The following is a 122,455-nucleotide window of genomic DNA, read 5'->3' as shown; positions in this document are numbered from 1 at the left end:
GTATTGTATTGAAGTACTTCACCAATCGAATTCCTTAAATTTATGCAACAAGCTCTCTGATTGGCAGAGCCAAGTCTAGATCGATTGTGGGTGGAGCCAGGTGAAAAAATACTGTGCAGACATCGGCATTTTACAAACACTCGACTGTCGCGAGAGGTTAATTGGAAGAGTCCAAGTCACAGGTGGCTTCAGATCAGACCTAATTGGGTTGTCCCATTTGTTTCGTTCTACACCCAATGATACTTTGCTTTTCCATCGATGGTACAACGAGAAAACGAAAGTTACTCAGTACTAAACTAATTTACGTACAAAATATATATCAACAGGTTAGATCACTGGGACCGGAGAATTCATAACATCTTAACAGTGAATGTAGTCACATAGTCATTCTGTACTAGTTTTATTTATTTATTTATTTTTTTGAAGGGGGGGGGGAGGGTTGGCTCAAAATATTTCGGTTTAAGCCCAAGCTCTATTATATGTAACAAAGAATTACGAATTACCTGGGACCTCCTGATATATGCCGATAATTCATACTGCATTAAAAAATAAAGGAATTCTGTGGTCCCATATATTTTTTATTTTATTTTTTATCTTTCCATCGAAAATTATACATATCCGCAACATGTGAAAAAACTTTGAAGTTGGTTGGGCGGAATATCTAGAGCATTTACTACTGCAAGTTCCAGAAATTCTGACACAAGTCGGGTATATTTGCCCGAAGCCTCTGTCTCATGACATTGAATACATATTCAGTTACGTTGTATTCCGGGGAATAAGGCGGCTGAAAAACCAGGGACACGCCATATTCTTTCAGCATATTTCTTAAAATGCGCTCTCCCTGTCTATGGTGATGGAATCCACAATTATCCATCACAACCACATCGCCTTGTACAAAAAACAGGATTCCCCATATCGTTCGTATCGGACATAATTTCGTCGAAGAAAATTTTGCGTACTGTTGCCGTCGTCGGACATTTTTCCAGCGATTACTTAGTACTTGTTATGTAACTGATAGTGTACATTAACTCCGCCTACCGGAACAAATTGGGTGTCAGATCAACTATTCAGGTTGTCTAAACTCCGCCCCCGACCAATCACAGAGGTCGTTGTATACTTGACTCGATTATTTGAATACTTCAATACAATAGTATCAATACTTTGTTCAATACTATAGTAAGTGTGTCGTTCACACCTTCCCTTCATCGGTAGTAAATACAAATATCTCCTGACCAGAACAAATAATCTTGTTAGCACTGGTATCAACAGATTTATAACCACACCTATATGGAGAAATACTTTTAATTAATTTATGACATTTGAAAGCATCATGAAAGACAAATGTTCTTCCTGGTTGTTTGTAATGTTTGTAAAATGTCACTTATACTTTCAAAATTAAACAGCCTTTTAACAACACTGCTGTTGTGGATAGTAACATACAAATTTTGCCATCAAAAGACTAAAAATACTATGAATGAAGTGATTTGGTACCTGGTAACTACATACTACTATTTACTGTAAGTCACATGTAGTGATCCAAATGATTGTTTATTATACAATGTTATAGTAACTGCTTACCTTTAAGAAGATAATAATAATTGTAACCAGGATAAATGAAATAATAACAATGGATAAAGTCTAAATTACAAAAATCTTCTTCATACATTCTTTAGTAATGGATCGAACACTAGTTCTGTTGGCATGTCTGGCAGCTGATGAAAGAAGACATTCTTTATAATATATATTACTTACGGATCAAACACCAGACGTGTTATATATTCCTTTGGCATCCGTGGCAGTTGGTGAGAAAAGACATTCTGTAGCCCAATGAGCCAGATAAGTGTCTGTTTAGAAGGTTTGTTGCTGAGACTATTCGCAACTACATGAAACTCGATAACACCCTTAATCTCCTCCCGTCGCGCTGATTCGTCACGGGCAGAGTGTGCAGGGAACAATGAAGTCTGTACAGAGAAATTTAATCTGAGATTATACCATTATAAGACACAACAAACATTTCAGACAACAAAAATTGAAATTTTAGTGTTAACAGATTTACATTTTTCTAACCTAACATTACAATATATTAATTACAACACAAGCACCAGGTGAGGGGTATAGCTGTGACTCATTAAAAGAGATAGTTCACATAATTCAGGAAATGTTACAATTATCAGTACAAGTGAAAAGGGACATATTCAAATTTTAGAGTAGTTATAAATCTTACAATAATTTCTGCATAATTAACCATTTTGAATTATGTCTGCAATGTTTCAATCTCCTTTAGAAAGAAGTGTTTGTTTATCACAAAACTGTTGTGCACCACTTTGACACTATACTGAGAAATGCTTACATCTGGTCCTACCATCTTCTCTGGCTCTGTAATGGTGGCCACTACCTCTGCGAGGTATTCAGCACTGATATCTCCCTCAATCCTCTTCCTTTTTACCTCCTCAGGACTGAAGGAATCCTCTAACTTCCTTTTGAGCTCACTACCAGAACCTTATAAATATACCAAACCATTTGTCATTTCCAATAATGATATCTCCTACCTAGTGTTTTGACTTAATTCACATAATGAGGCTGACCTTATTGATGAAATCAATAATATATGGATCAAGCTGATCACATTTATCTCTAACAGACCATTAAAGTGCTTTTCTAGTGTTAGCAGATAAGTGATTTCTTCTTCAAATCTGGTTATTTCATTATTTCTACTGCTCTTAACTTAAGTAATACAGCTGTCCATGGTTGTTTAAAGGCTGGTTGCAAGTAAGAATCAAACAAAATAGGGAGAATTATTTATCACAGCTATAGGTTTGTTGTGACATGTCAGATTTATATGTTTTGAGAGTTAATTTTGCTTTTAACTCCCTTATTTCTTCAGTGGTAACAATCTGAATTTTCCACTAACCACTGATTAATTCTCAAAAACCTTTGTGCAACTGGGGCCTGTTGGATTACACTTTTCCACTGCTAAATTTACAGATAGAATTTGTCACATACCTGCTTCGGCCTTAGAGTTGCGTCTCGTGGAGGGTATAAGGCCAGGACTCACATTGATGGAAGTGTAGGTTTCGCCACTGGCTACAGGAACTGCTCCCGATGTCGTGAAACGATTCAGACCACTTACTCCTGTGGCTGTGGGTGGAGTAGGTGCTGTAGAAGGAAAATTTATTTTCATGTTGGAAACCTGGGAAGCATTCTCACAATTTTTTTCTACAAAAATCATTCTATTCTATATCAATAGATAACTCAACACACTTTCATATATAGTTATTTCAATCTCAACATTCAGCATGCAGTGCAATGATCTACCATATATATTGTTTAAGCTTTGTTTTGCACTACATCTGATATTTAATGATTTCTTGATATGATTTCTTTTTTTTTAGATGTAAATAAAACAATGCTATAAAATTATCTAAACACAAGTATTTTTCATGGACTTTAATTTGATTTTGAATTCCTTTTAAAAGAACAAAGAAACATAATAAGATACTTAAATCTACATAAGTTACAGATTGTCATATGAATAAAACCACCTGCAGTGATTGTACAGAACAAAACACAAATGTGTATTCTTGCTGAATCCAGGTGTAATACTGTAATAATTATATCCACGGAAAATAAACCACTCCACAGTACAATACTATACACGGTAATGATGCATGCCAATACTGACAACAGCATAACTTGGATGATTCTTACTGTGATTTATCGCATCATCAAAATCTAAACAGACGGATGCCATACGATTGCTGGGTGATGATCCTGTCATATTTGCTGCATTCTGGGAAAATTCGGGATCCCATATTGGTGAATTTGTACCATACACCTCTTCTTCCAACATTGATAAAAATCTGGAACAGTGATATACATACATACTTTTTATATTATTTTGTAGATTCAAAATGACTGGTTAAGTGACCCTTTGAGCTTTAAACAAGACCAACAACAACCAGAATATAATCAGATTTTGAATTTAATGTTAAATTCTATGGTGTATTCATCCCAAATCTTGTGTAAAAAATTTTTTCTATGACCACAAGATTACTCTGACAACATGATTATTGCGTTCTCTAAATCAAATGTAAGTTATACAGATGGATGGAATTTAGGGGAAAAGTGAAAGAAGTTGATGTGACGAAACACTTTCATACAATACCTTGGAAAATGTGTAAGCACAAGAGTTCTTTTTTCAGGGGGCATTTTCTCTTTCTCAGCTCGAAATTTGTCAAGAAGTTGTCTGCGCATTGTTTGGAAGACAGAACGGAGGAGAGTGCGGCCAAAGATGAGCGTTGTTTCATATCTAGTGAGGCTATCACAGAAGGCAGGCACATGGCAATAACACAACCACCTGCAATAGTGATAAAAGGATGGTCATAAAACATAACCCTGATGTATACCCATAGTATTTACTAAAGAGTGGACATAACTTTTCCTTGCAGAGTTTGTTTGAATGTTAACTTAACACCCACAATAAACAGCAATCAATTACCCAGGTCTGTAAGGATATCATCATTATATGCATTGAATAGACAATGATCTTTTTAATAATCAAACTTCATTCATGTTACTGAAAAAAGTAAAAATATTTCTCAATAGTTGCCTCAAGTTATCACAACTTGTCAATGTTGAAATTTTATAGCACCTAATCTAATTTTTTTAAACAAAATTTCTCTATATTCTACACTGTTGTTGACTTCCTAGGTCACTAAGATTTTAGGAGATTCCTCTAATTTGTCCAATGTGTAATACACAACTTAGATTTGCTTTATATAAATCTTTTATATTTTCCATACCCTACCAACCTATTAGTACACTTTTTTCATGGCAAGAGTTTTATCTATCTCCACATCTTTCCTTGTGTAGTTAACATCCTGCCTAGTAAAGTTAATTTTGCACACACCCTACCTAATGATATTAACTTTTTACATCCTATCTAGAGTAGTCATCTTTGTACACACTCTACATAGTGTAGTTAACATCCTACCTTGTGTAGTTATCTTTGTACACACTCTAAATATTGTAGTTAACACCCTATCTAGTGTAATTAACTTTGTACACACTCTACCTAATGTAGTTAACATCCTACCTTGTGTAGTTATCTGTGTACAAACTCTACATAGTGTAGTTAACACCCTATTTAGTGTAATTAACTTTGAACACACCCTACCTAGTGTAGTTAACACCCTACCTTGTGTAGTTATCTTTGTACACATTCTACCTAGTGTAGTTAACACCATACCTTGTGTAGTTATCTCTGTACACACCCTACCTAGTGTAGTTAACACCCTACCTTGTGTAGTTATCTTTGTATACACCCTACCTAGTGTAGTTAACACCCTACCTTGTGTAGTTATCTTTGTACACACACTACCTAGTGTAGTTAACACCCTACCTTGTGTAGTTATCTTTGTACACACACTACCTAGTGTAGTTAACACCATACATTGTGTAGTTATCTTTGTTTACATTCTACATATCGTAGTTAACACCCTATCTGGTGTAATTAACTTTGTCCACACCCTACATAGTGTAGTTAACACCCTATCTGGTGTAATTAACTTTGTACACACCCTACATAGTGTAGTTAACACCCTATCTGGTGTAATAAACTTTGTACACACCCTACATAGTGAAGTTAACACCCTATCTGGTGTAATTAACTTTGTACACACCCTACATAGTGTAGTTAACACCCTGTCTGGTGTAATTAACTTTGTACACACCCTACTTAGTGTAGTTAACAATAACTTTGTACACACCCTACATAGTGTAGTTAACACCCTATCTAGTGTAACTAACTTTGTACACATTCTACCTAATGTAGTTAACACCATACCTTGTGTAGTTAACTTTATACACAGCCATGTCCTCTGTACCAGCATGCTGTGTCCTGCTAGTTGGTGTCTCTAACTTCCAGTGATTAAGGCAGTGTAAAAACATCTTGGCTAAGTCGTACATTGTCTGCCATTCACGCTGGGCTAGGTGTCCAAACTTGTACACCACAAAGTTTGTTACCCCCTGTAACAGAAACAATAATAAATTATTACATTGAATAGGGGAATTTATCATTTATGGATAAAAAGTTCAAGAAATATAACAGTGTATAGTAATTAGAATTTTAAAATCTATGTGGCTAGCTAAAATAAAATTTGTCTTCTCACCTTTGCTATACTGGGTTTTTCAAATGGAGGACTCCCAAGGGGTCCTTCTATGGTGGGTTGGCTCATGTTAAGAATGCATTTCCGAAGCAGCTGAAATCAGAGATATTTCCATCAGATTTTTATTTTCCAAATTCATTTACTGGATACTCACTTTCTACAGCCTTTACTTAAATGAAAACAAATAATACCTTCCAGGAGATTTAAGCCTTTACATTAAAAGAAAAGAAATCCCATCCAACAGATTACATACATTATTAAATGGTCCTTTCTAATCATGTTTCGTAAATCCAAGATCATTTTGTAAAATCTATTTCATTGGCTTAATTTTTGCCTGCAAAAATGAAAATTTCAGTTTCCCAACTAAAATTGAGGACTACATACTTCATTAGAAGTCTTAATTACTGATCATTTGCAATTTTTTTTCATGGCAACATGTCTTTAAGTAAGAAAAAAAATGTAGAAAACAAAGAAATTGTAATGGTGGGGCAGGTGATCTTGTGCCTTTTCACGTGTGATTGGGTAATCAAGCCCTGGTCATTTTGGTTTAAGTGTACTATTACAGATTGCCATTGTCCTTCACACACCAGGTAATATATATCTAAATACAGGTACCTTGAACAGGTAGAAATACACTTGTTTTGTTTCTGCATCCTCTTCTTTGTGTACACACATAAACAGGTTTTCAACATCAACAACAATTCTCAGCAATCTGTTAAGTTCTGATTCCTCAGTGTTTTCGAGGTGAGAAACATGTGCACCTACAAAAAACCACTCTGATATTTAGTTTTCAACACACAATTAAGTAAATTGGATAAAAAAAGGGGAATGTGTTTGACTCATCAGTGCAGAAAAATACCATACTGGACCACTAGGGTTTTGGGTTGACAACAATTCAATTGAGTAAGATAGGAGAGTACCCTTCCAGATACAGTACAAAAACAATGCCCATGTCCACATATTATTTTGGATCTCCTGTTACCAGTAGAAAACCATTAACAGTAGAAAGCCTTTTGTACATGACTTAGAAGAAAATACTCTCTAAATTGAAAGCAAGATTGAGCAAATATCTAGCTTTCAATTATCTTCCTTAATTTGGACATACTGCAGTGAAGTCAAACACAAATGACTGCTGGTGATGTAGGATCTAGAGTCATTTTGAAGGTTTCAACAACATAAGTTTAATCCCCTGGTCTAGTATATTGTGACTCTTACTCTCAAGGTGAATTTCCACTAGTAAGACACTGAAGATGACCACAACCTAGGTTCTTAAGCTCTGAGGAAGCATCTCATTTTCTTACAGCTACTACCCTTTCAGTGGTCAACAGCATCAAATATGTAATAGAAAGAAGACCTAAGTAATGACAAGCATGTTCTGTCTCTGCTGGGGCTGACGTTAGTAAGGCAACCTGTTCGAATTCTTTCCTCTTTAGTTTAAACACTAAACCAACATAGTTTTGAGAATAAGTCTGAATTATACATTTTATAGTCTGATATGGTTTGTCAAATATTATAACAACATCTTTGATTCTGTTGAAAATAAAACAAGGTATTATTGAAAATTGAATGCTGATTTTCTGAAGATACCACATGACTTTTTAACTGTAAGAACATCCCTTACCAAGTGTGTGTGAACAGCTGCGACAGGGATCAGTCAGGTTAGCGAGGGGTTGTGATACGTCCATCCTCGGGGGAGTGGGTGGAGGATTAGGATTCTTCCATCCATTGCATTTACAGGAATCTGACTGCTAAAAAAAAACATTCTTCAAGTTACCATAAGTTTTTATTTACAATTAACGGTATTCCATCAAATCTAAGAAATATAATTGGGCATGTTGGCATCAGAGCATATCACATGTATGTAATATATGTTTCACAGTTTATGACCAGCATTGCCAGTAAGTGAACCACATGACAGATCTATGTAACTAAGTCTTAGTCACTATCTAGAAGGTACTTACTCTTCACTCACTATTCAGCTGATTTATTTGATGGCAATATGGTCAATTTATAGAAATATATGCTTAAAAATTAAATAAATAATCATTTTTACATGTGCACTTTGAAAAATATTGAAATTCAAAGTGAAATGACATGAATGCACATTTCAAAATAAACGTGTTGAAATACGTATTTTGAAAATTCTCTTCGAAAGTGCATATGATATTCATTCAGCGAACTTTTAACAAATCAAAATGGACATCTACTAAAGCAATTATTGATATACATAAAATGGGTATAACTAAAAATTATAAAATATCACAATGATATCAGTATTTTTTCTTCTGTATTTTTTTCTTAATTTGTAACTTGAAATGTTTTACTTTTCTCGTGTAACAATGTCAATCATGGCATTGTTTACGTTTCTGCTGTGTATTGACAGTTGCCAAATGTATGTCAGTGGGTTATTTCCCGTTAAAAATAACCCAATTCAGCTTTCATTAAATTACATTAGTTAATTAATTTCAATCAAGCACAATACAAACTTTAATTTCATAAAGCTGTAGTCTATGATAAAAGAAACATGTACATGACCAACATTAAACAACAGAAACGGAAAACTGTGAAACCTTGCAAGACGAATACACTGCTAGTTTCTCAAGCTTCTTTGTCTTTGGATAGTTCAAAACGATAGCTTTCTTCTGTGCTATTCGTTGCAGATGATTAGGCCTTGACATTTCTCCTGTTGTGCCTTGGGTCAGAGTCTGTTTTAATTGTGCACTGGTTCCATTCTGGAGGGGTTTATCCGAAGCGTCAGACATTTTCCAGTCCGCCGCTTCTACTCGTTTCGGAACTCCGTAAATCCGAAGAGTTCCACAAAGTAATACTAAATGCAACACACACCAAGTAGCGAATACAGATCAGGTGTTGTACAGAGGCGCGCAATTAGTACTTTACGATACAAATCTATAAATAAAGAAAGTATTGTAGAGAAAAAGACTTTCAAAAACCCAACTCAAACGACATCTGCCGATTTACCCAATACTACCCGATGCAAAAGTCGATTTACCCAACACGGAGACATATATAACACCAGGTCCCTGATAACACATTATGTTATATATGTCTCTGCCCAACACAACCCAATATAAAGTTAGATTTCCCAAAACAACTAACGATGATGTTTTTTCTTGTTTTAAGTGTTTTCAATGGTTGTAGTTTCAGGAATGCATGGCTCACGCGATAATCACCATTGTCACTGATTTAAACAACAAAAAAAAAACATATATACAGTATCATGGATCCCACTTAGGAAATATTTCACAGTCTAGCCTCGGTCCCGATCTATGTATGGAGTTTATTTTGCAAGTTCATCCGGTCCACGCATTTTCTGACAAAGAAAAGTGTCTGGACATAAAACAGTACTATGTATACAACAATGCACCTGATCCGTCATACTGAAATATTCCATCTTTTATGAAACAACCTGACATTTGGTTAGGCCTAAATTGTCATTTTCCCATCATTATACAATAAATGAATGATCAAAAAGTTATATATGTATTACAATATGTTTTATGATTGATTAAGTATTACAGCCAAGCATAAATATCCTATAAGATAAAAATCGTACTGTTGAATATTCCATTCGCACGTACATCGATATCAATCTGCTCTTGTCGTTTGTTATTGGTGAAGTGGGGCTTTTAGTACATCGTCACTTCGTCGATTAAAAAAACTATTTCCGGTATACAACACGTGTTGTTTGTGAAATGACAGGTTGTGCTTTAAGTTAGAAATGGGGATCGAAACGCAACAAACGCACAGACCGGGACAGTGGAAACAACAAAATAAATCTCATAAACATGGAAAACATAGGAGTAAAGGTCAATTAGAAAGACAATCGCAAGGTATGTTGATCCACATTTAACTGTAAACCGCTGTGTGCATTTGTATATCATCCACTGTGTAATGAATATTGTCAAGATCAGGCTGTTATAACGTCATTTACAATATCGTATATTTTTTGTCAATACAATTATCATTTGTCGTAATTAGAACAGTCTTGATCTACTTTCAGCTGCCTTTTTTATTTACGAAGCTGATCACAATGTAAAATTTGGGAACTGCGTGTATTAATCTGATATTACCTTTACCAGCTCTTGCAATCTTTCGTGAAAAGAGAATGAAGTTTGAAAACAAAACAAAACTTATTGAACCTTAATTTAAAGCCTTTTTACTCGTTCTCCAAGTAAGACGGAGCTTATAGTTATACTACTGTTTGATTTTCAAGTAAACTCTACATGTTGGTAACTTTTTGAAGACATCATCAATAACATTTTCTTTACAGGTAGAGTTAATGTAAAGACATTATCAAAAAGACATAAACAACAAGCAAGGAAAAATGACAGGAGACATCAGGTGATTATCTGTCTAATGATTGAAGTCTTCTAACACCTGTCCAAAGACAAAAGACAGCAATACTGTGGTGTCTGTCATCTATTGGAAGGGCATTTTTTATGAGTTAATTACCGAGTGAATATGGTTGGGTAGTCAGAATATATATAAATGTATTCTGGCACGTAAGTCATAGAAAATCATCTCCAGAAGCATGTGGTTTATCTGATACAGTCACTAGTCCATCGTATATATAAATGGACTCAATTTCTTCTTAATCAATACCAAAATCATGGCCAAGGATCCTGCTATTTGATATGTGGCATGCCCTTGTTAAGAACTTTCAACTAGTTCAAATGAATGACTTTGACCTACTGCCAAGGTCACAGGGGTCAATTTTTTTTCAAAATCTTCACTCAAATGTTCTGTCCTACCTGGAATGTTTCATTGGGTAAGAGTGTAAGGAGTGACTCTACTTTCAAGTTTAAGAGCTCATCAAACAAGTTATATTCCAAGCAATCAACTTATGCAAAAATGATAATAATGAACATATCATGATTCATAAAAGGGAAATCAGAAAAAAACAAAACAAAAATGATAATAATGAACATATCATGATTCATAAAAGGGAAATCAGAAAAAAACGAAAGACAGAAATGTAATGGTCATTATTCTTAGGTAAGGCATTCATGACAATATTGCATTAGACCTAGCAAGCCAACATACATGGACATATTCAACCAGTATTTTACAAGTTATCTTAGAGTGCATTATTATATTGAACAATTTTCATCTCTCATCTTAGGCCCAACAAGTAAGAAAGCAAAAGAGAGATGAGGTATTGGAGAAGAAAAGGAACAGAGGAAGTCAAGGTTCACCTCCACATTTTGTGGTAAGGAATTTGTCCTGTTTCAGCAGTATGTGAAGTGTAGAATATATTTGCTTTCATTCTTAAATATCTTGAATAAGGTAGAGAAATTCTTCTCCTGTGCAAATTCTAAAGAGTCAAAAGAGGAGGCGATGGGATATCCCGTTCTGGCATTCTGCATCTCCTAAGTTCTGTTTAACATTTGTTTACTAAGTTAAGTGATCTTGTTACACGAGACTACGGAAATGTTTATATTTTAATTATTGTAGGTGATATTGCCACTCCACAAAGACATTGACTGTGATGCTGTTCTCCAATTGTTAAAAAATTGTGATGAAACAGCAGTGGTTTCTCAAAATGAACAAGGCATCTGTCATATCAGGTAAAGTAAGGACATTGTTGCAGGAGAAATCGTTAAAGTTATCTTCTTGTAAAGAAGCATTTCACAAATTAGCAGTAAACCTTAATTATGAGGAGCCTTTGTATATGATTGTCATGTTGCTATATCATTCACTGGCAAGGAATTTTCCTAACATAATACCTATCTAAATAAGTTATTTATTCACTATATATATATATTCACTATGTATAGCTCTTTAGAATGGATACACTCTATCACTACCATTGAACATTGACCATTGCTAGAATAAAATTGCTTGAAGTAAAACTGTTCAAAGTATATATAGTAGTTGTGATTTGTACATGTACTGTGTATATTTTATAACTTTGACAACACAATATACTGTCTCCATGGAAATGTGCATTGCCATGGAAAAGTTATAGACAGCCTTCTTTAGATATTATAGTTACTGCATTTATACTTCAGTGTACCAAGATTTAAACAACGATTGTCATTCTTCATACCGGAGTATGGTAATCTACATGCCATCCTTGATGCAGCCAAAGTTGCAGACTCTTTGTTGTGTCTTCTGTCACCAGAGGGAGCTGTAGACAGTGTCGGAGAATATTGTATCTCATGTCTTTACGCTCAGGGACTTCCTGCTGTAACATTTGGTGTTCAAGTGTGTATTAGTTTTTAGTTCTATCAAAATTATATTAAGAGCCTTGTTATTCATCTTAAATGTTTATTAGGATTTACAATAATAAACAGGGTAAAAACTAGTGTCACTTGATAAAACCACATTTTTTAAATTTCCATTATCTGAACCAAAGTGTGCTGTGAAACTCAACACAGGAAAAGATATTGACCAATCACCAGTAAAGATAATTGTGGATGTTAATTTCAGGGTCTGAAGACTTTGAATATCAAAAAGCAAAATGAAGCAAAGAAAAGGATACAAAGACACATCGACAAAAGGTATTGAACTTCAGATACCTTGATAAAGAGATTACTGATAATGTTTATTGAATGTTAGTTAGATACTAACATTGTTTGAATGATGCAGAAGATCATTTGATCTTGACACCAAAACTTAATTTAATTACTTAATTTTCAAATCACATCACAAAAGAGGATTCAATTAATTTTGTCTTTGATTGGGGTCATAACTGTGACATGAAATATTGAATAATGATTGAATAACTCTTTTATGCCACCTGGTTTTGGTCTTCATGTAGCCCTTTTGTTGGTATAATGTACCAATAATAAAATAACTGCTTTGAAGACATGAAAAATCCAAACCAACTAATCTGAAAAAATTATATCTTATATGAGAAATTCATTACCATATCAGTTGTCTCCTTTTATCATGTAGTGTATTTGAATACTTTGTATTGATAGTTAAAATGTTTCCCTGCTTTGTCAGGTTTCCTACCGAGAAGTTTCATGCTATAGACTCAACACAGGATGCTTTACTTGTGCTGCGGAGAATCACTAACCACAAGCTGCCCACAGTCTTCTTCAGGGATAATAGGCCACATCTCTTAGCTGAAAATATTGAGTTTGAAATTGAGGGCGAAGAGGTAGTTAATTTATCAAATAAGAACAGTGTGTATTTAAATTTTGAATAATAACATTGACTCCAACAGGTTAGATGTACTTATAGTCCTTATTAAAGGTAAAACATCTTATGAAATAAATATGAGAAATTTAATTATGTGAATGGTCAATTATCATGTTTGATGAAAATCTCCATGATTCTTGTTGTTATTACGTAAAATGTTATAGCAAAGGTCTATGTAAATGATTTCTACTCCATTTCTACCCCAAGACTCCATAAGGGAGTCCATTGATTCATTGTTTGATTCCTGGAATTTTACTTCTAACAATATTATTCATTTAGTTATCTGGATGGTATTCCATAAAGTTGTAAGTCCAGGTGTGAAATAGATATATTACTGGGATAGCCTTCAAGTGTATGGTTTGTTGTCATGATGTAGATGCTCTGTTTGAAGTATAATTAAGCAAATAACTTTATAACCATTATGTCTACTTATAGTGCTTTCTTCTTTAGAGTGAGGTCGGGACATTAAAGATGTCAGGATATTTGAGAGGGCGGTCACTGTCTGCTAACGCTCTTGTACACTTGCCAGGATGGGGTGACTTTCAGATGTTACAGATAGATGCACCTAATGACCCTCACTCCTTCAATCAGAAATTGGTCAAAGATTCACAGAAACAAAGTCTGGTAAGTCTCGTATACGTAAGAATTTATATTATAATTATGGGAGAACTCATGTGTTCATAGAGGTAAAGAAAAGCGTGAATCCTTGATTAACATAGATTAGAAAAATGAAACTCCACTTATCTTACTGTTAAATTTCTTTCATTGTTATTAGAATGTGTCTATATTCACTTTTTTTCTGTGAAATCTGATTAGAATAGTTATATTTATGTCCAGACTTGTGCATTTAAGATGCTTCCTTTGGTTTTTATTACCAGGATATAGAAATGGAGGGAGAAAAGGAGGAAGTTAGGACTCTGGAGAAGGCTGATCCTCGACGCCAGGAGTCTCTACAGAGTGAGGTAATCCCAGACCCAATGGAAGGTGAACAGACATGGCCCACAGATGCAGAGCTGGAAGAAGGTAAAGTAATTAAAATCTTGTCAAATCCAATTTCTGGCATGTTCATGCTATGTTTACTTTTAAAATGTTTACCTATTCAGAATTTATATAACAAAACATTCAATGCTACTTTTGACTGAATTAAAGTGTCTAAATTACTAGTTGATCTGAACACCATACAATGATTCCAAAGGAGACTGGATAATCTACTACTAAGTTCTGGAGTATAACTTATTTCGGGATCAATTGATAAACAAAATATTTACTGTTACTTAGGTAGTTATTCTAAAGCTATTGTACTTTCATTATTCCTAATTAAGTTATTATTTTTGCATTTCAGCTGAAAAACAATCTAAAAAGAAGATTATGAAGAAAGTTCCAAAAGGCACATCAGAATATCAGTCTGCCTGGATAGTAGACGACGATGAAGATCATAAGGTCAGTCAGTATATGTACTAAGTATTTTGAAGAAAAGTTAGTCCTATATTTTTTAACTGTGTATATTTGTATGTTAGGTCTGTTATATTATTTGCTCCTGTTGTGGTACAAAATTGTCCAAATATTCATGATACCAACCAGCGTAAATGCTGCAGGCAGCACAGAATTTTTCCATAAAAAGTGAACTCACCTGTGCCAGATGTGTAAAGCTCAAAGTGCACAGTCTCAGGAATTCATGTCCAACCAAAAACAATATGGCAGTGATTAGATACCTTCAATTTTATTCTGTATATGATTTCATAACATTTTCTGAAATATGTACCTGCACCAACCTTGTTTAATGTAAAAATCTGAAAACAAATCACCAGGTATCAGTCTGTTAGTTTCAGACTGATACAAATGTCTGTGTCTGGTGTTTGATTTGCAGGTTTAGCTGTTCCAACCATTCAAACCGCTTAAGCGAAAGCACCCTTAGAAAGAATTTTTGATAATTTAGGTAAAGTTCCCATAGAGTAAGTTAGATATCAGGAAAGTGAAATGGTATATCTTTGTTGATAAGGGATGTAATGTGTCTTTATTTGAAAAGGGAGCATCAAAGGAAAATCTTGATGAAAGTGATGATGAAGATGAAGATGAGGATGAAGATGACATAGATATGGAGGCAGAGGAGGAAGAAGACTCTGATAACGATGAAAAGTCTGGTGATGAAGAGTTTGAAACTGTAAGTTCTGACGGGAAAATATATATCTTTAAATTTCTGTCAGCATTCATACTATACAACCTACTGTGATGATATTTGTCAGTCCATGTTATACCACAATTTTTTCACTATCAAAGAAATTGTCGAGAAAGATCCTATCTGCTTATGTCACAACTGTACTAATGTGGTTAGCAGCACTTGTTTGGTGGGCCTAACAAAAGTTATTTGTTTTATATGCAGTTAACTATGACTGAAAATAATGATGCTGAGAGATATGATGAAAACATGGACATGGATGAAGAGAGAGCAATGTAAGTAGCATTTGTGATATACTATTTCACCACTAATTGTTGTCTGTTGTATGAAATATGCACACACACACACACACGCACACTCATACGCACGCACGCACACACGCACGCATGCGCACACACACACGCACACCAACACCACCACTCACACTTACACACACTTACACAAACAATAATATTTTAGAATTCTGCTATTCTAGACTTAGTAGAAATCATTTCTTTGGGATGATGATGAGAACATATACTTAAGAAAGGGCTCCACTTTCAGGGGAGTTTATTTTTCTTAATTCTTTGGATACTGTTAGTACTCAAATTGCTATGTTGAGAAACTAATGTTAATAATAAGTAATAATAATAAGTAAATAATGGATGCAGGCAAAACAAATGCCTCTATATCCATATCTAAAGTTATATGGAAAATAGGGTAACTCACAGGGGACTGAGATGAAGTCATAACGGGTCACTGAGTGAAATACAAGCTTTTGTTTCCATGACTCAGACATTGTCGATCAGATTATTATCTTATATGATAGTAATCATCAATGGATCGTGAAGGGGTAAGATTCAGGTTGAACTAAGTGACAGGTTTAACCTTTATCTCTCACCAGACACGACCAAGTTTAATTTTCATGAATCTTAAAATTGATTGAAAATTGCACATGTAAGTTACTTTACGTTAGTAATTTATACAAGTTTCTTACTGCAACATGAATGATTCCTCTGAAAATCTTCATTAAAAAAGATGTCCTGATTTCACCACCTGCCATTGCCTGTCATTCATTTATTTGTTTTATTTAATTGCCTTTTTCATGACAACCCAGGTTTGAGAAGATGAAAGAGGAGAAACTACATGTGATGTTCCCTGATGAGGTTGACACACCATTGGAAAAGGTGGCAAGACAAAGGTTTGCAAGGTAAAAAGACACCAAACCATGATCAATCATTGTGAATTATTGTTATTCAATCTAAATTATGCTGGTTTCAGCTGTGAGAAGGGGACATTAAGGAAACACTTAATTATCTTAATTTCATTGTAATTCATGTAATTAGTAAGTTGATTTATTAAGTTTATAATCAAAATGGAGAGTATAGGCAAATCAACACTTAAAATGACAGAGCATGCTTCATGTCTGCACCTCATTCTTTTCTATAGATGATAGTACAGGGGCTAGTGTCTTGTATGCCATTTTTGACATTAAAGTTGTATTACTTTAAAAAAATGTTTTAACAATGTTCTCCAATTAAATGTTTGAACAAAAGGGATTTTATTGCTCACTATTGATACTACATCTAAAACAGATCTTTTCTTTTCTCTCTTTCTTTGTTCTGATCATATACAGGGAGAACAAGGTGTAAAGTTTGAGAAAGCTTGCATTATTTCTTCAATTTGCGACATATAGAGATAGCATGTCAAAATCCAAGACTAATGCTAGTAAGCCGTCCCCCTCCTAATCAGTCTAAAATGTGACCAGACATGGCACAATATTTAAGAAATCACCAGTAAGCAATTTCCAAGAAACAGCATTTAGCAATAACAAACTTGAATCAACAAAATCCCAAATAGTCGCCTGTTAGCCTCTATGATCAGTCTCAAAATTTAATTAATACTGAGAGAAATCCATGGAATAATGACAAAGTAATATGAAAAAAATTGTTGAAGAGCGAATTGATGGACAACTGTTTAATGATGAGGAAGGATTTGAACAGCCCATCACCTGATTGTGGGCTAGAAAGCAATATTTTGGAATGTGTTATAAAGATGTTATCAATTCTTCTCAATCCAGGTACCGTGGCTTAAAGAGCTTTAGGACTACCTTATGGGATCCTAAAGAGAACCTGCCTTTGGATTATGCGAGGATATTTCAGTTTGGAAATTTCAAGAAGACGAAGAAGAGGGTCTTAATGGATGACAGTGATGGTGGGGCATTGGTAAGCATTTTCAATACGTTGCAGGATTGACTACAACACTTGTACAAATAATTTGTACCCAAACACAAATAATGAAAACAGTGAAATTAACAGTTGATTTAATGTATTTTTCAGACTGGTTGGTATATCACAGTGCATATAGCAAATGTTCCTAGGGAATATATGGGTAAGTAAACCTTTCTTTCAATCACTGATTTTTGCAGGTATTGCCATATTGCCTGGAATTATCATCTGTATCATTGTGTAGAAATAATATACAAGTAATTCAATATTTTTCAAATTTTCAGATATTAAAAATTAATTGATTATAAAATGTTATGTAAATTTTGTAGAGTAGTATGATTGAATGTTTATACAGTCTTGTCTGTAATTTAATTGAAAAAAAAAATTAGTTTGTATTCAAAATCATTTACTTACAGTGTTTATATTTCCTTAAAAGGCTTTTTCATTCAAAATATTTGTCCTTAAGCATCTATGTGGTAATCTTTCCCTTCTTTAGTGAAAATGTTGTGTACATTATGATAGACATTTCCTGGCATACATTGCAATATTTATATAGTAATAAGGCATTGCCTAGTCATATATATGTACAAACCAATGCTGTTTCCAAGTCCTGTAATAAGTATTTTTTGTAATACTGCATTTCAGAATCCTATAAACCAGGAACTCCATTGGTGGTGTTTGGACTGTTACAACACGAACAGAAAATGTCCGTCTGCAACTTTGTAATCAAGCGTTGTGGAGAAACACAATTTCCCATCAAGTCCAAAGAGAGGCTCATATTTCATGCAGGTTTTCGCAGGTTCTCCGCATGTCCGATATTTTCACAGCATACAAATGGAAATAAACACAAGGTAGATAAGTCTGTTATCACTGTTTTGTACTTCATGAAATGTAAACAGCAAAGTGACTATAAGCTCATTGCCTCTTAAACCCCAATGACCACTTTTTTAAGTCACTATCCTATGTGGTAAATTTTAAAATATGAACAAAATCTGTTTTGAGGCTGAAGATATGACATATGACTTGGGTAACACAATACAACCCCCTCCCCCATAAAAAGGGTGGAGGTATAACATCTTTTCCCCATTTTTGTTTCTCAATTATCTGTCAAGAGTCAAACTTTTTTTTTCTTAAAGGTAAGTTTTACAATGGCTTGCTGTAATTTAGTAAGCCATAGTAAAACTTGTGCATACATGTGAGTGATCTGTTCAGGTTCACTGTCTGCCCAATACAACTGCTGAAAAATAAACCTATATACTATAACTATGCTCGTAAGCCTCCTCTGATTTTACTTGCATGTTTCCCATTTCCTGGACATGAAACTACCTTAAGAATTTATTAAAATTAGCTTCACTATTCAATATTACACCTTTGCCTTCCAGTTTGAAAGATTTCTGAACCAAGATGTAGCTACCATGGCGACAATCTATGGCCCAATTGTGTTCCCTCCTTCTCCGGTACTGGTATTTAAAGAGATGGGAACAGGTAAGACTTGTTATTTTGTGTGTCTCTGTAACATGGTTGATGTATGCACCTGTCACCAATGCAACCAGAGATAAGTTGTCCAGTTGGATATATAAAGTTACCTGCTGGACAAGGTGAATTTTCCATGGTTTTCTCCCTTATTGAGATTGCTATTCATGTCCGTCAAGGTTGTCAAGAGGGCTTGTAGATATTTAAAGTTAATGTAACTTATTTCATGACTGTGATATAATAGGTTGTTTGTAGTTATATCCATGTAATGTCCATTAGACTTTTTAAGTGATGTCTATTTAAAGGAGCACACTGAACAAATGAAAAAATTTTCACACATCATCTGTATACCAATCTCACTGTAAAACTTCATTTTTGTGAGCTATAGAGATATAAATTGTAGACAACCAACAAACACTGTCATTGATTTTAACATTTTAGGAACACATGAGTTGGTAGCTACAGGTTCCTTGTCGTCAGTGAACCCTGACCGTGTGGTAGTGAAGCGTGTCGTACTCAGTGGATACCCATTCAAGATCAACAAACGGTCAGCTGTCATCAGATACATGTTCTTCAACACAGGTTAGTGGCAGCACAGCCTCATGTGAGACTTGTTTAATTGCCTAAAAAATCTTCAGCTCACCAACCTAAAGGGCAAGTGAGCTTATGCAGCATCTGCTGTCAGTACGCCTTCTTTTCAACTAGTACTTATAATTACAACTATTTATAGGTCTTAGGTTACCAAGGTTATTTTCAGCATAATCTGACAATGTCTCAATTTTGACCAACCAGAAGCATCCATTATGTAGCCATAGTAACAGTTCAGGAAACACCTGGCCTAAGTTGTTCAAAGGCAGGATCGAGATAATCAGTGATTAGTAAACATTTCACTGCTGAAGATTTGTCTGAACAGATCTGATTGTTTTGTTTTTAATTTTAATACCCATGTATTTTCAGTGGCAAAAATCGGAATTTTTCACTAATCACTGATAAACTCACCTTTGAACATATGGGGTCAGATGTGTCAAACTATAGGCTTTGATAAGTTATTCTATTTGATCAAGAAATTCTTTTAGTTTTGATAGCAAAAGGGCCCAACATGGAGATATTTTTCTAGAATCATGCTGGAATTAAGGGCTATCAAATTTATACAAATGAATAACCTGAACCAACTTTGCAGGGCACAGGAGTGGAGTTGTCCTGAATAACAAAAACATAAAGGGGCATGATTCATATTTTCAATTGCATGCTGGGATAAAGGGATATACATTTTTAGAAATGAATGTCATTGACTTACTTTCACAATGGTCAAATGTATAACCAAGGAACTAAAATTATATTTCAACTACATCATACTTGAAAATAGGAATAGAAAATTTGTGATAAATAAGATGTTGCCAGATTAAACTCTTTTTCTTATTTAGACCTATGGACCTCTCCCTGGAAATAGCTTTGAGTATTGTGAAAAGAATTTCAAAGTATGAAGTCTGGAAATTCCAATCAAATGTGAAAATGGTTGTTTTTACTTAATTTGGTCACTAATATGTGAATATGCAGAGGATAAATTTCTACCATGTTCTTTTTCTAGTAGACATCGATAAATTTTCTGAAGCAATTCACAAATTTTATTCTTAATTCTGTTTCAGAGGACATAATGTGGTTTAAACCAGTGGAACTGCGGACAAAGTGGGGAAGAAGAGGAAATATCCGTGATAGCCTTGGTATGTGTCCATCACTGAAACTGAAATAATTTCCTTGTGAGCAGGTGCTTCACTAAACCTGTGATTTTTGATAATTCTTTTTTTTTTTTTGCTATTTTCCAGGCGCGAACTAAATCATGAAAAAAAAGAAACAATGAAAACAAAATTAAAAAAGAAATCTTGCCTGGTTAATGACTTTCATGACAAAGATATTCTGTTGGTTGAAAAGCTTTTTGGTTAAACCATGATAATTGTAACTAATGTAAATCACTAGCTTTTGCTGTAGTGGTAAATATCATGTCCATGATAATAGTATTTAAATTATCTAGGTATATGTAATATCAAAATTGATTTGTCGTAAAGTTGAACCTCATTTTACCCAGCCAATTTGGAAATAATATCAAAGTTTAATTTCATATACAGGTTTTCTCCATATTTAATTCTGATTATGTACTTAATTCTACTCTTTAGGAACCCACGGCCACATGAAGTGCGTGTTCGATGGTCAGCTCAAGTCACAGGATACAGTACTGATGAACTTATACAAACGTGTGTTCCCAAAATGGACATATAATCCATACATTCGCAATCCCCCTGCAATCTGTGATACTGGTGATGATGATGAGGAGGAGGATGGAGAAGACATGCAAGCTTACCAGATGTTTGAATGAGAGACATGCTGTGAAACACAATAACATTTCGTGTTAATGAGACAGGCAGATCTCATTCAGAAAAAATTAATTTTACATTCTTTTGAGGCTTTATAAAATTCTTTTCTTTGAACTTGATACCCAATTGTAGAGTTTTTTTTCCAAGTGGATTTATTAAAGAAATTTCAAAATATTGTCCATCACAACAATATCAAAATTTACCATTATGTAGACTTTAAAATATTGGCATTAGAACAGAAGATAGCTATTGATTAACTGCTGTATGAAACCTGTTGCGTATACTGCCACAAAATGAAATGTGAATGTTATACACCGTGGTACTATAAATACAATTTTAACCGATTCTTAATGTATTGTTTTTAATTTTTATATTTATTGATATATCATTACAATATGGGTGGACAATTGAGTCTTGTGACTTTGATCACCTTTGCTGGTGTCAGGTGTTAAAAACACATTGAATCAAGTTAAACGTTGTGGTCTACAGTAATATTAGATCTATTCCAGAATTTCCTGTATGTAATGAGTATAGTTGGTTTTCACTTATATATACTTACAAGCTAAGAGTTATTCCAAAATTATCTATGTGGGATTAGTGGGAGACACTTTATCGAAAATTGATGTGTGTTAGGTGTAAGCACTATTTTTCTAGCATTCCTTACTCTAAATGTGTTTGATATTTGATTAATGGTTTGGTCTCTGAAAAAATGTCTCCTGCATAGTCTTAACCAAAGTTAGCATGTATGTATTGGATAAACCCTATACAAGAATGAATACATGACACAGATTAAATGATGAGGCTAAATCTTTATTTTTAGTACAAATTAAAATCCATAGTGCCTTTCACACTATGTATTTAGAATGATTGATATTTACAAAATATGATTTCATAATAATATAATTAATGTTTGACCACAAAAGGACTCCAATATTTTTTACAGACCATTTGTCAATATATCTGAATTGATCTCAAAATGATGTTTATTCTCTGATGTAAAGATAATCAATCACACACCTGATGTACCCTATATATGTTACAGAAAGGTACCTGAAACTATTCACTGAATATTGGGGAGAAAACTTGTCTTAACAAAAATGTTTTTCATTAAACATTTTACTGATCCTGAATTGCTGTCTTACAGGAATCAATACCAAAACATATCCTCTTACATAGAATCTTATGTTCAGTTCATTACAGAGAATTAAGATTGTCTGTTGATGTCAGGGAGATTCTTTCATCTGTTGATCAAACATCTCGCCTAAAACATTCATACTGTCAGAGAATCTCAGCTCGTTCATGAATCCAGCATCACGCCATCTGGAATACAGCAGAAAATTTCTTCATTATCAACATTCAGATTTCATGTCAATTAATAATTCTAATATATACAATATTTTAAGATCTTGTCTGCAGTTATGTAAATTGAAAAGATTAAGGTCAGGATAAATTCCTAATGACACCAGAGACAATAAACAAGTAGTTAAAAACATTTTTACTCAGTTCGTCTTTCCATTATAAGTAGCAGACACCTGATATTCCAAACTGAAGAAGAGATGGATATTTCATTTCAAAGAAGGATCACAAACATGCATAATTATGATGTCATTAACCTGGGAAATCCAAGCTAATGTTTGATAGAGGTGTAGTGACCTGACATTGTACTTACGACTGTCGCACCATTTTCCATCGCTCCATGTGGCCAAGTAACAAGTGTTCAGGGGGTGGGGCCGTATCTTGGTCCTGTCAAGTCAAACATATCATTTTAGACGAATGTTCCCACAGTTTGTACTGAAGATAAAGGCAACATTATAGACCATATATTAATCAAATTATGAGTTGTTCAGACACTAAGTGCTTTTAGTCTGCTACAAAGAGTTGGAGTGAATATACAAATATATCATGCAGATCTGCAATGTATTTATTTCATCACAATTTGCTGAGATAGTGTGGATTTAATACATATCATGATCCATTTTTTTCATAGGTCACAACACCTGAGGCAAATATATGAAAATATCTGTCCCTAACAACAACAGGTATTTTGTTAAACAATCTCACAGCATTGATGTCCAGTTCCTCTTCAGGCTGGGTTACTGGCATTGGAATACGATAATCCTGCTGGATGTCAGGATCCGCTTTGATAGGGTCTGGTAGTTTGAACACATCAGGGAATATATCCTCCTTTAAAAATAATGTATATAAATAAAGCCGCTTGTAAGAAATTGAGGCTGTGAGAAAATAAGATATTACTACCTAAACTCCGCCTTTTATTTTTTAAAAATAACCAACTGTTAAATCAAGCAGTCATTTTCATATTTTTGAGTTTGAAAATACACCAATTACCACTTTGAACATGCTATGCAGAATTTGAGTATAAATAACTTCTAGGAAGTAAGGCTGTCAGGAAAAAGGATAATTATCATAAAATTATGTTTACCTCCTCCTCACTGTTTGTGGGTGGTTCTGGCTCAGGTGTTGGTGTTCTTTCCCTTGTACCGAGAGATCTGTTGTGGGGCTGGTTTTTCAGCCAGGCCCTACATACAGGATAAAGTGCAGCTTCCTCATCAAACTGAGCCAGATCTACACTGCGATCAAACAGCTTCATCACATAGGTATCTGCGGTGAACATAAATCAAAGCAGATATCATTTTCAGATTTGCTTAAAGTGAAAAAAAAACTTTTAACATAAAGAAAATAGTTTCCATTTGTTACACACAATTTTTTCTTTGACATGTAACAAATCTGATTTGAATGATAGGTTTGATCAGATTCAGATTTATATACCAATATTATGAAAACTCTAGATAGTAACAGAGAAATACAGAATATGTAAGCAGAGAGCACTCCATCATATTACTTTGTTCTCCTGGATATTTAGAAAATTATATGACGAGATAAATGTGTCAATAATAATTTTTTGGCCTGTATATCAATAAAAAAGGAATATTCATAATGAAATACATAACATTCTTTCACAACAACCAAATATATTTTCTGTCTTGTTCCTACATACGATGATATTGGCTTCCATCCATTGAATCATCATCTTTTCTTTTCCTTTTTCGGCTGATTTTGGCTGTACTGCGCTTAGTAGGTGACAGAATGATGGCAGGTTCACTGTAGTAAAAATAAATGGATAAATATTGAATAGGGCAAAAGTTTTCATCACAAGTAGTTGGCTTTTCCTGTTTGTTGTAGACAGAAGCTTCTTTTGAACCATGACAAGATATTTCTTACAAAATCAAATAATTTATAATTGTTTGTAGTAAACAAAAGTTGTAGTTAAGTTGCAAAAGATTAAAACCCTATCAATTATACAAATGAAACAGGAAATGTTGATCAACATCATTCAGATGATGGTTACTTTCATTATTTATTTCATGACTTAAAGCATATACCTCTGCAGCATTTCTGCTTGAGTACTTCCATCATCTTCATCACTTGATATATTTCTGAAAACATTTATAACACAATAAATAATGTCACTAATGAAATCCGTGGACTTATACATCTTATTTGATTTGATCCATGTATATCCTAATAATGTTGTTTTGCTACATCTTACATCATTTTTTCTACATAAAACTTTTGATTATCTCTCTTTACAACATAATTTGTGATTTCCATGGTGATACATGTATAATGCATGTATAGAACACTAAATTATAGAGAGCATAACTTACCCATCACCTTTTTTGTCAACTAAACTTTGTAGGGTAACACCAAACCGGATCCTGGCAGATGTGACTTCGGCTTGAAATAACAGAAATATACTCATGCATTGTAAATTATTTTATTTTAAATCCGAGAATGAATGTGCACATGTAATGGAGTTATGTGCTGTCCAGTTTATTTGATAAAGCTTTATTAAACTCCAACAACATTACAATTTTATCATTTTACATTGGGACAAAGGTAGGATAAAGCAAGGTATTAATATCATTAATAAATATAATTAACCATTTACAGCTCTTCAATGGTCAAACGGTAGAATCATACATGTGAGCGAGTCTATTTTCAGAATTGTCTCAACTCTTTATGACAAATTGATTATGCTTTAATTAATAATATGTGTAACAAGAGTAATGATTTATTAAGCTGTGTAAACATCAAGCAAGTTCAACAGGTTGGGCACAACTCCGCAAGTTAGTAATAGTCCTGTATTTGAGGGATATTTACTGCTTTGAGTACTCAATCTGTTACTCAAAAGTCAGAGCCTTTGAAATGGAAACATATGAAAGCTGTTTGAAACATTTGCAACAAAAAGTGCATGAATATTACCCCAACTGACTTAAACACAACGTGTATCTAATTTCGTGATTACGCGTATGAAGGGCTGTGCTCAATCTTGTTAAAACAATATACTTCCAAACGTCCAAGTTCATACAGTTTATCAAATTTGTTTCGGTCTTATTTGCACACAAATGGGTGGAGATAATTTTATTATATGAGAGCAAAGGATGTGTTGGAGCACAAGTGTATATGATCACAAATGAGAGAACCTCCTAAATCCGAACCTATTCATAGATCTACAAATGTTTTTTCTTGTTTTCCTCTCTCTACGTCTGGAGCAACTGGACATGCAGTGATCTGTGTTTGAGATTAAGTTCAAAACATGGAGTACCCTTAGCATGCTGATCATTACCAACTTTAGACTTTCCCGACATGCTGTATGCAGTACGTGTTTGGAAAGGCCTATGCAATACCCAAACCGTGCGCTTGTCCACGGGTCCCAGTTTACTTCAGATTTTCCGCCATTGTTGGTTTGTTCCAAAGACTCTTGTTATGTGGAATGTGATTCGCTGTTGACCGACTGCTATTTTGTTACATATAATTTGATTGGACTATGCATTACACAGGAAATGGAATTATGCGGAGGTAAACATTGATCGACGAAGATGAACATTGCGAAAAAACGACCATGAATGAAGATACAAATGAGGGAAAGTATGTGGAAATCTGGATATATGTTAGCAATTTAACTTTTTATACGTCTTTGGTGAAATGTACCATACAACCATTTCGCACGATATTTTGTAAATATTTTTTTTTATTTCGACACCTCGACCACAAGTGTCAGTGATCTATAGACGTGTAATTATTCTATTTATTGTTTTAGTTTGATGTTGGTTGAACATTGAATTATTGAAGAATTTTGAAGGAATATCGGAACTGTAATCATCATTAACATCATCATCATAACATCATCATCATCATGATCATCATCATAATCATCATCATTATAATCATTTTTTTTTTATTGAAAATGATGTAATATTCAAATCATTAGTGAAAATCAATTTTACTTAAAATCAGTTATGTTATCAATATTTGAAAATTGAAATTAATCATAGAGACAAGTTTTTACTGTCTGCATATATGTTCATGATATATTAGATGTACTTCAATAATAATTATCTTCACAAGATCTAATGCTGATCAATTTATTATTTTTCATGTTTACTGATCAGTTAAGTAGGTGGTCCGTGTGGTGTTGTTTGTAGTGTGAAATATTGACAGGGTCTTGTCTGCCAACGATGTGCCCTCTTCATGCTGTTGTTAGATATCTAATCTTATCTGCCCTATTCATAGTTTGTGTTGATTTAGCACTGACTGGCCTGACCAGAGCAAATTTGTTAGCCAGTGAGAGATGAGTCTCGTATTCATAACAAAAATGATACTAATAAATTAAAGTGACGTATCAAAAACCTTACATGAGTCAATCAGAAAATTTCTCAGATTTTCCATGTGTATAAAGATTATCATGTTTTTATTATGCAGTAAAAGAGGTACACAATGTACAATTTCAGCTGTAGATAGCATAAATGTGAAAATTGTTTTGTAAATGTTCTATTTTTGTTTTTTGTTTTTTTAACAGGAAAATAGAAAATTGTGCATTATATGTAGATGTGAAACCTTCTCAATGGCCTATTATCTACTCACCTGAATATAACATTGGATTCTTGGGCCTGGAAAAGCTTCATCCATTTGATGCTGGAAAATGGGGAAAAGTATACCAATTTTTAAAAGGTATATAATGCTACAATATAATTATTTAAATTTGATACAATCATTCGTTGTTGATGGACTATAAAAAATTATAGGTATAAAAGCAAATGGAAAAAAAAAAACAAACAAAACATAATAATTTTTTGTCATTTTTAGCTCGAGACAAAAAGACGAAAATGGCTTGCTAGAGGCTCACCACTTCTGTTTTTCTTCACCTTAACCAAAATACAGCTTATGTTTTAAGACACCAACCATGTATTCTCTATTTATGGTAATTTGTAAGATTGTACAATGTTAACTATGATTGAAATAATTCTTTGCAGGTTAATGAATTTGCTGACATAAACATGCTAAAAGACACATGTATGTTTATATGGAAAATTTTAGGAATAAACTTATATCTTGGATATATTTCTACAATGTATTAGAATCTCTCTAAACAGATTTCTGAAATTTCTTGATTTTATGGTGTTGCTACTTACATTTGTATTTTTCGACTACAGACCATGGAATGATCAGAGATGACACAACAGTTAGGCCACGAGAGGCTTCTGAAGAAGACTTATTGGTCGTTCACACCAAACAGTACATCAACGATCTCAAAGTAAGACATCTGCCATATTGTAAATGAACTCAGAGTGATCAAAGAGGGTCTTGTTTCATTATCATTGTTATCACAGTGATCTTGTCATGTCTTGCTTCATCTCAAATTTATGTACAGTATTTTCTTTGTAGGTTAACAGTCAGGTCGTGATCACTGTATTAATTATTTTCATACAGCATTATTAACATTCATTTGCCAATGCAAGCTTCTGCCACAATGGTACTCGCCTTAACAATGTTAATTCATGATAACTCTGATTTGTCCTGAATACTAAAATTTCAGTATTGAGCATCATTGGGTCAAGGGAAGTATTGGTGTTTTATAAATGATATGGAGAATATGTAATATGGCTATATACAGACTATCTACATCTACTTTGAAGGTGTGTGGGTGGTGAAACTAGCAGATATAGAGGATATAATTATATTGGTAACAGGACCAAGTCTTACCTCTTTCATCACAAGGAAAATCCCTAAGTTGTAACAATAGAATCAGTGTTTTGTAAATAGAGGATATATATGGTGATCCACTGGAAATTTGATGCGTTATTTGAAATGATGCTTGAGCTTAGTTTCTTATCTGTTGAAGTTTCGTTTAGGGGGTTCAAGGGAAATTGTTGGGGACAAAGGGTTGGAGTTTTTTCAGTGACTAATACATCAATTTCAGTGGATTAAAAAGTCATCATTACTAAAATCCTTACGGTGTTTTGTGCATTCTTTCCATCCACAGCTCACTAACATTGTGGAAGGGATAGAGGAGGTACTATTTATCACTCATTCAATCTTACATTCCATGGGCTTCCCTCACACTATTGTGGGAGAGGACCTTGATTCCTTGCTTCACTTTATCTCCCTACTGCCTTCACTCTGCTTGTTTTGTACTATTTGACATGCAGTATATATTAAACTTTGTTGTAGGTGTTATGAAATACAGGGACCAGGCTTGAGAAAACATATCTATAACTATGATAGATTTGATTTTGATTGGATGCTTTCATATTACAATCTTACAAAACTGTTAATCGTTAAAGCAACTTGTCCAAATTTGAAAGTGCTAAGAACAATGGAAAATTTGCAACCTAAATTGAGAAAATTAACATAAATTAACATAAACAGTGATTTAGTCACTATATAACATTATTGATACTATGTATCTAATGTTAGTATTGTTTTGGTAATGAATAGCTGGTGCTTAGTCCCTGTGAATCGAAGAAATAGTACATATACAGTATGGTTTCTGTAGACAGTTTCAAAAGAATATTTTTTACTGCCTGTGGTTAGCACCTGGTAGAAAATAGCACTTTTGAAATTTTTGTTTGGTGTATGTTGTCGTGCTTTATTGGTAGATTAAAATTTTTGCAATTTTACACATATAGATGTACCAGCACTATGTGTTACATGTACCAAATCTACAATACTTTAGAGCACATAGCAGCGTTAAGGTTACCATGTCACAGAAACTTTGAAAAAAATCTGTGTTGTTTACCCATTGGCTGTTAATGCTCCTGGAGCAAGTACGTTCTCTTTGAAAAGCTAGGAAACATTCACTACATTATTTTTGTACTAAGAGTGACCAAGCTACATCTAAAAAGATCATATTATTGAAAATTAGGTTGTTCATGTTCTAAAGTCCAGGAAAATATACTTTCACTTGTGTAACATCAGATAGATATTCTTGAAGACTGTGGATTTTGTTGATGTGACATACTGTGTGATAGTACCATAACTTCATAAACATAGTGTGGGTGACAGGACCATTAGATAAATTAAATTCATCGCACAGTAAACCTATAATAAGCTGAAGTCAATCCATATATTTGTTGTACAGTAGAAATTAAAATTGATATATTGGAAAAAGTCGATGAATAGTGTAAATGTTGTCGTTATCATGCCTTATATGTTTATTGTAGACATCACTGCAGTTTTCCCCATTCTAATACTGCCCTAAGCCTCTAAGCATGTAACTATTGACTTATTGGTATATGTGTATTGTACAATAGTTTAGTAATCTTTTACAGTTGTCTCCCTTTTATGTTAGCTGACCCAAAAGTAATACACATCTGTAACATATGTGACCAGATAATGAGATTACACTCGGATACTGTTATTGAGAAACAGAAATATCTATCATCTTTTCTGTATTGTAAAGGGATTTCAGTAGGTACTTATGCTTATATTGTATGCACAGAATTAATGATTTTGGTAAGTTATTGTTATTTTGGGGCCTTTTTTGTTTTCCTTTGAATCAATCCTGAAAACCATTGAACTTTGTTTTTTGAGATGTAGTTAAATACAATAAAATATAGAGAGAAAAAACCTAGAACACAACTAAGTGAATAAAATATCAGATTCTTATTCTGGATCTCGATTAGAATTATAGATTTTAGTAGGGTATTATATTGATTGTTGTATGCTTGCCCTGCTTGTATGTCCAGTCAGAGTCAGTTCGTCATCAGTCAGTCCTTAGCATGTCATTTTGTGATTGTTATAACAATAATATATAATGGGTACCATTTAATACTAATTCAAAAATGAGTTGAGATGGGGACAATAAATGCACACAATACTCTGTTGTATTGTTGTAACATATCCTCTGAGTTTGTAATTACTGAGTGCAGGTGTAGCATGTTGTCCTGTCTTAAGATTTCTTAATTATTATGCATTCAGTTGGATATTGCATAATGTTAGTTAAGTTTGAAACTGAGATATTCTTCTTTGATGATAATAACTCCAAATGTAGATCTTTATTACTTGTGTTAATTTTAGAAAAATGACTGAAAATAGCCCACTTACCAAATTTCACTTGTCCAACCTAAAATCTGGATACAGGTGAGAGATTGATCTTGTCATTCATTACATAGAAATCATGACAGGCTGGAATAGCAACAATATTTGAAATAATCATTCTATGTTACCACTAACAGTAAGTGTTATGGTGAATGCTTCTTGAATTTAATGTGTTGATAACAATGATCATTAGGTATATACACAGCTCTTTATACCATTCCCCATGAAAATTTCTGATGCCAGATTTTAAAAACTCTGATGTCCCTTTCATCTTAACACAAACAGAATGTGTACTCAACAGTTCCATACTAACATATTAATGTCATTACAATCATGTTATTTTTCAGTACTAAGATTTTTACTTCTTTTCAGTATGTCAAGTCTATACCAAACCCCATGTGCAGTTGAACCCTTGTGTGATGTTATCTCTGTCTAATACATATTCTTGTCTACTACATTTGTACCATTGTACATGTACCAGTATTTTCTCTTGGCTGATCCAGATCCTACCTTCTCTGAAAATCATCATTGTTTTCATTTTATTTATCTATGAGTTTATTTGTTTACTTACTCTGTACATTGTGTTGACTACGACATTTGCATTTTATAATCCATATAGAATTCTGTTTCATCATAATAGCAGGATTTGTCACCTTTCATTGTTAATTATTCATTTATCTTATCTTTTACATCCATATTGAATTTAAACAGTTTATTTATTTATTTATTCATGAAATACATATTCAGACAGGTGTCCAAATGAGGCTGACATTTGGCAGAGTTTACTATTTAATATCCAGCAGTAGATCATTTCTATAAAATACGTGGAGATTTTTATTTCTCTTTATGTTAATCTAGTATCTGTACTTTTTAAACATTTAACTGTTTATGTACACTGTCTATGTAGTTATTGTGACTGTTAAAAGTAATACTTACTTGTGGCATGAGACTAATAAAATGCATTGCACCATACAAACATATATATACTGTAATAGATCCCTATTTGATATGTACAGATCATTACCTAGTACTGAAAATATCATTTCTTATTTATCCTACAATTTGCTGCTTAATATTTTGCACAAACATTTATCACGTATTTGAGTAATAGTCATTTTGAATACTAGCGCTTTAATCAACGGTGATAACTTGTAAAATGATTAGACTTTTTTTTATATATTATATATCATATAGGTGTATCATAAATTAGAAAGTACACATTCATATTCAGACATTAAATTCTGAAAGAAAAATACCTGGTAACTTTTTCCTTTTGATTTCGTCTCTCTTTCATCCCTAACTTGTATGTAAAGATTGAATGAGTGATAGTATTACACCTACAAACTGTTTTAAGTATGTAGAGATATATAATTTACTAGGTTATCTTTTCATTGGTAGTACCCTTCATTTTTAATGTCATAACTCCAAGATACTCGTCTTTTGTGTATGTTTAATGTCTAACCAGGAAAAAATGCAATCATTCTGTAGAAGATCTGTGATGTTCAACTGGCATCTTTTAAATTGTGAGATAAAGTTTATTTGTGTTTGTGAATTTACGAATCAAAATGCCGCAAAGTTATGAGATATGCAGTATAGATCTATCAACTGTGGATTATTGATTTTCTACCTTTATATTTGTATTCACTCTCATACAATGTACATTTCATGTGCACCTTGTATTTGTTTCAAATTGACAATGCATGAGATATTTCAATTTGTGATATCATACTCTTGATTTCCTGTGAAAATGTCATTTATTTTGTGCCTTACTATTGAAAGCCTGATATTCTGAAATTATTTCTGATGCACATGTAAAATACTGTATATATTTCATTTTCTAAACAGGTATATAATGAACTTTGACGTCAAGCTCATTACTTTCAATTCTCATATGGTTGTGTTTGTAGTGGAGTGTCAATGTGGCCAGTATCACAGAGGTGCCTCCTGTTGCCCTCATCCCAAACTTTATTGTCCAGCGGAAGGTTTTACGGCCATTCCGGTACCAAACTGGAGGTACAATATTGGTAAGCACTGAGAAAAAAACAAAGGAAAGAAATATCTTGCCTCAAATCAAAGCATATCTTGCATTAAATAACATGCATTCTCTTGGTCTTTGGGCTTGGCCAGTAGAGTGGAGCTAAGGTTTATGGTTCAATGCTCCCAGTCCTCAGTGCTTTGTGTTCTTCTGGAAGCTGAGAAACAGAATGACCTGTGCTGACATGTCTGTGTCCTTAGGCAAGAAACTTAGCCATGTTGATAGCATGAGACTGGTCTCCTGTATGTTGTTCAGTGAGGTAGCCACCCGCTTACCCCACCTCAAAATGACTCTGGCCGTTCTCTGGCGATAAACCCTGCCAAAATATGTTGATAATTAAGAAAAAAAAACACCTTCTCTGGGGATTTCAGATTTTACCACAGCCTTTGGAAATCAGTGTTGATGATTGGGATCTCCAAGCTTCAAGGGAGTTGTACGGCCTAAAGGTTTTATTGATTTACATAGTTTTAAGTGAATCATCCCAAGAGAAGTTATGGCCTGTCCTTTCTGGGTACTTACTGAAGGGGTCAATGGAAAGATTGGAAGTCCTTAGAACTTCTGTCTGATGAACAGATTGACTTAAAGAAAGGCAATTAATTTTAACCTATTGTCAGAGCCTCTGGAATTTGGTGTTATCTACCAATCCTAGATTTCTGATCGTCAAAAAATCCCAATGAGTTTATCATGCTATCTGGTACCAGGTCTATGCTGTAAATGATGCTACCATTTTTCATGGGGATAGAGTTTTTTTTTATGCTCCCATAAAATATTTTGTTGTTTTTATGCTCCCAAAAAAAGTTTTGTGTGGAGCATATAGTCGCCACCTTGTCTGTCCATCCATTCTTTCATGTCTGAAGCATAACTTCATCTGCAATTAAACTAACATAATGAAACTGAGCATAAACATTGATTATACTAAGGGTATGTGCAGTGTATCAAATTCAGGGACCTTGTTACCTCAGTTACAGTCATTGCTCATTCTACAAAATGTATTGTCCAGAGCATAATTTTGCTTGCATTTATGGTAAGATAATGAAACTTGGTGTATGCATTAACCATACAAAGACAATGTGTAGTTTACAAATGTTAGGTCTCTCAACCCCTTAATTACAGTTATTAACTTTTGGTAAAATTTTGTGTCTGGAGACTTACTTTTTCTACATTTAAACCAGGATATTGAAACATGAAGTAGACATCAGTCATACAAAAGCAAGCTGCAGTGGAGCAAAGTCTGGGCCCATGACCCTGTTGTACAGAGTTATTGCCTTGTGTTAAAATTTGTATCATGAAACTTGGTGTATACATTGGTCACATCAAAAGAATGTGCAATATACCAAATTCAGGGCCTGCAACCCCTTAATTACAGAATTATGGCCCTTTGTTAAAATTTTGTGTCAAATAAATTCGTTTTCGGGGAGCATTCATTTCACTGATACTGTTTAAGACAGAAACATTGTTCATATAATTCATCCTGAGTGTAAATATGACTTATAAGTTAGTTGTCTGTTTGCGTTTCAGGCAGGAAAGCTTGCCATGGACCGTGGATGGTCAGTCAACATTGGTGGTGGATTTCATCACTGTAGCTCAACCCGAGGGGGAGGCTTCTGTGCCTACGCTGACCTGACACTCTCCATCAAATTCTTATTTGATAAGGTTGAGAATGTCTCCAAGGTCATGATTGTTGACCTTGATGCACATCAGGTAAATTATGCAGATACATTGTTTTCTGTTTTGTAAGGTAAACATTTTTGTTAGTATTGTAAATATTCTAATAAAATTGGCTAACATTATGACTAATTTTTAGTGATCAATAGCACCTGAAAATTTTTGTATCAATGAATAACGTGGATAGTTTGTAAACATGACATAATAAAGAAAACTTAATAGCTACAAATTTCTCTTAAAACACTCATTAAATTATATTTTGTATAATTGTTTACTGATATCATAGGTTGGTTTCAGAATTTAATTCCGTTAATTAATAATGATAATCAGAATAAACCTGTTAATAGAAGCACAGAGAGAGGATGAATTTCCACAAGTTAATGAGTTAATGTGTATGTATTAAGGGTAATGGACATGAGAGGGATTTCATGACAGATGACAGAGTCTATATCATGGATGTATACAACAGAGGGATCTATCCACATGATGGATATGCAAAACGTAAGTTTAGCATCTTATCAGGATTTCATATAAATTGAATAAATTGAAAACCCTTTGATTTCTTATGGTTTTTATAAATAGGTTTTTCAGGTAAATTAGGATGAAATCAGGACAAAAAAAAAAACATTTCCTCTGCTGTATTTTTTCTGTTTGTTTGGTTGGGCTTCTTTTGTGTCTAATGATTTCTTTTATCAGTTATGCATTATGCATTCAGAAATTTAAAAAAAACCCATTAATTTGTCTAAATGAATGGACAGTATTTTGTATACAATGTTTACAAAGTTCAGTGTCACCATAGGGTCAAAGGTGAAGTCATATTGTTGTCTAACTATTTATATTAGTGTACTCATGTGAGGACAACATTAGTTTTAAAATGGTGTTAGAAAGAGTAACTTCAGTTTTTCACACTTGATGTTATAGTAATGAAGTGTATTTTATTATTAATACTTGATATTGATGTCATAGGTGCAATCAAAAGAAAAGTTGAACTGCAACATTTTACAGAAGATGTTACATATCTTGGTCTGGTAGATAGGTAGGTATACCTGTTCTGATACAAAAGGAGGTCAATTGAATTACTGATATGTTGATTATAATACAGCTTGAATGGATATGTGAAAATATACCTGTAATTAACCATGAAACAAAAGATATGTAAATGTCAAGGGACTGATATACATCGAAAAAACCAAAAAACTTAAAAAATATTTCAAAATAATTTTGTAATTTTTTTACTATGGTAACATATTAATAATAACGAAACCTTTGAGAGAAGTGTGAGTGAAGTGAGTGAGTGAGATCATTGATTTTGATGTTTTTCAGATAATTGTACCTTTCTTGTTATTTTACTGCAGAATGTCGTGGTATATATGTTTATGTCTACGTTTTATTTTGGTCTGTTACAGAAACATGGACCAGGCTCTAAATGAATTTACACCTGACATCATAGTGTATAATGCAGGGACAGATATCTTGGAGGGGGACCCCCTTGGGAACCTGTCAGTCACTCCAGAGGTACATATGTAGCTACAATCCTTTTCTATAGCTACACCATAATATTTATCAAGACAAAAACATCAATATTGTTTCACTGTTGACCTGATTTGGTTTCATACACATCAGTTTATGCATTGACAATCTACAGACTAGGCTGCAATCCTTAATGTTACTCAGTGATTATCTGTTTGTGAGTTTTTAATAGTTGCTAGTCAAGAAAAATGTTTTATAATGTAAAACTTATCTTATATGAGACATACCAATATGACCTTTCTCATCAATTATCAGATCTGTGCTTGTCAATAATTCTTGGGTGTTCTCAATTTTATTTGTATTTTATGTGACAATTACACTATCCATTTATGATGGCTTATGAGCAAATTGGGCCAGATCTAATCTTAACAGTTTGTGTTAGTTTGATTTTTTAATTACAAAGCCTGTGTATTTTGTACTGATTTCGACATAGATCATAGTCACTCGATGTAGATTGAATGACATGTCTTGGCCTTGTTTTGTTTGGTCAGGGAATCGTGGAGCGAGACCAGATTGTATTTACAAAGGCACATTCCCGGGGGATTCCCATCATGATGGTTACCAGTGGGGGCTATCAGAAAACAACAGCACGAATCATTGCCAACTCAATCATCAATCTGAGACAGAAAAATCTTATTGGTTGCGATGCTGCTGAACAAGAGCCTGTTCCTAGAACAGGTATCCTTCAAAAACTCAAAAAATAGCTTCTGTTTCATTTCTTCATTTTCTTGATGTTTTTTGTTTTTTTTGGGAGGGAAATGTTCTAACGTATGTGAATTCCTTTCAGATGTTCTTTGTCTGCACCAATTTTGAATTAATCATTTGAGATTATGATGTGTTTTTATTTATTTTGTCTTTCAATTTTTAGCGCACCTGGGCGTTTGGGCTGTGCCAGGTGGGCTTATGTTTTCATCCAACATAGGTCTGTCCTTCTTATGTTTGTGTAGTGACTACTTTTGTATTTAAACAACTTCTTCTCAATAACCCAGAGTCCAAGAGTCATGAAATTTGGATGATAGGTTACTTAGATGAAAGTCAAAGAAGTTAAAACCTATTAACAACTTCTTTTGTTGAAACAGAAGCCCAAGAATCTTGATATTTAGCAGGACAGATCCTTAAATAAACCCCATTCTAGACCCATGTTCAAGGTCACATTGATCACCTGATCCATTGATTAACCAAAAGACCTAGAGTTCTAATGTTTTCATAATAGGTTCCAAGAATGAACTCAAATAATTGTTGTGTAAAGAAATTATCTTTTTCCGTAGTCAAGGTCACATGGGCTTAATTGTGAAAACTTTTTAACTACCTCTCAATAACAAAAGGCCTGGTATCATATTTGTCTGGGATGAATGAAGTTGACCTAGAGTTGCGAAAACAAGGGACAAATTTGTTGAAAACTTTCAACCAGCTTCTTTTAATTCAACAAACAGCCTAGGATCATAATATTGACCTGTAAAGCTCTTTGGGTGATGTTTATCAAAAGAAATTATGTCGATATAAATTCTAGGTCAAAGGGCTCAGAGTTTGAAACATTCAAACAACTTATTCTCACTAGCCAAAAGATTTAGGTCCAAGATATCTTATAATTTGGGTCATGGGACGAATGTCTATGTTTTGAAATGATGATGTATAAGTGTAAAGCATTGAATATCAGGTGAGCAATGCAGGACAATTTTGCCTTTTGTTCAGAGACAATATTTTAGAATTACGATTCAATTGTGAAGGTTTTTTCAGTATAAACTAATTAAGGAACCAGTTCAGGACCAAAATCCTTAAAAAAATCAGCTTACAAGAATAAGGTATTTCTGAGACCCGCCTATCCTTTCTTTGTACAATACTTGCTTATATAAATGTATAAGGGAAGTTTAGCAATGATTTTGAGAAAAAAAATTTTTAAGGTATCATGATTTCTAATGATAATAAGAAAATTTTAATAGCATATTTATATTCCTGTTGTAAACTGTATTTAAATATAAATTGTTATACTCTATGTTCTCTCTTTTAAAGTGCTATATATTTTCATTTCCAATCCAGCAATCTTGTGATATTATTCATTTCTCAATGTTGTCAATGAATATATTTGCAGTATTGTGTTTGAATAAAATGTATTTATTGATATTTTCTTATTTAGTTCTTTTATTCATTCTTTGATTTGCTTCGTTCAGTCATTAATGTATTAAGTTTGACCTCTCCTGACCTTTCCTTTTTATTGCTTCCTAGGTTTATTATGCAGCAGACCAGCAAAACAAAGACATATCAAAGTTCATTTGTTGTTACATCATAAAAGTGATCCTGGGTATCTGACTGAAACAATGTTTTTTTTTTCTTCAAATATCTTTATTTGTGATCTGTAACATCATATATTACAATTCTTTACATCATAAATGATGATTGTACACTTATTTAATTCATAATTGGTGATAGTACACTTTATGTCTTAAATGATGGTTGTACAATTATTTACATCGTAATGGGTGAGAGTACTCTTCTTTATGTCTTAGAGGATGGTAGTTCAATTATTTACATTATAATGGGTGATAGTACACTAATTCATATCTTAAAAGGATGGTAGTAGACTAATTAACATCATTTAGGATGATAGTGAACTTCTTTACATCCATCTTAAAGGTCAATAGTACACTTATTTACATCATTAAGAGTGAAAGTACACTTCTTGACATCATAAAAGATGATGGTACACTTATCTACATCATAATGGATGACAGTTGCTTATTTATATTATAAAGATGATGGGACACTTGTTTCCATCATTAACAGTGAAAGTACACTTCTTGACATCATAAAGGATGACATTTGCTTTTTCATATCATGAAGATGATGGTACTCTTCTTAAAGAGTGAAAGCACACTTTGCATCATGAAGAATGACGCAGCACACTTATCTACATCAAAGGATAACAAAAGAACAATTATTAGAATAAGTAGCAGTCAGAGATATTTGAGTTCATTGAACCTGTCTCTTCTCGTGACATGCATGAAGCTGTGTCTTTCTTTACTATTATATATATTTTCATGTATTCACCTTATTTTGGATTTTTGGTGGGGTTTTTTTCTACATTGTCTTGTTACAGTGCTTTGAAGCTTATTGTAGTCATTTTGTGGCAGTTTAAAAACAAAACAAAAATAAAAAGACTAGATCCAGGTAGGTGCCTACTTATAGTATCTATATTTTTGTAACTCTTCTGTGTTTGATTTCAAACGAATTACTGGAGGAAGGATGCATGTCAACATAAAACATAGCAACAACAGTTTATTTATGCTGTTTATCAGATAATTTGATTACTTTCCTCTAATGTTTGGAAATAGGTATTTTACGGGTAATTATCTTAATAATTTTTTCTTTAAAAATTGAGATCAATCATTTATAAAGGGGATCTTTTTTGTTGGATTTGGTATCATATGTTTTACCTAGATTATATATATAAGAAATTTCTGAAAATATTATAAAAGTTCAGTCATTAGGGGGTATATGTCAAGGATATGTATTTAGTTCACTGTATTTCACAATTGATACCACAGTTACTTTGCATACAGCTTGTGGTCAAATGTGACAACTGTATTCAGGATTCAAAAGTTTCTGGCATAATTCAGAAATTTTTCCTTGAAGAATTTTCATACTTAATGGATCATATTGTTATTTCTGATGCCGTATTAAGATATTTGAAGGTCATTGAATAAAGTCAATATCAAAATCATACAGAGTTAATGCCATGGACAGCTTCTGAATTTAAGTTCACACCAATATCACATGAAATTTCATCGTCATTTTTATTTTGTTCTAATTACTTTTGTAATCAATATTTCTTATTCAAACTGATCGTAATTCATTCAATGAGAAATTTGTCAGATTTTGAGTTCAGATATGTGGTGTTAGCTAGAGTACAGAATGCAGTAATCACTGGAATGTTCTGATATTAATATGCTGGATGTTTCAGAAATTCGTTCAAGCCTTCCTAGGAGCCAGAGTGAAGGGTTTTTGGCCCGTTTTAAACGAACATGCTTATCAACATCAACATCTACAACGACCCAAGATTTGACCAAGTTGGATACAAGTCCAGATGTTCATATAGATGGAATGGGTTCAATCAAGGATCTGGGGTATATTTGACCCTAGGCACTTTGTGATTGACCCCCATGTGATCATATAGGATTAAAACTGACCTTGGATATGCCAAGGAGAAATTTAATCCATCATTTTGTGACCGTCTAGGATTAAAATTGGCCTCAGATCAGCCTAGAGGAAATTTCATCCTTCTGTGACAGTCTAGAATTAAAATTGGCCTCAGGTCAGCCTAGGAGAAATTGATCCTCCTGTGACTGTTTAGGATTATAATTGTCCCTAGGTCCACCTTGATCCTCCTGTGTCAGTTTAGGATCAAAATTGTCTCTGGGGCAGCCTGTGAAATTTCTTTCTCATGTGACAATCTAGAATTAAAATTGACCTTAGGTCAGTCTTGGGGAAATTTAATCCTCCTGTGACAGTCTAGGATTAAAATTGACCTTAGGTCAGACTAGGAGAAATTTTATCCTCCTGTAACTGTCTAGGATTAAAATTGACCTTAGGTCAGACTAGGAGAAATGTTATCCTCCTGTGACTGTCTAGGATTAAAATTGTGCCAAGGGGAGATTTGATCCTTCTATGATAATCTAAAATTGAAATTGACCTTAGGACAACCCAGGAAAGATTTAACCAAGGGCCCATGGGTCAGTCTCATATTCAAATTAGTACAAGGTGTATTCAATTCCAGGTCAATAAAAAGTAAATTTTAATGTTAAACCAGTTTAGGGTTGACCCGAGTAGTATCAAGGATACCTTTGATCCTAGGATGGTTACGGGACATTGAAATGTCCAATACACAGTTAGTTAGTGTACCTACATAAAATCAGAGCATTGACAACCCTTGATAATCAATACTTGTAGGTGAGCTGAGGGCATATCCCCAGAATAATCCTGAAACTCCAGGTCTTCTTTGCTTTAATTATCAATAATAACTACCTGTAATAATCTATAATGTTTACAGATATACATTTATATTTTTCTTCCATATGAGGATAATTAGCCATTAGGTTGCCTCTATCAAATTTTGATATATAATTCACAAATCTGCTTGGTGAGATCCTATCAGAATATTTGACTAGGTATTTTTTAGTAGAACAATCTAATACTAATCCTTCAAAAGGTTATCAAAACAAATACCAAAAAAAATCAAAATAATGAATTTTCCCTTGTATTACATGATAAATAAGTTTTTAGTAAAATTGATGTGAATGAATGATACATGTACTGGTATGTTTATATAATCTTGCTTGAGATATGCCTATTATATAGAAAAAGGTCACAAAAATACAAAGCATTCCATATCCTATATGTTGTATATCTTTTCATATGTTTATTTTTGTTTGTTGAATACTAGGCTAAGAGTATATTCTACCTAAATGTAATGTGCAATACAGAAGAGTTCCACACTAAGAAAGATAATATTGATATTGTAAAAAGAACACCAAAGGTAATTAATTCTAGCATTGATATTTTGATGGAAAAAAATAAAGAATAAATTAAAAATAATGCTATTGATAATTGGTTTTTGAATTTTAAAACATCCAGCTTACAAAATGTACTTTGTTTATGAAGAAAGATAAGTAGATCATGTAAAAGTCTGATGCTCTGATAAGTTGATGTATCTTTTTTATATATATATTGTTACTGATGTACCGTTCGTAAACTCATATTTTACTTCACTTATGCTGTTGTTTTACCATACGTACATGTAAATTCAATTTGGACTATTTTCATTTAAATTTTCTCTCAGTAGAACAAATATTTTGATAGGAAATACAGTGATGTTTCTTTTTTTGCACAAGTTGTTAATTGTCTCAGATTCTTTTATCAAATAATTTTTCATTTACTAGCAGCAATGTTGGAAGTATATCCCGATGAAATTTTGGTTGGACAGGCATATATATAACCTGTTCATTTTAATATCCAGTCATACACATTGGAATAAAACACAGACATTTTTTTTAAGACCTATCTGATCTTATCACTAGAATATATTTCAACAACTTAACCATGTAAGAATGGAGAAAGAGTATCACGTCTGTATCTCACGGCATGTGGTAACTAATTGTTGGACCTCCCTTGCAGGTCTTTAGTGGTTTTTTTGGTAACCCTTATTGAGGGGACAACCTAAGAATAGAGTCAGCTATGTTCAACTTCATAAATGTAGATGGCAACTTAAGTGAAACTGAAATTAGGGATCTCATCCATTTCTTCTACTAAAGAGGCATTGAAGAGACCAAATAGGCCTGCGGCTTCTATTGCAACATTTGGGATCTTGTTTATTTACTTCTTTTCTGTGCTTTATCTTCTGCTCTTAGTGGCCATCGTGATATTCGTCTGATATGACCCTGGGTTTATATTGCAAGAACGTTAAACTCTGGAAAACAAATTTTGATAACATGCGATATTCAAAATATGATTAAAGGTTTAGTTAAGTTTATTGTTTCTTTACGTCCTTTTAACAGTCATGTTTTATTCAAGGATGTACCTTAAATGTGCATGTATGTGAACAAGTTTGGGTGGAGTTCCCGGCGAAAAAAAAAACAACCTGGAGCCAGTACCTGGCGACAGATCCACTTATTTCTTTAACCCGCAACCCAGAGGTGGAGGGCTAGTGATGAAGACGCCTTAACCACTCGGCCCTCCGAAAAAGTTTTTACGCTATTGTCGCTATATCATTGGACTGTTTTGAAGATATTTTTGAATGACTGTATTAAGAGGCTTTCAAAGTATCACAGCACTTAAGTATTGTCACAATATCATCCGTCACTTGTCACAACAATATCGCTCTATAACGACATGTTTATACAAAAATGTGTACTAGCATTTGGTTCTATAAAGAAAATGTCCCAGTATCATTTCACTCTATTAAGGTATTTATTCTTTTTAGATGTTGTCATATTACTGCTGGGCATCAAACTGATATTTGCTATCTGGTAATCGCTTATTTCACAGAATTGCCATGAGAAGTTTCATTCCTCTTTTTAGGTCATCTGACCCAAAGGGTCAAGATGACCTATAGCCATTGTGCTTCGTCCGTCGTCGTCCACCGTGCGCCGTCCGTAAACTTTTCATTCAAACAACTTCTTCTCAAATACTAGAAGGTCTAGGGGGCTAATATTTGGCACAGAGGATACTGGCATGGAGCTCTACCAAGTTTGTTCAAATGAATGACCTTGACCCACTTTAAAGGTCACAGGGGTCAAATATGTTAAAATCTTTAAACAACTTCTTCTCATTAACCAAAAGGCTCAGAGTATAGATATTGGGCCTGTGACATGCTGGGATGAAGTGCTACTAAGTTTGTTCAAGTGAATGACCTTGACCCACGTTCAAGGTCACAGGGGCCAAATATGTTAAAATCTTTAAATGACTTCTCCTCAATAACCAAAAGGCTCAGATTGCTGATATTGTGCCTGTGGCATGCTGGGATGAAGGGCTATCAAGTTTGTTCAAATGAATGACCTTGAACAACTTTCAAGGTCACAGGGGTCAAATATGTTAAAATCTTTAAATAACTTCTTCTCAAATACTAGAAGGCCTAGGGGGCTAATACTTGGCCCATAGCATGCTGGCATGGAGCCCTACAAAGTTTGTTCAAATGAATGACCTTGGCCCACTTTCAAGGTCACAGGGGTCAAATATGTTAAAACATACATACGACTTCTTCTCAACAAGCAAAAGTCCATGAGTGCTGATATTGGGCCTGTAAGATGCTTGGAGGAGAGGCTACCAAGTTTGTTCAAATGAATGACCTCAACCCACTTTCTAGGTTTGGCTTGCTTTTTGTCAGATGACCGTTAAGGCCCATGGACCTCTTGTTGTATTACTTTCATGGTAATTTAGGAATACTGAACACTTACCAAGACAGAATTTTTAAATGCTTCTTTGTTCATTAAACCTGAGTATTAACCAAAACTTCAGATAATGATTAACAATAAAAATCTAATCTATATATGACATCGAGTCCTGTGAGCATGCAAAACTTTTTGTGCCATAATGATCAGTGTGTACTCTAAGACTTTTAATGATTTAATTCATATCTGAAGGCATTGTATGGATTTAACAAATAAAGTTGTATTTTGAGAATTTTGCAATAAAAGTGTTATTTGTATTTGTTTGATCTCACTTAAGTCCACGACTGTATCTTTTACTCTTCAAAAATCGTAATCATTTTTTTTAACAATAACGGTCTTTTCCTTCTCTGTCAAACAAACTTGTTTTTTAAGTCTTGGAATCATGATTTTGCTTTGCTTTAGTTACATGTATACTAGTACAAGTATAAGCTAGGAGATTGCATTTCTCGTGCATTTATTGTGTTCTTTTGTACTGCTCTGAATATCATTAAAATAAAAAAAAAAAAAAATCAAAGTATATCAAAATCTGCAAAACTTTGAAGAAGTCCTGCAATTTGATATGATATCAATATTTTACCCGGAAAGAGTTTTTGTAGAACTATAAGCTGTTTCCATCTGACAATTGGGACTAATTGTAGTGAACAGTGGCCATGTCACAGTTGGTGCATTATTTGCCGTTTTGCATACCACAGAATAATTTTCAAATACATACCAGACAAGGGAAAAAAAGGAAAGTTTGTAGCACTTCAGGAATATTCTCTCCATTTCAAATTTCATTATAAATTGAATATTTATGCATTTGCCAATAACGTATTAAAAGGCCCACGCATTCAATTGCTTTTTGAAATTTAGTAGCTTTTGCATGTAAAATGGTATATTTAATCTAAAAGTGAGCTGATTTTCAGCGAAAGTAGCAAAATGAAACAAAAATCACCAGAAAAAAAATCATTTTTATTCCTGGCAAGTAAAAAAGTAGTCATTACACCAATAAATAGCATTGATCCTATATATACAAAAGAGTTTACTGCTGTTTTAAATGCAAAAGAACATATTTCACCTAAACATGTCGGATTCCTGTGGTAACATGAAGTTTAGGAAATCTGATGTGAAGAATTATCTATTATTTAACAGAAAAGACACAAATACCACTTTCTTTCTCCTCTTTTAATGTTGCTGAGATCTTCCATCAATAATGAAACCAGTACTGAAGTAGAACATATCACTTCAAGTGTCTTTTGAGACACAGAATGCACAAATCATGAGACATTCTGATAGGGAAAGACAACTCCTTCAAAGTCCAACTTGCTCCCCCCTCCCCCCACCCCCCACCAAAATTTTAGCAAAAATCAATTTCAGATTTTCACTGCAACAACATAAAATAGTACATATCAGTGATGAACAATAACAGAATTGATTTATTAAAACATTTTTTTCATTTGAAAATAAAATTCTACCTTGGCAAATTAATTTGTGATCAATCAGTATTTAACTTTTCACACAAGGAAATATTTATTTCTTAGAAACATCTGGAGGAAAAATATGCTTACCAGAAGGGTATATGGTTACAATTCACAATCAGGCATAACCAGTATTTAGCAAAGTTAATGCAACACAAAGGATTAAACTCGGAACACTTGTATGGCACTTCATAACATATATTTTGTGGGTGTAGGGAGGGAGGAGGGAAAGATCTCTGATAATTGTATAAATCCAAAGCCAAATGATGATGTTTTTACTGGTTCTAGAATAATGAATATGAACATGTTAATATTTAAATATCCAAATTCCCATAATTTACACACACTGAAAGTACAACTTATTCTCATGAAGCCTCATACAAACTATTCCTGTCAGAGTATGAAAATAACTCCAATATGTTACTTGGCATGATTTTTGTGTAAAAATCTTTTTGAAAATGAAAAACACATCATACTTACCATGTAATTACATATATATGATTAAAATCACCACTATAGGGGATGATGATTAATGTTTGACATACTGGTTATGCTAGATCAGGAATCGTAACCACAGCATTGGTCCAATCTTTTAACTGCATTGTTCACACAACATATTTCTATTGATATTGTTTTTCATATTAACAACGGTTTAAAATTACATGAAATTTAATACAAACAATATAATGATCACCACACATACAGTGCACTATATACAATTCTTATGTATAAATGGGGAAAAAAACATTTTCAATCAGTTCTAAGGAAGGGCTTCAAAATATGGCATAAAGTTTATCCCAAGCTCTCCAAAAAACTTTTTAGTGAAAATGATTCTTTGTAAATCTACACAACATCAAATTGCAGTACAGATAATGTTTCTGAGAAAAAACATGACCTGTTACCAAGTACAACAATAACTGTCTGAACAGGATAACTCTGATATTTCATTCTAGCGAGTTATCAAACAATTTTTATGCTACAAACATATTTCTGATTTCCTCCAAAGCTAGATCAAATTGTTGGGTTTACCACCCCATAAACAGTCAGGGCCATTTTCAGGAGATTTCTTCTTGTAGAAGCTGCATGGTTGCTACCTCACTGAACAACATATGGAAGAACCATTACATTCTATCCAGATCAATTAGGAGAAGTTGTCTTGCCAAAGAACACAACAATGACAGCACAGCCCAGTCTGTTTCTCAGCTTGCTAAGGAGCAAAGCACCACAGGGAGCATAGAACCACACACCTCAGATCTTCACCCAAGGTTACGAAGGCCTAACCTCTCACAAAACTGAGCTAACGCAGTCACCTTATCACCCAAGGTTACGCAGGCCTAAGCTCTCACAAAACTGAGCTAACACAGCCCCCTTATCACCCAAGGTTACGCAGGCCTAAACTCTCACAAAACTGAGCTAACACAGCCCCCTTATCACCCAAGGTTATGCAGGCCTAAGCTCTCACAAAACTGAGCTAACACAGCCCCCTTATCAAACTGGAAAATATACAGAAATAAGTGATTATTCCATAAACAAAGTAGGTAACACATACAATGTTATGCAAGAATGCATTGTTTCTAACTTTCTTTGTCAAATGACAACAACTAAAAATAAAGAGTCTATCAGATAGATGCAGTGTGATGTTTCCAGTTTGTTTTTAAATACAAATTTTTCGAAGTGCCAATAAAATTCCTGAGTTATCGCTGTTCTAGTATTCTTTATAATGGATGTACAATACAGATACGAAATGAATAGACTGCCTTACATGTTACTTCATAATATATACATATGATACTGATAACAAGTCATATGTAAATTGATGCTTAATGCAATGTATTTCGGTTTTAGAGATTAACAAAGACAAACATCCATATGAAAACTTTACAAAATATTTTTCAAGTTATTCCGATCTGACAAATTAGTTAAATTTTCAAAGAAGGAGTAAAAACAAATTTTACCAATATTTTTTTGCAATTGCTTGTTATTGATGACATGTTTAGAGGAAATGATGTGGGTTTTAACCCAGTCTTGATGTGTTTTTGTCTAATGTCATATATATTGAAATAAATGATTCTCAATCCAAGTGTTGATGGTTGTCTGAAATTGTAATGAAATCGGGAAATGATGAAATATGACAAGGAATATACACATTTTATGCTGATGATCGTAAAAACATCAATTTGTCATCTTGCAGTTATGAACAAAAAGAATGAATGTTTAACTTCATAAGTTATGTGAACATATTTAACATCAATGATGCAGTTAATGTGTCAAATTTCATTAAAATTTTATCCCTTGATTTTGAGACACACTAATGGAAAAAGAAAAACTTTAATGTTATTTCAAGCGACAATATTAACAGCAAATGTTGAATTCATCCAACTACTATATTGCTCTGCTAGTAAAACAAACCATAAATTTAACAACAATATATTATAACATCCATCTAAATTTACAAAAAGAAATTAGAAGGGTTGAGTTGGAAAGCTTGACAGAACACAGTGCATGCAAAGTAAGATCCAATATCTAAAGTCGATCATTGACACATAAAGCAAAAGTTGTACAGCAGTGATCAAGAAAACAATCATAGATGAAATTAAACATCGAAGTTAAAAATTCCTTCTTCATGATGCCTAAAAAAGATATGGTATTTCCCATCCCCACCCGTCCTACCAAATGGAGGCCCCAATGCCAGCATGATTGATGATTTAAGTCTTTGTACTGATCATATTCACATCCCATGGTGTAGCACTGTGGTGTTTCTATGGCAATTATAACATCACTCTCCTTTTGTTTCTCCTTCATCTGGTTCCACTGCTTCTACGTCATCGTCATCCTCATCTTCTCCTAGCACCTCAACGTCATCATCGTCTGTACAAACATCGAGAAGGAACAATTTCACATGAATTCTAAATTTTTTTAGTTGAAAAGATTTTCATGGAGCATCGTTTCAATCCCTGTTAAACCCACATGTACCAGATAATCCTGATACCATGTTAAACCCACATATACCAGATAATCCTGATACCATGATAAACCCACATATACCAGATAATCCTGATACCATGTTAAACCCACATATACCAGATAATCCTGATACCATGTTAAACCCACATATACCAAATGTTCCTGATACCATGTTAAACCCATATATACCAGAAAATCCTGATACAATGTTAAACCCACATATACCAGATAATCCTGATACCATGTCAAACCCACATATACCAGATAATCCTGATACCATGATAAACCCACATATACCATTATACCAGATAATTCTGATGCCATGTTAAACCCACATATACCAGATAATCCTGATACCATGTTAAACCCACATATACCAGATAATCCTGATACCATGTTAAACCCACATATACCAGATAATCCTGATACCATGTTAAACCCACATATACCAGATAATCCTGATACAATGTTAAACCCACATATACCAGATAATCCTGATACCATGATAAACCCACATATACCAGATAATCCTGATACCATGTTAAACCCACATATACCACATAATCCTGATACCATGATAAACCCACATATACCATTATACCAGATAATTCTGATACCATGTTAAACCCACATATACCAGATAATCCTGATACCATGATAAACCCACATATACCAGATAATCCTGATACCATGATAAACCCACATATACCATTATACCAGATAATTCTGATACCATGTTAAACCCACATATACCAGATAATCCTGATACCATGTTAAACCCACATATACCAGATAATCCTGATACCATGTTAAACCCACATATACCAGATAATCCTGATACCATGATAAACCCACATATACCAGATAATCCTGATACCATGTTAAACCCACATATACCAGATAATCCTGATACCATGTTAAACCCACATATACCAGATAATCCTGATACCATGTTAAACCCACATATACCAGATAATCCTGATACCATGTTAAACCCACATATACCAGATAATCCTGATACCATGTTAAACCCACATATACCAGATAATCCTGATACCATGATAAACCCACATATACCATTATACCAGATAATTCTGATACCATGTTAAACCCACATATACCAGATAATCCTGATACCATGTTAAACCCACATATACCAGATAATCCTGATACCATGATAAACCCACATATACCAGATAATCCTGATACCATGTTAAACCCACATATACCAGATAATCCTGATACCATGTTAAACCCACATATACCAGATAATCCTGATACCATGTTAAACCCACATATACCAGATAATCCTGATACCATGTTAAACCCACATATACCAGATAATCCTGATACCATGATAAACCCACATATACCAGATAATCCTGATACCATGATAAACCCACATATACCAGAAAATCCTGATACCATGTTAAACCCACATATACCAGATAATCCTGATACCATGTTAAACCCACATATACCAGATAATCCTGATACCATGTTAAACCCACATATACCAAATGTTCCTGATACCATGTTAAACCCACATATACCAGATAATCCTGATACCATGTTAAACCCACATATACCAAATGTTCCTGATACCATGTTAAACCCACATATACCAGATAATCCTGATACCATGTTAAACCCACATATACCAGATAATCCTGATACCATGTTAAACCCACATATACCAGATAATCCTGATACCATGTCAAACCCACATATACCAGATAATCCTGATACCATGTTAAACCCACATATACCAGATAATCCTGATACCATGTTAAACCCACATATACCAAGTGTTCCTGATACTATGTTAAAAGAGAAGATATGATCTGATAAAAAAACGAGAGATAATGGGAAAAAATTTCCAAATGGAGAAGCGTATATTTATGCATGTTTTGCACAAACTGTTTTACAGATAGGTAAGAGCAAGCTTACACACTTTTTACATATTTCTAGCACTATGCTTTTAAGACAGCCAAAAACCTGCAGATGAAACTAACAGTTGTTGTCCAAACTCTACAAGATTCTTCTTATGTATTGTTACTAACATTTCAGGTATGGTGTACACTAATATTTCCACATACAAAAGTTACAAAGCACATACCATCATCATCTTCCACAGAATCTATCGTTTCGCCTAAGCCATTTGTTTCATCTAATTCATCTTCATCATCATCATCAATCTGGTAAACTTCTTCATCTGTACAAGCATAAAAATTATTGTACTCTCATCAAAACACATAAATACCAACAAGGCAATACAGTCATAATTCAACTCAAATCCATAAAACTAGGGCAAAATATCAACAAAAAAAAACATCTACATGGAGACTCCTGAAAAAGTACAAGGAGAATAAGACCAGGTGTTCTGGTAGAGTAAGCACCTTCTGCTCCATCGACAACACTCACAATGCTAACCTTCGTCAATCCAAGTAATGTCACATTCTCAAATGAGAACCAAGTATACAACAACGGAACCAACAGGCAAACTAACAAGCATCAAACACATCCAGTTTCATATCACACACAGAAATAGAATATTTCTCAATGAGATCACTATGGCAACCATAAAACTTTCCCATAATTTTCACCAACCTGCATCTTTTGAATCATTGCGTTACAAGTTTGTGTTAGTCAGTTGACGACTTCTTGCATGAAAATTGTGAGGAAGGGAACAAGCCCTTGGATATTGAATCAACTGAGACATGTCAAAGTAAAACTGGAAATGAAATAGTGTAGGACTTAAATATATTTCAAATAGATAAAATGATAAGTTTGTTCCTGGTGTCTTCAAAAACTTGACTAGAGGGTTTTTTGGTGCAAGTTTATTTTTGTTTATTTGGGTATGTGAAGTGACATTTGAGTATGTAAGGTGACATATGGGTATGTAAGGTGACATATGGGTATTTGAGGTGACATATGAGTATGTGAGGTGACATTTGGGTATGTGAGGTGACATTTGAGTATGTGAGGTGACATATGGGTATGTAAGGTGACATATGGGTATTTGAAGTGACATTTGGGTATGTGAAGTGACATTTGGGTATGTGAGGTGGCATTTGAGTATGTGAGGTGACATCTGGGTATGTAAGGTGACATTTGGGTATGTGAAGTGACATTTGAGTATGTGAGGTGACATCTGGGTATGTGGTGACATCTGGGTATGTGAGGTGACATCTGGGTATGTGAGGTGACATTTGGGTATGTGAGGTGGCATTCGAGTATGTGAGGTGACATCTGAGTATGTGGTGACATCTGGGTATGTGAGGTGACATTTGGGTATGTGAGTTGACATCTGGGTATGTGAAGTGACATTTGGGTATGTAAGGTGACATTTGGGTATGTGAGGTGACATTTGGGTATGTGAAGTGACATTTGAGTATGTGAGGTGACATCTGGGTATGTGGTGACATCTGGGTATGTGAGGTGAGTGCATGTGCAGTAGAGTGTGTGTTTTATCTAGAAGCCTTGTATATAGATATACAATACATGTAAATGTGGACCTCACAACTTTTCTCCTTTCTAATGATAGTATACTTACCATCATCTAAGTCATCATCATCTTCATCATCATCCCCCAATACAACCACAGAATCCTCGTTTTCATCATCATGATCACTGTAAATTACCAATCAAGAAATAATTCTTTATATCAACAATCCTTAATTCTGGTAATAAGCAACAGAAACCTACAAAACTATCTCTGTTTATGAGATTATTTATCAAGTTGTAATACAAAACGAAAAGCCGATAAACATATCTCTATTTACAAAGATATATTTATCAACAGAGTCAATGCAATGTGATCTTTAAATCTCCTACATTTTCCACGTGGGAAGAGGAGACATTCATCAGGTTTATATGTGTGAAGTAGTTTCTGCAGGATAAAGGTTGATACAGCTCTCTTAAAGTTAATGAATTACATGAGCAAGATATTTATGGAAAAATGTCTCGCCATCCCTTCTCTAAAAGAACTGAATTCCAGTAAAAACTGATCAAATCAGAATTAAAGGTATAAGATGTCAAAAATGATTGGGTCTTTTGTTTTCTCAAAATCCACCAAAATTTCAGGAATTCATCCAAACATTGAGAAATATTTATTCAAATTTCTATATTTCAGTCTTGATTTGAGATTTAAGACCTATTCAAATACATAAACCAAACTCTGTTTCTGTAGTAGTTGTCTTATCGAAGTAACTGATTTGACTGCAAATTTTTATGTTGCGGATAGAAACAGAAAAGTAAAATTCCCATCTCCCTCCTTTCTCCTTAGTAATGGTGAAGCAAAAAGAAGACGAGAAACTCTGATAAACATACTTCCTAGCAAAATATTCTATCATCATAACATGATACTGCTTGGAATTCTGCCTTGCAATGTAATGACACTGTCATAAATATTCTTTGTAACCAATCATTACTACTCTCTCTCTCTCTTATGTATTTTGTAAATTTTTTCATTTCCAAAATTTTGAGGAGATGTAGGGATTCTGAAAATCTTAATGTGTTTACTTAGGAAAAACATTAGCTCAGATCTCGATCATTGAGCACTAAAAATCAGTGTGATTTTATGTTGTACTGTGAATATCATTTTTTTCTATATTAAAAACAAGTAATTCACAGTCAAAGATGCATATTGGTATATATTTAAATGATACGAATGTATTTCAATGCAATCCTTTATGAAATTACTTACCCTACTCCATTCTCCCCAACTTCAATGTCTGGTGCTAGGTAGTACTGCAGAGGGTTTGGCCACATATCATCCTTTATAACCTACAAACAAAAGTTTGCTATAAATCACAAGGATTAATGATCATTTCTATTATTTACTATAAACAGAATCTTTTCGTTTCCAACTTAACTGTTCATTCTAACATTTCCAAAATGAAAGGAGAACAGAAAAAAAAAACCAAACCACTATATAGTTCTTTAAATGTATATGCATATCAAGAACATTTCAGTGTCACTTTTCTACATGGACAAACCTAATAAATATATGTGTGGTTTTATGGACTAGGAAGACTTTAAAAAACTGCCAAAATTCTGAGAAGACAAGCTAACACTAAAGTAACATCATAACTATATGTTTACTGCAGACCAGTTAGATTAACATGAGCATTGAAAAAAAAAACTTTTGTCCAACAGATTGAGTTTATCTATGCACACCCCGCAGTACATTAACTTAGACCACCAACCTCTGCAATGTCATCTGCTGATGGGTCAGCGTTATCCTGGAACCAGTGGAAAAATGTTCGTGAGAAGCCATGTCTCCGTTTCCTGTTGGGCATCTGTGCCTGTGCACGCTTTGTCAGGTCCATGTTGTCTTTCCATTCTACTTTGGTTGACTTTGATGCTGGGTCACCTATAGAGTATACACAGATGGTTTCAGATAACATCATTTAACATCTACACTGGCTAGTGGTATTTATATCAGTACTTACATCAATTTCCCATTAATAAACCTCTTCTAAACTTTGGAAATATTATCAAATTTCTGCTAGCTGTGTTTTCAGCTTTACCATTTTTCTTGAATGTATTTCTTTAAAGGCCAAATTTCAAAAATGTTCTCTTTAAATTCCTACACAGCTGTAAAGAATTTCTTTAAATAATTAGATTATTCCCTGATTAATAATATAAGTCAAAATAAACAGAAAATCGCGTGAAAGACTGGGGTAGCAAATAGAACTCTGATACCATACCTGATGTTGCTAGATGAAATTCTTTGGACAGATTACTGTTGTTGAAATAAGGATTGGTGGAAAATGTGAAATTTATCCTGTACCCTGATTTGATATCTTCAAATTCTTCAACTTCAACCTATAAAAGAAAACAACATTTTTTGGATGTTAAAAACTTCATGACACTGTTTGAATTTCCCTTAAAATGACAATTTCTTCTGTATACAATGTATATAATATTTCTTATCACCACAACCTCTCGTTTAAAAAATGCAAGTAATAAATATTAAAGTAATCAAATTCATAGAGATTCTACAACCATGGACCGATTCATTTTTATATCAAAATACATTTTTTGTGTACAATAGATAAAGTAAAAGCAGACAGCATTTTTGTAATGTATCCACTTCAATTTTCAAATTTAGACATTACCAGATGCTAGAAGCCATAAGCTCAATGTTGTCAATATTAATTTGGCATTACTTTAAATAATATTTCATTAACCAATAAAGATCTTTGCTCAGAAATCTATGTCTTGCTTGCAATAATAGATATAAAATTGGACTGCTTACAAATGCTCCTAGCATAGTGGCTAGGTAATCATATTTTTGTCTATCCAATGTTGTCTTTGGCAGTTGGCAACATAAAAGATAATTTGTGATGGCAATGTATTAGGAATGTCATGGAAACACATGATTTATTAATATATACAACAGTGGTATTTTTTTATCCATTCATTTTGTATAGCCATGTTTTGTAATATTTGAGTTCTGTTGACACTAAAGCAGCATCTCTGAATTTACTATTGGTAATTTGTTTGTATCAAACCAGGAATGAACCATCCAAGGGAAGTAACTCAAACAGTACAAAGTAGCAGATGATACAATCAGTTTTCTCTTTGTTAACTGTTTTTTGCCCACAGCTGAACTTTTTTTTACCAAAATGATATACATGTCACCAGATTTATAAATGTTGTTTCCATCATACTTTGGCTTTGGGTTTCTTAGTAAATGACAGAGGAATTGACCCATGACTGTCAAGAATTACTTATAGAACTTACCATGTTGAGGTAATGTAAGCACTCTTCCTCTTCCTCATCAAGGATGGCAGAAATCTGTGGATGGTTGACAAACTGTGACATGAGTTAAGGATATTTGGATAAAACGAGATCCAAAGAGGGAACTGGTCACCACCTTGATCTTTGTAAGTTCTATGTGACTTTGATTATCTAGCTTATTCCCTGCACCTTTTATAAGACCAGTGTTCAGACAATCATCAATCTCAAGGAAAGGTCAGTGAACATCAGAATAATTTGGACTATTAAAACTTATGCATACTTGCTCTACCTGTCTATTGTTTACATTTAATTGCTAATTCTGTAAACATCAGTTTTCTCTTTCTTGTGTGCGAGTGTTTGGACAATAAGAAAAACTCACTGAAATTATATCAACAAACCTTGAAGTATGTGACAATGTTAAGTGGCAACCCATATAGTTGTATGACAATCCCGGTTCATAGGTATAAATAGATCCAAGTCCATAGATAAACTTACCATTAATAATTTTTTTCAAAAATAAAAAATACATGTTAATATCCATACATGTATTATATGATATGACATACGACTTCTAATATTACAATTAAATGAAAAATACAAGAACAGTAGAAAAAAATTTCAATGGTGTGCTACCTAATTTATATCTTGATTATCTCCCCTCCCTAGATCAGAATCAGTTTCTTCATCTTAAGTTCGGATATGATACAAATGAAAACGCTGCGCTGTTTTTAATATTATTATTATAACAGTCATACGTCCGTTTTCACTGGTAAATTCAAGAAAGAAATTTCACGAGAGACAGAAATCGAATGTCAACTTTCCTTTAGAAGGCCATTTTTCTTTTCGGCCAAAATGACACCAAGAATCTTGTAAATTACAGTCAAAATCGACACAAAGGATACTGCAGTAACCCAGAAGTTTGGAATCTTCTTGATGAGTTCATTTCGTTGATCGAAATGAGGTTTCCTTAATTTGTTGTACTTTTGTTCAACTTTCAATATTTCCTCACTTGCTTTCTCATTCAGAATGTCAATATCGTTCTGACAAGCGTCTATATCTTCCAAAGCCTTTTGTGTATCTGCATCAAAATCCTGACTCTGATCACCTTCTGATACCTCAATTGGTCCGTCTACTTTCTGCATCTTTGTCGGGGGTCCCGTGTCTGTCGACATATTTTGCACTTCTCCTGAGCCTTCTGTTAGTTTGTGGACTTGCCTTTCTTCTCTTTTGAAAAGTTGATAAATTTGCGCGAATACGCACGCTCCTTGCTGTTCTACCGACGGTCAAAGAAAGATTAACGTTCATTGGCTACTAAAAATAAAACTTTGCGATTTTGTTCATTTTGCGCCAATGAAATGGGCTGTAACGAAATTCTTCCGGCATGGTGTACAAATATCCGGGCACTTGTCAATATTAAAATGGCGGAGGAAGAAACGACAGATTCACGAATTAATGAAAACAACGACAATATCTTTGAGATCTTGCAGAAACAAACTTCTATGCGTATGACATTGGACGCATTTGATGACCAACTTAGTGAAAATGGCAATGACATATTGTTTAATTTAAAACGGGATCAAAAAGGTTACAGGAATCTGCCGGGGTTGCAAATTACACATGCTGCACATGTTGCGAAGGAAGATAAAAATAAACAATCTGACTCTCCAGTGGCATCTTCACCCTCAGATTCAAAACGCTTGAAAATAGCGACCATTCCAACAACACATATTCCGGATCCGTGTGTCAGTCCCGATACTGGGAAAAGAAGGCGAATTCAGCATGATTATCGTAGACTGTCAAATTCTGGATATTTAGATGATTATGTTGGTAGTGAAAGACGTTTTTCATCAACAAGTGATTCATCAGAAATAAGTGGTTCGCCATCACCCCCAAAGCAAAAACCATTGCAGAAACCATCAAATGGAATGAATGGAACGACGAAAGGTATTTCTTGATCAAAGCTGCTGTTGTCAATATGTTGTCAGTGTATTTGCTACTGTACACATGTTTACATGCTGTCATGCACGTAGCCACATCATGTCTTGTTAAAGATAAAAAAAAAATCAATGGTCATTGGCATCAAGACTAGCATACTGTAATAAAACTTTCATGTGTTAAAAATATAATAAAACATTAAATAAAATGTACCAAGTATTTACTTTAAACAAAATAATTTGTAAAGGTTTGGGAGCAACACATCTCGAATTTAAACAACACAAGCAAAAATTCAGTCCACTTTGCATCATGCAAGAAGGTAGGAAACTTGTCCATTGTAGATCCTCAGAACATAGTAACTCCTCAAAAAATTGCAAAAAATTATATTTTTAATAGTTGCACCATTTAAAAGTGAAATTTACAGCTGAAACATGTGACTAACCTTTAAATAACATTACGAACGAATGTCACATCAAGTTTCGCCATGAAATGTCATTGTATCTTCGCTTGAGTTTCGCAAGCAGTCAATCCATCCCTGTAAGATGAAAGCATGTCATTCAGATTAAATATAGACCACTCAAGAAGAACTTCCAAGTCAGCGAATTGTTTAGATCTTTGAAAATCTATATTTAGAAATTATGCTCTTCTGTCTTATATAGCGTTGAACAGGCAAGTTTCCTACCTTTTGTATGTTGCTATTTTTGGACCCAATTTTTGCTGGTGTTGTTTATGTTCCAGATACAGGTGCCTGTGGGAACACCCTCAGGAAATTGAAGTGGAAAATTGACTTCTCAATTTTTAAGACTTCTAAAGTTAATCATCAAAGTTTTATCAATATTCACATCTCATTTGGTTTTATCTTTTTAAAACTTTTTTTTGTGGTTTCAAACATCATAAAAACTGATTAAAGCCAATAAATACTTAAAACCTTCTAAAACAGAAAACTACAGTACAAGTGTTGTGGTACTCAAACACAGTGCACAGTGTAAGTTCTCAGTACCTCCCACTTGAGGACACACTTGAAACATGGTTGAAACACTGGCTCATACTGGCTCAACACCTGAGCTTTTACCTGTATACTGACACTGACTCAACTCTGTGTGTGGATAGGTGTTTGAGTTGTTTAATAATCTAAATCAATGAATTACTGTCTTTGAGTTTGTATTATTTATGGCAAAGCCATATTTGGTCGTGCGTTGATGAGTTGCACCCCTGGATGCATGTGATATCACTAACAAATATGACGGACTCTTGAATTTAATGATTGAATTGTGTTTTGTCTTGCACTTCACCTCTTGATTTTGTTCAAAATGTGTATTCCCTAGTTTACAGTAAATACTGTATATATTATCATGTAAATATATTAATATTGATGGTATAGGCTATGGTAAACTTGAATGTTGTCAGTTTAAATTGTTAAATCTGTAACCTTACGTGGGAACTTTGCCTTTATTACAATCAAAATTCATTTCTAGTGCATACTTGAAATTTGAAATGTTTGGGTATGCTTTGTTTCAGTCATATATTCTTTTTTCTAGAGCTTTCTTGTCATTCAGTTACAAACACAGTATAAATAGTTTCAGTTATGTCACAGACTTCATTTGTAGCGACTCATTGTGTTTCCAATCAGCTAAAACAACACAAATCAAACACCATTTGTTTGCATATTTAATTATTAATTAGCAGGTAAACATTGGTTTTTAATCAGCTACAGCATCTGAAAAATAAACAAGCCTTCATCAGATATAAAACCAGTTGCTGGTACAACACACACCGGTTGCTGGTACAACACACACCGTGTCCTGTTAGCATTAATGTATCTAAAATATAGACAGTACATAATGACTGGACATCAAGAGGACGTCTAGCTGTGAACTTTTACATCTGTCATATAATTACAATCCCCTTCATTCGTACACTCATCTCACTGATGATGGATGTTTGCCGGTTGAAATAGCCAGGTTGAAACATGGACCATATTTAATCCCCTACACACAGGTGGTACTCTACACCAGCAGGTATTTGAGTAGCACAACACTTGACATAGGATTAAGTTCTAAAATTATTTCATTTTTTTTTTGTTTATACAAACATGGTGGGAAATGCAGTCAGAATTAGAAGAAATAAAATTAACAAAACAAATGATAATTGTATAACATATGGGAATCCTAATTCATTAAACAGTGATATAGCAGGACCTTTGTTATTGTCATCAATATGGTATCCTGCATGAATAGGTAACTGACTGAAATGAAGACTTGTGTGTTGTGATACAATAAATTTGATGATTCCAGGATTAGGATAGAATGGTGATTTGGCCAATGGAAGCTTAATTGGCATAACATTCTGAGGGGACTTGTGATGGTGAAATGACAAATGTTCTAAATATGTATGTTTAATAAAGTTTAGGATCAGTCACGTAGGCCTAATAACAAAAATACATTAACCGTACATGTGAGTTTTGGCTAAAAAACAAATAGCTGTATTTTTGATAACCTGACCCTTATAAATTTTTTGCCCTTGCACATTAAAGGTGTTTGAAGTTTTTGGCAGTAGAAAACAAAAAAATCTTTGTGTTAATATTGTAAAGCAAAGTAAGAGAAGTGTAATAGTTTTATCTGCTTTACTTATCGCTCATTCATAATACTTTTTCTTATTGCATATGAAACTTTCACATTATTTTATTTTGCTTGCTTGGGATTGCTTTTCAGGTCCGAAAGGCAAAGGTCAAGGTCACTTACTATAGATAGGAATGATATTGATAATACTGTTTAAAAGACACCAGAATCTAAGTACAGTCTGTAAATTAGAACCCGTGTTAACCAGTAGCATCAGATGAGTCCACACAAAGTAAAAACAAGCTGAATACAGTGACATTCACATGTAATTTCATATCCCTGGTTTATGAATACTCGCTGGTATGATAGTAAGCTTACCAACAGTTTGGTGCAAAGTTTGCGTTTGGTTCTAATTTGTACTATAAAAATTCTTATCTAAATATAATGCATATTCTGCATTTGTTATTTTATAAATACCCACCTGATTTTTTTTTGCATAACATTATAAATAGTTTTAATACAGTGTTTGGTCAATATTTAGAGCTATCTATTGGAATATCAATTTTATCTATTTAGGTAGAACTTCTGCTTTTTCCAAGCTCTTTACTGTGTGTCACAGAAACTGCAAGATAACACGATGTACTGCAAATGACATTTATTTCCTTGTTTTTACATCTATTTTAACATGTATAGCAAATGCTCATCTTCACATTACAAATATTGATACTTATAAACTGTATATGGATATTATTGCAAATGAACTTTTGCATATCTTTTAGCTGTCTCTAAAAAATCTTACTTAAGATAAGAAAATTACGTTGTATTAATAATGAAAATCTATCCTCAGGATTATGTCCCTTTGACACTATACATCTAATCGGCTAGTTTACTCATCACCATTATTCTATAAAACTTGTCTTCAGAGGTACAATGTCCTTCGTGATGCATTGGCTTGTGTGTTTACTGAGAAATGGGTGTAGATACTTACATGTATGTATGTTCACATGTATGTTTTACATGTGCTTCCATATATTTATGATGTAAGTTTGCATGCATGTACAAACAATGTATGTAGTGTACATATGTTTCTGTACAAATATGTATGTTCGTTGACATGTGTAAGAATGTAAATGAGTGTGTGTATGTATTGTTTGTGTGTATACATACATGTATATATGAAAGTGTGTGTATATGTCTGTATACAAGCATGTACATATGTACTACATATGTGTGAGAGGGTGTGAATGGGTGTGTACCTGGGTGTGTATCTGTATGAAGTCTCACAGTTTGAATATGTAGCTGTGTTCTCGTGCGTGTGTCTGTAAGCGTATGTTTATTTTTATTTATGTATCTACTGTACATTGTACTAAATAATAAGATAAGTTACAAAAAAATAACTTGTCTCCAGAAACCTTGCTGGGCAGGCGACACATCCACTTCCTTCAAATTTTTGTTTAGAACCCAGATCGTTTGTTGGATTGAATATGGTATGCCTGTATTATAGGAGCTGTTATTGATAAATATATTGGTTCTTATTAAATAACAGTAGACACCAGATCTAGTTCATTATGTAAATTTTTGTTTTGATGACAACATGGATTCATTGTTATGTTGCAGTGGCTCCATCCCCATCTAAGCATGACCGACAGCTGCCTGATTGTGACAACAGGAGCGTGGACAGTCATAATGGCATGAGGTCAAGTCCAGAAAAACTCCTGAAGTTGAACATTGGTAATCATCATGGTTCAAGGGAGGGGGAAGTGTCCAGCGATCAGAAAGAGCGCCGGCACCATCACCATCACCACCACTCAGAGCACCATCACAAACATGCACACCATAAACACAAGCATCGTCATCACAAGGAGCAACGTCAGACTACACCAACAAAGACGCCATTAGTCACTCTGAATGGCAAACAGGAATACCATGTCATCCCACAACAGACAGGTCTCACACTTAAAATCTCAGGGAAGAAACGTATCGTCAATAACTGTGGGGTGCAGGTCAACCTCCGCCGCAGGACAGAGAACAAAGGTGTGCAGGTACCGTCGGGGAGTGGTTCCTCAGGTGGAAAGGATGTACAAATGGCTACATCGGGGAATTTCTCCCCCAAAAAAGGGCTATCCAAGGTGTCCCGTGGGACCCAGACCGATAAAAAGTCGAGCAAATACAACACGGAAAGTGCTAGTAATAGGACCAGTGGTCACACCAAGGTGGAAACTGACACTAAGCCTTTGAGTGCTATTGATGTCATGAAAAATGTTAAAACAGAACGTTTTAATGACATAAACTTACAAAATGGACAGAACTTGGTTGATGACACTTTGCCTTTTTCAAATTCTAAATATAAAAAGTTTATGCACATAGAAAAATATTCTAATGGTGGAGCACTTGTGTTACATGTGTATGAAGAAGAGATCTCGCATCTATCCCACGAAGAGCGTGTTGAATTAGCAAAGGACTATTTTGATTTTGTTTATGGTGAAAGCCCTGAAGGTGTATCAAATTGTGTGATGGGTATTGTTCATGGCGCTGTTGCTTCCCAACCTGACTACATAGACTATTTTGCAGAGAATCATCCAAACATGACTGTCAAGGCAGGTATTTTAGGCAAATCAGACATTGAGAGTTTGTCAATGGTCAAGTACAGGGAACAGGTGATGAAATCGTACCAGAATGGTACATTCCGAACAGGGCCATTGTTACAGATAAGTTTAGTAGGGACAGTGCACGAGGAAGTAGGGGACTATTTTCCTGAGTTTTTAGATTCAATGGAGGAGAATGAGTTTCTGAAAGCAGTAATGCCTTGGGGTGAGAGATCGCTGGTACAGCTGAGTAGGAACCTGAGCAATGATGGCCCTATTTTGTGGGCACGTCCTGGAGAACAGATGGTGCCCACTGCTGATATGCCAAAGTCCCCCTATAAACGGAAACGGTATGTATACATTTATGTACCATTTATCTTGGAATAAATGTCCTATAGGCTTGACATGATTTCAAAAGAGGTAACATAAAATACCAACTTTTGTAAATAGTTACTCTTCCTTACGGTTTGTGATTACATTGTATATGTACATAGTTTTCTTTAATTTTGACATGTCCAATATACAGAACAAGTATTAATGGATACGATGCTAATGTTAAAACAGTCAAGAATAAATAATCTTGTAACATGAAATAGGTCCCTCAAATTAGGAATGAGAGAAGCTTTATGAACACTTGCAATTGACACATCTGGGGGTGATCAAATTACCATATAGACTATAAGCCAATACAGGATCTCTGACTCAGCGTACTGAAGAAAGGAGGGCTTATTACAAAACAGTTCTGGTTTATAGTTAGACAGCAGCCTGTTGCTAGATAATTATGGTAATATTTTTTTGTCAAAGTTAGCAAATTGTCAGACTGTCATCTTTAGAAGAGATAGTGCCTTGGTAGAATGAAAAAGACAAGGAAGTAGTATTGTATTCTTCCTTTAGTTCATTGTGATTTGATTCCACAGTGGTATGAATGAGCTGAAGAATCTGTCATACCTACCGCGTGCATCAGAACCTAGGGAAGTTTTGGTGGAGGACAGAACCCGCTGTCATGCTGACCATGTGGGTCAAGGGTTTGACCGAATGACCACAGCAGCTGTAGGAGTTCTTAAAGCTGTCAAATATGGAGAGGATAGGTAAGTTGATTGTATAAATAAATCCTGGAGAAATTAAAAATCAGATTTGTTTTTCTAATTTCATGAACTTATTTTGTCAGTTTTCCTGTTTATTGGATCATTATTGATCACAGCACATTTTGTCTAAAGCCAGTCTAAGTAGCTGGTAAAACTCGACAAGCATACTCACAAAGATTTTCTACTTTTTTATCATTTTTACGCTACTTAAAACTTTTGGAGGAGCATTCTGTCACTTGTCATGTCCAACCACCTGTCTCTCTGTCTGCTCTTTCATGTCTGGAGCATAGAAACATAACTTTTCACACAGTTAAGCAAGGATCATGAAACTTGGTGTATACGTTGTTCATACTAAGGGAATGTATACCAAATTCAGGTCCCTTGACCCCTCAGAGTTATTGCCTTTTGTTAAGAATTTCTTGTCCAGAGCATACCATATTTTCTGGGTTATAAGCTGCACAGGTATATAAGATGCAGAGCCAGTTTTACTGATTTTTTAATTTGAATCACATAAAAGCCGCACTGCAACATAAGCTGCACCATTTCTTAAGAAGTGGTAACCATTACGTTGACCAAATTTCGTTGATAGAAGAGACAACAGAGGGCAATTTAACAAGATGGTCAACAGAACATTTCATTAAGATTGCAAATGAATTATTCACATGATCCTCTATGTTATTAATGTATTTTAAAAAATGTAAAAAAGCAAACATCAAACTTGTTAGGCTTGGGTGCCTTCACAGATTGTCTACGGACAGATATAGGGTCTGACATTACATACAGTTTACTAAACAATCTATCCATTGGTTTCTGACAAACTAAGTGTATACATTGTCATATTAAGAAAATGTGCAGTGTACCCAATTCAGGGCCTGCAACCAATAATTTCAGAATTATCGCCCTTTGTTGAAGTATTGTGTCCTATAAAGTCATTTTCAGGGAGTATTCATCAGTTTCACATCTATTCTTGTTTTCATATCAGTCATCTAATACCAAATACTGCCACCTATTGGCTGAATCAGTATTGAGCTATATCATCTGTTTTATGAAATGAAATGAAACATAGTTGAAACCCTGTGGCTTTTGGGGGTAGATCATGTTCTCCATTTCCATTTTAAATTATTTCATATTAAGTATTTAATTCCCAAACTTTGCAAGTTATTGTTGAAAATTTCCTTCTCAATTCACCAATTTTCTCCCCAAAATGAGGCTAAAATTTCCCACGCAAAATCAGTCCCAAAAAAAAAAAACCTAAAATGAAACATACATTTATTTCATAAATACCCAGTTATCAATGTAATATTTCCCATTACATTAATTCTTGTCACATAATGTAGCCTAAGGAAGCTGAGGTTGACTGAAGGTTTCCATTGTGAAGGCTTGACTTCATGGTGTCATACGCTTTGTGATTAAATGTCACTTAAGAAAAAGACATATAGGGTGAATATGTCCAAAATTTGTGTTGGATTGATGAAATGATCAACAAGTAGTATTTTGTCTGTTTTCCAGCAATATTGAAGGCCGTGTTGTTAAGGATGTGATTTGTTTCCATCCTGGAGATTTTCTAGAATTGGTTGACAAACTTCATCTAGATCTCCATGAACCTCCAGTCTCACAGGTATGTATAAAAGATTGTTTTTTCTGGTTTTTTTTTTAATTTAATTTTCTTGGAATTTTGAAACCCAATCCCTCTGAAATTGAAAGTCTCCTTAAACTGTTGGAACTCTAAATCATATAGAATGTTGATCACTGTGACCTGTATTTTCACTTTTCAATTACATTTTTAGATTTTACTAAATCAAAGCAGGTACATTATACTGACATTTTCATGTATTTAATCAGTTCTTGTTCTAGGAATAAAGATTCAGGAATAAAATTGTTTGCTTTACCACTTTATTACAGTTGATTTCTATTCACATTCTTCACTAAATGTTGACACAATTGATAAGTATATACAGTCAAGTTTTTTTGAAGATATATAAGTAAAAATTTATGATATCAGGGGGGAAAATTGGATTTTATGAGTTATAGAATTATATTTTGTATTTCTTTATAGTGTGTTACATGGTTAGAGGATGCCAAACTGAATCAGCTGCATAGAGAAGGCATTAGATTTGCACGCATTCAGTTACGGGACAACGATATCTACTTCATCCCACGCAACGTAATTCATCAGTTCAAAACTGTCTCGGCTGTCACCAGTATTGCCTGGCATGTCCGACTAGCCCAGTATTATCCCCCAGAACCTGAGGAGAATACAAATATAGACAATCTATCAACAGAGGAGAAAGATGCTTTGCCCTCTTCAAAGGATCCAGAAGCTGAGGTGAAGGATTTGACAAGTCCAATGACAATTGATACAGCACAAGGAGAGGAGAAAACGTCTGGAAAATCTGTTCCTGTAGCAGTGCCTCCTATAGACTCTGCCATTAATGAGGAAAACAGCGAGGAAAAGTCCTCAATTCATTCATCACAAAAAGTCACATTTCTTCCAGATATGAAGGAAAAGCTCACAACAATTGCCACAAAAGTTGTTTCATCATCTGTGAAAGTAGGGGGAAAGGACAGAAATTCATCAATTTCTTCTTCACCCAAACACCATTCTGTGAAAGTTGAAAAGAAGGAAAAGTCATCGTCATATTCAACCAAGTTCGGAGTCTCCCCCATGAAAACCAGTAACAAAAAGGATCAGGTGGCAGCTCCTTCTCACAAACCAACATTAAAGTTGGAAAAGCAAGAGAGAGCTGAGGCCATTTCTAAAGCCATGAGTGCTGCACAAATGAAAGTAGAAGGGCAAGATGGCCATCGTAAGGATGAAGAAAAAAAATCTAAAAAGGTTCATCATAAGGATGCAGAAAAAAAGTCTAGAATTAGTCATCTCAAGGACACGGAGAAAAAATCGAAAAACATTGTTAGGGAAATAGAGAAAAAGCCTTGTGTGCAAAAAGAGACCATTATCACAATGGACAGTTCTCGTGTTGCTGAGGTTCAGAGCTCCACTTCCAAATTCCAGTCCAATAGTGATGTTCAAAGTAGCAAGGACACTACCTCGATGGAGAACTGTATTCCTGAAGTAGTGATTTCAAGGGACACAACTCCACAGCACAAAGACACTGCAGAAAATCCAAAGGCATCAGACACTGATAACAGTTGTGCAAAAGAGGAAGTCGCCATGGATATTTCATAGCAAATAATTCCATCCTGCAATATTTAATATATATGAAACCTGATACAAATCTTCCTCAAGATGCAACTCCTGAACTTTGGAAGTGTCATATGTGCAAAACTGTTGTTGAAAATTGATATTTGTTTATTTGTCATAGATTTATGATAGACTCTTTACAGCACTTATGATCATGGTCTCTCATTAGGGAGTCCACATGAGTATATTGTAGTTTAACTTAGAGACATTTATAAAAAGAGTAAATTGTGACCTGCATTTTTTTAAGAGCATTTAAATGATGATGTTAATTGTATTTATTAGTTCTGACATCAAAACACTTCACAATTCAGTCTTAAAGCGTATTTTCTGTATATATCAGTTGGTGTCACTAGGGCTGTATATTGGAGGCTTGATGGGGTGATAAGTTGCCATATTATACTTGTAATAAGCCTATGGTCTCTAATTAGTAAACCTGTAATTAAGGACAGGTAAAGAAAATCTTAGCAATAGGTACCCATCTTTAGCTCACTTCCTTTCTTGTCACTGGCAAATTTTGAAGTAAATCGTAAAGAACTACTTTAATTAATAGAACTATTTATATGGAAAAGTTTACAGAATTGCATTGGAGTGTGGTAATTTGTCAATTGAAGACCACCATCATAACTACAGCTGCTATTGTAGTAAAAACTGGACATATGTGCCTGTATGTATACCAGATTTAGATCTGACTGTACCAGCTTTCTGTATGTTCATTGTATAAATTGTTATTATTATTCCTTATAACTTTTCTATGTGATGAGCCAATGTTTTGTATAAAAGCCTACGCCTTATACAGGTTAGATGGCTTGTACATGGAAACATGTCCTTCTACAATCTGCTGTTATCAGTTTTCTTGTGTCTAAAGGAGAAGGATCTCCAAGGCTTAATAATTATTTTCCTTGGGCTTAAGGAGAGAAGTCACCTCAGCTTACTAACAATTTTCTTTGATCTTCAGGAGAGGAGTCCCCTAGGCTTAATAGCAGCTCTCTGCAATCTTAAGAAGAAAAGTTTCCTTTGCTTAATAATGATTTTCCCCCTCTTAAGGTGATGAGCCCCACTAGGGTTAACAATATTCCCCCCATCTTAAGGAGAAAAATTCCCTTCTCTTAATAACAATTTTCTCCGGACTCAAATAGAGGAGTCCCTGGGCTTAACAACAATTTTCCTCAGTCTTAAGGAAAGGAGTCCCTGGGCTTAACAACAATTTTCCTCAGTCTTAAGGAAAGGAGTCCCTGTGCTTAACAACAATTTTCCTCAGTCTTAAGGAAAGGAGTCCCTGGGCTTAACAACAATTTTCCTCAGTCTTAAGGAAAGGAGTCCCTGGGCTTAACAACAATTTTATGGTCTTAAGAAGAGAAGTCCCATGGGCTTTATAACAACTGTCAGCCTCCTTAAGGAGAAAAGTTCCTTAGGAGTAATATCATTTTCCCTGTCTTATGGAGAGTCCCCTAGGCTTAATACAGGTAATTTGTGATGATACACCTTGGATTTAAGGCTTGATGTAAATGTCCGTCCAGAGAAGAATTAGGGTTGCCTTTTTCAATCATAATGAAGAAAATTCTATAAAAACAAATCTTTAGATATGATTTGAGATGTTTTTATGGTTTTTTGATAGAAGCCTGAGGTGAATGCCAGAAAAAATATTGATTGTTTCACCCCTTGTAGATAATCTCTTGGGGAACCAATCTTTAGAAAATGATAATTTCTGAAAGAGCTTGGTCATCTATCTAATTGTACTAGTTACTGCTGTAGCTAATTGATATGTCAATGGATGACCACCTAACAATAGATCTCAACCACATAAGTATTTATTGAGCAGAAAAATTGCACATGTATTTTGTAATATAATGCATTACCACGGTAATTAGAATTGTGTTACCTCTCAACTTCTAAATCAAGGCTCTAAATCAAAGATTAGTGCTGACTGAATTTATTTGTCTGTCCAAATTATTCTTAACATTCTTAAATCATTTTGGGGGCATTGTCTGAAGAATTCTGACATTCTATCTATCTCAGACCGATGTAAAATGTTAATAGAACATCAGAATGATTCTGACAATGTGGAGAGGGAGTGGGGTAAAGTTAAAATAGAAAGAAAAATTATACCTGGTAATCAGATTCCTCCTGCTACAAGACTTAGCTCTGATAAATACTGTTTCATAATATTCACATTTTGCAGTCAAGTTCTTGACTTGTTTTTGAAACTTTAATAATATAATCATAATGTGAAATCTGTAGTTGGGTAAAAATAGAGGTGTCGCTGTAATGTAAGTGTCATGTGGATGACAAATCATTCCCAAGTAATGATCCGCAGCAATGGTGAAAATGTTTAGGAATGATAGTGTATTTAAAGAAAGTATATGCTCCATGTAAGGAGATAAATTATTGTCAGATTGATGCATATTACGGCATCAACATTGTTTCATATAGAGCTACATATAAGGCTAGTTCCATCTTTGTTAGTGTGCTGGATCCGATTTCTGCCTACAGGTATGCATGTTTACTTAATACAATCACAGGATAGGTATATGATATATATATAAAATCATACATGCGCTTTAAGATTATATCTATACACGATATTGTATTGTGTTAATGAGGCAGCTAACAAGAACTGGAATTGTATTTAGACTTTTGTTGTTGTTGTTGTAGTAATATTTGTTTGATATGTGGTAATTTTGATAGCTACATTATTTTTCACATTGTTCACGTTGTACACATTGATACTATCAGGATACCAACTGTTGTATCACAGACAGAATGTTTGTAATTGTTGATACTTATTATTCAAATTTTGATTTGCTATTACCCTTGATTTTGACTTCACACAAAACGTGTGTAATCAGCATGAGCCCTCAATCCTAGCTTGGATTAAAATGGATTTTACCATAAATAGAATTCAGCACTACTTCTGATATTTTGAGATAAACCAAAGAATCAACATTTATACAAGGCTCTGGTCACCCATTTTTGTTTGGAAATTTTGTTGAGGATGTTTTACTTCTCTTCATTCATCTGACAAAAGGGTTTTCAGGTACCGATGAAAGATTTGTGTCACAGAAGTAAGTGACATATTAAAATTTCAAACATTTTTTAATGGAGATAATGCTTACTTTCTATACTGGGTTCACTTGATCCACCCATGATAAGGACCAAGTAGAATTCAAGACTGTGGAATACAATAATTAACAGTAACAATCCAAAACTAAAATCAAATGCTAATTTGTCAAAATACGTTTGTACATATTAGTTAATATAGTTTGTCATAAGACCTTGTAATCTTCATCTCTTATTAAATCTTAAATTTTTGAGATGTCAGTAAAGAAATCTTGACAATAAAAAGATTTTGTTCACAGTGTAGTAGAAAATGTTTGAAATTCTTACATTGTACATTGTAGTATGGATTTCTGAGAAGAAATTGTACATTCTTGTCTTGATATAAATAGGCTTTTTACCCTGGTAAAGAAGTACTGGTAGTTGTTGAAATCTTGTTGAATTTGTATCTCTGATGCATCAACACAAACAAAACAAGAGCAGTTTTAGTTGGAGTGATGAAGGTATGATTGTTTTCAATGCTTCACTTCCTGTTCAGAATCAATGTTATCACAAGCTACTTTATTATGAAAGGATTCCGGTCACACATGCAAAGGTCTACTATTCTTTAGGGTGTGGGGCAAAGGTCAAGGTCATGTTTACTATTTGAAGAAAATTCCCAACCAGCATTCAATGATATCACTTTAACACTAAGCTTTATGCAAATGTAAAACAATATGAAAAAAGGTTTTGTTTCATTATTTGTTTGTTTGCTCAGTGTATCTCGCTGTCAACAGCCAGGGTTATTTTGAGATGAGGTAACCTTGGAGTAGCTGGTGGCTATCTCACTGAATACCTTGCAGGAGGCCTGTCACTATGCTATTTAAAGCAATTACGGTAAAGTGTCACATGTAAGGACAAGAGCAAAACAATAAAAGATCATTCATGCTTTCGGCTTCTTGCAAAACACAGACCACCCTGATTAGAGATAGAGCAACACATCTCCGACCGACTGTTATCAAAGTCACTTATTATTTAGATGTATAATCTAATAAGGATACCAGTATTTGTGTCTTATCAACATATTCTTGTTTGCTGATGAACTTGACAGTTTAAATTGATAATTCACAGCATGCCAACTTGTTTTCCTTGTCAGAAACAAGCTACAGTTAACAGTGTGACTTGTATGACATTGACAGCAAATTGATGAAATACTTGTTTTCTGTAACACTAAACATTTAGATAGTATTCTTATTAGAAATAATAGTAGATTTAGATGAGAATTGTTTAAATGTGGTGTGGAAATGAGATGTTACTGCAAATACAACATTTATTGATTACTTGATGCAAAATACTTGAGTTTCCTTGAATGATGTGAAAATTATTTTCCTCTTATTGGATTCATAGATAAAACCAGATTTGAACAGAGTAATTATTTCATATGTGTCTTTTATATTACTTTTAGCCATTAACTTATTTTATGTTTAATTTTCCTGACTGTTACATAGGGCTGTTTCTCTATAGCATTGTTACATTAAATTAAGTTTTTTCTGTCTGGCACAGCTGTTATGTATAAGCTCTATGCAATGTGTTTTTATGTATTAATATTTTACCTGCAATAAGCTTATATTTACCTGAATGAAACATTACCATACAATGATACATTTCAATTTTCGTTCTGATCTGTAAGAATCTGTAGGATATCGTCAAGAAATGATGGTTCGTACAGATTTATATCTAATTCTCATGTTTACGAAAACTTTTCATGTGGTTATTAAGAGTGAGCAATATTAAATTTAATTACAGATATACATAAGGTGGTTCATCCAAAAATAAAGTCCTTCCTGCTGTGCTGATACAGGGACAAAATTTGGAATAAGCTAATACTTGATTTTGTCTCTATGTGGATGGTCTTTACTTCGAATTTGTCACAATTATATTTTGTTTTATATTTATCAGCTAACATTTATTTATTGAAGGAAGTAACAGGTTATTATTTCTCTCAAGGTATTGTAAAAAAAAAATGTAATTTCTGAAATGTCTTGTGCTTCTGCAGTTTTTGAAAGAACTTACCTGTTATGGTTTTGTGCAATTTAATCTCTCGTCGACCTAACAAAAAGCTCCAGTCCCCTACCATTGACTTTTTTCTTTAAGCTGGAAATGATACACGCTCAAATAATTGATTACATCGATCATAGCATGGTAATCAAGTGAAATTCACTGAATATGTAAACATATGTAAGGATTCAGTTTCCGTTGTTACCACAGAACATGAACCTCAGATTATTCTGTTGATTGATTTTTATAATGAACTGGACACAACATGAATGCCAAACTGATCTAAAATAAATTGATAGAATGTGCGAAAATTAGACTAAGAACATGCTCTAAAAAGTAGACTATATAGCCTATATATAAGGCTATCAAAGTTTGGTGTAGGTTACAGGACTAAACTTCAGTAAAATCATACTTAGGAAGGATTATTATGATAAAATTTACTTGAGATTGCTTGCAATTTGATGATGTATTTGTTAATCTACCTCAAATTTTCAAGATTAAAAACAAAATTTAAGTATCAGTTTATGATAAGAATATAGAATGTTAAACTCCACTCAGATTCTAGTTGTAGTCCTGGGTACACAACTCCACCCTACAGAGGGTAAAATGTTCGGACTAGGGAGTGGCTAAAGTGCCACATCCTGTGGCTGAATTACATTTGTTTGGAAGTGTTCTTATTCACATACCTTAGGACTTTGTTCTTAAGTCCATAGCATGGCTATTTAAGTTTAAAACTTGTACAGATGATAAAGGACTGGTAATTTTCATTTGTCCTGTATCATTTAGACATTACACTTTTAAGTAGATCATACATTGCATTTGTGTGTGTTTTTTTTCTAAGTAAGCAGCAGAAAAATTCGGTTAGATTATTGAAAATTTTCTGATCTGATAACTTAATATTTTTTTAGTTTCTGTTTGAAAGATAAAAATATGTGGTATTATTCCTGTAAAAATTTCTCCGTGTCATTTTAATGTAATGTTACTACTGTATATCTTGATGATTTATATATATATGACAAAAATTGATATGTAAATATATATGTTGACTTTTTTCAATGAAGCTGTTTTATCAATATTAATGAGTCCTTGCTGGGAATGAATTCAATAAAAGGTTTAATATATGAAGATATATTTAGTAGATAACATACCTTTTATATTGCACTCCTTTTAAACTTTGCTCTTGTCTTTCAAAGTGTAATTATTACCCTCCTTGATATTTAAAATTCTTCAGAATTTGGTATTTCACAAAGAAAGAGAAAAAAAGTAACAACCTGGAATTATGGTACATGTCACATTGTCATCCTGAGTGTCATCTTGTACTTTTAGCTTTACATCGTTTTTAAGTGACTGAGGAAGCCTTCAAAATTCGTTTTGTATATGCACTGTGGTTTCTGGTCATCTGATAGTTTACAATTCGGCAAATACATGTCTAATTTTGTATGCAGTGATCATCCTATTACTTAAACACACTAGCTGTAAGCTTTGGTGTAGAGAGCTTTTTTATTTGAATTAAGTCTGACAGTTGCCTCTCTCATTAAGTTTTTGTCACCTCTATGCAATGTCACTTTTAATGATGAACATTTCATCTACCTGGCTGAAATGTTCAGAAAGTTGAAGACCATTTGGGGATGGTTTAGAATCTTAATCACACAGTCTACAAACTTGTATCTGAACCTTGAGGTTAGGACTTGTGTACCAAGTCCCCATATAGATAGTCTCTTCACAGTGGCCACTCTTCTGGTGCAAGGGAAGCAACTCTTTACAAATGTAGGTTTTGAACTTGCTTTGTATGAGTGAGAATCAAGTTGCAAAGATCATGATTTTCTGAAGGAAACCTTTATTTGTATTTTCCCAAAATTATAATTTCTAGACTGCTTTGTTGTCAGTCATCAACTGGTCTGTCAACTGATACAAAAATGAAGTGAACTGAAGGTCACTTAGTCCTGCAAGGAAAATTACACGGATTAAATATCAATTTTACAAGGGTCATTATATGATAATTTTACTAAGATCACACGAACAGTTTCTGGAGTAGATATTTATATCTGGCCCATTCTTGTACCATAACTTGAGTTTGTATATACACATGTCTGTATGTGATTGTTTAATAACGATGAGTCTCATTTTACTAGATTGTAAATGACAATTTATGTTTGTGTTGGCTAGTGCATTCTATACTATAACTGTAAATGTTGGATGTCCCAAACACTTTTTTTATCTGTAATTATATACAACATATATATTTTTCTCTTCTGTACGTCACTGTGAACTGTGGCACAAATTGATGCATTAACTTTGTGCTTGTAGAATAAACAAATCCTTGTCCACGTTTCTGTTCTAATTATTATATTTTCATTTTACAAAAGATTTTTCTAGTTATTTATTTTGTGAGAAATTGGAACAGATATAAGTCATACTTCATCTCAATCTGAAAGTAAATTTGATCGGTAGGAGATAAAAAGGAGAAGAGAATACCATCCTTCCTTGAAGAAGTTACACATTTTGTCATCAGGGGCTTGCCTCCATATGAGAACATTTCTCAGTCAAACCCCACTAAGCTTGGAGAGCAGGAAGATATAAAGTAATTAGTTTGTCTATGCATCAGTCCATGCATCCATAATATAACATTGGCACAAGATATCTCGTGAACCCCAGGACAGATTTTGTTTGTATACACAGCATTATACCGCCACAGTCTATACCCGATTAGATTTTGGTGGTCATTGGTCAAGTTCAAAGGTCAACATTTATCACTTAAACAATAAAAAGGAGGTGACCAGATATATCACAAACTCCATAGCAATTTTTTTTTCATATTTACACCATATTATAAAAAGACCAAAATAGGTGGTGGGGCCAGTATTCACTTCTTGATAATGGGTTGAGGTATATCAGTCTCTACTGGCTTTGGTTTTATTGAATAAGATAAGATTATGTGCTTCATATTTACCTTGTGTCAGCGTTTAGAAGGCACCCTAAAAGATGCATTATCCTAGCAGCAAATATGGGAATGAGGAGAGTTCACTTATCAACAATATGTCGTCCCAAGTGGAAAAATTAAACAATTACACTGAATCACGCCACAGGTAATGAAGCAGGTATTCTCCTACAATTTGCTGTTCAATGAGATCTAGTCAGAAAATAGCAACATTGCTTTGACAGCCTTCAAATTTTATATGACGTTTTCTTGTGCGGTAGACTATTTGAACTCTAAGAAAAACAAAAAAGAAAATACCGACATGTTAAAGAATCAAAGAGTCATAATTCAAACATATAATCGACGAAAGAAAGATTTACACGGAGATTAATGGAAAAAGTACAAGGTGAATAAGACCAGGTGTTCCGGAAGAGTAAGCCTGACAACTGGCCAGATAGTATTTCTTTTCAGAAGACAGGTTCCAATAAGCTCTGAGACGGACACTAAATGGATACCTTCAAGCGACATAACCAGCTTTACTCAGTGTCTATTGCCTTGTATAGGAACAAGAGGAAACTCGGACTAAGATATTCCAGACTACCCAGATAGCCTCACTAGAATAACGAATATTTCAAATGACAGGTCGAAATATTTTGAGTGATAATTCGAGACTGCAGACAACACTATACAAAACTTCATGCAACGTCACCCAAGATTGCCTCTCTTAGATTTACTGTAGACTTTTTTTTCGCGGTCAACCTGACCTCTTGTATTTTCAGGTTATGTGACCGCAGATTGTGACCACAGATATTTCAACTCCACCAAAATACATGCGACAGTGGTGACATGCATGCATCATGATTTCACCCAGCTATTAAGATGATTGGTGCTCTCTTGGACTACTATTACAACATCCATGTACATGAAAGTAGTATATATTTGACTCCATATGTTCACATATCTTAGGGATTGAACATTTTTATTGCCGATAATGATTTACACTTTATACTATGTAATCACGTATGAATGCAGCTGTTATAAAAAAACAATGGTATTTGAATCCGGGACCTTCGAAATCTAGACCTACGCTTTCACCACTAGAGCTAAATGACTATAGCATTCAACGTTGGGGGATCTTCTATGTAATGTTGTGTCTGAAAGTTTTCCTGAGGTAATGCTCTTTGCATTTGATTGCGATTTTCATAGTTCACAGTGTTAATTATATATATTCTGTCTAGGTCAACTGGAAAAACCTTGGTCAGGAACACCGTGGGATTCCGTGTCGTTTTCGGTGTGGGGATCCTGCCAAACTAGGCGCTAATATATTTTTATATTGTTATCTTTTAGCCAATAATACTTATCGGGTTAAAGTAACCCAATGAAATTAAGAAATAAATGTATAAGAAGGCATGTTCGTTAATCCATTGTTGGTCGTTACCTACAGGTAACATAAACTAGACATACACGTTGAACCTGTCGCCTAGGTCAGGGATTATTTCTTAATCCTTCTGAAGGCAGGGATTAGAGGTATCCTAATATAATATCGTACACTAAGATAAAAATATCAGACACTTGGTCATACTTATGTGCATAACATATGCATGGAATTAAATAACATACGGCACGGATAATAAAGGATTTTCCCAGATTTACGTTTTAAGTACACGGACAACGGCTAGGCCACTACACATTTTGTTATAAGGCATGATAACAGAACTTTACTTAACGTCACGTTTTCAATTAATTTTTGTAAAATATTTGTTAAGGTATTCGATATTTCTCGGAATTAAATACCTGATCACCGCGACTTACCGGACAGTTCTAAGGGGACTTGAGTCTAGGTGGCGTGTCATTGTCCAACGGCTTGAGGAATGATGGAGATGTTCACCATAGACATAAGTAAGTAGAATTTATTTTTTTATTGATTAATTCATTTATTTAGCAGGCAAACCACAGATAGATGAGAAAACAAGTAATAACAGAAGTGAGATGGAGATCTGCATGAAACTGAAAAAATATATAAATGTAATCTGAGTAAAAAATATTTAGCAGAGCAAATTAAAGGGAGATAACCACACGGTACGGTGAGGAAACCAGGGTGTAATCTAGAAACAAATTATTTTTATCTATTCCTCTATTTTTGATGCTTGGACATTTTAATTAACACTAAATCGCTCCCCCGACGAGAGAGTGCCTATTTACTATCTACATCGGTAAGGGTCACTCTTCTATGATAGAAAACAATACTACTCCACTTTACTATTATGTTGACACATTACGTATAGAAAGACATCGGTATTGATAACTGTCTGGGCCCGTGTATATCATAATAGAATATTGATGTCACGGTCGAAGAGTCGCAGCTTGGTGTACGGGATATTAACGACCATGTGGAATTAATTTCCTTTGCTAGGTATATCCTGGTTTACTAAACAGGCTGACAGAACCTCTCGGTGAAGACAGACTCATGAGATAGTGATATCTTACACTTCCCATACAACAAGTCCATTTTAAAATACTTGTATACTAGGTTGTTCTAACCATTGATATGTTTGTGTTTTTAAATAGAAAACGTTTAAACAATTTAATGACAATACTAATTGAAATGTCTATGAAAGAAATTTGTCGAACACGGTATTTTATCTTGGGTAACACAAAACTCTACCGCATCTATTACTAGTGTTTATACATTACAGTGTTATAGCGACTGTTGTGGAATCCGGGATTGAGAACCCCGATATGGCTAGCTTACAATATGACCCGTTATTTTAACAAACATAAGCTTTATAATTAAGAAAGCATACTTATTGTTTAATTTGTTTAGTTGTTCGGTTTATCGCCTGTGAACACAAAGTCATTTGAGGGTGTGACGGAGCCAGTACTTTGTCACTGGTTGTAGAATGATGACTTAGGATCCGTTTCTATTTACACTTTATTAACAGTTCAAGATATACAAACATTCATCTCTCCATCCGCCACTCGTGATAATATCTTCACTCTCTGGTGTCAAAGTTCAAAGTCTCCTCTCATAACACTATTATCCTTTACTTATCATTGTTCACCTAAACGAGCACACATCACACTCTCTTCCCACAACACTATTTAATTTCAATTGTCACCTGCTCTAATTTCCTATTAATAAAGTGTCAATCTCCATCGAATCAGGTTACATTACTTTCTTAATAATGATATATTAAAACCAACATCCACCTCACATCACTGGACACTCGCTGATTTACACAGCTGAACACTTAGACAATGCTCTCTTATCAGGAAATCAATTTGAATCACCGGACACTACTCCATCTTTTACAAGGGGATAACTCTGATAGCAATTTTACTGAACAACTTGCGGAAGGCCCGTCGCATGATAATCAGAACAATGAGACCAAAAGGCCATGGGTCTGTAACATTCTCTCCCATGGTGCATTCTATTCCATTTCCCCGGTTGAGATAAGACCATGCTCCAAGAACATATATAAGGTAGTCTAACCGGGACATGGCCTCCTTCATAATATTTTAGTATGACAATCGATCCAGTTTTCAAACTCACTTTTTGAAAGTTTTTCCACATAGCAGTCAAATTCACAAAAAAATAAAATTGTGATTTGTTGGGTCAACAAGTCTGTGTCTTAAACTAAAAATCCATAACATGTCGTTGTCAATAAAATCCTGAGGTATTAGCAGAGATGACAAGAGTGGCTTTATGTGGACGACTGTCTCGTACATAAAAATCTGTACAGACGTGGCAGATATAGAATAGCTTTTGTAAAACGTTCCCTTAACTAAACCACAACATAGGAGGTTCACCATAAAATCGGGGGATTTTAAAGGTTATATATAAATTTATTTCACTGAAGAATTGAAATGAAAAAGGTTAACCTGTCCGATGACAACTTCAACATTTCCCTCCGAGATCCGTATGCTGGTATTCTTGTGTAATTGCCATTGCATGGCATTGCTACTGTGTTACCTTTCAAGAACCAGCGTGTGAATATTACAAGTCTTGAAACAAATCAATTTGATCTCTTCTTTAACCAGCTGAATATTGAAATTTATAAATATAAGTATTGAACTTCTTTAAGATGGCATTCCTGGGCATTATTAATGCTGACAGGATAAACATAAATTTAACACGAAGCACGTTAATTTACCTTTATCCTCCTGGCATTCATATTATCAATGAATGCCAACTTAAATGTTTCCAAACTGAAATGGAATTGTAAAATAGATAGATGAATAAATAATACGTAATATATACAAAACCTGCTGATCAAAGGCTATATTTTATCATATATTGAATTGGACTTAGTCTTTGCATTTCTGAAAATATTGATTCTCGAGCTGATATCTTTCAAGTCCTTGCAGTGGTGACGAAGGTGAGGGAGATCTCTGGTACTCTAAAATACGTGTGTGGATATTTAATACCAGACTGATACACAAGTCAAGTAACACATCACCGACTTGTACAAAATTATACTAATACCTAACCTTGTATACATACGTGCGAGATCTTCAATAGATTAGGTTAAAACGTTGTTAGAGACGAAGGAAGCCCACAGGGGGCTCTAATCGCGGAGGTAATTGATATTTGGTGACAAAAAGCAAGGTCCCCGATTAAATATCTAACGATCTGTGATTTTCAGATTTAAACAGAAATATTTTTCTGTTTTTTGTTTTTTTAAACAATACTGATTTGTTTCCTAATATTTCTATACACAAGTGTGTAGCGACTATCATATGTTGACCTGTAATGTAGTTAACTGGAACAAAACACTGAATACCAATAGCTCAATTACTGATTAAAACCCTATATACAGTACATAATACATACAAACTGAACAGGTTTGTAAGGCCATGTTAACGGTAGAATCTATATATACGCGAGGGTGTCGTATTTGTTTACAAAGGGTTTTAATCGCCAAGGTAGACGGTTTTCATGCAGGTATTTTCAACCTTATGAAGTATTGATTGTAGTAAGTGCTAAAACTGATAAATACATGAAGAAAAATCAATCAATTTCGATCAGTCACGCACAAAGTTATCGATCTTGAGAGGACACCGTCAAACGGTGACAGACGTGAGCTGTTTATGAAATATTAGTGTCGTGACCTCAAACAACTGTACAATTGGACAGCAGACACCTTAAAACTTCTTAAATTCAAAGGTCAAACTTAGACTGTTGGAATAAGTATACTTGGGTGTACTGAAGTTGACCAGTGCAAATATTTGCTTTTCGGACCCGTGAATAGTTGGAGAGTGACAATTTGGAATGTGATAGACGATACTAACAGAATACTGTTTCGTAAATGGAAAGCAAAGTGAGTATTCTTACCTTTTTTCTAAGAAATTTAGGTTTTATCATATTGTTCCTTTTTAATGTCGCACATGACCGTTTGATAGTTGACATGCTTATATGTTTCGGAAACATTTTATCCAGAAATAAGGAGCAGGGAGGAGTAGTGGCGATACCGTGGGGGTCGAGGATTGAGTGCTAGGTACCAAATGATTAGAAGATACGTGCATACTACACGTATAGATAGGGCCGGGATGGCTCAGGATCACCTCACGTTGGTACCTTGGAAGAGGGAAGTGGAAGAGAGGGAGGGGCTGGTATATGACGGGTGGATGAAAGGCACTTGGCCAGTGAAACCTGTGTTATACCATACTGATACTCGAGTAGAAAGGGGAGGAGTAACGGAGTAGGGGAAAGTAAATGGTAAACCATATTTCATATCTGGAATAAATGACAGAGAAGCCGGAGGGCTGGGTTGAGGGTAGGGATAGAATGGTCAGGCAAACACGTATTATTTATCATAGACGTAACATCTGATAGATAAAAGATGGGAATGTAGAATAAGGATAAGATGGGGTTGGAGTAGGGGTGTGGGGGTGGGGATGGTGGTGGGTGGGGTGGGTTGGGGGCTGGAATGGGGGTGGGGGGGGGAGGAGAGGGAGGTAAGTAACAGAGGCGTGGACTGATACACGTCATACATGTCCTACATTGTGCTTGATGTGTTTTACTGGATTGTAATAGGGACTTTTACCTGGGGTAGAGTTTAGTGGGTAGTGGTTCAGAAATATCTATCACACAACACTGCTATTAGGATTAATTGTCATTAAACTTCTGTCTATTTTTGCCCTATAACTAGGTTTGTATGTTGATCGATACCATTTCAAAGCAGACGACATCGTGCTCTGTTTTCTAACAGAATGATCGCGTCCCGGTGATTTATTGATAGTTCATGTCACATACGTGTAAATACTGAGGTACCGGTTATAATCCCCGCTCAAATCGCCATTTATCATCGTTAAATGGAATATGAATGCATGTTTAATAGCAAATCTTTGATAAATTATTTCAAATTTGAGACAAAAAGATAGGTTAAGAATTTCTCTTTTCAAAATATTCAATTTTCCAGAGCACACTGACAGCTTGTCACCCAGTGTACATCTGTGTCAACTGTCCAATGAACCAGGGTTCTGTATACAAATGTCTGTTTGTATGTGTGTCAATCAATAAAGGACTAATTATACCATCAAATCAAGACATAGATTATTGTAGGACACTCTTCCAAACTCAAATCAATGTTCAATCTCATTTCCGGTCTAAGGAGGAAGCACATTAGCAACGAACATCGCGCGAAACCTCATAAAATGGCGTACAGACAATGACATCTGTCGGATTCACGGTAATCCGATTATTCACAGGATATAAGTTTTAGTCGTTATTGATTGACGCCGTGACAAATGCATTCATAAAAGAAAAAAAGAAAAGAAAAAATGGTGGTGGCTGAAGGAGGGGAGAGGATTAGGGGTTGGGGGTTGGGGGTGGGGTTGGTGGGGGGGAGGGGGTGGGGGCGGCAAAACAACCCAACACGATAGCTCTAATTGATATTCTTTGATATGTAACATAGTACTTGATACAGTGTTACATAATTTTACGATATTTTCCACAGCTTTATCGTTGGTGTTACATGGCTTTATACCGGGAGAACGCACGTGGATTATGTACGCTAACTTACTAATAGTATGTACATAAACTAAAATATCAAGTGTGATAACTGTTACGCCGAAGTCCATGTTTACTCATTTTCATTTAAAGCCGAGTTGATTCTGATTTGATATGATGGTGTATAATCTGTGTTCGTGTGTACCTCAGCATCTTATTTAGTCAGGGGGGAAATCCGATATCTTATTGAATACGCGACTGTTTATTGTATAACAGGAACTCTGAAAACATCGGTGAGATTACTTATATGTATACATATTAACAGAAATGCCTTCAATACATCGTTGTATTGGTTGCGTCATGATATCAATAAAAGTTATGTTCACTGAATGTAGCATACCAACCTCTTATATTTATAGATAGTTTCCCTTCAGTGCCTGTTCAAAGTTTCAGAACTCTTTGGATGTGTAGATTTTATCAGGACTTTCATGGAGTTTTGAATTTTTTTTTGTCCACGCCCATTTGGAGGCTGTGAAACTTTGGATCTTGTTTCTTGTCTTTTCCCCTAATAATACTTCACTTTAGTCTGTATATTATACATCCGCCCAGGCGGACAAGGTACCAGTACGGTTTGTTCACTGACCGTGAAATGCTGCTGGATGTTTTTGGCGTTCTGGTTTGTCCGTTGTCAGGATGGCAACAGATAAGTTGTCATGTTACCATGCCTACGTTTACTGGTTATGTGACGGACACTATGAAAGACAACACCTAGTGCTAGGAAAAATCATGGAGGTGGATATTCTGCAGTCAACGCTTCATCATCCACTGGAGTGACAATAACGGGTCGAAGACGACTGCATGGACAGACTCAAGTGGGCATCTCAGTCTAAGCTGTTCTCAACTCCGTTCCAGAGACGTGCCCTACCTTGACAACTTTTTGGGACCTTATGAGCAGTATTAGTCACATCGAAGCGGAAATAAGGCTAACCAATTCGTGTCTGTTGAACATTTACTGCGTCGATTGAAGTGAACGTTAAACATGTCACCAGCGAAACAAGGCCCGATCATCCAAGGAAACAGTTTTCATATGACCTTGGCTATTGAGAGAACCTGAACACCAAATAAAACATGTAGCATTTTCCTTTTCTGCTAAGAATGTCGGACACACCGCCTGATTTTAAAAAGAAAAGAATGTGCTCTGAGGAAGCACGAAAACACTTTCAAATCACATCGCTGAAATGTATCTAAGAAGTCTTGTGTACAATTTTGAGAGGGCGAAGAAGGGAATGAGAGAGGGGAAGGTGTTGTGAGAAAGGAGAAGGCGGTGTTGTGAGAGAGGAGTAGGGGGTGTTGTGAGTGAGGGGTAGGTGTGTTGTCGGATAGGGGTAGGTGGTGTTGTGAGAGAGAATTAGGGGTGTTGTGAGTAAGGGGTAGGGGTTGTGAGAAAGGAGAAGGTGGTGTTGTGAGAGAGGAGTAGTGGGTGTTGTGAGTAAGGGTAGGGAGTGATGTGAGAGAGAGTTAGGGGTGTTGTGAGAAAGGAGAAGGTGGTGTTGTGAGTGAGGGGTAGGGATTGTCTGAGAGAGGGGTAGGGGTTGTTGTGAGAGAGGGGTAGGGGTTGTTGTGAGAGAGGGGTAGAGGTGTTGTTGCCTTTATGTATCCTCAATACGACAAAGTTTGTCATGGGAAGTTTACACCTTACTTCAGTTCTCTACATACTTCCAGGAATGGAACAGCTAATAAGATCGATTCCTAAATACAAAACAATCTGACTTCTGCCAATTTGTCTTTAGCAACAAAACTTCGCTGCATTTGAAGACAAAATCAATATGATATATCAAAAAGCATTGTCAGATATGTCCGAGGTATTTCCTATAAATGGTTGTATTTCTTCCTTACGATTCCTATCCTTTTCAATACTTAAATACACAGTTCTCCTTGTGATTTAAGAATTAATGATTGACGTAAACAGTTCGCCGTAATGTGTGTTATTTAGATCTTAATTTGACTGTGCGAATTATTTCCTAAGTTGTCCATATAAGGGTATGAAATATCAAAATTCCGGTTCAGTCTCGCGTGTGATTTAAGTGTACGACGCGGTACTTGTAACAGCCAATACTGATTCACAATAATAACTGAATATTAAGATTTCCTCATTATGCTTATACTTCCTTAACTTCAGCAATGTTTACAAACCTGGGACCTGACCTAATCAGTTCATTTAACATCACTTCCTTTTTATATATTATATGCTTATCTCACGATCCGGACTCGCATACTGTCTCATAAACAAATCTTCCTGTTGAAAACAGCACTACATTCCTTAAACTATATCAATTTCTGATGTACATCTGAAATATCGATATGTAGTTTTATCGGATGTCACACTGATTAGCTGATTTTAATGTCAAATCTATTACAATTAAATGATTTTCAAAAATAGACAAATATATAAAGGATTTAATTAAGTACTGTAAAGGGTGTTATTTAAAAGAGGTTTTGGGTTTTTATATTTTCGAGAATGGAAAAGAAGCAAAAAGACACTTGAAATAAAGTAAAAAAAGAACAGAAATTTCCATTCTATAACCTCCTCGAAAATTGCACCCCTTTAGTAGAATTGCAAAAAAGAAAATAATGACTCATGGAAGAAAAAAATTCACAGTAATCACATATCATTGACTCAAAATAACTACCATCAATTAACATTGTCGAAATATGTCAATATATCTCTGTGTGATAAGAACTTTGACCATTTTACGATACCTGAATTATTTCTCACCGTTTTCTGACAGCTCCACCTTCAGGAAGTGATGTGAATCATTTTGTTACCAGGAAGATTGCTAAGTGATTTGTCCTTATCTGCGTTATTTGATAACTTCCTTATCGCGCTAGTAATAACTAGGGCTAAAACAAAAAATATAAAAGATATATATAAAAGATAAACACACAATCAATTATATCAATCAAAGCGTTTATGTAAAGAATGATTACTTATATAAAAGATAACAATGCATAATCAATAGTTCAAAAATAACATTGACAACCATACGTTATAAAACAATGTCAATTCATATGCAAACAGATATACATGTATAATAGATTGGTAAGTATATTATATCTATATAAACAAGCAAATTCGTGGAATTTATGTCCCCCGCTTTCCAAACATATTGTAAGTAAATATTTTAGAGGTTAGGAGAAACATGTCATAATGCTATGAAGAATGTTATATTCTCTAGAGCTATGATGTCTTGCTTTAAAGCCAAAGAAAGATGTAAAGGATTACAGAGAGTAGATGTTTTATTGGACATATCAACAGATGATGCTGATTGCTGAACTCAGTCTAATGTGCCCTAATATGCATCTGCTGACCAAGTTTCATCTAAATTGGATTATTTTTAGGGAAGTTAGAGCACGGAAATGAACCGACCAATGAAATCAAAGGATACCTCATTAGTATGCATAATTATTAACAGATCACACTGATAGTCAAACTCAGATGCATCTGCTAACCAAGTTTCATCCAAATTGGATGATATTTGGGGAAGTTAGAACACGGAAACGAAAGTGTGACAGACAGACGGACGGACGGAGGGACAAACCCAAATGAATACCCCCCGTTTCGGTGAAAGCGGGGGATAAAAAGAAGACTTATATGAGACTAGCTGTCCTATTACATAAAATAATATACTATTAATTAATAATAATGATATACTTATTTACAATACATTGTTTTATATTGCTTTAAAGCTGACGTTGATTTTCTCATATGAAATATTGTGACAATAATTTAACACATTCGTATTGTACTCATAAGTCATTGTTACCAACACAAATGATTAGGCAGTAAAAAGATTGCAAACTTAAATATATAAAAGAAGGAACACCATGATACCTTAGTGTCATGAATGAGTGATATATACATATATCAGAGGTTACGTAATAATGTGTGTTAGGGAGATAATGTCTGACGATGGTCTGGTATTTGATAGTACATACTATGTTGGGTCTAAATTGCTAAACCTGGGTGTTATGTAAACACAACGTTATCTGTTCACACAAGACAAGTCATACGAAGGGCGAAGTTGTCGTTTAATTTTCTACTGATTTTTAAAATGAAACGCAGGTGAAACACTGCTCCGATAAAGATGTGCATGGATTCTCCTTGAATGAGATATGTAGATAACTTCGGAAATCAACATCGTGAAACGTAAAGCAAAATGAAAGTGAAACGTCTAGCATTAATATAAAGTAATAGAATTACATAGCACGTGTTTTTTTTTCAGAAATCATCTTAAAGTAATATACAAATGGAATAATCCACAAAATATTAGCAAAGATTATTATCAAAGTTATACCAGTCAGAACGGCCTTTTCACAAACATTCAATAATGATCATGTTTAATAGTTGAGGTTTCAGGTTAGTAAGTCACACCACTACTATTTACAGACAATCAATGTTATTCAAATATGACATTTATAGTAATCATCTGCTATTGTCAAAGACACATACTTTTAGTGTAATTATGGGATTTTGAAAAAGAATTAGCTCACTAACCTAACATAGAAACGCTGTCTGATTTGCTTTCTACTGAACAGTAAAGAGATTAGGGAATGGAAGCAATTTAAGTAACAGCATTACGTTGATGTAATGCAACTGTTAAACAGAAATAAAGCTGTACTTTACAAAGTAAAGAACATTAAAACAAGCTTCCTTTTACATTTGATAAAAAGAAGTGCAAGAAAATTCAAATGATGAATTTTAGATTAGCAAGTTGTTTTTTAAAGCTAAAACTAAACACACACTGTATTGCTATCATGAAATTGTGTCATCCATGATGTTCATCATTTCGGATGAAGATTTTTACGACCCGCAAATTCGATACCTACATTTGGTGGTTAAGCAATATTTGTTTTACTTATGACTCCTCGATCTCTACTTCGGTGTGGCTATCGGAAGTTCCGTATACAACGTGCTTATTGGGTATGAGATTATCCGACTGATTGCGGCGATATTCAGAAGGACGGTACTTATTCCGGACTTTAGTGGCGATAAGTAATACTAGTGCGAGGAACACAATAGTAGCTACTATTGCGATAACGGCTACTGCCCCTCGTGACAAACCACTGTTGCCTTCTGTTGAATCACTATCACTCTGACTGGCTGGTTCGATGACATCGCCCATTTCACCGGTTCCTTCAATATCTGTCCATGTCAAACCATCCTCACTTATCATGATACTTGAATTATCTGAAAATCCATTGATAGGGATTTCCATAAACGGAGGTCGTATAATAGGCGGTAGACCTTCATTGCTCAAAGCGTTTGCCTGGATACAGTAGGATATTTCACATCCATTAACCACCACAGCCATGTGCTCGCTGTAACCAGTCGGACAGCCTCTTGGCCAATGAGCAGGGCCAGAACTTTTCAAAAATGTTTCTAAAACCATCATGTCATTATTACTTCTTTGATGTTTGTCTTCTTCGTCTGATGTTAGCTTCAGGGGATTTCCTGTTTTACAGCTGAAGAAACCACCAAAAGGTACTGAATAACGGAAACCAAGTTCATAGTCATCACTGACACAAACACGCAAAGTACTGCTGAGTTTCAAGGTATAGAAATATGGTGGGCAGGATCGACTGCCAGTCAGTGGATTTCCGATGGTGCTGGTGTACAAACCTCCAAAAAGGTACCCGGTGTTGGCAGTAACTTTTCCCGCAGAATAACACCAATATCCTGCGTATGATGCAGTTTGGGAGGCTGCATAATCCCCACAACAGGTAGAAAATCCAAGAAATCCACAGCTATGGCACCTACGAACTGTATTTGGAGTGTTCTTATTTCCTCTGTCAATCAACACTGCCTCATAATTTGGTGGACAAGAGTAATCCCCGGTTAAAGGATTCTTTTGCTCGAGATCAGTACACGTGTTGGACCGGATATTTCCTGACAAAGAACAAGTCTGGTAAATACCACCAAACGTGTAGTTGTTTGAAAGGCTGTGACATGTTCCGTCGTCAACGTTAGCCTGGAAACTGAAATTAGGAGAATCAGGATTGGTACAGCCCCTGTAGACGTTATGTTTGTAATAGAGATCGATAGCTTTCTTCACATGCTGGATAAGATCGTAGACTATAGACGGCGGTAGTTCAGGTAGAGCCATTGGTGTTATAATGAAGTGCAGGGGGTCTCCTGCCCGGTCCACAGTCACCAGATTATCCGCGATGCTATTGGCCCAGTCGTTAAGGCTGAAGTTCTTTGGTTGGAATATTGCTCCACCAATAGTAATCGTTTCGGAATTTGTTCTGTTTCCAAGATACTGGTCAATCATTTCTTTCGTCGTTGAATGCTCATAATTTGCACTGACATGAAATATGTCTGCGAAAGAAGCGCTTGCGGAGGCCAATACTTTACTTTTGTCCATACTATACGAACGAGCGTACGTGGACTTTATCTGATCCTGTTGTGCTATCACTGCCCCGGCATCAGCACTGGTAATGACATGGGTGCCAAAGTCCCTAACCAAAAGCTGACTTTCGTACCGAGCCATATTCGTCTGGTTTTTCGCTATCAGAGCTGCAATTGTCAAAAGCCTCGCTTTAAATTTCGGATTAAATGCTGTGTCGGGTTGTAATTTGGCCGAATATCGAACATACCTTGCTTGGACACGAGTGGTCACAGATTTATCCATCGTCTGTCTCGATCGGACGCTTTCTGTCTCATGCGAGTAGGATCCTCCTATTCCGAAATGTCCAATATGGAAACCCGCTTCAGCGTTGACCGTGCTAGATGTTGTTGAGGTGTAGTTTTGCCAATGTGAGAACAGCTCGGCGAAAGTTTCCATATTACTCTGCTTTAGTGGTACAGTGTATATTCCGTCTGGTAACAGATAACGACCGTCGTCTGTAGTTTCACATAGACTGTAGTTATAAGAAATCACCTGACCGCCATGTTTGTTTCGTAAGTTGTCCCACCCTCCTCCGGGAAGTACTTCGTACCGTATAAGTTTTTTGTTGAAGCTTCTCTGCAGACACCTTTGTGGATCTCCGACACTATATGTTATTTGACCAGTATTTTGTTTCTCTTCATCAGCGGAGACACTTGGAAAATTAACTACCGTCACTATCAACAAAACTATAGCGCAAAAGTACGCCATGTTCACCTTTGGTACCCGAGACCTCACTGCGGTTTGTTTTGGAAGTTTTACTTCCTTTATATAGAATGTCGCATACTTCCTGCTTGTAGTACATATATTTTCTATTGGTTTATCAAACGCATACACCCCCATATACACAGGCCGTATCCCTGAACCTTGTTCACCATATAGTCACTGTCAGGTGGATAGTTTTCGTTTCGATTTGAGAGCATGACAGGAAATATGTACTTTAATGTACTGCTCACGATGAAATGAATCATTAACAACTCCACAACTCCGTTTATGAACTCTACGTAGCCAAGACTGCCTTAGAGGACACTTGTGTATATAACAAATATGCTATAATTTCTAAACGTAAGAATGAAATCTACAGCTTATTTAACTTTTCTTACGACAGATTTCTTTTTTAAACATACGTTCATATCGTGGACTCTGGTTAGTGAATCAGCCACTGCCGAATATTCTCTGCTTACAATATTCAATTTTATTCCGAAAATATCTTCAATTGACAATGTATGTTTAAAAAATCTTTCATATGAATTAATCATTAACATTCGTTGTAATAGATGAATTTGTAAAAAAAAAAATACGAATTCGAAAATGTTGATCCTGCTTTAACATTGCAATATATCTTGATTTCATATATTACTTACGAAGAACCAAGACTTTGTTTAAACTTGATATAACTTTCCCCGATATGTTTTTTGACATGCTAACTATTTCGTGATGTACTATAGTCTTTGTTAAAGAGCCAGACCCATCTGTTATAGATATTTTTTCATATTTTATTAACTGGAAATGTTGTTGTATACTAATAGATAATATATAAATAAAGACTTGTATAAAGTTTCAAACATGAAATTGAAAGGGTACTAGAGATATCGGTGCCGGAATTAGTCCATTAATCAACACCAGGATATTAATATTGATGAGTAAAAGTCACGTGATACGTTCAGACGCGGTCAAAACCAAAACAAAAATGGAGGAAGTGGTGAGTAGTACGTCCATGTGACATCGCTTGTAAAGAGATTTTACCGATAAATGCAATCAATACTCTATATAGCCTGTATGGAAATCATGTAACGTATGTATTGATCACATCTTTCAATGCTTAGATATGACACAAAAAACGTGTAGATTACGAGAAAAACTACGATTAATTGCAAAGAGGTCCTTTAATGGGGGCTACTAACAGTAACGAACATATAGAGCATCGCGAAATGGATACATCTAAAGCGAATACTCGATGATAAGAGTATATATGAATATGATTTTAGTGTGATAATACACGAGAGAGCCAAACAGAGAGCGATACAGAGTATGAACCAGCCATCTTCCTTCTTTTCGCCTTAGAGTCTGTCAAAACACGTTTTCTTCCCCGCTTCCCTCGAACGCTTTCACCATGTTGGAAGACGACAGATTTATTTACAGACCTTTGCACATGCGTCAGAGGGCAGGACTTTCCGCATAATTATGAATAAGCACTGAGTCGTTCCGAATTCTTTTTCAAAACTATTGATTACGTTAGATTGGTAGCGATTTACTTTAAAATTGCGGTATAACAGGGTTAGTCAGAACTTTTTGCTACCCGAGAAAAATAGAAAATCATGATTTTTTATATATAAAATCATATCGGTCGAGGAGTGGGTCTAGCATTTAAGCTCTAGAAGGTCATTTTAGAAGTTTAGATCATGTATGTTAAAAATTTAACAGTTCACCTTTTAGTTTTTTATTATAATTTAATGAACATTTTTTCGAATACAGTGAGATTTGTGATGTCGTCTAATGATAATTTGCTTTCAAATAATTGGTGATGTCCATGTTATTTTGATTATTGCTGTTTTGGTGTTTTTCGTGTAATTTGTATATTGTTATGTTGTTTGAATGTCATAATTTGTTAATTTGAACAGCTGTGGTCTACATTGATCGTTGGTGGTTCTGGTCGTACAGTAGTCAATACATGGGAACAATGTTGCATTTTCAAAGAAAACAATGTTAACATCAGCAAGACCATCAGGCATACTAACGAACATTGAATAAATCTTCAAAGTTCATATCCCACAAGGACATAGAGCGATTCCAAATATGATATGATGGTGACCATAACACGTCCTTCCAGCATTCACTGACGAGATCTAGAAGTGAGAAATTTATTTTTGATGTAGTTTGATAATTTGGCTCCAATATATTTAATTCTAAGTTTGTTTTCACTTGTATGTCTTTTGCACAATTTTCCTCGCTTGCAAACACTTTGACGTGAGTTTATCTGTCAGCAAGCAACATCTTTCACAGAAATCCTGATATTGGGAACGCGCAATTAAATATCAAATCCACTGCGATATGTTAACACTGTGTGTTAGTGAAGAATGCAGGAATGTTCCAATATAGAAACGGAAAATTCACGGTAGAGGAATAAAACCTATCCATCTGCCTTGCTTTTTTACCTTGGTAGAAAACTGTGTTATGCCAACCATTGATGATTGGTTTCAAGTTGAAGTTTTCAAAAGTTTCATTGCCTGATCAGTTCAATTAATTTGTGATACTAGTTGTTATACCAGAAAGATTAAACGTAATGACCGTGTGGAATTTAAATGGCTTGATGTTGATATCAACGGAATTCAGTTCTTTCATAGGAGAGATTATGCAATTACTGGTTGTGAACGAGAACTTATGAAATTATTCAAAATATCAAAAATCTATTGCATTGACAATTGCAAAAGCAAAAGATAAACTAACTCAAATGTTTGAGACTACAATTTATTTCTTTTAAGAAGTAAATAGTTTAATAATCAGGAGCAAAATTACTAAGAAAATTAAAACAAGAGAAAATCAATTTCAAAAGCAGTGCCAAAGCTGTCGTCATGGATGACATATACAAGTGACACCTGTCTCCAGTACATCATGTTATCACGTTTGTACTTAAAAATGAAGAACTAAGTGTAACAAAAACATTGCTATAATACTACTACAACAAAATCGAACTACAATGTGAATTTTGAAACCATTCTGAACAAAAAAGATACATGAAAACACATGATGCGTTGTAACAGATAGTCATGCAAGCAAAAATACTGTCAAATTGTAAATCAGCATTAAAGTCCCCCGACACTTTACGTTAAATCACTAAAGAATTTTATTTTCATACCCAATGAAAACATCTGCCCCCTTTTGATAATCTATCAAATAACACATTGACATAACAACCGTGTAAAATATTTACAACAACTTGTCTTAAAGCAGATATTAATAGTAAGTATAGACACTTGAATGAATATTAAATTTATAGACGCATTGTTTTCTGGTTTGCTCTTTTTTATCAGACTGAATACGATGTACGAACATTTTGCAATAATGCATAATACATGAACATGATGCTTTAAAAGCGATAATTTACACTAAAATGTTATAAGAGACAAAAATAGCAGCAAATATCAGTAATGATAGTTAGAAATGTCGGTATTAATAATTACAAATGCCAGCACTGACATGTAAAAGTGTTGATATTGATAGTACAATTGTTTAGTGTTAACAGTTATAAGTGATAGCATTAATTGATAGTTACAAGTTCTGAAAGTTATAGTCACAAAAGTCAGTATTGATAGTTACAAGTGTCAGTACTGATAGTTATAGTGACAGTATTGACAGTCACAAGTATCAGTGTTAATAGTTACAAAGTTCAGTATTGATAGTTACAAAGTTCAGTATTAATAGTTACAAAGTTCAGTATTGATAGTTACAAGTGCATTTGTTATTTGTGCAAATGTTAATATTTATTGTAACAAGTGTTAGTTACAGTGTCAGTATCGATAGTCACAACTGTCAATAAATGCTTCCTTTCGGTTATTCAAAACATTAAAAGATACATGATATTTATTACAACTTTCAAGGAATTGTGAATGTGATTATTTTGATGCTATGTCTATATATAGGAATAATCGAAATCGGAAAGTCCGCTTAAAATTAGAATTCTTCGTAAAAATGATTTATGCAGTTGAACACTTTGCCTTTGCCTGAAGACCACGACTTCCACCTAAGACTCTATATGTACCTCGGTTTGGTTGCTTGGAGTTCCATGCTCTCTGTGTTGGTTTTGGATAAGCTGATCTGAAACGTGACGTTGATACTCAGACGTGGAGCGGTTTCTGTTTCGGATTTTCTTACCAACAAATAACAGAAAAACAAATATCAGAGAAATCGTGGAAACAGCTATCGCGATAACTGCTACTCCACCTGGTGACAAACCGTTGTCGTCTGCTGCCTGAACGCTACCAGGGCTTTGATTGCCTGCTTCCTGCTTTTCGTTGATATCACTGAAGTCCTCAATGTCTGACGATGAAAAACCATCCTCACTTATCATGATACTTGAATTATCTGAAAATCCATTGATAGGGATTTCCATAAACGGAGGTCGTATAATAGGCGGTAGACCTTCACTGCTCAAAGCGTTTGCCTCGATACAGTAGGATATTTCACATCCATTAACCACCACAGCCATGTGCTCGCTGTAACCAGTCGGACAGCCTCTTGGCCAATGAGCAGGGCCAGATCTTATCAAAAATATTTCTAAAACCATCATGTCATTATTACTTCTTCGATGTCTGTCTTCTTTGTCTGATGTTAGCTTCAGGGGGTTTCCTGTTCTACAGCTGAAGAAACCAGCAAAAGGCAGAGAATAGCGGAAACCAAGTTCATAGTCATCACTGACACAAACACGCAAAGTACTGCTGAGTTTCAAGGCATAGAAATATGGTGGGCAGGATCGACTGCCAGTCAGTGGATTTCCGATGGTGCTGGTGTACAAACCTCCAAAAAGGTACCCGGTGTTGGCAGTAACTTTTCCCGCAGAATAACACCAATATCCTGCGTATGATGCAGTTTGGGAGGCTGCATAATCCCCACAACAGGTAGAAAATCCAAGAAATCCACAGCTATGGCACCTACGAACTGTATTTGGAGTGTTCTTATTTCCTCTGTCAATCAACACTGCCTCATAATTTGGTGGACAAGAGTAATCCCCGGTTAAAGGATTCTTTTGCTCGAGATCAGTACACGTGTTGGACCGGATATTTCCTGACAAAGAACAAGTCTGGTAAATACCACCAAACGTGTAGTTGTTTGAAAGGCTGTAACATGTTCCGTCGTCAACGTTAGCCTGGAAACTGAAATTAGGAGAATCAGGATTGGTACAGCCCCTGTAGACGTTATGTTTGTAATAGAGATCGATAGCTTTCTTCACATGCTGGATAAGATCGTAGATTATAGACGGCGGTAGTTCAGGTAGAGCCACTGGTGTTATGATGAAGTGCAGGGGATCTCCTGCCCGGTCCACCGCTACTAGATTATCCGCGATGCTATTGGCCCAGTCGTTAAGACTGAAGTTCTGTAGTTGGAATACATGTCCACCAATAGCAAACGTTTCGGAATTTGTTCTGTTTCTAAGATACTGGTCAGTCATTTCTTTCGACGTTGAATGTTTGTAATCCCCTTTTATGCTGAATACACTATCGAAAGAAGCGCTTGCGGAGGCCAATACTTTACTTTTGTCCATACTATACGAACGAGCGTACGTGGACTTTATCTGATCCTGTTGTGCTATCACTGCCCCGGCATCAGCACTGGTAATGACATGGGTTCCAAAGTCCCTAACCAAAAGCTGACTTTCGTACCGAGCCATATTCGTCTGGTTTTTCGCTATCATCGATGCAATTATCAAAAGTCTTGATTTGAATGCTGGATTTAAGGGTGTGTCGGGTTGTAATTTGGCCGAATATCGAACATACCTTGCTTGGACACGAGTGGTCACAGATTTATCCATCGTCTGTCTCGATCGGACGCTTTCTGTCTCGTGCGAGAAGGATCCTCCTATTCCGAAATGTTCAATATGGACACCTGCTTCAGCGTTGATCGTGCTAGATGTTGTTGAGGTGTAGTTTTGCCAATGTGAGAACAGCTCGGCGAAATTTTCCATATTACTCTGCTTTAGTGGTACAGTGTATATTCCGTCTGGTAACAGATAGCGGCCGTCGCCTGTAGTTTCACATAGACTGTAGTTATAAGAAATCACCTGACCGCCATGTTTGTTCCGTAAGTTGTCCCACCCTCCTCCGGGTAGTACTTCGTACCGTATAAGTTTTTTGTTGAAGCTTCTCTGCAGACACCTTTGTGGATCTCCGACACTATATGTGATACCACTGTTAGGACCATTCTCTTCATCAGACGACACGGTATAGTCAGCTAACATCACCAATATTACCAAAACTATATCGAAACAGAACCCCATGTTTACTTGTCAACAGCCTCAGTCGAAACGTTCTGTTCCCTTGTTTGCCCCCTTCTGCTCTGCTACGCCGACTAACCACATATAACACAGCCTTCTATTACGTACGAGGTGATGAAATTTTCTAAGGCCTAATGACTCACTTCTGGAAATAGCTACTTTCGTTTTGAAACAACGTTGTAAACACATTGTTATGTTTATGGTTGCTGGTCAGGTAGAGGCGGATTAAATTATAACATTCCGGATATTATAAATCCGTGTATCATTTTGTTGTATTAGTATGTACCCGTTCCGTCTTTTACGGCGGCCGGGTTGAATTTTGGTTAGCAGTAGAGATTTTCCAGAAGAGAGAAAATAAAATAATAAAACCCGTGTTGAAGAAATCTATCTTTGTAATCCATATGGACCACAGCCAAGCGAGCCGGTAACAACATATTTTTAACACGCTTCAAATTTATATAGCCCAGAAAGCTGTATCTTTAAGAGGTGAATTACATCGTATTTAATATCACTAAGTTTCTAACGATAACCATCAGTAAGTTAACACGCATAGGAACAATGTATGTGATGAACTACACGTATGTACATGTGTGTCAGGTTTAAACTAACGGGACTTTTCCTTTCTATAGGATAGCGTTCAGGATTTTAGTTTCCGTTTTTTGTTTTCTGATGTTTTTGAAATAAAATATCCATATCGATATATTTCTCATAATCTTGTTCAAGAACGAAACGCTTTTTAAAAGGCCGGACATTGATACCTTCACCGCACTCCAAATGTCATGTGACATACGGGTTTTCCCGGTACGTGTATTCTAATCTACAAACCAGATAACAGGTTTGCACTCGCGTAGAACTCAAGTGCAAGAGAAAATTTACTCCATACTTATAATTATACTGAGTGTGATCTATTAGATTTATAGATAGACTCGCGTGAATTCACGACCCATAACTGAATCGAAATTACTAGTAAAATGTGAATGAAAGATTAGACGAATACACAAGAAAGGAAAAGGAAAATCAAGTCAAACACAAGTTTATCACTTCAACAATTAGGTTTTCTACTGAATGTTATAAACTATTGCGAGTAAGGAAGATAGATACTCCGTCATCAAAATGATGACTGTTATACTGCTTGAATAAACAACATATCAAATCTGTTTAAATCCGACATTACAGTTGCTTATGTGATGAATGAGACTCCTACCATTTGTGATTGTCAGTTAAACTACCTTTATGAGTTTACTGTAAGAAATTATTATGTTGTCATAAAGCATTATGTTGACAGGAGGTCGATAATGTGACTTTTTGTTGTTTGGTATAACCTTTCACAGAGTACAGTTAATCTAACACATTTACAATTAAGACTTTATAGAATAGATCCTGGAAATCGACTTAAAGAAACTAATCAACAAAGGTTGTTAACATATTTTTAAGCAGGTTAAGAAGAAATAGAAAACTTATTTAGCAGAGGATGAACAAAACCCATATAAGATATAAGACAAATTACTCGGTAGTGTATTTTAGATAGAAATAAATAGCGATCATGAGTTTGGAATGGAAACTGAAGCAGTAACCATCGAGAGAATAGGAGTAATGTGTACAGCTATTTTGAGATTCCCTTGAGAATCATAGCATTTTTTACACAATCAAGTGGAAAAATTCGCACCAAACAATTGATCAGACATTAAAACACTTTGTTCGGATTGTATTAAATGCAATTCAGTTGAATATACGGTGTAATTATATGTAGATCTGTGAAAGTGATAAGTGGAGCGAATAACGTAATTTCACATAAAGGGTAACAACTAGCCTTAACCATTAAGAGGTATATAATTGGGAACACCACCGTTTATTTACATTAGAGTTTTGTCCAAGTTTTGAAGTAGGGTGGAATTTAACCACAGTGTATGATAGGGAACGCAGGTAGGAGATTGTGACATGTAAGGATCTGTAAAGAAGTAAGTGTTGACTACGGTATATAGGTATATATTTTATTACATAAAATTGGTCGTTGCATGAAGCATTTGTCGTTCACATACATGTAGTTTAAAGAATGTTTTTTGTTCAATATATAATTAATGTATGGTAATCAAACGGCTACATAAATTCTGGAGGATCTGCCTACTCACTCGGTGATTACTTTATAGAGGAAGTGAACATATTTTCTGTGGTGTTGACTATCATTTATAATTCATTTATAAAATTAATTGGTAAACATTGTCATCAACATGATTCCGAGATGTTAAGAAATTATTTATAATTATCTTTCCTATCCTTATGATCCCTCGGATTCAATAACAAACTGCCTGGAAACGTTTTTAGGGAATATTATCAAATGCCAAACTGCAATTTATCTAGGTAAGTAACACATGGCTTTATTGATGTTACTTGAACAAACTTATAAAAGACTACATGATAATCTGCATTTTGTGTATTTAAAACGATTATATATTGATAGATGATATGGATGCAGCATTGACACTTATAATAACTTTGTGATTCACTAATACAAACATGTATAAACTGTTATACTGCCGAACGTCGTTATCTCAATGTCTTCGCTGAAATAATTCGAATAAACGGGCTCTTCTAGTGATACGAATTCGAGATAGCAAAGTAGTAATTAGTATTAATATAAAAGTTCTATCAGTTAAAGACACAGAATTTGTTAAATACCGTCATGTTGTTAATAATCATAGTTATTTTTCAAAATCACTCTGCCTCCATTTTTTTCATAAACGCCTTCATAAAGTCACCAGGTATGAAATATTGATCGGCTAACCTTAAGAGTGAAGGGCTTAAAGAACAAATGTGATCTATCTCTCAAACCCCAGGGTTTAAATGTCCGTTATTATACCAACGCAACCAGTGAGACACTCTCTAACTTGTTTACGTTCACATTTCAAGATGTCGGCCTACTCATAGCAGAGTCAATAGTAACGGAGAACGATCAATTCGAGGTAGGTTATAGAAGAAGTAGCGCAACTTCACACCAGGCAGTGTACACTACAGGTATAACACGTAATACTCTTACACCTTTACCAACATGGAAAGACTGACACACGACAGGTAAGGGGTGGAGCCAAGGGGACCTCCATTTCATGTAACATTTGATTTAGTAATGAAAGAATAATATTATGTTATAATTCTTTATTTAGAATTAAAAAGAAAAAAGTGTAGTCACGACTCTTTATTAATCAGAACTTCATCTTTAACTTATCCTAACACGTATGAATTAATTGAATATTGTAATAGAACTTTCAAAACACTGCCTATCACACATCCTTTAACAACTTTTAGGAATGTTTGATTCTATAGAAAAAAGTGATGTACAGCTTTCGAATTGTAAAAGTGGATCTGATGCATTATCTAATTCAGATGAAACATACATTCTCCGACGTAAAATACCGAATAATACAAACAAAGAAGATGAAAATAATAAATAAAAACTCAGAGAGGAGACTGAAAACTATTAACGCTGCAAGTTTAAGGTATTTTCAATATTTAATTATTATTCCATTTATTTATTTCGATATCCATAGATTAAAATAATTAAAACATTTCTTACAGTTTATTCTGTGACAGGTCCATGTTACTTTTTGTGATATGTTTATGTTGTATTTTGTGATATGTTTATGTTGTATTTTGTGATATGTCTATGTTGTATTCTGTGATATGTTTATGTTATATTCTGTGATATGTCTATGTTGTTTTCTGTGATTTGTCTATGTTGTTTTCTGTGATATGTCTATGTTGTTTTCTGTGATATGTCTATGTTGTTTTCTGTGATATGTCTGTGTTGTTTTCTGTGATATGTCTATGTTATATTCTGCGATATGTCTATGTTGTTTTCTGTGATTTGTCTATGTTGTTTTCTGTGATATGTCTATGTTGTTTTCTGTGATATGTCTATGTTGTTTTCTATGATATGTCTATGTTATATTCTGTGCTATGTCTGTGTTGTTTTCTGTGATATGTCTATGTTATATTCTGTGATATGTCTATGTTATATTCTGTGATATGTCTATGTTGTTTTCTGTGATATGTCTATGTTATATTCTGTGATATGTCTATGTTGTTTTCTATGATATGTATATGTTATATTCTGTGATATGTCTATGTTGTTTTCTGTGATATGTCTATGTTATATTCTGTGATATTTCTATGTTGTTTTCTATGTTATGTCTATGTTATATTCTGTGATATGTCTATGTTGTTTTCTGTGATATGTCTATGTTGTTTTCTGTGATATGTCTATGTTATATTCTGTGATATGTCTATGTTATATTCTGTGATATGTCTATGTTGTTTTCTGTGATATGTCTATGTTATATTCTGTGATATGTCTATGTTATATTCTGTGATATGTCTATGTTGTTTTCTGTGATATGTCTGTGTTATATTCTGTGATATGCCCATGTTATGTTCTGTTCCGATAACATGATGTTAACACTTTAGAACCAGGATTTCAGCTCAGGTAGGAGTCTTACTGAGACTCATCTACAAGAGTGGGCTATGTATGACACGAGATATGAATAAACTTGCCTTATCATAAGGTCAATAAAACTCAAATACTGTTAGCATTGCTTTACATTTTAATTTCCTGTTGTGTATTTTGAAAAAGTGAAGATCTTAATAGAAAATTTATGTACGCTACCTGAATAAAATTATGATAAAAATCATTTAAACTGTTTATACATGTCGTGTATGTAAAAAGTATTGTGTTAGCAAATACATTATTCATTGATAAAGGTATACATTTGTATTAGTTATTTAAGTACATGAACTGGTAGGAATTTTTAAAACTGCAAATTGATTCCTTGATAAAAACAAGCTATAAAAGTCACAGCAGTGCTTCCATGTGTGACACATTTTCATTCACTTGTTCATTAATCTAACACCACATGGTTCTTCCACTAGTTCATTAATCTAACACTACTTGGGTTATTCACTAATTCATTAATCAAACACTACATGGTTTAATTCAGTCAAATACATATCTGACGTTCTTTCAAAAAACATTAAACTTATAAAAATTATAAAGCCTATTGAATTGTGGGTCTAGTGCATCTCCTTCTCTAGATTATATATTTATTTTTATTTTTTTTTAGATTTTCCTCAGTCGCTTCGTAAGTTTCGAAAAATAAGCTCCTAGTTGTATCACTGACGAGTCCTAATAAAGACGAAACAGCTGTTTAGTGAAATGTGATTCATCATTTAGCTCGACTAATAATGAATTGATTAGAAATATACTATACACCAGTGTATCTTTTATTCTAACATCCATACAAGTTGTTTTTTTTCCATACCGATATTATTCAGTCTGTATAATAGAGCTTGTAAAACAATGACATGAATAAACCTAGACAGAATTTCACGTTACTACAGTGTGACTATGTATATTCACTTTTTAAATTGCCTGCCTTATATGACATTTTGAGAATTTTCACCGAACACTATTTTTTATATTTTTGACGAACATACCTCATTGCACTTGTAGCCATTCAGTGCTTGGCATGTGACAAAACATGACCTTTACGAGTAACCGAGTTTTAACACGTGCATAACATATATACTATCCTTGTCATATTTAAGACATGCTACATCGGATATTTTGTCAGGACTTAATTTTCTGTATATTAATGCGTCTTAATTGTTGATTTTTCTCTAGATAAACAGATAATTTGCAAAATGATTTGACAAACTAACTCAGGTCAAGGTTATGATGTATATACAAAACAATAGTAACTCGTTCATATTGGCACCCCGTATTAATTAGATATAAGGCCCAAAACCTGAATCCGGTTTACAATTGTAGGACATAGTAAAGCATAAATAACACTATATATACACTGATAGATTTTTACGGTTTGATGGCAATGAATGATTCTGTTATCGTACTTTTTTTTCTGTCCAGAATTTGATATATTGCCATGCAATACTATATCGCAAAGGGAGCAATATATTTAGGGTTAAGTAACTCAAATATAAAAAAATGTCATGCTACAACTGCTAAACATTTTATCCTTTTAAAGATATCAAATAGGTAGAAGATGATGCATGTCCTTAATGGTAAGAAAGCATAATATAGTTCAGTTGCATTTGCAACACTCGGGATTCCTACATCGCTTTATAATCACCGTGGCATTTAAAACGGCACTAAAGTAATATATCTCTCGTTTCAATGTCTGTTACGCATTTGTAATATGACTGCACCAATGAAATAGAAAATTGTACTTAAATCTACATTATATATATGATTAAAGGTACGTTTTGAAAATAATGTCGTTGTATACAATGTTCTTAGTGTATATAATCCCGCAACCTGGAGCTAACTTCTCTGACAATGATGAACCACTTGAGAAACACTCACTGGAATGATATACCACTTTAATTTTGTAGTGTTATTCAGACTGATTTGTAAAACTCCACGTCTGATGTGCAAATAACACTGAGTATGCAGGGGACGCTTTGATCCTTCTTTTCATAAATAACATATATAATCCCACTTGAAAACTCCGAAAGAGACACTGCAGGTAAGATATAGCTTTAGAAATATTCCGACAACTACAGACAAGCAGACAATCAAAGGGTACGACCGATAACTTAATTGTGATTAATGAAGTGTTCGATATTCGATATTAGACCGGAGTACTATTATGGGTGTATGATAGAGCTAGGATAAGATAGGAGATATTTATGGATTACCGAGGCCGTAGTGACAGAGGTATGTCAGTAGCATGAGTTGATAATTTAATCATTGAAGTATTTATCAGGACATCAACCTGCGTCAGCTTTAATGATTTTTCATATCAAGGAATTGAAATTTAAAACTCTGTTTATGATAAAAAGAGTTACTTTTTAAAACAGAGGCAGTGTTGTTTGGTAGGCATCTCAACAGTGTCTCTTAAAAAAAATGTGTCTCATGATATATGTATTTGATTTCCTAATCAATACTGTGATCCAGATGTATGTAACGACCATGAAACTTTGTTATTACGATTTCATTTTTACCATCGTTTTATATTTGCTGGTTTTATTAATTCCTATGTTTACTGCATTTTTTTCACGTGTTCACATATTGCGTTTTTATAATTAGTTGGACGTAGAATATATATTACACATCATCTGCCTGTTATCCAGTGAATTTGCCCATGTAATGTTTTGCGTATATAACACTTATGTTATGTTTTCTGAAGTGATTTTCATTAGGGGCGCCAATCAGAAATAGACTGTAATGTCATGATATGTTGATTTTCAAACCTGTCAAAATGTAAAAATGTATATTTCATTTGAGCTTTTATGAATCTCGTCTCGAATACAATCTCATGAAATGGAAAGTAATTTCAGATCCTATGTATTTCATCGATGTTATAATTATGATTCCATCTATTTCCTTTCACGATATATTTTACAGCATTTACAGTGCATACACTAGAACACATTATGTCAAAGTCTTTGGTACATGTCATGAAGTACTAGATATATGCAACAAAATCAATTCAGATTCTACAGGAAAAATTTATTAGAGACTTCAAACATAAGACCCAAAAAAAGGTGTTCCTTTGAAGTTTACTTTCTTATGTGCTTCTGGTCAATAATTTGTTTATCAAAAGGTAGGTTGCTGAATAAACTTTTATAATTAGATAAGTAATGCGTAAGTGTAAATGCAGATGTAAATAATAGTTATTTAACATACGTAAAGGTAGGAAAATTAAACATCAGGAAATTTATGATGACAAATACACTAGTTGCCAATATAAAAATTTCAATGTTTGTATCTTATGAAATATTGCTTTAAAACCCACCATGTGTCAATATCACGTACATGTGTGGTAGATCCGCAATTTAAATTCAAATAAACGTAATAGAAAATTTGCTTTCATGAAATTGGGCACTGCATTGATTTAGAACTGAAACTAAATATCCTTGTGTATGGAAAAAGGTATATATAAGTAAAGAACGCAAGGTACAGTGTCGGGTAATTTATCATCTCATTATTGTTCTGTTTCAATATTTCAATGAAAAGACGAATTATTAATTTTGTTTCTTATTATGATTTAGCATGAATAATTAAACGACTACCCCATTATGTGTAAAACTGGTTTGTTACCAGGTCGGCATGTTCGTGACAGATTATCATTGCCGTCTCTATTGAACGTAACTATCCAATGTCATATGATACCATTTTTTGTTTGCAACAAGTAATATAAACGTCAATTTGTAATGATGTATGAACCGTTTCTATATTACCATATATCTAACATGGAATGACAAATGCTGTGTTGTAAGTATCACATGTATATAAAAAACCAGTCGTGTGCTGAGATAAAAAAACCTTTCAGAACGAGCATTGTTGCTAATTGTTGTTAATTTATTGATACGAAAATATACAGGATATCAGAACCATGAAATTGTATTAGTTCAAAATACCCACAAAACTGATATTACACATGCAATGCTTTCTCTATGGAACTTATATATATTCAACAGCTTCTGGGACGATGTGCATTATTTATGGAAGGAAAACATTCATTACAATTTATAGGCACGAGCAAACTTAACAGACATGAGGGTCCACTGGGGGTAATTGAGGTCTGGAACAACATATCAAGCCTGTTTGATACATAAATACGGGTTCGCTTGAATTTTTAAAGTTTTGGGATGTAATGTTTGGCGTTCATGTCCGCATTACTCTCAAAGGAACTTAAAATCTAGAAGAATAGCAACACAAAGAAATATATAATGAAATATTTCATCGTAAAATATTAGCACTTAGCCTGCATGTTTTTGTACATTTCAGGTAAAATGTGAATCGTGTTAATATCATCATGAGATTGCTATGGCAACGGAACAATTTGGCACTCAGTTGGACTTTACAGATTATGATGATGGACAAGAGAGGACGGAAGAAAATTCACCCATGAACAAAGGAGAGAAAATGAGTGAAGACAATCACCAGGACAAAAATATTGATGATTCCGAGTGTAATGGTTGTCATGATAAAATAACATTAGACTTGGGCGGTGGGGATCTAGAACATCATACAGAAGGTCCACCGGGAGGGGTGACAGGACGGTCAGAAGGTCCACCGGAAGGGGTGACAGGACGGTCAGAAGATCTACCGGAAGAAGTGACAGAACGATCAGAAGATCCACCGGAAGAAGTGACAGAACGATCAGCAACCGTGGAGGTAAGAAGGTGTGACTTTCGGTCAAATAATACTTGGCCAAAGTTTTGGTTACAGACATCTTAAAATGTTTACCGAGTCTCAGACTTTTTCCTTATCTTTACAGAAACTATGGCAACAAAATCCTTTATAAGCAATGCTTGTCATTTTCTGAATCATTTTCAAGTGTTTTGAAAGCATGAGGATTTCCTACATTTTTTTATCGACAAGAGCCAATATATTGCGATTAAGTCGAGCCAAAAGTTCATATAAAAGGTTTCAATCAATTTCCCCAAACTGAATGGCTTTCGATCCTAACCTTTCTTCTGTGTTTGTATTACTTCACTTCACGAGTTCAGGGACGCCATTAACACTGTCGACATACATTCGGAAATGAATTGTTACCAAAACCAGTATATCGAGAACCTCAAGGTACTCTCTGATTACATTGATATTTTTAGTTTGCTTATGTACTCATGATATTCATAACACGTACATTTCTTTGGATTGAAATCAAACATGGTTACATATCAGGTGGATTTCTATATATCTTTCTGTCATCCGCTGCTGTTTCAATAGCCATTTTTGTTCTCGTCCTCAGAGGAGGTAACTAGTTTCTTTCAATGACTTTATTTAAATGAGCTAAACCAACAAGCTAATCTCTACAGTTTACACATACTACTGGTAACCTTTTAGCCCATTAGTAGTCAATCGCCAAATAATACAGGTAAGCACAGGTAAAATAGCTACTTCCACCTGACGACAACATATTAGTTTTAAATGCATTTTAATTTTGCTCTTTTTTCGTCGATATAGCTCCATTCAAATAGCGAATACATGGATATTTAGACTTATCTATGTAACTAATAGATATATGAAAAGATTCCTACCTGGAAACTTAAAATGCTTTCTATACAAATAATTGAATATCCGTCAGGTCCTTCAGGTGAGATATTCAGTAACTATTTATCAATACTTTTATAAAAGTCAATATAGAGTTAGCAGGTAGCATGTTGTGAATGCCTAGTCCCCAGTTATATATTTTATAAAATACTCATTCAATTTCGATATGATTCGAAATACGTGAAATATGTGCACTATTAAATATGAACTGATGACAGTATCGATTTAGTGCAGAATTAAGTAACCATTTATAACGTATATACCGCTTTAGAAATCATTATCTATGCCTTGAAAGGCCAATGGTGATGACTTGATGTGACCCAATATTGCAGTTTTTTGATCGAAAGCACACATATTTTACAGTAGATAGAATGTCACTTTCAGATTGCCTAAAATTACAAAAGATTTAAGTCTGCTGATATTACACAAATAAAAGTATCCTCACATCCTGCATACATTATGTTTCATGTTCAAAATTGTAAACATCTAAGAAGGGTGTCGTTGAAATGTTTTCTTCTATGCGAAATGTTTGATCAAATTATCATATCACAATAATAGGAGAAAGGTACTATCTCTCATCTTAAAGCCGGAATGATTGTAAGATTCGAATAAAAGTCTAAATCTAGTTATCTACAGCATTGTTTCCGCTTTTCACGTGGTAACGACTCGTATGTTCCGTGATAGGAGTTATCTTTCCCTTGTTTTGACACAATATTAAATCTCTCGTCTCAAGGCGGTCGGTTTATCATTCATTCAACCTGTGATGTTTTCTGATTATAAAGCCCATCATTTATCGTTATTTGTCCTATATTGTGATAAGAGTCTTTAAACCAATGCTGCTCTATCCTTCCTACATTTTTATGATTTTTGCTTTAACACAGCAATGATGTTTAATTAAACATCAACATAAGTCTCACAGGGGATAAGAAAGAAGTTTCTTAGTTCATATAAAACCAATACACGGGGACGAATCAAAGTGCTTTCAAAACCAAATCGAATCAAGCAACAATTTGATTACATTTAAATGCCTTACATTTAATACGAAAAACTTCTTCTTGCGGAACAGAGTTTTAAATATGACTTTGAAGAATAAAAATGAAATTTCTAAATGAATGTAAACTTCTAATTTAACGTTCAATGGACTCTTTGTTAGCTCCACTCTGATCTTAAGCCAATTACCGACAACCATTTGCGTAAAATGACAATTACAAGTAGATTGGTTGACGTTATTTTCTATAATAAACACTATTATTAGGTAATTTATGCATTTCTGTTATGAGGCAAAGTTTAAATGTCAAATAAAAATCGTTTTAAAGATTTGTATAATAGAGCTGGAATAATGCCAATCATTTCGACAGATTTTCAAGTAACGTCTATATATGCGATATCGTTTTGTCACTATCCAAAATAACTATTCTCTTTCATAAAATCATGTTTGAATTTCTTCCCTTTTGAATGTAATCCTCTTTGGTCACATGTGTATATTCATCGAATTATATTTTATCAAAGGGTCATTCTTTTTCGACACTTGAATAATAAGATGTAAAACAGACTGTAAAATATTTAAGTGATAACGTCAATAATAATCTCTGTAAAATAGGAATGTGATTCATTAAACTATTTTTGACGCACAGAAAAGTAAAACATCCTCAAACATTAAAGGGACTATGGTAAGATGTGCGTTTGATTTCGGACGAGCGTAATTATAATTCAAATTAGACTATTCTCAAAATTACAGCGCTGTCTGCGAAAAATTTATAAGGATTGTCAGCTTCAAATTAACTCTAGTCGACACTCGCTGTTGTGTCTACCGCCAATTGCGGATCGAAGATAGCCGAGTTTATCATGTGACCTTTCGGAACTTTGTTTTAAACCATCGTTTTGTTACAATTTCTAAACGAACAATAAAGATATGGATTAGTCTTGGGTCGCTGCTATTTTATTTTAATGTTTTGACGCTTTTGATAAAATAGTTATGCAAACATTAAAATGATGTAATTAACAGAACATGCACAACTTTTAACAGCTATTTCAATGTTATAATGATTTTTTATCAGTTATGAAATGAAAATCTAACCATTTTAGTCCCTTTAAGAGAACCTGCAGTAACCAAATATTTACTGAAACAAACGATATTCAGCTGACGACTTCTTCGATATCATATTACATGTCAACTTATAATCCTTAAGTATACTATTACACGACAGCTGTTGACATTGTTTATCGATTGCATGAGACTTGTGTTTTCCGGGACAAAAGAACAATCTGTCTGATCAATACGGTAATGTTCACTGAATTATTAACTATTAGATTCATCAAGCAGGATCTCAGTAAATACGTCACATCCTATCTCTGTATTAAACCTTGTCAATGATGTTGTGAAATAGACACTGGCTTTTATCCGTGAATAGAAAATGAACAATGTCAAAAAGGGGTTATTTTCGTCTCTTTAAGTGACTTTCTATTCAACAAATGTAATGTGCTATTTAAAACCACTGTAATATTTGTAGTCAGTATATGTTAACAAATTATAGATAATACGATATCAATGTAATTGTGCGAACAGACTACATATATTTTTGTATTTCTATACGAGAGATGTGATCATTAAATGTAAAATCATTGTCAAATCCTTTTGGTAATAGTTTTAAATTACCTGTTTAATGCAAAACACACTAAGTGGTTGCACCTGTCAATCTATAGGAAATCAATTCACCTTATTGAATACTTTTCCTTGCTCAACAACATTGTGGGACGTTGATAAAATCTTATCAAATATATTAAATGGTGTGGGAAAACTTGGAACTAAGATTATTTAATGTAGTCAAATGGACAGAATAGCCAAATAAATGTTTAACAAAAGGGTAAATTGCTCAACTAATGGCAAATTGTGGAAGGTGATGTGGAAGGAAATTTGTGTGTAAGTATGTTGTAAAATTACTTTCGTAAACCAACACTTTCCCCATTAACATATGTATATTGTCTACAGTGCAAACTGAACGGAACTGAGGACATTGATTTTTGTGCCTATTTGATGGTTACCTTTGTGATCGTGATGTCATTTCAATTAAACGACGTTGTGTCCATTGTTGGAAGCATTACCATGATTTGCTGTTTTTTATATGTGTGGACAAGAATGGCATTAAAACCAAACCTTTCTCATCTTACATGTGTAATATAAAGTTTCTCTATTTCCCTGGCTTCACCCTGACTGATCTAGGCAGGGACTCAGAAAATAACTTTTTTATTTTGATCAAATAAGGTATTCCCCACCGCACTCACTAGGGCTGTCATTTCATCGAATCGGCTGCCCATTCACATTCGGCTAAAACACAGTATTCATGGACAAAACTGTCTCATCAGGGTAAAAATGTAACTTTCTTGCAGTGCCTTAACATTCAAACTATCAAAAGTTCAATACTTGAGTCATTTAAATTGATATGCATTTCGCTTCAGCAGTTGTTACAAAAAAATTTTTTTGAGCTTTTTTAGTACAGGTTACCTTTCAGTTACGGACACTACAGCAGGTATATAACAAGCACTATTTTATTGAAAACAAGATTCTTTTATTCAAATTTACACAAAAATGTCAAAAGTGTAATGCAAATAACAATGAAACCACATACACTCTCCCTAAAGACAAAATTTTGAACATTTTTGGGGGCATTTACCAAAAAACGAAAACTTTAGACAATTTTATCAACAAACTTTAAGTATTATAAAAAAATCGAACATTTTTCAATGTCAAAAACACATTAAATGACTAGCAAAAACACATTATTCAAAAGTTTGGCAACTTTGAAGTGGAAACAGTGGGCGGTATATGATTTTTTAGCCAATTTGTACACAACAAAAATAATGTCACTTTGGTTACGGACACTACACATTCTGTAACGGCCATATTATACCAATATTTAAATAAAACAAGAGTTTTCTTTTCATATTTACATTGAAATGTGAAAAATGGAATACAAACAACATAATAAAAATGCACTCTTCCTGAGACCGTATTTCAAACGAACAAAAATTGGCGTTTTCAAACAGATATAAAATTTAACTCGATTCATGTATATATGTAACATTTTTCTTCCCTGTAACTCCATGTTCAAAACACATTTACTGACTAGCATGAAGACTATATAATTTTCCAGCAGTTCAAGTCACTTAGTCACTCACAGCTGTTTAAAACTAACAGGATAATGGTTTTGTCACTTTGGTTACGGACACTACACCTGTAACCTAGTCTTGTTCCACTTTCATGTTTTTTACTTGAAACATGTATGCTTGTGTATTTTCATAAGATCAATGTTAATGGCATGTAATTCATCTGTTTTGAATTTAAAATGTCCCCTTTCATTAACAAGTTGAGGGTTTTCCAGTTTTGCAATGATGTTTTCTGTAAGCTCCTGAGACATGTCTGGCGTATCAGGCCATACATAGACATTTCCAGATTTCCTCATATATTTTAGCCCACACTCTGCTTCATAAACATGTGTAACTTCTGCTACATAAACACTTATTGGCCCCTTTCTGGGTTTCAAACCCACTGCCACAAAATCACCTGGTGTGTAATGTTTTCGGACTGACTGTGGAGATGTCGGTGTTGTATTCACGATTTTCCTTCTCTTAGGTTTAGCTGTCTCTGTTTTCTCAGAGTTTGACTCTCCTTTTGAACGAATTCGTTTCTGAATCTGAGATTGAGGTTGCTTTTTACTGCAGTGCTGATCTCTTTTTGAACTTTTACTGTCTGTCGTTTTATCTATAAGTTCAAGGTTTCGTTGCTCCCAGTTGTCAACGATGTCAGGATTTTCGCACCCTGGATTATTTCCCTTAACACAAGCATCACAATAGCAGCTAAGGTTTCTTATGAAAAGCTCATATTCCTTGTCTGAAGACTTGACAGAATGCAGTTTCCTTGTTCCTGTTAATGTCTGAACATTAGTTTCTGGTCTGTTTCTGTTTGCATTTTCAATGAACACAAATTCTCTTCTGGAGACCGTGTTTCTTTCATTATCAGCTGTTTCCATTTTAAGATTATTTTGGCAAAAGTTGTACACATCCTCCGCATTGCCAATAACTTCTCGATTGCTAATAACAGCACGATAACAAGCATTCTTTACTGTGGCGCCCAAACCATCACACACATTCTTGCCATGAGATGTCTCGAAATAATTTCGTACAATTGTTGGTTCCTTTCTAAGGCTGATATCTGCAAAAGCCTTTTTCCCTTTATACTGGGCTGCACACCCATCTGTCCATTCATGGACTTCTTTGATATTTACTCCCATGTTTTCCAATGTCTCCAAGGCGCGATTTTCAAATGCTATAGCTAAATCAGCATCATGTTTAGTTTCTTCACTTATGCCAATTATGGCATGTTTCACTGTAGCAACTTTGTCTCCAACATTTTCCTTGTAGTAGCACATCATTGGATGCACCGTGACCTGGTTCCGATCAAAGAATCCTGACTGTACTTCACTTTGGAAAACACAACCATAATTTTCGCTAAAATCCATCACCATTGTAACAGATCGCGGAAGTAACGTTTCTATACACACCCCCATCTGTTTTTGTTGCCAGGAAGCTCTGAATGCATGTGTGGGGTACACTGCCATGTCTTTTTCTAAAGCTGCCACAAACGTTTGAAAATTGGTTTTCTTCGGTACACAAGAAACGCAGCGCTTAAGTTTTTCATCTTTCTTGATTTCAATAGTTTCCCAATGGTACCATGATATATCATCAGCATTTTTAGTATCCAAAGGTTCTAAGTACTTTCTCAGGCCTCCAACACCACAGTTTTCACAATTTCTTGTCAAACACTTTACAGATGGTTCATGTTCATAACTGCCACAAACGTTTGAAAATTGGTTTTCTTCGGTACACAAGAAACGCAGCGCTTAAGTTTTTCATCTTTCTTGATTTCAATAGTTTCCCAATGGTACCATGATATATCATCAGCATTTTTAGTATCCAAAGGTTCTAAGTACTTTCTCAGGCCTCCAACACCACAGTTTTCACAATTTCTTGTCAAACACTTTACAGATGGTTCATGTTCATAACTGCAAAATGTTACATCACTTAAACTTTTCTTATCGATCTGAATATCATCTACCATACCTTTTTCTTTCACAGCTCGTTTTACTGTTGCTAGTGCTTCTACTTTCAGGGCTATATTACAACAGATCTGGCAGAGACATGTCCTCCTGCTGGTCTCTGATACTTTCTTTACATTTACTGGTTTCAATTTACTGAATGATGTTAGGCCTATCTTATGGCTTGGATGTTTTGTTTTGTACAGTTTATGTGCCTCCTCTAGTGTCATCGTCATCACATGCTTCTGTAGGGTTTCTTTTTTACCTGACTCTGTTTTAATTCTCACAACCTCGCGTTTACACGGTACTTCTCTGCTAACTTCAGCACTCAAGAAGAAGTCCTTTACAGATTGTTTTACGTCCTCACTAATTGCATCAGATCTTCTCTTTCTTTGTTTCTTTTTCCACCATTGAGCGTTCATCTTTCTGGCATTGTAGGAAACACTGAAGTATTTTCCAAGTGTGTATTTACTGTATTTCTTCAGCACTGAACCTCGTATAACATTATATGCATGTTTCTTTTCTCTGTCTTTTTGACCACCACTTTTCACTTCAGATATACTTTCTTTCACCGATTCTACCATTGCATTTGCTACTTTAAGTTTTTTCTTGCATGCAGGTGTCATAGTCACTCCTTGATCAGAAAGGATTTTTGATGTTGATGGAGATTCAATGATTTTCTTTAAGATAGCAGCTTTTTTTGTTGGTGTCCGAGGTAGAATGTCTTTCACTGTTTTTACACGTCTGTACATTGATGCGCGGGATATGTTGCCTTCATTTGTAGTGTTTACATTATGACTGTCATTATTATCTGTGTTTTTCATAGTTTGTGATTTATTTAGCTTAATACGCATTCTCCATCTTTGTGTTCGCTTCACAGCTTCTTTCTTTTTTTCTTTCAAATTAGCTGCTTTACTCTTCTTTCCATCTGAAATTTCTGACAGGGTACTACTAGAGGGCATTGATTTCATAGCTTTCACCTTTTTTCTCTGACGATATATTTTCATTTCTTCAGCCTTTTTCTTTCTTAGCAAAACTTTTAATTCGGGATCTGAGTTAGCCATCTGTTTAACTTTCATTCTTTCCTTCTTTTTTCTATCTCTGTCAGCCTTCTTCAAAGCATCATAATATGTAGGGTTTTCCATTTTCTGGCGATTTCTCCATGCCTTAACTTTTAGTCTGTTTTTCTCTGTTTGCTTTTTGACCTTGTCATCAACTGGTTTATTCTCAACAAGCTTTTCAGGTTTTCTGGGTCGCAGTGATCGTTTTCTGCCCTTTTCTGCAAAATAGAAATGAAACATAAATATAACTATTTTGTTTTCTAAAAATTCAAAATCACAATGTTTTCGTTTATTAAGTCTGTGATTTTAAAGTTCATGTTAAAGCAATTATTCTGGATAAAATGCATCCATATGGGCTATAATTATCTTATATTGGTATAATTGATAGAGTATGAACACAAAATTTGTGTATGACATACCGTAATAATATAGTTGTCTTGTGAAAATTGTTGTATTTTGTAGTGTCCGTATCTTTAGAGATTAGTGCCATAAAATATACCCGAAGCCTAAATTCATTGCATTAAATAGGCATGTACTGTGTAAATATTCTGCATTAATAGCAGTAAGTTACATACAGCTTTGTTTAAAACAGTTTCTGAAGATATTTGCCTCATAAAAGGAATTTTCAATGCAAACAATAAGAGACAAATTGCGAATTCCCTATATGCATTCTCTGATGAAACTACATAAAGGGTTATTTCTCCTTCTTTTATGTTTGGGCTCAATAAAACAACGATACAAGCATCAGAGTTTGGTTAGCATATATGTAAAATTGTTAGATACAGGGCAGCATTAATATGCATATTTTAGGTTACGGACACTACATAATATAATAAGTAATGCTTTAATATACATTTATACATACCTGGGTCATCACTTGAGCTTAAATCTTCATTTGATTCCATTTGTGAGGGTTTCTTGCTTCCATGAAATAACCTACTACTCAATATTGAGCATGAGCTATTCTTCAATTACGATAATGGTAATGTGTCCCTTTGTTTTTCAAAACCACTCATTTGGATTATGCAATCATATTGCATCATACAATTATTGCATCAGCCACAATATACAATTAAAAAGTGACGCAATATTAGCATGATATTGCATTATAAAGAATGTGGTTGTGTAAGCAGTAAAGTTAAACAAAAAAGGCAATTGTAAATAGGTGAAATTCAAATTGTATTTTTTGGGGGAAAATTATGTAGTGTCCGTAACCATTAAAATGTGAAAAAATTCAGTGTCAAGTTCAATTCAACACAGAATATTTTTTATTTACAAGTTGCATATTAAGAGCTATAATATTCTTCAACATTCCCTTATTATCGTAAATGTATCCTCAGACAAAACCCCATGGTTACGGACACTACATATTAATCATTTTTCACTCTTAACTTTTTAATGCTCAATTTTTTAAAAAAAAAAGCAACTTATGACTGCCCATATACGCCAATATTTCAAACTTTGATCGAACACGAGTCTTAAAAAAACAAACATTTGCAAATTAGTATGTTTTCAGTATTTTTCAGGCATATAACACAACATATCTGCTCTTTTTTAAAAATTTGACAGAAGCACATGTTTTTTTAATTCAGTCATAACTTCCTTAATATTTGGCCTATTTTTATGAATTAACCACCAAACTTTATGATGGGAAATGTTCTATAAACTTTCATTGATGTAATTTGATAACAATCCACAGATAATATATTAATTTTAGTTTGAAATTATGAAATATTGAAGTGAGACAGTATAACGCCAAAAAATGGCTATTCTAGGGACATTTATATTTTCATAACTTAACAACGAAGTTATGTATCGACCTGAAATTTGGTGGCCATTGGGAATGGTCATTATTACGCGTTTTAAATCAAAGAAATTAACTATAAATGCTACAAATTATCTCTAAACTGCATATAACATCATAGATTTTAAAACTGGACAAATACTGTGTTTTAGCCGATTCGATAGAAGGGGAAGAAATTTACCTATATGCCATCAGAACCTTAGTTCAAACTCAAATTCTTCGACACTAGGAGAAATAGGTACCTAATATGGCTTACTCATCAGACTGTACGCCAGTTTAAAGATAATAGATGGTATTGTTATTTCCTGGTCTGTATTAGGTCTGTAAGAAATGATAAAATTAATCCTTCTGTTTTGTTGTTGGGAATATTTACACTTGATTTTTGTTTAGAATTTAGTAAACAAATTGTTGTTTTCTTCTTTCAAAGGAAAGTGATGCGTTACTAACAGGTGATGGAGATGAGGACACTAAAGACACCCAAGGAAAAGCCAATGATGAAGGCAATTCTGACAAAGACGAAGAGGAAAAAGAAGATGAACAGATTGAAGAGGACGAAGAACCGGAAACGGAAATGACAGAGGAAGAAAAGGAGGTATATTACGGAAGAAAAAATATCAAATAAAAACATATACGCTTGGTATATGAAAATATCAAATATTTAGATAAAAGACGTCAAAGTGACTAGAAAACTTCCTCATTCTTAAAACACCAATCAGGGAAAAATCTCCAGATCGGTAGAAAAATGGCAGCGTCATAAAATACCAAAGCCATTAGTCTATCTGTCAAACATCCAGCTTATCAGGAAGGAATACTCCTCTTAAGTCATCCCAGTCACTAGTCTTTCCTTCTTAAAACATCGAAGCCACTAGAACGGCACTTTCTTCTTAAAACATTCCAGTCACCAGGAAAGTATTTCCTTCATAAAGCCACTAGAACGGCACTTTCTTCTTAAAACATTCCAGTCACCAGGAAAGTATTTCCTTCATAAAACATCTAATTCACCAAAAATGTTGCTCCTTCTTAAAACTTCGAAGTCATTAGAAAGGTCGTTATTTCTTCAAACTTTTCCTTAAAATATTCAAGTCCCTAGAAACGTGCTTCCTTCTTAAATAATTTATGTCAGAAAATATCATTGCGATACGGAGATTTGAGTTGCAAAAAAATCATTTATATAATGTTCGTTGTTTGGAAAAAATGTTGTGTTTTCTTTGATGCTACCATATGAATATAGTTAACTTGTTTTATTTAAACGAGGTTTAAACAATTTCTGTGCTAAAGACCGATCTTAATGGTTCCTTAACGCGAAGTCAAGTGAACACGAACATTTCAGGTAATCAGTATACCTGATTACAAGGTAACTGACAGCAGGAGTGACGAAATTATGCTTGGTTCATTATCAACTTCTCAATCTCTAATGTTTCTAGATGTAAAGAACGACAACTTTGTGTTGTGATTAAAACTTGTAAAACAAGTGAATTTTACTTTTCGATACAAAGTTAGAATTACATGCAATGGACTGCATCAACATTTTCAGTGTTTTAATACTACCTATTTCTGATCAGTTTACAGTCGGCACTGAATTGATATAAAATCGATATAAAATTTATACTATCTCTTTTTTCTCTTCTTTTCTTTCTATCCTATGATCTCATCTTTTCCTCCTTTTGACAAAATGATTCAAACTTAGAATTGCACGTCTATGAATTACATATCTTAATGTTTATAGTATAAATATGTGTCACGTGCAGTATATTAATTATTTGTAATTTTAATTACGTAGAAGCGTTCATAAGTTGCTAGAACTTGTCTCTGATCCATTTTCTGCTACTGATAATAAAATATGTTTAAATCAACATTTTCAGCCATAGAGGAGATCAGTCTGATAGTAATTTAATAAATCTGTTTTTTCTGTAGGCTATGTACACCGCTGTCTGTAACGGAGATACCGCAGTCTACCAGAACTGTCTGGATAAACCTAATGCTGATATCAATATGACTTGGGTGAGTGTTGATGTTCCTTTTTTGACGTTTTATTGGTGGTAGTTTTTTCAACTGGTAAAAGTTACTGGCCAGTTTGTGCGTTATTCAAGTCAAGTCTAAGCGAAATAAATGTTCATGATGACTTACATTTTCTTCTTCTTTTCTACAATTCTTTTTGAGGAAGAAGATCTATGATATATAGATTAAGGAAAGGACCATACCTGCACTGTCTTTTTTCTTCATTTATATGATTTCATAATCTTAATCTTAAAATCGAGAAATAATTTTGATTTGAAAGTCATTCATATTCAATGTTTTATATATAACTTCAGTTTAACGAGAACATGCTGATGGTTGCCATGAGAACAGGTCAGATGTTGATGGCGGAATTCCTTATCGACATCGGCATTGATGTCAACTATGAAATTGATTTAATCGTAAGTTTCATTTAGTAAAAAATCCCTCGCCATGAAATTAGAAAATCATCATTTCCTTTGCCAGTTTTCTATGTGTTGCCATTACAAAGCTTACAATACCAGCTATATACTTGTACATGGTTGTAAACGTTCAATGGATTACTGATAAGCGATACTTTGTTGGAGTCCTGATGTTGTCGGTGATTCTGAGGACACAACACTTTGTATATATAATTATCTTAATTTTCTGATGTGTGTTAGTAACTGTCTTGTGTAATATATTAGAGTTATCGCGAACTGAATAATCATAAACATTTTTATAATTAAATCTTAAATCTGTCTCTATACATATGCCTTAACGACCATCATGTAGCTTGTCTGTTTGATGGGATTTCAATGTCGGTCTGAATACCTTGCGTAATGTATAAAAAAATTATGACGGTCATTAAAACCTTAGTGATATTTAATGCTTTGTCTCTTTATTTTCTTAAATCCTATTTTTATTAAAAAGCTATGTTTATTTTTATTTACAGGATATGCACGAGAAGGAGAAGACAGGTAATAAGAGGTTCGATTGTTTCCGTAAATCGTGCCGACAGATCGCGTACGAGAAAGGCCACGAATTCATTGTTGAACTGATTGACCTTAAAAATGAGAACTGGTTTCCCTACCGAAAGATCACTCCTCGCTGGAGGAAGTTTTCGAGACGCCCCCTACCGCCACCCCTTCCACGGGTACCGGGAGAGGAGGAAGAGGTTGAGGAGGAAGATGAAGAGAATGCAGACGAGGGTGATAATAGTGGAGAGGAAAGTGGAGATGAAAGCAAACGGAAAGAAACTAAAAAGGACGACGATGCTGACTCGGGGCACCATAGTGGGAAGTTCGATGAGATCAAAGACGTCGATGATAATTCATCGTTTCTCTCAGGTGATATTCTGAAGAAACACGAGTTCGAACTCAATGATGAGGGCTATTGGTCGTTAACACAGCGTAGTTCTCCATACATGTGCGCTCCAGAGAAACCCGAAAGGCCGGGTATTCTAAGACGGGGAACAAAAGCTTCTTTTTCGATACTTAAACATACAAACCAGATACTAGATCACAGAAAATGTTCAAATAGTGCCAAAGAAAGAAACGTTACTGTTGTACAAGCAGTGGGTAGTTATGCACGAGAGAGTAAACTATGGAGACGCAAAAGCGTTGACCAAGGTTCGGTAGAAAGTATCCCATTCCTCGCAAGAATGCATTCTGCGAAAACCACGTGCAGTGAACCTGCTAGACCAACAACTCAAGGACACTTTAGTTCATCGCGACGACAAAGGCCTCTGACAACTCCGTCTGCGTTCTCACAGGTCTCTAAAATTTTGGGTGAGTCGCATCTCCTCCGGCCCCAGAAAGAGCCACCATTACCGTTCATCAACACTACTCAACAACGACCGCCATTAAAACGCACGACAAAGGTGAATCCATGGTGTCATGGTAACTCCACTGGAATAATGCATAAACTCTCAAACGTAAAGATACAAAATAAGGTTGTCGACCCGAACTTTCACGTGGAACGTCAGCTCTACCAACGAACCAGACGTTCCTACTCCGGTATTTCATGATAATCATACAGACTTTTTCTCTCTCTCTCCTCTTTTTCAGACTATTTAAATCGATATAATGGTCAATATCCAAGGAACGATTTCTGTTCTTCAATATGCTTTCCACTATTAACCTTATCAATTCTTTCTGATGATATCGTCACAGGATGATGCGGCCAAATTTGACGGAAAGTTCTGATAGTTTCAACGACTCCGTTCCGGAAATCCACTGTTATCACCATCAATAAATAACACCTAATAGCGAGGAAAGAAAAAGGAAACTCAGGGCAGATTTGACGTATAAAACCATAAGCAGTATGTTTACGTTCTTTTTCTTCACATTTTGACAGACCAGGTCACAAATCAGTATTCGAAAGTCGCCATCTTCGTCCTGAAGAACCCATGATACTGATTTCATCTAGACGGCATTTCACAGTATTATGTTGATTAATCTGATTATAATTGTATCCATGTATTTTACGGAGACAATTGACGCTTTAATAAGAAGTGTACAGAGTATCTAGTCATCGATACGAAGGGAGATAACTCTAAAACAATTTTTGAACACGACAGCTGTTCTTCTTATTAAATTATTACTGAATTATGAACATGAAATTCAAATGTCTTTCATTTTTGCATAATGTGAAATTTTACCGTTAGTTCAGCGTTACAGAGAAGTATAATGTTATGATTTGTTTTTAGATATTTGAAATGTGACGCATTGTTTCATTAAATGAAAATATCTGTAATATCTTCTCTCATCAATTTTGTTGTATTTTCAAGCATTACCAATGGAAATGATAAGATAACGACAAGTCGAAGGAAGGGGAAAGTTTGCAAGGAGACCCTGAAATACTAAGAGAATAAGGCCGTGAGCTCCGGAAGGGTACGGGTCTTTTAATCGAGCTCATCCATATAATGTCATGTTCTCTGAATGGGAACCTAGTCTGTAATATCAAAACTACACGGCGTAATAACCAGCATCGAACAGTCAAACAGAACATTGCTGAAGAAAATAGAATATTTCCCACAGAGATCATGACGACGAAAATAAAACGTTTAAAATTCAACATTAAACTGTGTTTATTTTAACCATAAACATTCATTAACTGACACATTCATTACCTATCATGATATTGAGAACAAGCCCAAGTTCATCGCTGCGAATTTCAAACTTATTAGAGATAGCAGAAATGTTGCTACCTAGAAATGAAAACTTCAAATTTGGGAAACATCTCGCTTATCTACACAATCATTTCCATTTCAACAAATTGATAAGTTATTGTGTCCGAGTTGTAGTTTCTTTATATTACATTTGTCTAATCATCGACAATTACGACAAATTCTATCTCGGAATGATAAGCTGTCATCCGACAGAGTACTACACTTTCAGTGCCATCATTTCGCCTAATTTTATCAGGTCAGCTTAATACTGATCATATCATGACCTGCTAAAACTGCTAAAATCGTGGAACATAATATAATCACGTAATTTTTCTATCTTTCTGTGATCAGTATTTAATCTTTAATCTAATATTTTACCTCATGTAGTCAATATGATGTGAAGACAGAACATAGAACATTATATTATAATACACACATATGGGATTACTATACATGTACAATATCATTTATAACGAGGTCTTTTAACCTGGCCACCTTTCAAAACACCATGTCACCATTGACTTTTAATAGTTATGACCAGATATTAGATGGGTAAAGGTTGTCGATCCTGGATTCCCAAGCTTTTCCCAGTTCAAAGAATGACTGTCCGGACACCAGCCTTCTAAACAGTTCGACAAGTAACTAAAGTATGACAAAAATTCTCAACTACAAAACATTGTAACATTTACCTAGAAAAGAACGGTAACCCACTACACAACTGTTTTACATTTTAACGACATGACCATAATTCAGTGATTTCTCTTTAGCTTGACCGATCACAGGTTACATTACTTTATACAGGAAAGCCGCGAAATTAGGTTCAAGGGAGGTAACTCTTGTGGAATTGACGAGTAAGCTCATATGAAAGTTACTAAATGGAGAAAAAGAAAACTTTATAACTATTGTTTAATTCGCAAACTCATGTGCAAAATAGTATGTAACATTTTGTTCCAAATCTTTCTCTACAATGCATTATCTTCACAAAGACACATGAAATAGACACTCGGTGAATCGGGATTGAAATGTATACACCCAGATATAACAGAGGATGCAAATCCAGTTTCACGGGTTCAATCCTGTGTATGTCCTCCATTCACATTGATGCATATCACACATCACCGACTCATGGAACCGACAAGTTACGACAATTTTTGTGGAATGTTTTGTCATGTGCGCGATATTGAACGAAGTAATGCATTCAACGTCGCAGGAGAATTTGGCTCCTGGCGCAGACGTCATCCCATTTCATCACAAACAGCGATGACGTTTAGTCACGGAAGAGCACATCGGTCAAACTGCCAACCACTATAACTAAAGGGGTCCTTCCATGCGTTTGTATTCTACCACAGACCATAATGTCCCCTGTGACGAACTGGCGACGCTGAATTACATAAACCTCACTGTAACGTTCTCCCGGCCGACGGTATAAAGGTGAAATCTGGACTCATAGACTGTGAATTGCCCTTAGACCAGGCCCTGTTGATGAGTCGTAGCAGGCAACGTGCGCAACTGTGTTACGTTAGACTGGTATGTGTCTCTCGCAATCTGTTTCGGATGGTTCAGCAACTGATCCGGTGTAAGTCCCGGAATGCGTCTAGCGGTCAATGAAGAGGACTGAATCCGATAATGTGACGCCTAGATATACGTATCTCACCGACGTGACGTCACACGCGGGCGTCCTATTCGTGGGCTGTCCCGTAGCGTGTTCGTCTGCTGAAAACGCCTTCTCAAAGCATTCATTGAATTCTTGTGCTCCCCACGCTGTCATTCCACATTATTCTTAGATATTAAAGCCTCTATCATGCTAATAATACGAAAACCTATTATCATGTAATTTTTAGTTGATTTCAATGTTTTGTTTTTGTGTTCAGTTCTTTTTTCACTTTCAAATAGTTCAGATTTACTTTAATATATCGTGCTATTTTTCAAACAAGGGCATTGGTGAAGTCAGATTGTAAAGACCCATTATACCAAATACCACCGTGAGTAGTACAGGAGCATGTGACGATGTTTCTAGAGGAGAAGGTCTGGTATTATATAACTAGTAATGACCAATGAAGTAATTGCCTGAGATTATTTTTAAACTGGATACTTGACTTAGGATTTGGATTTTTAAACTGAAATATGACACTTGAGAGTGAAACTAGATGCCAGCCTTATTTGTCCCAGAATTCACAATAGATTGATAGAAATATCTCGGAAACCGCCGGTCTCGTTCCGCATTCACAATGAGCGAAAAAAACTAAATGTAGTCTACTTCATTTTAAGACGTGTTATCCTTGAAGGTCACTATTGTGAGCATTCTGGTGCTAAAGAAGTGAAAATCGAACAATATCTAGCCCGATCCCGCTCACTTTCCTGATACTGGTGAATTCTCTCCGGTGTTTCGTTGGCCCCTTTACATGTTTACTACACAAGCCCTTTTCCCCACAAGAAACATTTGTACATGCTTACGGGGTGGACATCCAATCTCTGTTATAGAAAGCTGATTTCAACCCAGGAAATTTATTTTAAAATCACATTGAAAAGAGTGAGAATTAATTATAAAATTGAACGGTTATTACGTTTAACATGTTCATATTGAAAGTGAGATTGAGTGATTAATTTTCGTCAATTCGTAGCTCATAGTCTACCTGTGATTACTATTTCGTGGGCGTAAAGATAAAATTGAATAATTGTTTCATGGTTTAGATACAAAATATCTATAAACATAGACGCATATCATAAATATTTTAAATACTGTCCGATGAACATGGCTGTGAACACAATAGACATGGATGTGAACACAATAAAACATGAATGAGAACATTTTTACAAGTGTTACTGTACTATTTACAATTATTTGGTTTTGTTTATGTTAAATTACATTAGATAAGTGGTTACACCCTTGCGTTTTCTACTCTAAACACGAAAATTAAGTACCTATATAACACTCAATGAAGCGAACAGATTTCGCGATTATCATCCCTGAAGGGCGATTGTTAATTGTGTGAGATCAATGAAGCGAGGATATAAAAATAATTTGTTTTCCTTCCTGACGAAAACGCATGGTGAGTTCAGATTGTAATTGTCAAGCGAAACGAAATATACAAATAATAAGATGTTTACTTCAACATGTCCATATCACCACGCGGTTTGACTGTAAATGACACGTCTAATCATATAATCCCCATCGACCACGTGACACAATACTTTTCTATATATGATATCATTCTT

At 34.5% G+C, this 122,455-nt stretch overlaps 9 protein-coding genes across 10 annotated transcripts; 4 read left to right on the top strand and 5 right to left on the bottom strand.

Annotated features, from left to right (window-relative positions):
• Nucleotides 1-1,748: 1,748 nt before the first annotated feature.
• On the bottom strand, nt 1,749-8,929 carry LOC132564188 (histone acetyltransferase KAT2A-like). Its single transcript, XM_060228862.1, has 10 exons — nt 8,738-8,929; nt 7,789-7,912; nt 6,783-6,928; nt 6,171-6,260; nt 5,846-6,027; nt 4,166-4,357; nt 3,709-3,860; nt 3,004-3,156; nt 2,351-2,499; nt 1,749-1,961 (listed from the first exon to the last, which is right to left on the bottom strand). Exons 1-10 carry the CDS (start codon nt 8,927-8,929, stop codon nt 1,749-1,751), a joined length of 1,593 nt encoding a protein of 530 aa, XP_060084845.1.
• A 950-nt stretch (nt 8,930-9,879) lies between these two features.
• On the top strand, nt 9,880-21,900 carry LOC132564187 (pre-rRNA-processing protein TSR1 homolog). The gene is made up of 20 exons (XM_060228861.1): nt 9,880-10,018; nt 10,459-10,529; nt 11,311-11,397; nt 11,643-11,755; nt 12,200-12,395; nt 12,621-12,691; nt 13,140-13,296; nt 13,788-13,961; nt 14,216-14,360; nt 14,680-14,777; nt 15,364-15,498; nt 15,718-15,788; nt 16,610-16,702; nt 17,573-17,717; nt 17,832-17,883; nt 18,366-18,571; nt 19,103-19,205; nt 19,635-19,775; nt 20,840-20,914; nt 21,365-21,900. The coding sequence occupies exons 1-20, from the start codon at nt 9,907-9,909 to the stop codon at nt 21,562-21,564; spliced, it is 2,445 nt and encodes an 814-aa protein (XP_060084844.1). The 5' UTR covers nt 9,880-9,906; the 3' UTR covers nt 21,565-21,900.
• A 451-nt stretch (nt 21,901-22,351) lies between these two features.
• On the bottom strand, nt 22,352-26,314 carry LOC132564192 (protein lin-37 homolog). Of its 2 annotated transcripts, none has more exons than XM_060228865.1 (8): nt 26,190-26,314; nt 25,249-25,318; nt 24,964-25,017; nt 24,579-24,682; nt 24,003-24,181; nt 23,624-23,746; nt 23,232-23,305; nt 22,352-22,882 (listed from the first exon to the last, which is right to left on the bottom strand). In XM_060228865.1, the coding sequence occupies exons 1-8, from the start codon at nt 26,230-26,232 to the stop codon at nt 22,786-22,788; spliced, it is 744 nt and encodes a 247-aa protein (XP_060084848.1). In that variant the 5' UTR covers nt 26,233-26,314; the 3' UTR covers nt 22,352-22,785. The 2 variants fall into 2 exon arrangements, with proteins under 2 accessions (XP_060084848.1, XP_060084849.1); XM_060228866.1 differs by having other exon boundaries at nt 26,211-26,314.
• A 117-nt stretch (nt 26,315-26,431) lies between these two features.
• On the top strand, nt 26,432-44,338 carry LOC132564189 (histone deacetylase 11-like). The gene is made up of 10 exons (XM_060228863.1): nt 26,432-26,512; nt 27,444-27,595; nt 28,078-28,178; nt 32,872-32,988; nt 34,518-34,700; nt 35,069-35,165; nt 35,631-35,700; nt 36,071-36,179; nt 36,686-36,872; nt 40,153-44,338. Exons 1-10 carry the CDS (start codon nt 26,487-26,489, stop codon nt 40,323-40,325), a joined length of 1,215 nt encoding a protein of 404 aa, XP_060084846.1. The 5' UTR covers nt 26,432-26,486; the 3' UTR covers nt 40,326-44,338.
• A 1,105-nt stretch (nt 44,339-45,443) lies between these two features.
• On the bottom strand, nt 45,444-56,548 carry LOC132564185 (protein SET-like). Its single transcript, XM_060228859.1, has 8 exons — nt 56,208-56,548; nt 55,309-55,380; nt 54,270-54,387; nt 53,766-53,932; nt 53,264-53,343; nt 52,112-52,188; nt 50,675-50,770; nt 45,444-48,459 (listed from the first exon to the last, which is right to left on the bottom strand). Exons 1-8 carry the CDS (start codon nt 56,475-56,477, stop codon nt 48,368-48,370), a joined length of 972 nt encoding a protein of 323 aa, XP_060084842.1. The 5' UTR covers nt 56,478-56,548; the 3' UTR covers nt 45,444-48,367.
• A 175-nt stretch (nt 56,549-56,723) lies between these two features.
• On the top strand, nt 56,724-67,213 carry LOC132564193 (lysine-specific demethylase 9-like). Its single transcript, XM_060228867.1, has 5 exons — nt 56,724-57,249; nt 61,416-62,733; nt 63,301-63,471; nt 64,978-65,086; nt 65,525-67,213. Exons 1-5 carry the CDS (start codon nt 56,724-56,726, stop codon nt 66,653-66,655), a joined length of 3,255 nt encoding a protein of 1,084 aa, XP_060084850.1. The 3' UTR covers nt 66,656-67,213.
• A 17,385-nt stretch (nt 67,214-84,598) lies between these two features.
• Nucleotides 84,599-88,885, bottom strand: LOC132564186 (macrophage-expressed gene 1 protein-like). Its single transcript, XM_060228860.1, has one exon. It carries the CDS (start codon nt 88,785-88,787, stop codon nt 86,547-86,549), a length of 2,241 nt encoding a protein of 746 aa, XP_060084843.1. The 5' UTR covers nt 88,788-88,885; the 3' UTR covers nt 84,599-86,546.
• A 2,702-nt stretch (nt 88,886-91,587) lies between these two features.
• On the bottom strand, nt 91,588-95,067 carry LOC132564190 (macrophage-expressed gene 1 protein-like). The gene has a single exon (XM_060228864.1). The coding sequence runs from the start codon at nt 95,065-95,067 to the stop codon at nt 92,818-92,820; it is 2,250 nt and encodes a 749-aa protein (XP_060084847.1). The 3' UTR covers nt 91,588-92,817.
• Nucleotides 95,068-103,906: 8,839 nt separating this feature from the next.
• LOC132564194 (uncharacterized) lies at nt 103,907-118,096 on the top strand. Its single transcript, XM_060228870.1, has 6 exons — nt 103,907-104,117; nt 104,217-104,257; nt 114,521-114,685; nt 116,008-116,094; nt 116,406-116,510; nt 117,023-118,096. The coding sequence occupies exons 1-6, from the start codon at nt 103,907-103,909 to the stop codon at nt 118,094-118,096; spliced, it is 1,683 nt and encodes a 560-aa protein (XP_060084853.1).
• The last annotated feature ends 4,359 nt before the right edge of the window (nt 118,097-122,455 follow it).

The sequence above is a fragment of the Ylistrum balloti genome, unplaced genomic scaffold, assembly GCF_031769215.1.
Source record: "Ylistrum balloti isolate Yb309-2 unplaced genomic scaffold, AGI_CSIRO_Ybal_v1 Utg372038, whole genome shotgun sequence".
In the NCBI taxonomy this organism is placed as follows: domain Eukaryota; kingdom Metazoa; phylum Mollusca; class Bivalvia; order Pectinida; family Pectinidae; genus Ylistrum; species Ylistrum balloti.
Note: the sequence above shows the minus strand (reverse complement) of the source record. Positions and strands in the feature narration are given on the sequence as shown.

Bases quoted from the DNA above. Each gene is read 5' to 3' on its own strand.
- LOC132564194 (XM_060228870.1), top strand. From the start codon at position 103,907: ATGGCAACGGAACAATTTGGCACTCAGTTGGACTTTACAGATTATGAT. The intron at 104,118-104,216 runs GTCCACCGGGAG...AACGATCAGAAG, and splicing joins TCTAGAACATCATACAGAAG to ATCCACCGGAAGAAGTGACA. The intron at 104,258-114,520 runs GTAAGAAGGTGT...CTTCTTTCAAAG, and splicing joins AACGATCAGCAACCGTGGAG to GAAAGTGATGCGTTACTAAC.
- LOC132564186 (XM_060228860.1), bottom strand. From the start codon at position 88,787: ATGGCGTACTTTTGCGCTATAGTTTTGTTGATAGTGACGGTAGTTAAT.
- LOC132564185 (XM_060228859.1), bottom strand. From the start codon at position 56,477: ATGTCGACAGACACGGGACCCCCGACAAAGATGCAGAAAGTAGACGGA. The intron at 52,189-53,263 runs GTAAGTAATTTC...GGTAATTTACAG, and splicing joins GTTGGGGAGAATGGAGTAGG to TGATCATGATGATGAAAACG. The intron at 50,771-52,111 runs GTAAGTATACTA...ATGCTTGTACAG, and splicing joins TGATGATGACTTAGATGATG to ATGAAGAAGTTTACCAGATT.
- LOC132564190 (XM_060228864.1), bottom strand. From the start codon at position 95,067: ATGGGGTTCTGTTTCGATATAGTTTTGGTAATATTGGTGATGTTAGCT.
- LOC132564188 (XM_060228862.1), bottom strand. From the start codon at position 8,929: ATGTCTGACGCTTCGGATAAACCCCTCCAGAATGGAACCAGTGCACAA. The intron at 4,358-5,845 runs GTATGGTGTTAA...TCACTATTGCAG, and splicing joins TATAAAGTTAACTACACAAG to GTGGTTGTGTTATTGCCATG. The intron at 2,500-3,003 runs GTATGTGACAAA...TATATTTATAAG, and splicing joins CAACTCTAAGGCCGAAGCAG to GTTCTGGTAGTGAGCTCAAA.
- LOC132564187 (XM_060228861.1), top strand. From the start codon at position 9,907: ATGGGGATCGAAACGCAACAAACGCACAGACCGGGACAGTGGAAACAA. The intron at 12,692-13,139 runs GTATTGAACTTC...CTGCTTTGTCAG, and splicing joins CAAAGACACATCGACAAAAG to GTTTCCTACCGAGAAGTTTC. The intron at 20,915-21,364 runs GTATGTGTCCAT...TCTACTCTTTAG, and splicing joins AAATATCCGTGATAGCCTTG to GAACCCACGGCCACATGAAG.
- LOC132564192 (XM_060228865.1), bottom strand. From the start codon at position 26,232: ATGTCGGGAAAGTCTAAAGTTGGTAATGATCAGCATGCTAAGG. The intron at 25,018-25,248 runs GTAAGTTATGCT...AAATGTTTTCAG, and splicing joins GTTGACAAAAAAGGTGATGG to AAATATATCAAGTGATGAAG. The intron at 24,683-24,963 runs GTATATGCTTTA...TTTTTACTACAG, and splicing joins CAAGCAGAAATGCTGCAGAG to TGAACCTGCCATCATTCTGT.
- LOC132564193 (XM_060228867.1), top strand. From the start codon at position 56,724: ATGGCGGAGGAAGAAACGACAGATTCACGAATTAATGAAAACAACGAC. The intron at 62,734-63,300 runs GTATGTATACAT...TTGATTCCACAG, and splicing joins TCCCCCTATAAACGGAAACG to TGGTATGAATGAGCTGAAGA. The intron at 65,087-65,524 runs GTATGTATAAAA...ATTTCTTTATAG, and splicing joins ATGAACCTCCAGTCTCACAG to TGTGTTACATGGTTAGAGGA.
- LOC132564189 (XM_060228863.1), top strand. From the start codon at position 26,487: ATGAATGAAGATACAAATGAGGGAAA. The intron at 32,989-34,517 runs GTAAGCACTGAG...TTTGCGTTTCAG, and splicing joins AAACTGGAGGTACAATATTG to GCAGGAAAGCTTGCCATGGA. The intron at 35,166-35,630 runs GTAAGTTTAGCA...TTGATGTCATAG, and splicing joins ACATGATGGATATGCAAAAC to GTGCAATCAAAAGAAAAGTT.